At 38.4% G+C, this 144,179-nt stretch overlaps 2 protein-coding genes and 1 pseudogene across 3 annotated transcripts; 2 read left to right on the top strand and 1 right to left on the bottom strand.

Annotated features, from left to right (window-relative positions):
• The first annotated feature begins 7,385 nt into the window (after window positions 1–7,385).
• On the top strand, window positions 7,386–11,062 carry LOC123821190 (annotated as a pseudogene).
• A 62,235-nt stretch (window positions 11,063–73,297) lies between these two features.
• On the bottom strand, window positions 73,298–118,191 carry IPMK (inositol polyphosphate multikinase). 2 transcript variants are annotated; one of them, XM_045842125.1, is made up of 6 exons: window positions 117,675–118,191; window positions 101,935–102,029; window positions 96,946–97,042; window positions 84,817–84,989; window positions 80,031–80,112; window positions 73,298–78,444 (listed from the first exon to the last, which is right to left on the bottom strand). In XM_045842125.1, the coding sequence occupies exons 1-6, from the start codon at window positions 117,862–117,864 to the stop codon at window positions 77,822–77,824; spliced, it is 1,260 nt and encodes a 419-aa protein (XP_045698081.1). In that variant the 5' UTR covers window positions 117,865–118,191; the 3' UTR covers window positions 73,298–77,821. The 2 variants fall into 2 exon arrangements, with proteins under 2 accessions (XP_045698081.1, XP_045698083.1); XM_045842127.1 differs by having other exon boundaries at window positions 101,944–102,029.
• Window positions 118,192–119,327: 1,136 nt separating this feature from the next.
• Window positions 119,328–142,020, top strand: CISD1 (CDGSH iron sulfur domain 1). Its single transcript, XM_045842363.1, has 3 exons — window positions 119,328–119,536; window positions 126,327–126,532; window positions 141,603–142,020. The coding sequence occupies exons 1-3, from the start codon at window positions 119,512–119,514 to the stop codon at window positions 141,690–141,692; spliced, it is 321 nt and encodes a 106-aa protein (XP_045698319.1). The 5' UTR covers window positions 119,328–119,511; the 3' UTR covers window positions 141,693–142,020.
• Window positions 142,021–144,179: the final 2,159 nt, after the last annotated feature.

Raw genomic sequence — 144,179 nt, 5'->3', positions numbered from 1 at the left:
ACAGGAATGTGAAAAAATATAGCCACTTGAAAATAGTTTAGCAGTTAAACAAAAACTGAACATTCACTTATCATATGACCCTACAATCATACTACTAGGCATTTAATCCCAGAAATCTAAAGCTTATATTAACAGACACAAAAATATATGCCCGTGAATGTTCATAGAAGCTGTGTTAGTCAGGGTTCTTCAGTGAAACAGAATTAATTGGAGATACACATTGACAAACTTTCCTCAGGCTCCTCTCCTTCCCCCTTGGCCCTTGTACTTTGTCCCACCCTTGAGCTTAAGCAAGCACTGGGAGCTTAAGCAAGGGGAGAGAGGGGCACTCTTAACAACTTCTTCTAAGAATTAATTAACCACAAAAAAAGCCATTTTCTATTCAGCTGTTCAATCACACTGCCTGCTCACCCCACCCCCCACTCCCAGTTCTTTCTAGCCTTATTTACTCCTCCCTATTACAGAATGACCCCTTTCTGCTTGGTCTTTAAGTAGATATTATATATCTTACGGTCAGTGTCCTCCTATTGCAATAGTTCCTTCCCTCTTATTGTAACAATGTCGTCCTCTAATTGCAATAGTCTTTTCAAATAAAGTCTCTCCTTATCCTAGATCTGGATTTTTTTTAATTCAGCTGCCTAAGGTTATATTTCCTAATAATTTGAGAAGTATATTTCTCTTCTGTCACACTTGTTTATATTTATGATTTCCTTTCATGAGTTTTGAGTATTCATCCCAGATTCAGAGTCCACATGGGCAGAGTGATCAAACCCTCTAACGGTATTAACAAGCTACCGGCAGACCTCTTAGGTTAAAATGGAAATGAAAAGTAGGAGGGCTGCTTTCATATACAAACACCCCCAGATAATTCTATTCTAATATCTTGCTGGCTGCACAATCGTGGCCTTTGGGGCCATTTAATTTACTTCCAGCTAATGCCTAGGGTGCCAGTGCATAACAAAGGAAAAACAAAAGGTCGATAATATTAAAATATTTCATGAGATCACAGCAAGCTAAAAGCCTGGCCAACGCCGAGCCCCACAGAGCATCTTTGTCATCTTATCCCTGAGCTGGCCCAAATAAAAGGTTTGCAAGTATTTACAGACTATCAGCTATCCACTCATGGAAACATTTATTATCTGAAGTTTGAAGACATTATTTTCAAAAACAAAAGTGAGGACTTGTAGACTGGCAAAGGATTTTTTTTGACTTGTGCATTTAGTTACAGGTAAAGTTATACATAAGTATAAAAATTGTAAATCACATTTAACTAAACATATTTCATGAATTGCTCACCAAAACCATAATTAACTTTAAATATCCAGGGCATGTAGTATCCATAGTCATAGGCTGGTTGCTTGCTCGGAACTTTCTGGAGTACACTGCCATGGTTCCCAGGACTAGTGTAACAGGGTGCAGCCAAGAGGGGGGCCCCAAATAGGTATTTGAAATGAGGTCCAGAACTCAAGGTGTCCAGGAAATATTAGGATGTCCTCACCCCTACCCCTTCAGGTGTGAGTTGGGGGAAGTGACAAACGGAGCAGGGCCATTGGGAGCTGTTTTCTATAGCAACAGCTTTGCAGCTAACCTCTTGAGTGGTCATTTAACATATCTATAACCTTTACCTGGTTACATAGATATGTTAAATAGCTGTGGCCACACTCTGAGCCAGGGGAATGGAAGTGACTTCCCCACCAAGATGTAACTGGGGAGCAGGTCCCCCCCAAGTTACAGCACCTGCATAGGAGCTTGGACAAGACTGGCTCCATTGACATGTGGCCACACCTGCCCAGACTCACGATGGCAGCCCATTAAAGCTGGAAGAATATGAGAGGGCTAGCAAGTGTAGCCGATGGTGAAAGGAGTCGGAAATGGGGCTGCAGAGGAAGATTGGCACGGAGATTTAAACCCAGACATTGCAGCCATTGAGGGGAGAACCACTTGGTCTTTAGCAGAGTGGGGACTCCCACAGCCCTGAGAGACAGAATCACCACGCAGCTTTAGCAGAGAATGGCCACTTGGCTTTGGCAGAGTGGCGATGCCCCTCCTTGCAGCCATTGAGGAGGGAGAACAGCTGGCTTGGGACCAGCTGTTCTAATTGAGAACAATTAGAAAAACGATACATGAGACAAAGGAAAGCATAACTGCTCCAGCTGATGCAGAGCTGGGGGTCCAGAGTGCAGAGGAACTGAATGCTCTTTCTTTCCAAACGTACCCCTGCTCACTTCCACAGATGGATTGTCCAGGGGCGCAGTCTGGGAGAACAATGAATGGAAAAGTCACTGCTCTGGATTAATGTCATTTGATGGAAGGAAAAACAAGCCCACAGAATACCAAGGTAGGTGTGGCAGAGCCCACCACTGTTTCTGGCAGAAACTCAGAATTCTGTGGATTTGCCTACACATGATGTAACCTCTGGGATCTGGCTTTTTTCACTGGGCATAATATCTCTGAGGTACATCCATAGTATTGCTTTTTGGTAGTGTTCCCATCCATTTTTCTCCCCAGTGTATATCTGTTGTATGGATATACCAGTTTGTTTTATATTCACCCACTGAAAAATACTTGGGTTGTTTTCATTTTTTGGTGAATGTGAATAAAACTTCTATAGATATCTATGTAAAAAATCAATGTATATTAGAATTTATTTCCTTTAAATATATGGCAAGTCATTTCTAAATGGAACTAAGAACCCTGAAAAATTTTTTGAGAACAGAATAGTAGAGGTAAGAATCAAAGTTTCCTACCAGTAGCATATATGCTAGCTACTCCATTAATAGGGCTGGACTCATGGGTATGTGACCCATGCAGTTGAGGCAGGAGATAGTCAGGAAGGAAGCTCCAGAGGCCCCGCAGGGCTGAGGTAGAAAACATCTATACATGACAAAGACCCCCTAAGATGGGTTGTTCCTGTTTTCTGGGATAACTCTGAATCATAGAATGCGCCTGCACGCTACCCCTGATTCATTATAATATCATTATAATGAAATAACACGTGGGACTCCCTTCTCCAGTAGCCAATCAAGAAAGTCATGGGAAACCACACATGCGCAGTAGCTTTGAAATCCAACTCCTTGTACCTGCGCAGGGAAAGCCAGCCAAAGACTATCAAGGGGGCTTCTGCCCCTATAAGAATAGAATCCCCCAGCCCACGTGCCCTTTTTTTTCTTCTCTGCTCAGAGTTGGCCCACTCCCGTGTCCTGTGGCATGTACTATCACTTAATAAACCTCCCCTCTTTCTTTATGCTATAAACTTTGTGTGTTCGGTTCAATTCTTTGTCCTCGATCACTAAGAACCTGGTTACCTGTGCACACCTGTGCACACCTGTGACACAGGTGCACAAGGCCCTGCATCTTGAAGGGTCCCTGCTTGGTTTAATACTCTACTGCAATTGTCTTGGAGCTCTACACATGATGTAGTCAGATTAATAAACATAATCAATGGGAAATGTCAAATCTGCCACCTTTCCTCAATCTTGCACATTCATATGTCATAGTTATTTAGCCCTTTATTCTTTACTTTCCCAGTTCATAGAATAAGAGTATTCTGTTAAATAGGAGCATACCCTCTGAAGACAAAAGAAGTCTGTAGCTGAGAAATTTAAGAATATCTGTTTCCCCACTTGGTAAATAGGCTCTGGCAATTGGCACTTTTGAGGTTGTGTCCAAGTTACCAGGGAGTCTGGCCATGCCTGACCTGTAAGGTTTATTAAGATACCAGATAACTTTTTAGGATAAAGAAGAATACCAGCAGTAAACTGCTCTTCCCTTTAAATTTCACCTGCCTCCTACACTATGATTATATGTGGTTATAGTGTTACTTAATTTTCCAAGTTACTATTTTATAGCTTTTAAAATTTTGAAAGCTGCCTTTTTTGGAGTCCAATTTGACCAGGACTGATTGTCATGAGGTAGTATATTAATTTCTTAAGGCTGTTATAATAAATTATCACGAACTTGGTGGCTTCAAACAACGGAGACTTATTCTCTCAGAGTTTGGGGGCTACATGTCCAAAATCAAGATTTCCGCAAAGTTGGTTCCTTCTGGAGACTCGGAGGCAGAACCATTCTGTGCCTCTCTCCTGCCTTCTGGTGGCTGCCGGCATCGCTTGGCATTCCTTCGCTTGCAGATGAATCACTCCAATCTCTGACTTTGTCTTTCCATGGCCTCTTTCTTCCCTGTGTCTGTGTATTTTCTTCTGTCTCTGTCTTTCCTCATAAGGACACTGGTCATTGGATTTAGGGCCCACCCAGATAATCCAAGGTGCTCTCACTTTAAAATCCTTAGTTCCATCAGCAAAGACCCTTTTTCCAAATAAGACCATAATCATTGGTTCCAGTTGGACATATCTTTTGGAAGGACTACTATTCAACTCAGCACAAGTAAGATAAGATGTATCTTTTTGGTTAGTAAAATCCCTGATGCCCTTGTGAGACAAATAATTTCTGTATTATTAAATAATGTTGCCTAGGTGTTGTGGCCAGAGTGAAAGATGAATCCTGGACTCACTAGTGTCCACAGTACTAGCTGTGCCAACATATTTAATATAAAAGCTGACTGTTAAATTTTCAGGAATTTTGCACACTAGGTTTATGCAGCCATTATTAAAATTAAATTATAAAAAGTTACAGTTAAATAAGTTAAAACCAAAATGACATATACTTAAAACTCATCACTTCCTAATTATTTGACTACATTTTACTATTATGTTCTCCTGAGGTTACTTATAGCTATTATCTCTGTGGTGCATTAGTGAGCATCTCTTCCTCAACTCCAAGGGCAGTTACATTGATAGCCTGAAATTAGTCATGGAGAGAGTATTTACACCATGGAATTTGGCACGTGCTGCACATTAGGACCAACCCTCTCTCCCCGAGTTGGTTGTTAATGAAACATTTCTCAGCACTCTGCTAGTGTTACAGAACACCAGGGGGGGCAAGAGGGGCCTGGGACGATATACTATTACCCAAAAGGAACTCCCCAGGTTCGTTATGTCCACCGCCAGAGGAAAGATGTCTCTCAATGCCAGAGATTCATGAAAAGGAAAGGAAATGTTTATTTAATGCTATACAGACTTAAAGTAGTGACCTAATGTCTTCATCAAAATCCCAAAGTCCTTTAAAACACCCACAAATCCACACAGTCCTTCCTTCCCCCTTTGCCCAGTCTGGGGTACTGTATCTCAGGAAAAGAAATAGAAGTCTGTGGCTCAGGCAGCCCCCCAGTTCTTCCCAGTAATCCATCTTGGCGGAAGCTGGTAGGCCTCCCTTGGCTCCGGGCACCCTCAGCTGTGTCACCGGAATCTCTGCTAAAGCCAAGTGGTGGTTCCCCCTTTTAAAACTGCAGAGGTTCCCACTTTGGCAAAGACTTGTGGCTCTCCTTTCTATTGCCACAGCTGCATGGTCCTCTCTGCACAATGGCTGTGGGAGTCCCCACTCTGCCAAAGCTGCATGGGGAGTTTGAACAACCAGGATTCTAAGGCCTGCCTAGTCATAGGGCCAACTGGTTTGTACCTTGGGCAAGTGCCCCCATGGATCTCAGTGGTAGGCAAGACTGATGCACCAGTCCTAATGGTCAGTGACCCTAAACAAAGCATTTGAGAGGCAGCTGGAATGATGCTGCTTGTTTCAGCTCCTTGTTTCACAGCTGGCGCACACATACACATAAACTAAACACAATGGGAACTCTGAAAAGTCTGCTAAGTCTAGGCCTCCCTGACATAGGGTCTGAAAAGACCTTAAACTTTTTCTCCCCCACACAATAACTCTTTGGAAGAGCACTTTGTAAATAAAAAGCTACACACAGATGCTGTGCTGAGAATAAGTGTGCTGACCATGGACCAGCAGGGCCTGAGAGTATCAATAACAGCCAGAGCTGCCCTTTACTTGAAGCAAGTGCCATGTATCAGGCACGCTGCTGGTGATTGTTTAATCCTCACACCAACCCTGTGAGAGAAGGGCTGTCACTGCCTTAACCTCCAAGGGGTCCCAGGTTACCTGAAGAGGAGATGACAGAGCTGCCCCCCACCACCACCACCACAGCTCCAACCTTCCAGGAACCCTGGAGGCCCCACGTCAGGCCTGCTCTCTCAGAACGTGCCCCAGAGAAAGGGGCTAATTCTATCTTTCATCAAAGGTCTGAGACTTTGCCATCTGGAATAGCTCAAAAATTTTTTAAAAAATTTACGTAATGAAATACTTTCTTCTAAACTCTCTCATGCTTAAGTCCCATCTATAAACTCAGAGTTGGGTCACTAAAGTTGAAGAGGGTGCCCTAAGGCTCGGAGCACCACTGGGAGGCTCCTTATCCAGTAGGTTGGCCCTTACTTTGTGAGGTACAGGAGGTGCCACTGTACCTAAGGCTCTGGTTTGGGGTTCCAAAGAATGGGGTGGGATGCCGGCTGACTTGCTCGGGGCATGCCCCGCGCATGAGCACTAAGTGCACACCACCCATCTCCTCCTTTCTGGCCCCAGCGGTTATGACGTCACTCACATGGTAGGAAACTTATTTTCACAAACATCTCACATTTAGTTTTTATTCTTCAAAGATATGGATTGTAAGGTTAAAAACTGCAGTCACCCTCCCTTTTTTCTTGTCCTTATAAAAGCCATCAGCAGATTTTCTGTATCAACTAAAGTAGAATGTTCTGACTCAGATCTTGGTGTAGGATCAACTGCAGATCCGGACCTCTGACCACAGGAGCAGCGATGACCAGGATCGATTTCCGTTTGGCTGCCATCAAACCGACCTCCTTCTTGTAGACATCAGGGATCACACCCATGGAGAGCTGACCATGAGCACAGTATTCTTGCCAAACAGCTTGAACTCATAGTGGACAAGCTGCTCCGGAGCCGTTGCTGGGTGGAACACAACAGCAGGTTGGCTTGGTCCAGGCGGGCGGCGGCTAGGGCTTCCCGAGGCTGCAGACAAGAGACAGAAGCGCAGCACAGCATGGGTTGCCCTTCTTCATTTCCTCATGGTGGGTGCGCTCTGCCGTGGGGCCCGGGAAGTCACAGAGGCGCGAAGGAAGTGCGTTGGCCATAGGCACTCCCAGGTACTGGTTGTCCTGGTAGAAGGTGTTCTCTGCCTCTGCCGAGGTTTGATAGCTGAGGTGATCTGATGGACAAAAGTTTGAGCTTGTGCTTGGCGACCACACCATTGCTGATGTACAGGCTGTTGGTGGTTAGAGGCGACTGCACGAAGGCTGATAAACCAAACTGGGAGGGCGCCTGGGTGCAGTCAGCAAGGGGCAAGGGCTGCATCTTTCAACCGGGCTGAGTCCATGGAAAACTCGCAACCAACCGAGGGCCAGCAGGCTTGTTCAGAAAGCAGCCGTGCCAAAAAGTCTCGCAAAAGGCTTTAGGGCAGAGAAGAGGGGACAACCATGGATCACGACCATGGATCACAGGTTCCACTGGCCATGTGCACTGGTTCCCATACAGACTGCAGTGCCGGTCTTCCAAGAAAGTTGGGTCTCTGCTCCTGGCCCAGTGCTACTGCCATCCCAGCTCACCTGGCTAACTGCCTATGATAACTGTGGGCCCTCCACACGAAGTCTGCATTGAATTTTGTTGCTCATTATAAGGAGCGTGAAAAGCAAATCACTCTTTCCTCTAAGCACGAACAGAGGAAAACCCTCTTAGCCTACCACATTAAATATTAAATTCTGAACAAAAACTATTGAGAGTGGGAGTGCTGAGCATTGGAATGGATCTTAAGGAAAATGCACTCTCTGAGCAATTTGAAAATGGGATAAATCCCAGTTACCTAGAATCATTCCAGTAAGATCCCTCTAAACAGCTCTGACAGTTGGGCCACAAAGCCAAGTGAGGGACTCCCCTCAAAGAAATCCAGAAGTGGAAGGAGCTAATGCCCTCAACTAGGGAGAATGTTTCACTAATTTCTCAAGAGAGAGCTGTGTCTCCAAGAAAGCAAACACTGAGTTAGCTCACTGTTTACAAGTGCCTGGACAGTTCCCCACTGGCTGTTGATATGACTGATGTTAGAATTCATGATTCATCAGGCTGCAGCCTACTGGCTTTGGAGGGAGCATGACCTTGCCAACACCTGGATTTGAGACTTCTGGCCTCCAGAGCTGTGAGAGAATAAATATCTCTTGTTTTAAGCCACCTTTGTTATGACAGCCCTAGAAAACTAATACACCTCTCTAGTCTTTGACTTATGAAAGCATATGTTACTGCAAGCCGGAATATAGGAACAGCCTTGAGTTCACTCTTTAAAAACAAAATTATTTCCCAAACCTCACTATTTTCAATGTAACTTGTAACCAATTACCTGTGACATACTTGCAACCAGTTGCAACACACCCAAGCAACCCACTGCCTGAGCCAGAAACTGCCAATCCCACCCAACATTTTAATTTTACTGAGGAAATGGAGCTCCAAAGAGGCCACATGGTCACGAGAGGTGACGTAGGCACTTCACTATGTGTTCCTCCTCATACCTGGCCTCCTGTGTTCTAGCCAAGTTCCCTGAGGAAGGCAGGACACCACATCATTGCTCATGTCAGTCCCCAAACTTTGCCCTCTGACTCCAGTTTAAATCATTTTGTGCAGTATGGCCAAGCACCGAAACTTCCATAAGCAATTCTTCTCATAACTCCGACTGTGAAGACTGACAAAGTGATTCAGTCAGGCAACTGTACAGAGAACTGCTCAGTGTACTGGGACCAGGATGGAACACAATATCCCGTGTCAGGTTTACATACATCTTGGGTGGGAGAGGAAGAGCATCTGTGCTTTGATATTGCCATTAAAAGATGCAGATTCATTATTAAACCCTCCTTTGATAGAAAGACCCATAGTGAATTTATCAAGAAACCTACAATATAACTGTGAAGTGATTTCTCTGAACTTCAAATAAAATTCTCATATAGCCCTCAAAGGTAGCCAAGATAGCCTTGTCTGGTGTAGCTCAGATGGTTGGAGCATCCTCCAGAAAACTGGAAGGTTGTGGGTTCAGTTCCCAGTCAGGGCACATACCTAGGTTGCGAGTTCAGTCACCAGTTAGCATGCATACAAGAGGAAATCGATAGATGTTTTTCTCCCTCCCTCTTTACCCCTCTCTCTAAAATCAATGAGCATGTCCTCAGGTTAGGATTAAAATTTTAAAAAGAGGTAACCAAGATAAAAAGTCAAAAACCTGAACACAGGGAATTTACAAGTGCAAATAACTAATATCTTTAACCTGGAAAGAGGTCCTCCTGGTTAGGATGCCCTTCCAACAAGATGACTTTGCTGATCTGGATTTCCTGTGGTAACAGCCCTATTTGTTCCTAACTGCTTAGTTTTCCTTTATGTTTCAGAAAATAACTTATATCCTACTTTTGAGACATGATCAACAAAGTTACAAGAAACTATCTACTCTGCCAGTTAAAAGTTTCCATCCACTCTTTTTATAAAAACATTGGAGAATCACACAAGTAAACTAAACATTCAAACAATACCTAGAAGGGAGTCCAAATACCAATAATCTGGCACTGGAGTTTGGGTTGAAAAAACTTAAAGTGGGATAACCTTCCTGAGGCACTAGAAGAGGGAAGAGTCAGGGTCGAGAAAAACCAGCAGATCTGCCTTATAGCCTCAGAGGTTGTGCTGGTATCTACAGAAGAGAAGGTGAAGGCCAGGAGCCAGGCAGAAAGAAAGCCAAGAATAAAATAGGAAGAAAGCAAGTGCACGGTAGATGGAGGCAATCTGGCTTCCTCACCCAGGTGTCTGGGTAACTAAGGGAAGCTGTGTTCCCATAACCTTGCAGGGGCCTGATAAATAGTGTTCTCATTGCCTTGAGACTGGGTCTGATAAACTGTTCCCATAACATGAAGTGGGCTTGCAGGCGCAGAATTATGTTATCTTATGTAATGTTCTGGCACTTTTCTGGCTTTGTTTCCCTAAACAGGTAGGGACTCCCTGCTGGGTGTAATGATGAGACACACGCAAGGGGACAGGTGCCATGATGGGTGCCACGCTGGGAAGCAAGGGCCATGACATGTGACATGCTGGGAGACACACAGCTTGCAGTGTGCATGGCTCACCCACCCATGAATAAAGGCATGCCAGACATCCCAACAATTCTGTGAATATTATTCCTTCTGTGTGAATACCATGAACCTGCCCGGCCTTGAATGGTTACAGCACAGCAAGGAAAGTCCTAGACTATTGCTTTTAATATAATTGAAAGGGCCTAAAATGTCAGTGAAAGTGGATTAAAGATATGATGAGGTATTTTTCCTGATACACACAGCTGTGTTTTTTATAAATTAAACAAGAGTGGTGATTTGGTCTATAAACAAAACAGGTTTTTTCAAGACCACCTACCTCCTTAGCCAATTACAGTTCCTATCACAGTACTTCTTCTAGTCTGTCAATATGCCTGCTCTGCCCTTGACCCTGAAGCAGTCTAAAGTGCACAAGTTATCCATTGCAGGATTGCTATGATTGATTGGATCAATAGTAGACACTAGGGCCAAAACCTGGCAATCCATTACCTAGCCAGCACCCATTCAAAATACTTTTTTAAGAAATTAAATCAAAAGCTGTCCCACAAGTACCGACCAGAGACAAAGCAAGAGAGGAAGCAGATATTACTGGCCTGGGCCGAGAAAAGAGCTGCCAACAAAGGCAGTATCCCTACCAAGAGGCCACCTGTCCTTCGAGCAGGGGTTAACACTGCCACCACCCTGGTGGAGAACAAGAAGGCCCAGCTGGCAGCGATGGCACATGATGTGGGTCCCATCAGCTGGCTGTCTTCCTGCCCACCCTGTGTCAGAAGGTGGGGGCTCCCTACTGCGTCACCACAGGGAAGGTCGGGCTGTACTGTCTGGTCCACAGGAAGACCTGCACCACCAGCACCTTCACACAGGTTAACTCAGAAGACAAAGGAGCTCTGGCTAAGCTGGTGGAAGCTATCCAGACCAATTACAAGGACAGATACCATGGGATCTGCTGCCACTGGGGTGGCAGTGCCCTGGGTCCATAGTTGGTGGCTCGCATCACCAATCTGGAAAAGGACAAGACTAAGGAACTGGCCACCAAACTGGGCTGAGTGTGCACTGTGGAGGTTTCTGTATGTAAAAATAATAAAAACTCTCCTTTGGGAAAAAGAAAAGAAGAAATTAAATCAAAAGGTGTCTCAGCCATACTCAATAGATAGACTATAACTGAACTAAAAGAACACATGAGTGTGGGCTCATGTGTAACTAGATGATACTAATCTGCATAAAAACAGACTGGAGCAATATAAAGAAGGAGGCAGACACATGAGAACCTGTGGTTCGAGAGTGAGAGGAAAGAGCAGCTGCCTTGGTAATGGAGGGCATTACTAATTGTGAGGATAGCTGTCCTCACAATTTGTATGAAATATCTCTAGGTACTTTGTTTCCATGAGGCTTCTGTGACATTTTGTCAAGTGTCTTTGGAGGTTTGTCAAATTCTCCAAGTCAAAAGACTTTGACTAGAACCACATGATTAGTTATTCCCCTAAAATATTCCTAATGTAATCAGATGGCCCTGGATAAGTACAACTGTCTTCTAGAGAGAGGAAAACAATGCTAAGAATGAATTATCAAAATTGTACTATAAAATAAAATGCATATACATATCTACATGTAAGCCAGTATAAGATATTATAGAATCATTGGTGTTAAAAGGGACAAGCTGAACTCTTGCCTTTGAGAAGGCTACAGATAACTTCACCCACAAATAAAAATCGCTCGGAATGATCTCAGAGCCCACTGATAAACATTTCCCTTTCTATTTCTCTCTCTTATCCTTCAAAACAATGAAGAATATTCTACATACCTAAGAGAAAAGCAGTGCTACCTACCTGTTTCAGTAAGATGAATTCTAGATATGAAAAGCTAAAAAGACAAAGTAAAAAGAAAAAATGACTATTTCATAATTTTTACAAAATACAAAGAGAGAAAAGAGGATCATTTTGTCCCTGAACCTTCAGTGGGAAGCAAAACTCAAAAGGGAAAATATGCTGTAAAAAAATGTTTTCCTTTGCTGTTTTTAGGCCACAACATCACAATTTTAAAAGGAGAGGAAGGAGAGAGAGTAGCCAAAAGATCTAGATGATCAGACAGGGATCACTAGTTCTGAAAGGAAAACCCAAAGATAATCACTTCAATAAAATCGTATTTAAATGACATATTCAAAACCATGCTCAAAATACGTCATGCCGACAAAACAAACAGGATTCATTTTTTTTTATTTAGAGGGGGAATAATCTTTAGAAGATGATGATTAAAAAGCTAGCAAGAGCATTCTACACAGAACAGAATACTCTGGCAGGCCGGCATTGCTGATGAAACAAGAAAACTGCTATCAAGCTGATTTAATACAAGGCAGTTCTTTCCAGAGACCCCAGACACTAGAATAACAATTCAAACCAGCTGGAAAAAAAATGGAAAGAGAAAGTGTTGGAGATTTTCAATGTATCCTCACCTTAAAAGGCATTTCTACCGCTTCAACAGAAGAGATGTTTTGTGGTTGATTTTATATGCTTGCCTTCGTAGTTTCCTTTACAAATGGAAAGGACATCAAATTATTGCCATAGACTATAATACCAGCATGTCCAGAAAGAATTAAGTCTTGTAAACACATCATCCTGTAAAAGAGGTTGTTTGTATCAACTCTAGTTACCAGGATTCTGAAACCAATGGGTAAAAATCATCCATTCATTATGATTATCTGTATACAAGTATACCTGAATGGCATATTTAACTCTGAAACACAAGATAACAAACAGATTTGGGGGGAAGGATGAGCCCAGATGGTGAAATGAAAATTATATGATATAGATTATTTAATGGCAAGCACTTGTAGTATGATGATTAAGATCTTAAGGCAGAAAATCTGGTTGAGTAATGCCTCCACTATGTTCTGGCTGTGTGATCTTGAGCAAAGTACTTAACCTCTCCAGTTTCCTCATCTATAAAACCAGCATAAGGGGACCTATCTTGTATAGTTCTTTGAAAAATTAGGTAAACTAAAACACATAAATCAGGACGGAGCCTGAGTCATAGTAAGTACTAAATAAGTCAATGTGGTGATGATGATGATGACATCAATTTCAAGTTGATGTCCTCATTTTATCACCCTTGGTATTCCCCAAGTCTTCTCCAGTGATATTTGGTGTGAAGAGGCCATTCTCTTATTTCAGATTCCCCATAACTCTTTGTATATAATTTTTACACTTTGAACCTACAAATACATCACATTCTCTCTAGAGTCCTTACAAATAGTTTTCTTCCACTATTATTCCCTGTAAACATGACCTGCTTACTTTACTTACTGGTATGGGAATGGCACGCGTTTGTCTGTCAGAAGCTGACGTTCTTTAAACTCAACACCGCTTTCTCCGTGTTCTTTAGTATGTCAGTACATAGTGGGCAGTCACAACCTAATTGGAGTCCAACTGAAAATAAATTCCCCAACTGTGCAAAAAAATAATAATACTTCATATGGAACATTGTGAAACTTTACTCTTGAATATCAAATTATGTCATGTCTACTATTGCATATCCCACACTAGCCAAGTATTAGACTCATGTCATGGACAAAAAAAAGTTTGTTAAGCTAAATTAAACGTGATTATAAAGATAGCATTGAACAGTGATGTTTGGGGGTCTTTTGATAATCTGTTTCAGTGTACCGAGGCCACAGCCACTGTTATATCATGAAGCTTGCTTCATCTGGGAACACCTGCACGTGAAAAACATTCAGCCCTGGCTGCTGTGGCTCAGTGGGTTGAACACTGACTTGTAAACAAGAAGGTCGCTGGTCTGATTCCCAGTCAGGGCACATGGATGGGTTGTGGGCCAGGTCCCCAGTCAGGGGCATGTGAGAGGCAATGGATTGATGTATCTCTCATACCTTGATGTCTCTCTCCCTCTCTTTCCCTTCTCTTCCACTCTTTCTAAAAGTAAATTACTAAAATCTCTAAAAAAGAGAGAGAAAGGAAAACATTCAGTACAAGGGCATGATACCATAGAGTTTAGGCTGGTCTGTTCCCACAAAGTTACAGGAAATGGGAGAAACAAAACATGATCAGTTCTTCAGTCTCACATCTTACTCTGTCTAGTATCACATGGACTTTTGTATGTTTGATAATGTCTAATTTTTCTATTTATGAAAAAAATGAAGCCTGCCTCTCTGCACAAATAAGAAAGTAAATTTTTCATATAATGTCATCATTTTATATCATCTTGGTTTAAAAGTGCGGAGAAGGTCGATTGGAAAGCAAGAGAAAATATCAAAGTTATACCCATGGAGCTTAACCATGAGTGAACCATGAATGTGGTCCCCACTGCACTGCTGTATAAATTATTCAAGGACAGGCACTTTGCCAGCTGGTGCCTAAAAAGCCAGTGGGGGTAAAATTCAATTATCCCTTAATATTATTCTAGGGAGAAAATAAAACATTATAATGTTTGGGGGGAAAGAAACTACGTATTTTATCCACTTTTGTGGTCCTTCTTTTATACACAGCTCAGTCTTGTGCTTCTGCTCAGGGAGGTTGAAAGATACACTTAGGAAGGGCCAAGGCCAGGTGTCAAACTCATTTTCACGGGGGGGGCAGGGGGAGGGACCACAGCAGCCTCACAGTTGCCTTCAAAGGGCCGAATGTAATTTTAGGACTGTATAAATGTAACTACTCCTCCACGGTTAAGCAAGAGCTCACTGCACCGGGTAAAACAAGGTGGAGGGCAGCGTTCGGCCCGCAGGCCTTGTGTTTGCCACCTATGTCCTAGAGGATGCTCGGATGACCATGCTGCAGCTGGTTGCATTTCCTAATGGCTGGTATTAGAGACGGGAAGGAACTCCAGGCACAGCCTCAGATTCGGACGGCTGGTGGAGGGTGGTAGGTTTATTCTCTGGGTGTTCTAGAGGGGAGGAGCTCTGAGGCAGAAGCCTGCCATTCTTCCAAAATTGTGTAACTTTTATATCATATGTTGTTTTAGTTTGTAAACCAACCCTATAGAAATAAGATAACTAAAACAGGGGGAATGCTAGGAGAACCCAGGTGTTAGAGTTAGCCTTAAGTGATAGGCCTAAGTGACTAATTCTTACGGAAAGCTGTTATTCCAAATTGTGAAGTGTTTGAATAAAGATCCCTTTTCTTTCTCACTGAAATTTGCCTCTGGAATGTTGCCTGGAGGGTGGCAGAGGGCAGCAGGGCCCCAACTTGCTGTTCAGTGACATAACCACAATGAGATAGCACTGAACACCCACCAGAAAGAATAAAATAAATATGACTGGTGATAAAAAATGCTGGCAAGAATATCCAACAATGAGAACTCTCGTACAACTTTGAAAAATGGTCTGGCAGCTTCATACAATACTAAATACACCACTTCTCCATGACCCAGAAATTTCATTCTTCGGTATACACTCAAAGAAATAAGACTTTTATTTAAACTTTACTCATAGCAACTTTATTCAAATGAGAATAGAAAGAAAACTAAATAGCCATCAACAGAAGAATGGACAAACAAATTATGAGATAGTCACAAAATAGAATTCTGCAGTACACAATGCAATAAAAAAGGAAAAGGGTTGTGATGTACACACAAATGGATAAATATTTAAAAAATGCTAAGTGAAAAATACCTAAAAGAAAGAATTGTTAATTTATGTTTTATGCATTTATATAAGTGCTTTATAAATTCTAAAACAGGCAAAACTCAATTATGGTGGAAAAAATTCAGAACACTGGTTCCCCCTGGTGGGTGGAGATAGGAACTAACAAGGAAGGGGCATGAGGAAACTTTCTGAGATAATGGAAACATTGATACCTTGGAGGAGATGGGAGGAGAGATGGTGAAGGGATTAACCAAGGAATATTTATGCATAACCCATGGACACGGACAACAGTGTGGGGCTACTTTGGGAGGGGTGAGGGTAGGGCTGAGAGGAGGTGGAGAAAGAGAGGAAAAGCAGGAACTATAACAGAATAAGGAATAAAAATAAAATTTTTAAAAAAGAAACATGTATACCTTAATAGAGATTTGGGTTACATTAACCTTAATATATGGATCAATTGCCTAACGGTAACCAACCTTTTAATACTGTCCTCACCACACCCACACTTGTGCTGCTGCACTCCTCTGCTCATTCGGGTTCTGACACCCATGGTGAGCAATCACCTCTGTGCACCCAGATGGACGGTCTGCTCAGCCTTTGTCCCCAACACCCTTCTCTGAGCCCCCAGGGCTCACCAACAGATGCCTACGTGTTCAGTATCATCTAACAACTTCAGGGAGAAGGGCTTTTCTTATGCATTTGAAATGGCCTTTCCATTTCCTTTAAGCCTTCAAAGACACTATGACATAGGCAAGTTATGTAACTTTAACCCATTTTACAGATTAGAAAAAGTTGAAAATCTTCTCCAAGCTACGTATTGGCAAGTGGGCACAGTCCAGAGTATTAGATCCCTAGTCTAGTGTACTAAAACCATACAATGAAGTCCTGGTTTGTACCTCTAATCCCTAAATCCTTCTTTCACAACCAGAGGATTTGCAGAATAGAGAATCAGGCAAATAACAAAATGGAACCTGTAAACAGCCTCTGTGGTTAAGGTGCGAACCAACAGAACAGACCTCTCATCCAGTTGAACAGCCCATGCCTGCAACACATTGGCCAAACCATAAATTCACCTTCATGTGCTTCTGCTACATGGCCCAAGTGCCAGGTCCTCTGCTCCATGTCCCCAATCATTGTCATAAGAGGAAGAGTTAATGTAATGTAATGTATTAGATTTCTATGCCTGCCATAACAAATCACCACAAATTTGATGACTTAAAACACAATGTATTCGAGGACAGTTCTGGAGGCTGGAAGTCCAAAATTAGTTTCAACAATGAGTGAGTCTCTGGCAGGGCATCACTCCCTCCACAGGCTCCACAGGAAAATCTGATTCCTTTTCCAGCTTCTAGAGCTGCATTCCCTGGTTCAAGACCCCTTCCTCCGTCTTCAAAGGCAGCCGAGCAGTGTCTTCAAATCTTTCTCTGCTTCCATTTTCACATCATTGTCTCTGCGTCAGACTCCTCTCTGCCCATTGTCACATTACTTTCTCCTAGTATCATAAAATTCTCTCTGCCTTCCTCTTATAAAGATATTGGTGGACTTTTAGGGTCCCCTTGGATAATGCAGGATAATGTCCCATCTCAACAGTCATTTAACAGTCACATGTTCCAGATATTAGAACCTGGGTTTCTCAGGGGCTCACTGCTCAGCCTACCACAGGAGCCAACGGAAACTTACCCACTTCAGGGACAAGCACTAAACACACTCCTACTTAGGATTTGTGGAGGAAAAGTTAGAATAACGTTGATTTATTTTTCCAATCATAGTTAAGGTAATGCCACCAGCTAAAGCATTTCAAACATTTAGAGAATCAAGAATATTGTCCTGCTCATTCTGTTTCCCACAAAAGAATTGCTGAAATTTACCAGCTACCGGTAATTTTCAACAGTTCCTTGCATGCAAGTAGTTTTCCTTCTCCAAATGATGCACAGAACCAGGGAATTATCATAGAAATGAACGTATTTGGTAAAAACTAAGTATATTTTTCCTTAAAATTCACTTTGAAAGCTTTGCCCAAAGAAACAATTATTTTAAGCATGAAATTGAATGTTAACATTCTGAATATAAATAAACTTTCTCTGCCTCCCTTGGTGTTTGTCTTCAGGGAGGCGGGGGAACAGAACAGAAATATACAATTGTTTTAGTTGTTCCTAATGTTTTTTTTATTATTTGGTTTATATCTTACTTTAAAAAGTTTCAAATAAATACAAAAGCAAAAGAATAATATAACTCCATCTACTCATCACTAGTTTTCAGTTACCAACACTCGGACAATGTCATCCCATATACCTCCCATTATTTCCAAGCAAATCCCAGCCAACATAAATTTCTCCTTAAATGTTAGCTTTTATCAGTAAAAATGAGGTCTCGATATATATAGATAGATAGAGATAGATAGATATATATATCCACTACATCAATAACATGCAGCATAATTAAAAATTAAAAATAATTCATTTATAGTTTTCAATGCCAGTTGGTCTTCAGTTACCTTCACTTGTTTCAGAATACATTTTAACAAGCAGTTGGTACAAACCAGAATCCAAACAAGGTTATTTCTATTTTTTAAATATCTATTGTATCTACAGTTACTTCCCCCTTTCATTCTGTTTTTGTTTTTCTACCTTTTATTCTTTTTCTTGATTGATCTTGCCAAATGTCTACCAGTTCTGCTTTTGTTAATCTCTATTATTTTCTGTGGCTGTTGTCCTTTTTTGTATTGTGGGAGACCTACCATTCTAACCATTAGTAAGGGAACGATTCCATGGCACTAGGTATATTCACAATATTGGACAGCCATTACCAAGACGTATTGCCAGAACTTAAAAATGATCAGTTTTATAAGGAAACCCAAGAGAGTAGCTTTAGCTCTTCAAGACAACATCTCTCCTAATAAATAGGTTGAATGCAAATTTCAGAAGAGATATTTGTAAATTCATTAAAAGTTTCCAATTTCATGCCAATTTTAAAAGCTGTGACCTAGATCACAGGCAGGTAGCTGTAACTGCCATTTAACAAATGTCATTTACAAGGAGGATGTATTGCGGCATTAAAAACTCATCCAAATAAACTGTTGGGGGTCCCACCCTGAGGTAAAATCCTATTAGATATTGATTTTTTGTATTCAACATGGCATCAAACAGCATCATATAGTAAATGAAATTGTTGACTTCACCCCAAGGCTCATAGAAGTCTGAAGTTGTTTATACAGACTAACTCACTAGTGGACAGCATCTTGATTTATAAGCACTGGTTTATTCCTTCAAATGTTTGCACCCCATCAACCTCAGCAAGCCTCATCCCTTGCTATTATCATTAGTTAGAAGTGATACAAACAATTCTTAAGAGAATAACTAGCAAGCTGCTAGCAGTCTTCTTTGAATATATATTGGGACTAAAACAATTAGCAAAAGTATAACTTGATTAAAAAAACAATTGGTAAATAGAAGAGAACCTCAATGGCACAGTTTATCCCTCTAATTCTGCTGGCAAGACATTGAAATAAACTGTGATGGTTGTATTTTTTTAACTAAGCATTTATACAAGGAGATTAGGCAGACGTATGCAAGAAAGCAGACATCATGAACATTGCGTGGAATACTCCACATGAGATTTGGTTTGTAGCATCATGACACTCGCCATCTTAGAAAATGTGAGAGGTCCATTCAGTGACAGGCAGGCCTTTCAGTACTCTGATGCACAGATCTCCATTAAAGTGATATTTGTTTCTGACTGGAAAAAATATATAAGATTGAAGAGGAGAGAAAAGGAGAAGGAGTACACCTATTTTTATGTTTTATTCAAATAAGAATATAACACTGGAAAATCTGCACAAAGAATAAGGTCCAAAAGTATGCGAACATCATGGTCACTGCTAATCTGTCGTGATGCTTCTTAAGGGCTATCTTATTCCAGCACCTTAGATTTCAGGCTCTCGCTGATCACAGCCTACAAGACATTGCAAGAATTAAACATGAAGAACCACAAAACTCTGAATGAAACCAAGGGAGGTTGATGAAGTTAGGCTTCTTAAATGTACAATTAAAATAAAATATGATACAAGATAGTGGCATAGGCAGACATAGCTCACCTCTTCACACAACCACGTCAAAATTACAACTAAAATATAGAACAACCATCACTCAGAACTGTCAGAAATTGATTTGAATGGAAGTCTGAGAACTATGGGATTAAAGAAACCACACCCATCCAGCCTGGTAGGAGGGGTGCAGATGTGGGACAAGCTGGTCCCACACCCATGTGTGTTGGATAAAAATTTGAAAGGGCTATCTCAGGAGTCTCAGACCCACACCAGGCCTCCAGCCCAGGATTCCAGTGCCAGGAAGTCCCCACAACTTCTGGCTGCAAAAAACCAGTGGGGATTTGATGCAGACCCTGGCTCGTGGGGTCCATGGTGTTGTTGCTGAGATGAAACAAATTCACACAGACTACCAACTTCTATGGAAAAAAAGGGACAGCTCGGTCACTCTCTCAAGAGGAGAGAGCCTCGGCCCTTGTTTTGACAAGCTTTTATTGCTTTTCTGAGCATATTACATTAAGGATGGTCCTCATTTACTATGCACAGGTTCATTTCAGGTGGTTACCTTTTACAAAAAAACAAAGATGTTGCCAATTACATTAAAAAGAAGCGTATTTACAAATGTAAAGGGAAAAGTGGTTGAACTGGTTACACTCATCCTTGGAAGGTTTAGCATAGATTTTAGGAAGTTACTTTAAAGATACGTAGTGAATATTTTCTGCCTAAATTCAGGGTAAGGGAGTTTTAGCAAAAAACAAGTCTCAAAGTGGCCTAGGTACAATGCAGGCCTGATTCCCCATGGGAGAACCTATCCCTGGGCATGGGTCCTATGCATCGTGCCTCACTTTCCACTGGCCTTTCTGAGTGGGACCTAGGCCCACACCATGCAGAATGGTCTCCTATAGGGACTGAGTTGGTGGAAGAAACTGCTGGAGCCCCATGCAGTTCCTCAGACGCACTCCCTCTGAGCTCCAGCACCAGGGTAGCAGCTTAAAAGGCACCAGTGGCATACTGGGAGAAACTGGAGTGTTTGACATCAAGGCAAACATAGGCCATTGCCACTTTGCTAAACCTCCCCCGACATAGCCAGTAAGCTTGTGCCATATCTGAGACTCCATCAAACTGGCTAACCCTGTTTGACCTGCATTTGGAGATCCCCAGAAACCCCACCCCACCCAATTTAGGGGCCCACCCAAGTTGGTTTTCCATTATGAAAACCAACTAAACAAAGTGACTGGTCTTGGCTCCTGCTTCAGTTTCCTAAATCCTATCAAACAAGGAACAGCTGGCTTCAGCCCAGCAACAGCCAGCCTAGATTCACAGCCTGGCTTCACCTGGGAATCTCCAAGCCCAGCACAAGTAGCAGCCACCTCAGACTGCTTAATAGCCCAGGCAGGGTACCCCTGGCAAAACACAGGTGGGGACTGACCTCAGCATGCACCACCCAGGAAACCCCAGGGCCAGCGGACCCAGTGGACAGCTACAGACCTTGTCAGAGCACTATGACCCTGCCCCTGCACAGCTGATCCTCCACAGAGGGTAGAGGTTGGTGGTCAGTGGTCATAGCCAGTCCTTGTTGCTTACTGGCCTGGGTAAATCCCTTCCATTGATCTACCAGCAACAACCAAGTCTCAACTACAAGAGGAGGGTGTACTCAGCCCACACAAAAGAAGCACTTCTAATACCCAGTTTGGGTATTAGATAGGGGAGGCTGTGCCACTGGACTCTACAGGACACCTACTACATTAGGCCATGCTACCAAGACAGTGAGTCAAAGCAGCTCTGCCTAACACACAGAAACAAACACAGGGAGGCTGTCAAAATGAGGAGACAAAGAAACATGGCCCAAATGAAAGAACAGATCAAAACTCCAGACAAAGAGCTAAACAAAGTGGAGATAAGCAATCTATCAGATATATAATTCAAAACACTGGTTATAAGGATGCTCAAAGAACTTAATGAGGACCTTAGCAGCATAAAAAAGATCTAGTCATAAATGAAAGATACACTAACTGAAATAAAGAACAATTTACAGGGAAACAACAGTAGAATGAATGAAGCCAAGAATCAAATCAATAATTCGGAACATAAAGAAGCAAAAAACAACCACACAGAACTACAAGAAAAAAGAATCCAAATAAATCAGGACAATATAAGCAGCCTCTGGGACAACTTCAAGAGGTCCAACATTCACCTCATAGGGGTGCTAGAAGAGAAAGAGCAAGATATTGGAAATTTACTTGAAAAAAACAGTGAAAGAAAACTTTCCTAATTTGGTGAGGAAATAGAAATGTGTGTTGCAACCTTTTAAGGCTGGACAGGTTCACATGGGATTCAGGCAGATGGAAGAAAATTCACGGAGCCATGAGAATGCCTGACATGCCTTTATTCAAGGGTGGGGTGATCCACACACCATGGGGAGTCCCAACTCCCTTATATACTAAATACACACAAAGCTGGCAGGATGCCAACATATTACATAACAAAGCGTCATTCTATGCATGTGGGCCCATTCTCAAGGCTGTGGGAACACTGCTTATCAGGCCTGGTGAGGAAGTCTGACTCCATTTTCCCTACAACATGCATGTTTAGGAAGCACCGAAAGTCCCAAACAAGATGGATGCAAAAGGCCCACTCCAAGACACATCATAATTAAAAATCCAAAGGTTAAAGATAAAGAGAGAATCTTAAAAGCAGCAAGAGAAAAGAAGTTAGTTACCAGATGGTTGCCAGATAGGAAGAGGGTGGAGGAGAATGGGTAAAGAGGTGAGGGGATTAAGAAATACAAATAGGTAGTTACAGAATAGCCATGGGAATGTAATCTATAATATAGGAAATGTAATAGCCAAAGAACTTATACATATGACCCATGGAAATGAACAGTGGTGAGAATATTGCCTGAGGGAGTAGGGAGTGCTGGGTGGAGGTGTGCAATGTGGGGAAAATCAGGTCAACTCTAATAGCATAATCAATGTAAAAGACACGATAGAAAATGCCTCTTAGAGACAAAGAAAGCAGCTCTGTACTGGAGTAAACAGATGCCCTAAATGTAAGCATTTTAACTAAATAGAAATAGGAGAAAAATGGATGGCTGAGCAATTTTACTTCCACTACTTTCTACTGATTTGTAGAAAGAGCAAGAAAACCAGCTCCAGGTCAATGCCTTAATCATTCATTCATGGACTATGTGATGTCTTCCATCACTGGCCTGTGCTAGGTGCTGGGACGACAGTGGGGAATAAGATAAACATGTTCCTATCTTCATGAAGCTTACATTGTAGTAGAAGAGGTGATAAATAAGTAGACACTTTTTAAAAATAGAGCCCACAACCTAAGTTGTGCAGAAGCACATAAAACAAATAATCATAACAACGTTAGCAGAAGCAAGAACAATACCCCACAGGAGATATGAATATTGGTCACTAATTATTATGTAGATGTCTTCACTTGACAGATGGTTGTTTTCAAAACAGTCAGCCAGATATCCACGAAGACATATTTCATTGAGGATGCTGGTTACTTAGGAAGCCAAACTTCTCTGGAAGTCTTCCTGGCTATGGAGAAGGGGGAGAACCAGACAGAATCCATTTTTACAAGAACACATATATGTAGACATGCTCAAGAATGAAAAGGAAGTGCAATGTATGCAACATAACCCTGTGGTCTGTGCTATAGGACGTATAGGTCTGTGCTATAGAACATGTGCTCCCAAAACAGCACTTTATTCCTTACTTGGCCTGTTGCTGCCCCTCTGAATTCTTCTTCATCTCATTACAGAGGAAAAAGAGGAGACAACAGCCAACACCAGCTTCCCCATCATACTCTTCCTTGGTCAAGCCTGGACTGGTATGGATTAAGGAAACCTCCATTCTCTTTTGCCCCAGCCCATTCCCTGAGCCTATAAATGCTTCTCCTAAAGACTGAAAGTCTCACCCAAACTCTTCCTTTGAAGTTAGATGTCAAGAGCCTCGGTCCTGATTCAAACATGTTATGTGTGCCCACCTGAACAATTCCCAGAGTGCTTCTCAGTCCAGACAGCATATGAGAATCATCTGAGAGGCTCCTAGAATTTATTTATTTATTTATTTATTTATTTACTTTTAAAGAGAGGAAAAGGGAGGGAAAAATAGAGAAAGAGAAACATCAGTGTGAGAGAGAAACATCAACCGGTTGCCCCTTGCCCTGACCAGGGACCAAACCTGCAACCCAGGCATGTGCCCTGACCAGTAATCAAATCAGCGATGTTTCATTTGTGGAATGACGTTCAACCAACTGAGCCATGCCAGTCAGGGCAACTCCTAGAATTTCTGTTGTTTGGGCTCCACACCCACAGAGTTTGATTTAATTGCTTGGGATGGAACTCATTGTGGATAATTTTTAAAAGTTACCGAGGTGTTTCTAATATAGCTACCAAGGCTAGGAAGCACTGCATTAATGCTTGGGTGTAAATTAGTGTGTCCCTTTCAATAGCAGAGGCCTAAGAGAAGAAGACTTATTTCACCAGGAAGAGAAGGAAAGACAGAGAATAAGCAGAGTACAAACCTCTGGACTGAGTGCAAGAATGGAGAGACTTTATGAGCCAGGAGTCACATAAAGAAACAGGGAACATTGGAGTGGTACAAACCATGTGAGCCTCTAAACAAGACTCTGATGATATGATATAGTTTTAATCTCTGGAGCATGGGTTGTGGAAATGAGAAGAGCTGCTCCTGGCTAGCAATTGCATAATGAAAGAACCCAGTTTTCTCCCTCCTGTGTTTTTCTTTTACTGACATACTACCACACTCACAATTCTTCTGACACCAGATGTGTACGGGGATGGGCTCGGGTTCCCACACCAAGCAATTCTCTGTAACACCAGCTGGGTGTGTCCTACAATTTAACTCAATTCTGACACTGTCTAATGGAGACAGCATCAGATCAAACAGGTTAGGCCCCATCCCATGAGACTGCCACCCACTTCGGATGCTAATCACAACCAGTCAGTCCCCAGGTTACTCACAACTTCTGTTCAACTTGGCTATGAATCAGGGGTTCCCATGACCTTTTCTCCCTTGGATTCAATTATTTGCTAGAACAGCTCACAGAACTCAGGGAAACACTTACATTTGCCAGCTCATTCCGTGGTAAGGGCTACAATAAAGGGCAGAGCTGAAAAACCAAATGAAGAGATACAAACAACAGGGTCCGAAGGGTCCCAAGCACAGGAGCCTGGCTGAGCTTTCCCACAAATCCCGAAATTCCCGCTGATGGATGGGCTCAGGATCTATGTTGTGCTCTGAGGTTTAATTGAGGAAAAGTTTATTTACCCTTTGTAGTGCCTGTAACTACTTCTTGCTTTATCCCAAAGAGTAAGAAAGACTGTTGTAGATTAGTCAAATTCCTGGATTACAGTTCCAGGAGGTAGAGCTTCCAAAGGGGTTAAAGTTCTAGTGTATGTAATCATGCTCTCTCTCTCTTTTAAAAATTTTATTTCTTTATTTTTAGAGAGAGAAGAAGGGAGGAAGAAAGGGAAGAAATGAAACATTGATTGGTTGCCTCTCACACACACCCCAACCAGGGACCGAACCTGCAACCTAGGCAGGTGCCCTATCCAGGAATCAAACTGGTGATCTCTCTGCAGGATATTTAACCAACCGAGCCACATTGGTCAGGTCTCATGGTCTCTCTTTAAATGTATATACTTTCTTCCTAGAGGCTAAAGAAAGCAGAGGTAGAGTTAGCTCAAAGAAGGTCTAAATCCTCTATTTTGCACTGAGAAAAAGCAAGAGTGACCTCCAGCTTCTAATTTTGTACCATGAACAGGGTGTACATAAAAGGAAACCCAAGAAAAGGACAAGACGCTCAAACTGGAGAAAACAGGAGAGGACAGTACATCAGTAAGAACATATTAAGAGGTCTCCTTCTTCGTGATAAACATCTCACAGACCCAGGGAGTCTCAGATGAAGAGGTACTGCTGCAGAACAACAGTGCAAGGCCCGGAAAGCCTTAGAAGCCAGTCAGACAAAAAAAATACAGAGATCATAAACTATTTCTTACAGGAGTTCTTCTTATAAATGTGGAGTACTTGCTACAAGAGAATGAGCACTATGTCCCTAGAGAGAACCTATGCTTTTAGAGATTGTTTTGTGTACCCCCTCCCCTGCAAAAAAAAATTTGTATGTTGAAGCCCTAACCTCTATTGTAACTATATCTGGAGATTGGACCTTTAAGGAGGTAACTAAGGTTAAGTGAGATTATAGAGTAAGGCCCTGATCTCATAAGACTGGTGACCTTATAAGAAGAAAAAGAGATACCTGAGAGCGCTCTCTCTCTCTCTCTCTCTCTCTCTCTCTGTCTCTCTCTCTTCTTCTCCCTCTCCCCTCACACACACAGAGGAAAAGCCATGTGAAGACACAGCAAGAAGGCAGCTGTCTGCAAGCCATGCAGAGAGTGTTCACCAGAGACCAAATCTGCCAGCACCTTGATCTGGGACTTCTAGCCTCCAGAACCATGAAAAAATAAATTGCTATTGCTAAGGACACCCAGTCTGTGGTGTCTTGTTATGGCAGCCTGAATTTACTAATACACTCATTCATTCAGCAATAAAATCCAAGGAAGTAGGAGATTAAAAGGGAGATGGAAAGAAAAGTTGGGAGCTTCAAAGAAATGAAATACCAAAAGGAAGAAGGAGACTTCAGGAAAGATCTGAGGATGGGCAATGCCACTATAGGAACGATACGCAGGAGCAAAAATACAGGAGCTTTAGATGCCACCCATGGAGAAAAGACAATCTGTAACAGTGGCAGATTGCCCTCCAGAGTACAAGAGTTATTGTCACAATTAACTTCCTGATGGGAGATTCCTGGCAACTGAGTTATAAGTTCACAGGTCTTCCACTCCAGACAACTGGCATAGATTGATTACCACCTGGTAGAGCTGCAACAAAGAAATCGTTCTTTTGCTCTCTTCTGTTTACTCTATCAATCAACTTCTCCCAGAGAAATCTCTTCTTTGGCTATAGTCCTTATCAGCAATGTAGATCTAGAATACGTTAAGTTCCAACTAATACTTTATCAAAGGACATGCTATTGTATGAGGAAACTGCGGCTCCGACTGACAGTTGCTGAAGCAGGATTATTCGTTGCTGCTGTTTTATGTGTTCTGTATTGCTGGGATTTTAGAGCCATAAGACAAGTGGAAGTTGGAATTAAATTAACCCAAATTCTCAGATGCTTGATAGTGCTGAAGGAGCAGTTCCAGAGGAAAGCAGCAGCTGTACAGGAAACCCAAGTTCCAGGCCCTGGCAGGTAGCTCATTTGGAGTGTTGCCCCGATATGCCAAGGCTGCATGTTCGATCCCCAGTCAGTGTACATTCAAGAATCAACCAGTGAATACATAAATACAGCAAACAACAAACTGATGTTTCTCTCCCTCTCTCTCTCCTTCTCCTTCCTTTCTCTCTCTAAAAAGAAAGAAAAGAAACTCAAATTCCAAATAAGCAACAACTGACAGAGAACAAGTCAACCAAGAAAAAATGGGGGAAATTACTGTTTTTATACATATTTAGGCCCTGTAATTTTTCTGCGGCAACAAGAAAAAAGCAGATGTAATTTCTCTGATTAAACAAATTGACTAAGGAAATTCTTACTGCTCAACTTTTAGGTTTCTTATGTTATATCATTATAAAGTAGATATGCCTGGGTTAAGAATCCTATATCCATATTTATTAACATGCTGTTTTGGCACATTACTTAACATCTCTAAGCCACAAGTTTCTCACCTATAAAATGAGATATACAATGATACTAACCATTGCAGAATGTTAATATGAAAATTGAGTTAAATAGTGCCCAAAAAGTGCCTAGCAGTTATAGTCAATAAATGTTAGATACCATTATTATTACCTCTCTCTGAACTTTGCTGCTCTGGGGCAAATAGTAAAATGGTATGTGGTGAGCAGGGTTGGGGGGGTGGGTAGAGGAAGGAGAGGAAGAGAAACATCTAGCACACACCCAGTTCTTACTATGTACTAGACAATATACTGATTGCTAAGACATAGCTTATTTTATTTTTTAAATTTAGTTATTATTTCTTTATTATGTATTTTTGTTTTTATTATTTATTATTCACCACAATTTTATGGAGTAGTTTCTATTACTTTAAAGATGATGAAACAGAGGTTCAGAAAGACTAAACATTTTACTAAGGTCAACATAGACAATAATTAGTGATGCTAGGATACTAACCCAGGCAATGTGACTCCATGGTTTATCGTCTTGACAAGAATCAAATAAAATCCATTTCAGCATAAATCAAGTCAAGAATAAAAAAGCAGAAGACTTTTCAGGTAATGTACAGAGCAATGTTGAGCTCACCCCCAAAAGGCTCGCAGGGTAACATCAGAGGCACCCACGAAAGCCTTGCGAGACCAGGCTGCCCGTGTCACAGCCTCAGGCAACCAGGCAGTGCCTGAGTGAGCAGTCTCCTGAGAGGGGGATCGAGGCTGATCTTTTCCTGACCTTCACATCTCATTCTACACTTAACGTTAAAAAGTCTGTCTCTGGATTGACCTCCATCCTTGAATGTACATTTTGAAGGGAGTTAAATAAAGGTCAAGTGCAAAAATGTATGTTCTCTTTTTGTATTCTCCTTTAAGCTGAAGAAGGAAGACAGGAACAGAGCCTGCTCTGTCCTGGGAGAAAATCTGCCCATCCCTGTTTCTTCTTGGCCCTCTCCTTCCTTGCTAGACCTACCTCAAACTGGTGAGCAAAACTGAGTCTGGAGATGACTCCTTCCAGAGGGTTTCTAGAACTTCTTGTTTTCTTACTCACTGCTGGTGCTCTGGCCATTGAAGCACAAAGATCTGAGACTCAGGGGTGCACTTAATGGGAAAGAAATACACTAGGTTTTATTATCCTTGACTACACATTAGAATCTACCTTGTTAGGCTTTTAAAATTCCCTTGGTCAAGCCACATTTTATACCAGCTTAGCCAATATCTCTGGCAGCAGGGGAGAGAACCCAAGCAACGGTTATTTTTTTTTAAACCCCAGATCATTCCAATGGGCAATTAGTGAAATAATCTGTTTTGGTTATAGAGCTCGGCACTGACCTTAAGATGGAAAAAAATAAGTTTTCCATATGGCTCAGCACAGACCACTAAAATTCTACAGTAGTTTTTAGGGCCAGAGCATAATAAAGAATACTCCTGAACTCCACATTTTATCCTGTTAATACAGAATCCTTTGGGGGGCTGGGGATGATTAAACTGGAACAGTGTTTCAGGGTTTGGGTCAAAGACAAGTCTCATCATCTTAGTCACAATATTTGTCACAAATTGCAGAGGCCACATTTTTCTCTAATTTGAAAAATGTTCTTTCCCCTTCCTGATTCCCTCAAGTCTTCAGATACACTTGGGCTGGAAATTAGGTTCTATCGAATTATGGTATGGTTCCCTGCAGCACCAAGAGGAGAAATATAATAGGCTGGCTAAAGCTTCTATTTATGTGCATTATGAAACAAAAAGATGAGACCCATATATTAGGATTTTTGTTTTTATTTGGAAGGATAGTGCCCTTCAAGCTTCCAAGAAAACTCCAATATATAGCCAAGATTGAGACCCAATACTCTAATCCAGCAATTTTTGAACTGCTGTACCACAAGAATTTTTAAAACACGCAATACCTATTTGTCCTGGCTGGTGTAGCTTAGTGGATTGAGCACCGGACTATGAAGAAAAGGGTCACTGGTTTGATTCCCATTCAGGACACATGCTTGGGTTGCAGGCCAGGCCCCCAGTAGGGGGCAGTCAAGAGGCAACCACATATTGATGTTTCTCTCCCTCTTTTTCTCCCTCCCTTCCCCTCTCTCTCTAAAAATTAATAAATATGATTTTTAAAAATCAATATTTTAAACAAATAATAATAAGACACACAATACCTGACTATTTGATCAGGGACACTGACCTCTTTCCATTGGACTGTCAAATTAAAAAGTGACAACAGCCAATACAATAACTGTCTGATGTGAATGAATCAAAATTATACTTATTTTTTCAGATTGACAAAAAATATATATTTGTGTGTGTCCTGCAGAATTTTAGTAATCAGTTTATTTGTGCCATGAGATAAAAAAAGGTTAAAAATTGATGGTCTAAGCAGTGTATCAGGACCTTGGACAACTATAAACAGCCTAGGCATTAGGAAGAAGATAATAAATTGAGACATTGTTTTTGAACAAAAGCTTTTTACCAAAGAGACAAACAACTTGAAGAAAGCAGGAACAGAAAAGAAGTACAAAACATCAATAGAAAACCCCATTCCTGTTTAAAATAATGCTCTCAAACCAAAATGACTTACACCGTCCAGGTAGATTTTATTAAGAAAAGATATAGACAAGACTTTTTACATGATGGTAGTTTGAGTTTATCCTTTTGAAAAAGATACCCTTTGCATACAGACTACTCTTCAGGTACAAACACACACAAGACAGTGTTCTCTGATTTTTCTAAAAGAGCTGTGACCTTCTAGGTTTGTATCTTATTATTCTACTTTTGATGGCAAAATATTCTTAAGACCTAATTGCATTTTCCTTTTTTTCTGCAAGAGAAAAGCAAGATGGTAATAAATGAAAACCTTGTAAGACAATAACAGAGACTAAAGAGCGCACCTGTAGGAGGATTTGGATGTACTAACAACTTGAAACTGGATGAAATTAACAAAATAATGCAAAACACAGTAAACTTTCTAACTCATTTCAAAACTGAGCTCAAATTAATTCTCAGGCCATAATACACTTTATGATTAATGGGTATTTAGGGAAGAAAGATTTTCACTATTTATCATCAGCTCTCCCTACTTCCCAGTCCATGTATATTAGCAAATTTCCATTTTGCAAAGTACCTGTTGGCCTGATCACTACAGCTCACACAATGCAAAGAACTCTTGCAATTACCCAAATAATTCCTGGTGAACAGGGCATTTGCATAACATTCAGGACACTCCATTATCATTTCCATTACAATGTGGGCAAATTCTCTTTTGGAAGCCCAGATAAAGCAGTTCACATTTATCAGGCAAAGCCACAGAGACACTATGCAAATACCTCAACCTTTTCTGTCAAATGTGGTATTTCCATCAGTTAATCATTGAAAGCACCTTTCATTAAGCAAAGGAGCCTGACTGTGAAGGCCTAAAGCCAAGCAAAACTCCTTTTATCCAATCAATCATGAGAAAATAGAAAATGCCCACATTACCTAATTTTATTTATAACGATTAGTCACTGAAAATCAAGGACAAGAGAGAAATTTGTTTTCTCCATGAGCAAAGTAAATCACTTTCATATTTTTTAAGCGGAGCATTTTTCAGTCACCTGGTTCATTTTATCTGTGACTATTGCAAAGCATCCCACTGCATCCCTGTTCTAGCCAATGAGCTTTGCATCCTGCTCTTTCCAGAGGGTACAAGGCAGCTCTGGACTGCACTTCCTGTGACTCTGAAGAGAATCGTTAAGGCATAGTGTCAGAAATGTTTATAAAGTGTTGCCAACAATTCTGCCTCTGAGCTAAACTTATAAATACTTAACTAAATTCTAAAGGAATATTTATGAGATATTTTCTCCTGAGAAAGAATAGCAATCTCCAAAAATGTCTGTTAAAAAAAACAACTGAGTATGGGAAATACACTTTTCTTTCAGGTTTCACAAAACTCTGGAATCTGTGGTCCAAGATGTCGTAGACTTTTCTCTCCAAACTTGACCACTGCCTGGGTGCCACATGCAAAACTTAGGGGCTTGGGCTGCTCTGAGAGCTTGTTTGGCTGCCTTGGCTGAAGGTTCTCTGGTAGATCCTGGTCCTTTTTAGTGCTACTAAAACCTGCCCATGAATTAGGAACCGGAACAAGATCGCTGTGAATATTGGAAGTCCAACAATTCAGTTTCCAAAGCATATATTTCTGAGGCTGATCAACCACATAGGCAGCCAGAGAACAGCAAATGTCACTAGCACACAATTCATTCTATATCCCAGTCTGTGTTTTATTTCCCAGAGTGTAATAAAGACCACAACAGAGAAAGCCTCTAGTAATTTATAATAAAACTAATGGAATAGATGGCTAATTTAAAATTGATAGGCTTTTGCTAGTGTAGCTCAGTGTATTGAATGTGAGCCTGTGAACCAAAGTGTTGTTGGTTCAATTCCCCATCAGGGCACATGCCTGGGTTGTGGGCCAGGTCCCCAGTAGGGGGCAAGCAAGAGGCATCCACACATTGATGTTTCTCTCCCTCTCTTTCTCCTTCCCTTCCCCTCTCTCTAAAAATAAATAAATAAAATCTTTAAAAAAATAAAATTCATAGGAAGTTTTCCCCTCCAGTAGGAAGTTTTGCTCATTCAGTTATTTTATATGGTGTGTGTTTTTTTATTGAGGTGAAATTTTTATAACAAAATTAATCATTTTTAAAGTGAATAATACAGGATCATCTTGTAATGGGATAGATCAGAGCAGGGGCCCCTGGAAAGTAAGGGAACCCCACCATCCCCCCAAATCCTGAAAAAAGGCACAGGGTGGGGAGTGGGGGTAGGCAGGGAAGAGCCGAAAGCACAGCATTTGAGGCATACTGCATAGCAAAGCAGGTTAACAGCCCATGCCTTGCTGAAGGGAGGAGCTATGGAACAAGGCTGCTACCCAGGGAAAACTCTGTGTGTGACTCTGAATACATGCACCAATAGAGTAACTAGTGACATAACCGGGTGGGTTGGCGGGGGAGGAGGAAACAAGCCCATACAGCACCTGCACGAGCTACAGGGGCTAGATACCCACTGTGGATGCCTGTGCATGGCTGGGGATTCTTGCCCTGACTAAAGATGGCAGCTAAAAAGAGGGTCAAAGACACTGAGGAGCTGACAAAAATGGCAAACACTAAAACACCATGGGAAGAACCAGATGTTCAGCTGCACAGAAAGTTCTGAGCCAAATCTTTAAAATTAGGGTGTGACAAAAAATACAGGGTCTTCCAGGAGGTCTGCCTGTAGGGTTGTCTGTGGGGCTGGAGGTCTGGAGGCTCTCAGCACCCCTCCCTCGCAGAAGATGGTGGCAGAGGTGTCAATGCTGTGGAGGGCCTGCCTGGCCAAGCACACAGGCATACTGGTGAGCTGATGGCTGAAGTAAAGGCAGCTCAGGAGAGAAACAGATGCTATGAGAAGGACTCAAGCCGGTGCACACAGACTCATGGGAGATGCCTGCAGCTGAACTGTGAGATGCAGGGACCACTAGGGGCTTAGACTCTGCATGGATGGAAGCCCATTCCTGGAGAAAAGGTCCTACACAAGGACGCATGTTTCCCTGGGCTCCAGCATCTGAGACACCATGATGCAGTGCAGCACAGCATGTGGTTTCCTGAACTGCTCCATGAAGACTGAGAGCAGTGCCCCCCAGATCCTGAAAGAGCTGCTGTGACAAGACAGCTCTGAACCCCATGAGTGCACTTTCCAGAGAGGATAGAGATCTGTTTGTGTGATCAGCTTATGGACAGTAAAGAAATGGGAAACTTCTTGGCATGGTTTTGGCTTGTAGCCTTTAGGGGAACAAGGGAAATTCTGGGTGTCTTTGTAGAGAAGGGCTCACAGCAGGAGTGGTCTCAGCCCCACCCCCTCAAAGTCGGACCCCTATTAATAAAAACCTGTTTCCTTAAACACAAATCATTGACTCATATAAAAAGGCACCAAGTGGCTGAAACCCATTATATCGTTACAATCTTCCCAGGTAGTTTAAAGCCTAGACTGGCTACCATGCCATTCCAATGCTAAGAGTGAAAACTATAATCAATCAGAATTCTTTAGTACTCTACATTTTTGCTGTGTACAAACCAAATAAAATGTTCAGCTGATTTTTTTTCACCTACCTGACTAGTTTCAGACATGACTAACTCGAATTGACTACTAATTCAGGGAATGTTTATATAACACTGAAATAACTAATCAACCCAGAAGGAAAATAATGATCAAGTAGATTGTGTTCTCATGCATTTGGCTGACAGACAAAATTGTTACTTTTTAATCTACGATTGCAGTCTTAGAGACATAACCTCAGCATAATTCTATCAGACTCTAAAACCTCCACAAAGAGAAGCCCTGTGCTCACAACAGGGAACGTGGTCTCATCTTCATCACCACTCAGATATTAGCACTTGCCTTTGACACCACCAGACCCCGCTTCTCCAATCCTGCTGGGGGAGGAACTCTACCATCGCAGATGACTTCCCACACTCAGCAGTGAGTCTGAGCAGCACATGACAAAACTGGAAAACATACAGAGGCAGCTCCAGAGAACCTTCAGTCTGGCATGGTTTTATTTCAGTGCTAGGTAAAATTTATTTTACCTTTGGTGCTCGTTGGGATCCTTTCCCTGCCTGTTACTCTCTGGTGACTGGTGAATTTCTAGGCCTCCCTGTAGCTGGTCCTATGCTTCTCAAGAAGCCACCAAAATCCTAAACCTTTCTCAACTCTGAACTAACTACCTGTGCTTTTTGCCTGGTGCTTTATTGATTGCAAACAACTCAGAACTACAAAGCTAAAGGCTGTTAATGAACGTCACCCCACATTGCTGTTATGCTTCAATCTAAGAGACACAAAGGAGGAACCAGTGATAACATTCTGAAACCCCCTATTAGGCTGAAGGGGAGAAAGGGTTGGGGGCCCCAGGGTCCTTTCTGTGCTCCTGAAACCACCAATGTGGGCTGTTACTCTAGTAAGGCTCATCCCAGAAATCCGTTTACTTTATGCTTAAGAAAGAATTGTCACTCCAAGTATAGAGTTTTCACTGCACAAACAACTGTGCAGCTTTTCAAACAAGGAAGGCCCCCATGCCCATTTCCCACCTCCAGCCTCTCTAGGGTCCAGGCATCTGCACTTTTTGAAATCACCCAGGTGAGCTTCAGCCACAGCCAGGGCTGACTCCCTCTCTAAAGGATTCTAGTCATGAGATGATTACAGGGGCCAGCCTGAATCTGAAGTCCTGTGACCCACAGAAAACATTTCTCTCTCAACAATCAGAAGAGAAAATCACATCCCATTGTTTGTTCTGTTTGTCTCTTTTGGATCTAAGATTCTTTGTGGCAAACATGACATTCAGGTTTTAAATCAGATTCCATTTTTCTCCTAAGACTCACGGTTGGTGAATGGGGAGGTTAAGGTCTCACTGACTTCATTACTGAAATGAATTGAAAGGCGTCAAAGAAGCATCCTGACCAAGCCATCAATAATGTAAAAATCATGTTCCTCGTGGATTGCAAAATAGCTGTCTATTTCCATGGGAACATCCTGTGTGGTTTTGGTGCCTGAGGGGGTGACTAATTAAGACAGCACATCATCCCTACCAGGACAAATTGATTCTCCTCATTTGATCTTCAAATCTTAACAAGAGCACGTCTGCCACCCAGTGTTCAAAGCTGGCATTAAGTTCCTGTCAGCATCACAGAAAAGCAGCTCCTTTCTTTCAGAACTTCAGTTTTATTTCCCTTAACTAAGGTCAGGTCTGGACTGTTTGGGGGTTATAGGAAGAGGTATTATTTCTATTGTTTTAGATCTTATTTACTTATTTTTAGAGAGAGGGGAAGGGACGGAGAAAGAGAGGGAGAGAAAGAATCATGGATGTATGAGAGAAACATCCATCAGTTGCCTCTCACACAGCCCCAGCGGGGGACCTGGCCCACAGCCCACGCATGTGCCCTGACCAGGAATCAAACCAGCAACCTGTCTATTTGCAGGGCAACACCCAACCCACTAAGCCACACCAGTCAGGGCAGGGAGAAGTATTTTTTCTGAGTGAAACCTATAAAAAACATAAATACTTGCACTCATTACTCGTCCATTCAGTCACTGAAGATGACAGAAATTATTCAAAACAGTCACGATCCATGTGCCGGACCCTCCTTCTCAGCAAATTGTCTCCGCAATATTGGCAACCAGAACCTGATGTTCTCAGAGCCAGACTTGCCACGGTGAGCCATCTGTGATTTCTGCTTGCATGTTTATAGCCTTGAGAAATTTTGCTCCTAATTGGCTTAAGGTAGTCTGTCCCATTACAGTAATTTAAGTTTCAACAAGAAGGTAACAGTGAGGACTGCCATATTTGGTGCTGAAATTCACAGTTCACAAAACACAATTCACATCAAAATGACCTGTCCCTACAAAATGCATGGGCTCACAGACCAGTGAACCTAGCTGTCCTATCTCCCCAGGTGATATAATGAGGATACTTACTCTCCCAACCTTATTTCAGCCGTAAAATAAGCTTGAACCTACTCACAAAGAGAAACAGCTATTACATGCAAGAGTAAAAGGTATTGCGGAAGCAAAGACAGACCTTCTTTGATACACTACCCTCCCCGCAGCCACAGTAAGAGCTGTGCTATGGTAACATGACTGGGGATGGATCACCAGGTAATGGATTCAGAGAGAGGAACCTATGAGAATAACCAGCCTTCTCCTCCTCATGGTTCTACCTCTATAAAGCAGTCTATTCTTTTTGCATTCACCCAAGTTAAAAAATAAAATAGCTATGGCCCACTGGAACAAATAAAAGACTAAGAGCCATGAAAGAAATGTATCCAGCTGCCATTGTAAGAGTAGTCTAAAACTGACCCTTCCTCTAGTTACTGCATTTGGCCACAAAAGGAACTGACTGACTGGCATTAATCAAGCACTTACTATGTGCCAGGCACTATGGTTTACCTACATTACTACTCCCACCTGACCAGTGAGATACATTGACTGTCTGACACCAAAGCCCATTCTCTTCCCAAAACCCTGCACCAACCCTCCTGGAGGGAGCCAGGGGTGCTCTTCCCAACATGCAGAGAATTACAGCATTCTGTTTATCCTTGGTACCACAAGCCACTTTGGCTCTGGGCTAAGGGGGAAAAGGTTACAACAACTGAAAACCAGTATGCCTCAAATATTATTTACTAATCCCGTTTATATAGTCTGGTACCAACCCTTTCACAATATAAACCCATATGAACAAGAACTCACCCAAGATCCTTCCACCTCATGCCAGGCTTTTAACAAGAGTCTCCTAACTGATGTTTCTCAGTCCATTAGGGTTTTCCCCCAATCCATTATGCTCTAAATTAATTTTTCTACCTATCTACTTCATCAAAATACATTCAAGCTTTTATACTTTTCCTGTGGCTTAGGATAAAATCTAAACCACTTAAAGTAGCACTTGAGGTTTTCCTCGCTCTTGCCACAGTCAAGGAACTCAGCTTTTCTGCACTCCACTTCATGAATCTTCCCTTTAATCAGGCACATATATCTACTCGTGAGGAAAGTACCCTGGCTTACATTTCTCTGCTCCTCTCCCCGTGTTCCTCAGCTCTGGAGCAAACTTGCCAAACCTCCTGGCTCGTGTAAATGCTCCCACATTTATCTACTCCCACCTCCTTTATAAGAACTTCCCCGCTGGGTCTCCTCCAGCCCTTATTGTTGGCATCACTTAGTGAACTGTGTGACTGTGACTGTGACTGTGACTGTGTGTGTGTGTGTGTGTGTGTGTGTGTGTGTGTGTGTGTGTTTTCCCATCGCACTGAAGCACCTTTGGGGCAAAGATCATGCTTCCAATTCAAATTTAAATTACATTTATTGAGAATCTATTTTGTGCCAAGCACTATGTTCCATGCTATCTTACGCCTCTTTTAACCCCCAACAAAACACCCCTGACAGCTGAGAGTAAAGTAGGTATTCAAGAAATACTTGTAAGAAAGGAAACAAAGTTTTTCAGACATATCTCTATAGTAGATGTTTTATGCACATTATTTATTGATCCTAAAACCACCCTAGAAAGAAGGCATTTTTCAATTTTTGTACATGAAAAGCCAATATTCTAAAACCATAAAAACTTACCAAAGGTCACCTAAAATGTGGTTAAGTTTGAACCAAAGCTAGTTGTTCCTGTATCCAATTTTTTCCCACTATGTTATGTCTTTATCACAGGTAAACATTTGCTGGCAAGAGATACCATGAAAGAAAATTTTTCTTTGAGGGACAACTGAGGCTTCCAAATAAATGCCACCTTATAAGACAATTCTTCTTCTAGTCACCAGATTAAATTAGTTGGTGTATCTGAGCCTAAGTTATTAACTAGATGATGCAATATTGTTATAATAGTGTAGCAATTGAATATTAGCACAAATACTATGTTTGAACTTTAAGAATGTGGTAATATAAATAACTCTTTCCTAAAAACTAAACTTCTAGACCTAACTATCAGTTTATGAAAAATATGGGAGTTTGGGGACAAGCTGAGCAATATCATGAAGATTCAACCAGCCAAATCTAGAAATGTGGGAAGAAGATCAATAAAACAGCAGTCGGCAGCCGAGCCAGGACTAAACCCAGGCAGTCTGCCGTGGGGAAACACTCTGTTACACTGTCCTCAGCAACACACCATTCCACCTTCTCCCTTCACAGTTTATTCTCAGCCCAACTGAAACAAAAAGGAAATATCTCAAGGTAACACCATTTAAACCTAAATCAGAAATGAAAAAGTTTCACTTTTCCCAAAAAGAAAAAAAAAGAAACAGGAAAACCATTATAGAAATGTCTAATTCTTTCCCAATGGCATAAATATTCCTGACAGCTGGTTCCTGAAAGCATGTCGCAGTACCATGGTGAAGAATGAAACCACAGAGCCACTTCCGGGACACCATCACTGACACAGCCAGCCTGGGTGGCTGTCACAGCTCCCACACTGCTGTACAGCATTGCACTGAAGTTCCTTTCTACCAGGTCAGGCAATATTGGTAATAATGCCTGTTGATTTACACCTTTGCAAACATTTACAATTTCTCAAGCTATTCATGACAAAAATTTTAAAGATAATCTAAATCAATGACTAACCATGTTCTATTGTTTTAATGCATGTGAGTTAGACTATTTCTTCCCAGCAGACAAAATATATTTCTGCCATGTTAAATGCCCTTATAAAAGCTTTATGAAGACAGAGCACCCCAGGTTTAAGTCAGTTGTTGAGGACATGACTGATCATCAAAAATTCCTGGTCAGGTTTTAAAAAATACAGGCTTTGGGCCTCACAGTGGAGCATCTGAATCTGATTCTGGTGAGACCCAAGGACCTATAACTTTTTGAAACTCCTAAAGATTCTAACGGCTGGCCAGGTTTGAAATCCTCTGCTCTGTACAGCAGGAGGGGCCATTCTCTTCCTTTCTCTTTGTTCCTATTTGGCTCATGAAATAGGAACTTCCACTCTGAATTTTAGAGAAGTCTCTGCCAGCCATTGGTTCCTCTTCCCCACACTTGTTCCCACAGACTGGAAATGCTGCAGGACAGTTACTCATCCTGCACAGCCTGTCGCATAGGTTCTGGTTGCTGCTCTCTCCCAAGCAAGCTGCTCACTATGGAGCATCTGCTCCACTCTCCTAGGCTTCTCTCTTGGCCCTCTGACTCTTGTCTATTTAAACTTGAAGGGCTATGAGCAGGCTGTGACTCTTAAATTGTCTGGTCAAGGAAGCATCTACCTTACAAAGCCAACTCCCCCTACATGCAGGTCCTGTGGTCTGGACCTGGGTGCAGGTAAAATGAGGTTCATGCATAAATAACAAGGTGGATTCTGCATTTTAATTCTCACTTGGTTCCTATATCTACTTCTTCACCAGCTCCTCCAGAACTTCTGATTCCAATGACTTGGAATTAAGCCAAAACACATCTGAATACTCACATGTATAGACAAAAAGGGTCCACATACTCAATCTGACAAGCTCAGGGGAGACCTTCATGCCAGCCTTACAAACTCAGAGAGCTAAAGTAATCACATAGGATGGTCTGAAATTAAAATTTTCTAACTAAAAGCAGTTCATGGTAGGAAGCCATGTCTTAGGCCAGAATCTTCCCTGACAAAACTCGATCTTGACCCTAATTGAGCCTTTCTATTATCTTTTTGCATCTACAATAACTACCTTTGAAATGTCAAATTTCCTTTTTCTGGACCCTTCAAAACATAGGCACCAAACTAGAGGGAGACCACAAATCCCTTCATTGTTATTGTTATCATGTTAATTGTTGATTGTCAACTACCCTCTACCACCTGTGTAAAAGAAGTACGTGTGTATTATTTTACTTTTTATCTAGTCCCAAAGGTTTCCCCACTTTGCTTTCTCCCACCTCTCTCATTTGTCACCAATGAATTTCATGTAATGCATTTGTCGTTTCTTTTTATTGCAGTGTATAAAATAAGGTGCAAAACTACCATTCTCCAGAGCATTTTCTCAATCTGTTGATATTTTGCTTTCTACCAATTGTCGTCACTTTAGCTCAGATAAACTCATACAAATTCTTACAGGTTTGGGTGTTCTGTACACTGACACATGATGCAGTTTTCCATTAATCAAGAAGTGGATAAACAACGAGCCCCAAAGTAAACAAAGAGTTGGAACCCAGAAGCAGGCAAGAATTTTGTGAAGGGTACCCCTCCCGACTGCCTCTGCCAAACCTCATCTATAGCATCAGGAAGTCCAGACTAGAGGATATAGCCAGGGAGGATCCGTTGGTTAAAAGTATAAAAATAAAGAGATTGTGTGGGACAGAAGAAAAAAGACTTTCTCAGTTATTTTGCAGAGTGGAGCCAAATTCACCAGCATCAGGGGGTAGAGAGTTTATCCTCCTAACTCTTTTTTCCTCTCTCCCATAACAAACAATTTTTTCTAGATTTCTATAAAAATACTTCAAATTCCTACTTTATAGTAGCTTTCTTTATGCAAAAAAAATCACTACACTACAGGTAGAAACGGAGAGTCAGTTTTATATCACTTTAAAAAATGTGTCCAAATTTTTTCACTTGAAAGATAAATACTCCTATAGGAGATCCAAAATGTCAGAGGAGTAAGTAGAAGCTATACTAACCTCCTCCCAGGACTAATCTAGAATTACAACTAAGTTGTAGAGAAATCATTCCTAGCTGGAGAGAAGTCTTATAACCACGGACAGACAGAAGAAACCACTTTGCCACAACATGACTGGTAGGGAGTGTAGGGGACATGTGAGAGGGCTGGCTGCACTCCTATGAGCAGCAGCTGAAGTTCCAGAGGGATATTTCCATAGCCAGGGGGTTCTCTCTGAGAAGTGTGGGGTCTAAACTTCAAGCCTAAGCACCAGAGCCAGAAAGGAACCCAGATAACATCCAGCTATGAAAAGCAACAGGGTTTTTGTCTACACAGAGAGGGATAGCTGGAGATGCAGAGAACCTTTTAAAGGATCAGTGCACAAAATTTCATTTGCAGCTACTTATCCTGGGCTCCAGCAGAAGGAGGGGAGAGTGAGCTAGAGGCGCTTGAGGAAAATCTGTGGTTGTGACTTCAGGGAGAGAACTGAAGGAACAGCTACCAGGATCCCTGTGCTGAGTTATTCCCCATACTCAGAAGCCAGCTTTCTCAGGCTTTCTCATTCTCTTCCAAGTGGTATCAGCCTGAGGGGAAGCAAGAGCCCTGCCCGCAAGAATTACTCTGCCCCACCCAGTGGTGCTTAAGCAGGTGATTACAGCTTAAGGCTATATCACTGAATAATTTAACTACTAAGGCGGAAAATACAAAGAGCAGCCACAATGGAAAGACAAAGAAATAGACCCCAAAGGAAAGAACAAGAAAATACTCCAGAAGTAGAAGAAATGGAGGCAATCAATTTATCAGATAGAGAGTTTAAAGTAATGACTATAAGGATACTCAACAGCTTGAAAGAAAGACATACAAACCACAAAAAAGGACCAGTCAGAAATAAAGAATGAAATATCTGAAATAAATAATACACTGGAAGGAATAAATAGTAAGTTAGATGAAGCATAGGATCAAATCAGCTGTTTGAAGATGATGTAGAAAAAACACTCAGACAAAGCAGCAAACAGACAAAAAGAATTTTAAAAAATGAGAAGAGCTGAAGAAACATTTTAGACAACATGAAACATAACAACATCTGCATCATGGGAAAGAAAGAAGGAGATAAGAGCAAGCAAGGGATCAAGAACCTATTTGAAGAAATAATGACTGAAAACTTTCCTAATCTGGTGAAGGAAAAAGACACACAAACCCAGGAAGCTCAGAGAATCCAAAACAAGTTGGACCCAAAGAGGCCTACACCCATCATAGTTAAAATGACCAGGCTTAAAGACAAGAAGAGAATCCTAAAAGCTGCAAGAGAAAAGCAGGTCGTTATCTACAAGGGAGCAACAACTAGACTGTCATCTGATATCTCAACAGAAATACTTCAGGCCAGAAGGGAGTGGTGTGAAATATCCAAGGTGATGAAAAGCAAGGACCTACAACTAAGGCTACTTTACCCAGCAAGGCTATCATTTAAAATTAAAGGAGAAACAAGGAGCTTCCCAGACAAGAAACAACTAAAGGAGTTTGTTTTAACCAAACCATACTGCAACAAATGTTAAAGGACGAAGAAATAAAGAAAGAAAAAAAAAACAGAGGAGAGTAGTCTAACAATAAAATGGCACTAAATATATATTATCAATAATCACCTTAAATGCAAATGGCTTAAATACCAACCAAAAGACATAGGGCAGTTGAATGGACAAGAAAACAAGACACGTATATATGCTTTGTCCAAGAGAACCACCTGAGATTGAAAGATACATGCAAACTAAAAGTAAAGAGTTGGAAAAAGATATTCCATGCAAATAGAAAGGTAAAAAAACCTGGGCTAACAGTACTTATATCCAACAAAATAGACTTTAAAATCAAAGCTATAGTGACAGACAAAGAAGGACTCTAATTAAATGATAAAGAGAACAATCTGACAAGAGGATATAACCCTAGTAAACATTCATACAACCAACATAGCAGCACCTAAATATGTGAAGCAAATCTCAATGGACATAAAGGGAGAGATCAAGAGAAATACAGTCATAGTTGGGGATTTTAACACCCCATTGACTTCAATGAACAGATCTTCTAGGCAGAAAATAAACAAAGAGACAGCAGCCTTAAATGACACACTAGATCAAATATATTTAATATCTTCAGATCATTTCATCACAAAGCAGCAGAAGATACATACTTTTCAAATGCACATGGAATGTTTTCTAGGATAGACCACATGTTAGGACAGAACAAGCCTCAGTAAATTTAACAAGATTGAAATCATATCAAGCATCTTCTCTGATGACAATGCTATGAAACTAGAAATCAGTCACAAGAAAAACACTGAAAAACACACAAAGACAGGGAATTTAATAACATGTTATTAAATAATGAATGGGTCAACAATGAGATCAAGGAAGAAATCAAAAGATACCTTGAAACAAATAAAAATGAAGACACAATGATCCAAAATCTGTGGGACACTGGGAAGGCAATCTGAAAAGGAAATTCATAGCATTATAGGTCTATCTCAAAAAAAAAAAAAGAAAAGAAAAAGATCAAATAAATTATCTAAATTCACAGTTAAAGGAACTTGAAAAATAACAACAAAAAAAGCCTAAAGTGAGTGAAAGGAAGGAAACAATAAAGATCAGAGCAGAAATAAATGAAATGGAGTCTAAAAAATGAAATGAAAGATCAGTGAATGCAAGAACTGGTCTTTGAAAAGATAAACAAGATTGACAAGCCTTTAACCCGACTCATCAAAAAAGAGAAGGGGGGGACCCAAATAAAATCAGAAATAAAAGAGGAGAAATAACAACTGATGCCAAAGAAATACAAAGGATTGTAAAAAAATATTATGAAGACTATATGCCAACAAGCTGGACAACCTGGATGAAATAGATACATTCCTAGAAACATATAATCTTCTAAAACTAAATCAGGAAGAATCAGAGAATCTGAATAGACTGAGTACACATAGTGAAATTGAAGACCATATGAGTAGATGCAGAAAAAGCACTTGATAAAATCTAGCACCCACTTATGATAGAAACTCTCAGCAAAGTGAGAAGAGAGGCAACATACTTAAATATAATAAAGGTCATATATGACGAACCCACTGCCAGCATCATACTCAATGGACAAAAACTAAAATTGTTCTCCTTAAGATTGAGAACAAGACAGGGATGTCTGCTTTCACCTCTCTCATTCAACATAGCACTGGAAGTCCAACCACAGCAATCAGACAAGAAGAAAGAAAAGACATTCAAATTGGAAAAGAAGAAATAAAACTGTCTTTATTTCCATGATAGTATATATAGAGAACCCCAAAGCTTCCACCAAGAAACTACTAGAACTGATAAATGAATTCAGCAAAATAGCAAGATACAAAATAAATATCCAGAAATCAGTTGCATTGTTATATGCCAATAACAAACTAATAGAAAGGGAAATTAAGAAAATAATCCCATTTACATTTGCTTCAAAAAGAATAAAATACCTAGGAATAAACCTACCCAAGGATGCAAAAGATCTGTAATCAGGAAATTATAAGACACTGAAGAAATAAATTGAAGAAGACAGAAATAAGTGGAAACACATACTGCGTTCATGGATAGGAATAATTAACATAATTAAAATGTCCATACTAACCAAAGTGGTCTACAGACTCAATACAATTCCTGTCAAGATTTCAATGATATATTTCACAGAACTAGAACAAATATTTCAAAAATGTATATGGAACCACACAAGACCCCACGTAGCAACAATAATCCTGAGAAAGAAGAACAAAGTTAGAGAAATCATGCTACCTCATATCAAACTATACTACAAGGCCATGGTAATAAAAACAGAAGCCCAAAGTAATAAAAATAGTCTGGTACTGGCATAAAAATAAACACATACATCAATGCAACAGAATAGAGAGCTCAGAAATAAGTCCACACCTTTACAGTGAATTAATATTTGACAGAGGAAGCAAGTACATACAATAGGCTAAAGGTAGTTTATTCAATAAATGGTATTGGGAAAATTGGACAAATACATGCACAAAAATGAAACTAGACCACTTTCTTACTCCACACACAAGAATAAATTCAAAATGGATTAACAACTTAAATGTTAGACCCAAAGCCATAAAAATCATAGAAGAAGACATAGGCAGCAAAATCTCAGACATTGCTCATAGCAATATTTTATCAGATATATCTCCTCAGGCAAAGGAAGCAACAGAAAAAGTAAACAAATGGGACTACATCAAACTAAAAAGTTTTTGCACAGCAAAGGAAATCATCTATATAAAAAGACAACCCACAGAATGGGAGAATATTTTTATCAACACATCTGATAAGGGGTTAATATTGAAAATTTATAAAGTACTTACAAAACTCAATACCAAATAAACAAACAACCCAATTAAAAAATGGGTAAAGAACATGAATAGACACTTCTCCAGAGAGAAATACAGATGGTCAATAGACATATGAAATGATGCTCAGCATCACTAATCATCAGAGAGATGCAAGTTAAAACTACAATGAAATATTACCTCATACCTATCAGAATGGCCATCATTAATAAATCAACAATAAATGGCAAGGATGTGGAGAAAGGGGAACCATTTTGCACTGTCGGTGGGAATGCAGACTGGTGTAGCCACTGTGGAAAACAGTATGGAGATACCTCAAAAGATTAAAAATGAATCCACCTTTTGACCCAGCAATCCCACTTCCAGGAATATATCCAAAGGAACACAAAACACTAATTTGAAAGAACATAAGCACCTCTATGATCATGGCAGTATTTCCCATCACTAAGATATGGAAGCAGCCCGAGTGTCCATCAATAGATGAGTGGATAGAACAACTATGGGACCTTTACACAATAGAATACTACTTGGTGGTAAAAAAGAAGGAAATTGTACCCCTTGTGACAGTATGGATGGACCTGGAGAATATTATGCTAAGTGAAATAAGCCAGTTAGAGAAAGACAAACACCATATGATTTCACTCATATGTGGAATCTAAAGAACAAACTGAGCTAACAAGGAAAATGAGGACAAACTCATAGATGGAGAACAGGATGACAGCTAAGGGTGGGGGGAGGTTAGAGGGTAGGAGGATTGAGCAAAAAGGAAAAAGGACTCGTGGACATGGACAACAGTGTGGTGCTTGCTGGAAGGAAGAGGGTATAAGGGGACTAAATGGTAATGGAAAAAATATGATAAAGATTCCATTTTTTAAATAAGAAAAATGAATACTCTTTATAGAACCAAAGATGTTTTTGTAGAGAAGTAATCACACCTTTTACAACTCTTCAACCCAAATTGTGTTGGGGATGTTTTCATGAAGAGCTTCAGAGCGTAGTGGTGAATGAGCAATAAGAAAAGAAGTTAGAATTATTATACCAGGGAGCACTTCTGATGCCAAAAGATAGAACCACACATCTTCCATCAAAGTGTAACTACCATACATACAACCAACATGCATCAAACTTGACTTTACCAACTTGAAATTGATCATATTCTACATGGTGGTTGGTTTTTTCATTTGCTTATCTATGGGGAGAAAGGGTTTATGAAGAAAATCAATGATATTGATAGCATATGAGTATATGGGAGAGTGCTTCTTAACTTTAAAAATAAAAAGTGTTAAACACTTTATAGAACGCCTTTGCAAAAAAAGTAATGAAGCCAACACTATAACCTTATTACAAATAAACATCTATATGCTGTTTTTTAGTAGTAAGAGATAAGGAAAGTACTGATATGCCATCAAAAGAGTTTCTTCCACTATAGTGAATGTACTCTGACTCATTCTCATTTTTGTCCATGAGCCTCCTACTGACCAGTGGGACTCATCTATAAGGAAAAACGACCCCAACACAGAGTAAATTAACTTACTAATATGGAGATGGTCCTGGGCTGGTGAGAACAGTGCCTTGATTTGGTTAGCACATAGACCTAGTCAAAACTGAAACATAGTTCTAACATACCTCACTGTTCATCACTTTATTACATATATATATATACAGTTTATATTATATAGTTTATATGATATATAGTTTATATGACATGTTAGTTTATATTATATTTTTATATGTGTATGTGTGTATATATATATTTAGATATATAATGAAACCATAACACATATAGGCTGGTAGTTTCACAAACTTATCTATTCCTTAAAGTAAGCCTTCCAGGCAGCCTTTAAATGCAAGCAAGCACTTGAAAATATTCAACTGAATTCAGTTACAATTGCTTCACAAATTTATCAATTTACATAGACATTTCCACCCAGTTCAACTAAATTAATGACAGGGCTCCTTTCCACTTTCCTTTAACTAAGAGCAATTATATATACAGGATGGGGCAAAAGTAGACTTACAGTTGTTTATATGAAAAATAATACAATAATTAGTAAATAATACAAAAGTTAACTGTGTTTCTTTACTCACAACTGTCAACCTACTTTTGTCCCACACTGTATTGTCTACCTTGCAGCTAATATTTAGAAATAAATGACCTCAATACATTATACATATGCATATAATATTTACCAAGGGTCACTAAGGATTTTATCCTGCCATTTTTAAATATGACTTACAGCAAAGGCATTGGTATCCTTAAGCTATGTGGCAAGATAATATCCCAAGCAAGTTATGATTTAATGGGAAATTTGGATATCATCCAATTTCACATAAGAGCGAGGTGAAGAAAACACATTAACTGCCAGAGAGAATGTATTTTCACCTATAGGAATATTGATCTGCTCATATGAATGGAAGATCACTGATTTATTTTATCAGCAGAAATACTCAGATCTCATTTGAACCATTAGTCTATTTTGCACTATAATTTCAAACATGTGGAAGTTAAATTCTTCCACCAAATTTCAAATTTATTCCTCTTTTGTGTAAAAAAAATTTATTCCTTCATGTATTTTTCCCACTTTAGTATAAATAATATATTGCTTTATGCCTTTATAAAACAGCATGAAATCTAATTACCTTTTTGACATCCTCTTAATCCAAAGTGGACTCAATCCATAAAGAGCATTTAGTCACATCTAGGGGGATGGAAATTTAACTAACTTGCTATTTTTTTATGAAATTGTTGAAAAAGGAACCCTTTTAAATCATTTTTGCTGTTCATTAAATCTCTCTTCCTAGCAGGGTGTCACACATTTCGACGTCTCTGGGCCACACTGAAAGAGTTGTCTTGGGACGCACATTAAATACACAAACACCAATGAAAACAAAAAAAATCACATAATGTTCTAACTCAATTTAGAATTTTGTGTTGGGCCACATTTGTAGCCATGTGGGCCACACATGGCCTGCAGACCACGAGTGGGACACCCCATGACTAGAGAGTAAGCCAACTGTCAAGTGATGGTAACAAGAAAAAAATGTATTGCATCCTTACACTTCTTCCACATGAATTGTTGAAAAAGGATAAGAAGGAAAGAGTAAAATTTTTATTCCATGATCACAAGAAGCAAGATTACAACTACCCCAGTAGTGTTATGTGTGGAGAGAACTCCTTGGCATGTTAAGGGTTAAAGAAAATAAATCAGCACCCTCATCTATTACCAAATGATGTTCAACTAGACAATTGACACCATATTACAGCAACTCTATATCACAGCAACTCTAACAGAATTGTGCTATTAAAACGACCATGTAGTTTACTATTTTTATATTAAAGATGGACATTTGAGCTATCTATATAGTCCACCACTTTTGTTTTAAAGATAAGGAAACTAAGGCCTATGAAAGCAAAGTGATTTATTCAAGTGTACAAAATTAATGCTACAGGAGTGTAGCACAGGAGCCCCAAACCAGGGAGCTGCTTAAGTTTTCCTGATATTCTGAAAAATAGCCACCCGGTTGACAAGCAGATGTGGGCATGCCGTTTATTACTCACATTGCAGGGGAGTGAGCAGGTCAGTACAGGAGACACCACACCTCCTCCAGTCTGAGGCTTGTTCTAAGGGGTCCCAAAGGCAGTACAGGTCCAGGTTGCACAAACCCATGGGTGGCCTGGAGCTACGTTACGTCAGTGTGTATGTGCAAAAGGAAAAGGTCAAGAAGCAGTCACAGGACAGACAAGAAGCTGCTCCCAAAAGGAGATAAGAAGGGAGTTACAATCCATTCCCAAAACAATATGCATTCCTTCTGGCCAGGGGCCTCCTGGCCAGCCCTGTCACAGGTGGTGGGAGAACCTTGTACTGGCCCCACAAGGAAGGACTAGAACTCCATGTCTCCTGACTTTCAAACCAGTGCTTTGTGTCAAATATCTACTAGCTCATCAGCAACTTGAGACAAAGGATCAAACCAGCATTTATTGAACATTTACTATGAGCAGAGACAAGGAAGCTCTGTGTACCAGTTATCAATGCACTTGTTTCTCAGCTTTAGATCCCCCTCCCAATACCTTCTCTGCAATAAGGGATGGATTTCTTCCACATTTCTCTTTTACAATGAGCACAATGTTAAGCTTTTTCAGTAGAGGGTACAAAATAAGGAGGAGAACTTCTGCTGTGACTGCAGGGTCAGTCAGTGTTGTCTGGTGGGAGAGAGTCAGGCAGTGCTTGGCCCCAGCCATGCGCCCTGAACGCACAGTCCCTGAAAGACCTGGCAGCCCAGTGATCACCTTCTAGAGTGATCTCAGCACTGCCAGCAACCTGCGCTGGTGCCCTGACTCCCGCTGCACCACTCTATGCCCAGCCACTGGCTACAACTCTCCTGTGCTCCACATGTTCCAGGAACGACCCGCTCTGGCCCATGAAAACCAGCAAAATTCTCTCCCACCCAGTGGGCTGCACCTACACCTTCCCCAACAAAATCTAAAAGCCAGCCTTAAGGGTGAACCCCTTTTCCAAGTTTGTCTTTCTTGTACACTCTCTCTCAACCCTAGGGTAGCCTATAAGGTTTTCTTATATCTTATACTTGCACCTTCATCAACATTTAATAATTCTTTGTACTATATTTTCCCCACTTAAATCATTTTGTGTTTTCTATCTCCCAACTGGACCCAGACTGACACACCCCACCAGGGTTGGGATCATAGCCAGTCAAACTAAGAAAAATAGGAGCAGGAACAGGAGTAAACAAAAAACTCCCTTTGCAGACTGACCCCAGGTACCTGGGCACTGTTCAGTTATATATGGGGGTTCTGTTCTGCTGAGTGGAGTATGTGAGCTTGGGAGAGAGAAATGAGTTGTTCAGGATCACAGAGAGCCTCTGAGTTAAAAGAAATGAAAGAAAGATGAAGCAGCTCTGGTCAAGTAGCTCAGTTGGTTAGAGTATTGCCCTGGTGCACCAAGGTTGAGGGTTCAAGCCCAATTGGGGCACATATCAATACAAAAGTCAACCAATGAATGCATATACTTAAGTGGAACAACTAATCCATCTCTCTCTCTCTCTCTCTCTCTCTCTCTCTCTCAAAAACACACACACACACACACACACACACACACATCAATCAATAGAATTTTTTTAAAGGATGAAGCATAAAGTAGATAAAAAGGTAAAGAAAAAATCAACAAGTGCAAGATTTGATTATTCTAATGTGCAAAATAAATCCTCATCCACATATCCTCAGCAGAATATTCAGCTTTCATGGGTGCAGGAGGAGCTTGGATATATCTGAGGACTGCATCAACCTGAATCCTGCCTCAAGGCAGGCCCATAGAAAGAAGAGAGTCTACCCAAAGAAGCCCTGCTCTCCAAGGACTCTATCAATCCAGATTCCCAACCCCCGTGCAGAGGCAGTGGTACACTACAAATGCACCATGGGTAGGCTGCCATATTGATCCCCTCAGTCTTTGGATGGAGCCTGAAGTAGCCAGTAGCCTCTGGTTATAAGGAGCCATATTCTGATCTTGAGGTATTGTAAAAAGAGCAAGACAGGAGCAATAAAACAAAGAGTGCTCACAGATATTACCACCTAAAATGAAGTTTTGGAAATTTACCAAACAGGGGCATTTCAGAGAAGAGCATAGTTAGAGCAAAATGAATAGGGTAAATTGAATTGAATAGGTGGAGAACAGAAGGATGAGGTTTTTTTAAGTGATATACACCTAAATCTAATATAAAATGATACTGATTGTAAACTGTAATTGAAAGATAAAATTTAAAGATTTTTTAAAAAAGTAAAATGATATTATAGGAAAGAAGGACATACACAAGCAAATGAGATAAGTTGGGTGAGTTGTGGGCAGTGTTGTTTTATGAAAGCTTCATAAGGAATGTGAGTTCTCCAGCCCTGACTTGTGTGGTTCAGTGAGTTAGGCGTCATTAAACAAACCAAAAGGTCACTCATTTGATTCCTAGTCAGGGCACATTCCATGGTTGCAGTCCAGGTCCCTTGCTGGGGGTGTGCAAAGGGCAACTGATTTATGTTTCACTTGCGCATCGATGTTTCTCTCCCTTTCTTCCTTTCTCCCTCCCTTCCCCATTCTAAATATAAATAAATAGAATTTTGAAAAACAATTACAAAAAAGAATGTGAGTTCTCCAAATCTGATCTATGCTGTGGGGTTAGGAATAAAACAAACCAGCAAGCTTTCATTTGGGCCTGAGGGACACTCAGGGCAGGCCACCAATGTTTCTGTGGTGACTCAGGAGAGGAGCCGTGGAGTCTTTCTCACTGAGAAGGGCCGGTCCTGTCTGCAGAAGTGTGTGCCTGCCATGTGATGCCTCTTGACTTGCTCAGCCCTGAGAGTTTTCTCTGAAATAAATGTTTCCTGCTCTGCTCTGTGGTCTGCAGGCTGAGCTCTTCTAAACATTTCCTGTATCTCAGTTTGCAGTAGGTTCAGGAGAAAGAGGTTCAGTAACTTGTGCAGGATCATGTGGCCAGGAAACAATGGCAACAAAAGCAGATGTGCCTGTTTTTTTTCAAGTATATTTTATTGACTATGTTATTACAGTTGTCCCATTTTTTTCTCCCCTGCATGCTATTCACCCTGTATCCCCCTCCCTACAAACTCCTCCCCTCCTTAGTTCGTGTCCTGTGTCATACATATAAGTTCTTTGGCTTCTCAATTCCCTATACTATTCTTAACCTCCCCCTGGCTATATTGTACCGACCATCTATGCTTCTTATTCCTTATACCTTTTCCCCCATTTTCCCCTCGCCCCCTCCCTGCTGATAACCCTGGACGTGATCTCCATTTCTGTGATTCTGTTCCTGTTCTAGTTGTTTGCTTAGTTTGTTTTTGTTTTTGTTTTTTTGGTTCAGTTGTTGATAGTTGTGAGTTAGTTATCATTTTACTATTCATAGTTCTGATCTTCTTTTTCTTAGTTAAGTCCCTTTAACATTTCATGTAATAAGGGTTTGGTGATGGTGAACTCCTTTAACTTTACCTTATCTGGGAAGCGCTTCATCTGCCCTTCCATTCTAAATAATAGCTTTGTTGAATAGAGTAATCTTGGATGTAAGTCCTTGCTTTTCTTGACAGTGCATACCTCTTGCCAGCCCCTTCTTGCCTACAATGTTTCTTTCAAGAAATCAGCTGACAATCTTACGGGAACTCCATTGTAGGTGTCTGTCTCCTTTTCTGTTGCTGCTTCTAAGATTCTCTCCTTGTTTTTAATCTTGGTTAATTTAATTATGATGTGTATTAGTGTGTTTCTCCTTGGCTACAACTTCTTTGGGACTCTGTGAGTTTCCTAGACTTGCATGTCTAGTTCCTTCACCTAATTGGGGAAGTTCTCCTTCATTATTTGTTCAGACAAGTTTTCCATTTCTTGCTCTTCTTCTTCTCCTTCTGGTACCCCTATTACTTGGATATTGGAATATTTAAAGTTGTTTTGGAGGTTCCTAAGCCTCTCCTCATTTTTTTGAATTCTTGTTTCTTCATTCTGTTCCAGCTGAATGTTTATTTCTTCTTTCTGTTCCAAATCTTTGATTTGAGTCCCAGTTTCCTTCCCTTCACTGTTGGTTCCCTGTATATTTGTCTTTATTTCACTTCACATAACCTTCATTTCTTCCTTTATTTTGTGGCTGTACTCAGTCATTTCTGTGAGCATCCGGATTACCAGTGTTTAGAACTCTGCATCTGATAGGTTGGCCATCTCCTTGACACTTGCTTACTTCTCTGGAGTTTTGATGTGATCTTTCATTTGGGCCATATTTCTTTGTCTTGGTGCACCTGTTAAGTTATTAGGGCCAGAGCCTCAAATATTCGCCAGGGCAGGGCAAGCCACTTCACTTGTTGTGAACTGTCTGTGGGGGAGGGGTCAGAGAGGGAGCAATGCTGCTTGCTAGGCTCTCACCCCACTCTTAGTCACTTCTCTCACTTCCCACAAGCAGACTGTGCCCTTTCAGGTGCTGATTCATGGGTGGGTGGGCTTGTGTACATTCTAGGATCCCATGGAGTCCCTGTGAGACTGGGAGTTTGTCCCATCACTGCAGCCCCTACAGGTTTTTACTGCTAGAGCTTTTGAGGCTTTATTTCCTCACAATGGAGCCCTGGACTGTCTTGCTCCCCAGTTGTTACTCCAAGCTTATCCTCACACAAATGTGGGATACCCCGGTCTGCCAGCCGCAGCCTTGCTGTGTGTCCTCTCTGCCCCAGCTGCTCATCTCCTCTCCTCCTACTGGTCTGGATGAATGTTTCTTTAACTCCTTAATTGTCAACCTTCATACAGTTTGATTTTCTGGCAGTTCTGGTTGTTTTCTGTTTTTAAATTCATTGTTATCTTTCTTTTGGTTGTGCAAGGAAGCAATGTATGTCCACCTAGGCCTCCGTCTTAGATGTACCTGTTAGTACATAACATCTAACCTTTTTTAAAAAAAATCTTATTTATTTATTTTTAGAGAGAGTGGAAGGGAGGGAGAAAGAGGAAGAGAAACATCAATGTGTGGGTGCGTCTCATACATCCCCAACTGGGGACCTGGCCCAAAACCCAGGCATGTGCCCTGACTGGGAATTGAACTGGTGACCCTTTGGTTCACAGTCTGGCACTCAATCCACTGAACCATACCATCCAGGACCATCTAAACCCCCTTTATCTCCCAACTACCTGCTTCTAGACCCCTCTCCTCACAGCGTCCCTGGTATTGTTTCCTGTGATCGGCATTAACAACCAGAAGCAACTTTGGCCCATCTTTATCTTCATAGCACTGTTACAGAACAAACAAGGGGGGCCTGGGACGATATACTATTATTGAAAGAAGGCCCCGGGTCCGTTATGTCCGCCGCCCGAGGAAAGACGTCTCTCAATGCCAGAGATTCGTGAAAAGGAAAGGAAATGTTTATTTAATGCTATACAAACTTCAAGTAGTGACCTAATGTCTTTATCAAAAATCCTAAAGTCCCTAAAAACACCCACAAACACACAGTCCTTCCTTCCTTTCCCCTTTGCCCAGTCCAGAGTACCGTATCTCAGGAAAGGAAATAGAAGTCCATGGCTCAAGCAGTCCTCTGGTTCTTCCCAGTTAGTACTCCATCTCGACTGGGAGACCTCCCTGGGTTCCCGACACCCTCAGCTGAGTCGCCGGGATCTCTGCTAAAACCAGGTGGTGGTTCCCCCTTCTAAAGCTGTGGGGGGGGGGGGGTCCCCACTCTGGCAAAAGCACGTGGTCCTCTCTCCCAGGGCCATGGAAAGGGAGAGTCCCCACTCTGTCCAGGCCGCATGGTTCTCTCCCAATGGCTGCTGTGTCTGGGTTTAAATCCCCTGCGCCAATCTTCTTCTGCAGCCCCATTTCTGACTCCTACACTTGGGCACACTTGCCCTCAATCTGCTGTCTTCTCCAGCTTTTCTGGTCACCATCGTGGGTCTGGGCAGGTATCACCCCATGTCATGGAGCCAATCTTCTCCCAGCTCCCACGCAGACGTCGTAATTCAGGGGACCTGCCCCCAGTCACATCTTGGGGGGGAGGTCCCTTTCCATCCCCCTGGCCTTGAGCATGGCCATAGCTATTTAGCATATTTAAGCAACCAGCCAAAGGCTATAGGTATGTTAAATGACCATGCCATGGATTAGCTACAAAGCTGCCCTGCATGTTCTTGCTCCGTGTGCCCCTTCCCCCAACTCACACCTGTGGGGGAAGGGGTGAAGACACCTTAAAATCTCCTGGACACCTTGAGTTCTGGACCCCATTTCAAATGCCTATTTGGGGTCCTCCCTCTTGGCTGCACCCTGTAACAGCACCACAGCAGAGCTGTCTTTGATATGCTGCAATCATAGAAAATTCTGAGCCACTTCTTGAACAGGCAGACACGCAGAGTTGCAGAATATGACAGTGCTCCATTTCAAAAGTCACCATGGGAAATATGTTTCATTGAGTGGCAGCGAAGAAGCAGGTAAAATGAAAGCCTCCTTCCATAGTGTTAGCTGTCCTTTTACACAGCAACATCAACCTCTTTTTGCAGAGGACAGCGTGTGCATCCATCAGGAAACCTGGCTTATTGCCTCTATTCGAGTCTCTGGATTAGTTTCAAAGAAGTCAATGAAGAGAATATGATGCTGTCAGTGAAGCCTGTATCTCTGTTAACCCGGGACGCTCTGGCTACCGATTATCACTGTAACTGTGCAAACTGGGCTTCAGCCATTTGGCACCTTTTTAAAAGACCCAACAATTTGTGTTGAAGGAAATAGGTTTTTATTAACAGTGGTCCAAACTTGGGGGTGCTGAGAGCACTCCTGCTCTGAGCTCTTCTCTCCCAAAAGACCCAGAACTCCTCTTGCTCCCCAAAAGACTACAAGCCAAAACCATGCCCAGAAGTTTCCATTTCTTTCTGTCCATAAGTTGGTCATGCAAACAGATCTCCATCTTCTCTGGAATGTGCACCTGTGGGTTTCAGAGTCACCATCCTCTCCCAGCAGCTCTCTCCCTTAGGATCTGTGGTGCACTGCTCAGTCTCCACGTAGCCGTCCACAAACCACGTGCCGTGCTGCACTGGATCCTAGTGTCCCAGAAGCTGGAGCCCAGGGAGCACTGTCCCCATACAGGACCCTGACTCCAGGACTGGGCTCCCATCCTTGTGACATCTAAGCCCCTGGTGGCCTCTGTACCAAGAGAGCGACTTCTCTGTACCAAGCACCTGTACCAAGCAAGAGTGGGAACAAAAGAGAGAGTGAGAGCATTTCCACCTTTACTTTTAAAAGGCCCTCCCAAAATCCCACATGCACAGGAAGCCAGTAGGAGTGTCCAGGCTTTCCTATGGTGAGTCAGTGTCCCCCTTTTTTGTCAGCTCCCCAGTGTCTCTGACCCTCTTTTTTCTGCCATCTTTAGTCAGAACGGAAGTTTCCCAGCCACACACACAGGCAAACAGGCTTCTGTTAGTCAGTCTGGGGCATCTGGCCTCGCCGCTGCAGGTCTTGCAGGCGCTCTGTATGAGCTTTGCCTCTACCCCTCACCGGAGCCCCCCCACCCCCACAAGCACACATTCCCACAGTCACATTGTCTTTGTTTACAGTTTGTCCTGGCAGCAGCCTCCTTCCTCTGCCCCTCCCCTCAGGAAGACTTTGTTGATCTGACTTTGTTATGCAACAGGCCTTAAGTACTGTGCCTTCTGCTCCCTTGGCACCCTTCCTGCCACTCCCCCCCACTTGGGGGTTCCCCTGTCTTTTCAGGGTTTACCCTTGCTCTGACCTACCCCATTAAATTACCATTGATGCTCAAGGTAGAAATGAGCTACTCCTTTCCTCTGTTGAATCTCCTGTGAGACTTTCCAAATATAACAGATAGCAAACGGACAGGGCTGGATAGTATATGCTCAAGGCACTCTCCAGCAGCTCATTTTCCAAAGAGAACTGAATCTCATACCACTTAGAGGCACACCCCAGAAATATGCAATGTGAAGTCAAGTAATTTCTATTTCTTTTTAATAGAAGTCAAGTAATTTCTCTTAAGAAGAAATAGAAACTACTTGATGAAATCAAGATAAAATCTTTTGAGTAGATGAAAATGAATGAGACTCCCAAAAAAGACAAACATGTCCATTCAAATAAAATAGTCATGTCAGGAAACTACATACTTGCCAAAAAGACAAACCACCTCCTGCTGGATGGCTGCGGTGGCTCTGCCTGTGCCTGACCCCGTTCCGTCTGTCCCCCTCACCAAGCCCACCCTCTGGATGGTCTAGGCAGAAGCAGCTCAGCGGGAATGAGTGGGCTCTGCTGAAGACAAGGAAACTGGCTCATACAGGCGAGGGAATGTGAACCCCCCAAACTGCAGACCCCTGGGCTCTGGACACTCCCTTTTGCCATCAAGGCTTCCTCTTGTGACCAGAAGAACAGTCTTAGTCCATTCAGGCTGCTATAACAACATAGCACAGGCTGGGAAGTTTATAAACAACAGAAATTTTCCCTCAGTACTGGAGGTTGGAAGCCCAAGGTTGATGTCAACATGGTCGGGTTCTGGTGAGGGCTCACTTCTGGGGTGCAGACTGCCCACTTTCCTCTGTGTCCTCGCCCAGGGGAAGGGGTGGGCTAGCTCTCTGGGGTCTCTTTTATTCCTGCTCTAATCCCATTCATGAGGGCTCTGCTCTCATGACCTAGTCACCTCCCAAAGGCCCCACCTCCTAAATACAGCACTTCCTCAAATAACATTGTTGCAATTAACGTTTTTCCTTATAACGTTGACAAGAAAATAAAATAGCTTCCCATCTGGAGTCATCATCTGTGCAGCGTTTGAATGAGTGATCTCCCCATGTCCGCATGTGTTTTCTCTGGGACTCTGGTTTCCTCTCACATCCCAAAGCTGTGCACGCGAGGTGAGCTGGCCTGTCTACACTGACCCATCTGAGTCAGTGTGGGTGAGGGTGTGCGTGACCCTGGTTTGGAAGGATGTCCTGTCCAGGCTTGGTTCCACCATGCGGCTTCCTGGGTTGCCAGGACAGGCTCTGAGCACCCTTGTCCCTGAACTGGAATAATCGAGTTGGAGAATAATGATTTATTTATCTTTCTTAAATGTATGTATAGCTCACATTTATTTCAATGTTTACTATTAGCAGGGTTTGGGGCCTTTCTGTAGAAGTTTTGGTGATGTTTCTGTGACTATCAATATGCCCTAGTAATTTAACTCTTGCTTATATCAATAAGTTTGTAGAAAAATTGGTTTCATTATATGTCCTGTCACTTAAAGTCTCCACTTCTAAGAACTTATTGACGACATTAAGTAAAGACTTACTGTATTGTTACTGTGGGCATTAAATTTTTAACACGATTTTGGAGGGACACAGAAATTCAGACCACACCTTTCTCCATATACATGTAAAGTGATACCGGGCAGGACTCTTCGCATGGCGCGCATTTCCAAGTGCACCCGGCTGTGCCTCAAGTCCGCACCCTATGCACATGAGCTGACGTTTGCTAAACCTTCCCCAGTAAACCTCACTTTGTCACACACCTTACCCCATGTATTTGTCCCATAACACGACAGCTATGTAACAAAACTCAAGAGGAACTAAGTCTCCTCACTTTATGGTAGTTTTCATTCTGAATAGAGTCAGCCTTCAAGAGGCAGAATGGCAGAAAAAGGAAAAGCCACAGCCTTTGGGGTAAGACAGGTCTGGGGTTGAGTCCTGGGAGCAGGACTGTGTATCCTTAGGCCAGTCATACATCTTCTCACAGGTGAACTGGAGATAATGATGCCTACTGGTAGGTATTCATGAGTTTTAACAAAACCTAGTAAAAGTTCATTCCCTTTCTGCTTTCCTCTTATTTAACTTTTATCCTTCAGTTGCCTTCTTTCCAGACTTACCAGACTTAATTTCAACTGAGCTTCTGCTATTGACAACAGAAGTCATTTTCATAGGATGAACATTTATCACTGTGAAGTTAAAAAGAAAAAAATGCCTCAGGTTTTTTAAGGTAATTCATAAGACTATTTCTCAAAATGCACTAAATATGGCAGCAATATTTACTGAAAGGTGTTTAAAGGCCCCAGGGTAACACTCTGAAAATAATCACAGGCATTCTGTGAGTTCTGGTCTATTGAAACAGAATTAGATGTATGGCAACTGTCAAGCCGGCCAATGTTCATCTGAGCATCTGCTCTGCAGAAACAGTGTTCTGCCCTGTGAGAAAGATGAAAATGAGTAAGAGTCAGTCTTCATTTTCCTACCTAATGAATAGGTATTTTTTGAGAATTAAAGTAAAATGACACATGTGAAACATTTTATAACAATCTAAATAAATAGAGGAAGTGATAGTCATGAATTTTTTAGTCACAAATGACACACCCAATTGGCTTAAACAAACAAAAGGGGAGAAGCCTTATTGACTGAAGCAACTACAGTACAGGAATGTTTAGCTTCAGGAATGGCTAGATGGAAATGCCCAAGCGATGTCAGAATCTGTTTCTGTGTTTGCATGTGTGAACTCCCTTCCAGCATTTTTCCTACACTGACTTCTTTTTCAGACAGGTCCTTCCTCCTTTGTGCTAATTAGAGCCTTACATTTATGTCCTCGTAGCTGAGCAATTGTGATGAAAAGAGAGCTTCTCTTTCCAATTACTTATTACAAAAGCCACAGATCACGTATCATTAGTCTGGTATGACTCATGAGACCATCCACGATCCAATCACTGAAGCCAGTAGATAGAATGCTATGATTGGTGAGACAAGGCTCATAATCCCTTACCTAAAATTGGGGTGCTAGGGTCAGTCTCATCTAATAGCATAAATACAGGATGGTGGTGTATGCTGGGAAGTGTATGCTGGGAAATGTGTGCTGGACATGCAAAAACACTGTAGAGTGTGAGAGTATTAGTTAAGATTATGTTACAATGTGAGTGCCAGAATAATCCCAAATCAGAGTGGTTTAAACAAATATAGAGGTTTATTTGTCTCACACATTCAGGAAGCCCAATACTAGTCTGAACTGTTAAGGCACTCCAGAATATAAGAGATCCAGGCTCAATTATTTGCTGCTGCCCATTGTGGGGTTTCCATGCTACTCTAAAGGTCACCTCATAGTCCAATATGGATGTTGCAGCTCCAGCTATCACATCCTTATTCTGCCCAACCTATAGAAGAACATGTACGAGAAATGGAGAACCTTCCTACCTTTAAAAATAACTTCCATTTACACCCCATTGAGTGGAACATAGTTATTGGCCATATTTAGCTACAAAGGAAGATTGAAAATATGATCTTTGTTCTGAATAACCATTCACCAAACCAAAAATTGGGGGTTAATATCACTATTAAAGATGAGGAGGAGAAATAGTTGGGGAAAACCAAAAGTCTTTACCACACAAATTTAAATAAACTTTAGAAATACAAGTTATTAAGTGCTAATAAGACAAAATAAGAAGATGGTGTGTTTGACTCTATATATCTGGAATACTAAGCAGCTAAAATTCAAATTGGTCTCCTGATAACACTGCTAAATTAGGTAATTATTGATCCAAAAGAATACTTAATAATGATAAAGGTAAAATTGTGGTAGCCATATGGTTTCGGCACAAAACTCGAATATCTTGAGGATACTGCAAAATAATGACAAAAGTAAAACTGAGGTAGCCAGAGACTTCAAACATACCACTTACGTAGATTAGGCATTCACCAAAGATACAGTTTTCATAAAAATAATGAGATAATTTTTTAGATATTGAGAGTGTATCTTTTCAGGTCTTCAAATCATGGCAACTTTGAGAATAAAATTAAGTACATGTTCTTCCCATTTTATTGGTAAGGAATCAAAGCCAAAACAACAAAGTATTTAAGAATAAAATGAAGAGCTCTGTTTCAAAGATTCTCACCATTATGGATCCAGTTCCATTTCCAGACTCACCTCCCAGAGATTCCCTATGTAACTACACCTTCACTCTGCCCTGTTTCACATTCTCAGCAGAAGCTTTTGGTGATTCTGGATGCTCCATGTGAAACTCCCTGAAAACATTCCTTCACATTGAAATTCCACCCTTATTTTACAGTCTAAAACAATTAAAGGAGAACAGATGAGCACAGGAGGAGAGAGAGAAATAGTAACTAAAATTAAGCTTCCCTCTCAAAATAAGAATGTGCTCCAAATGCCACAATAATTGAAAAAACCTAATCAAGCCAAAATTAAATGCAATCAATTTCTGTAATTGTTTGGAAACACCAAAATAAGTACAAGATGCTTATCAAAATAAATGGAAAAAGTTTTATCCTATAAAGAACAACTATAATTATAAAATTATGTTGTAGATTGATAACACAATTCTCTCAAAAACTGACATAACAAGCAGACAAGATTGTCTTCACTTATTGTTCAAAGACATTCTATCACAGACATTAATAATCAATATCGAATAGATTAAATATATTAAATGTATTAAATCTATATTGGAATACACAAACACACACAGAGCCAATGAGGAATATATACTTTTTGGATACACCTACAACATCTATAAAAATAAACCATTTCAGTCCCTTGGAATAATTTCAATAAATGCCAAAAGACTAATATATAATTCAGACTATTTGGTCCAATCAAATTTCAATAAAATTAGAAATTAATGCCACAAATATAGCTATTTAGTCATTTCAAATATTTGGGGACCAAATAACATATGACCAAACAACTCATAGGACTAAAAATAAATCCTAAAGGAAATTAAGTTCTATGTAGTACTGAATACAAATGAAACATACTTCATGTAAAAATTTGTTTGACATAGTTAATACAGTACTTAGGAAAAATTATTGTTTGACACGCACTCATTAAGAATTAAGAAAGGTTAAAAATAAACATCTTTGTTATTCTTTTTCTTATCTCTTTGGATGTACTTTGTTAATCATTTTCAACTCTTTGAGTTAAATGTTGTGTTTGAATGACTAATAAGTATATGAAAAAAGATGCTCAACCTCATTAGTATTCAAAGATAAGTAAATGAAAAGCATTGAGATAAAAGGCTAGTTTGTAATATGCTTCTGTATAGTCCCAGATGGCTGTTACTACCATGTTTGCATTCCAGACATTGGAAAAAGAAGTAAACACGTGGAGAATAAAGGGAAACCCCTTCCTTTTAACAGAGCATAGCCTGAAAGATGCATGCCTGACCACAGCTCACATCCCAATGGACCAGAACTTGGTCACATGACAACGCCTCACAGCTTTTGGGGTGTCTGGGAAATGTATACTTTGTTGCAAGGCTCACATGTACCAAGATAAAAACTAAGGTTTCTTTTACTGTAAAAAAGAGAGAGGAAGACAGAGAAAAGACACTGAATGGATAGCCAACATGCTCTGTCACATATGACATGCTTATGTTAAATTTTTTGAACTCTCACACTTCTATGGGGGACCGCACCCCCTAACATGTTCTCAATTGTTCATTTGGTTGTGAAAAAGCCTTTGCTGCTCAAAATTTGGAATTTCAGAAATAGGTCAAAAGTAGCTTGGAAAGAAAAAATATGTATGCATGTAAACCTGTCTTTAAGAAATTATTAACTTTATTTAGTCTAGTATTTAATTGAAACTTTTAAAGCATGTATCTTTTATGGGGCTTTTGATGTGATGCTATCTGTGGCCTTATAAGGTGGAAATGATAGTTAGTCCAAAGCCTGGGGGTAGATGGCAGCCAAGTACTTATAGTTAAAAATCCGACTGTTTACATTTCTGTTTATGATATTCCATGATATATTTGTAGTTATATCTTTTCAATTTTTTACACACTAAAAGAATTAGAAGCAATAAACTATAAAAAGGAGGTTGAATATAAACCTCCTCAAATGCAGTGACAAAAATTTTTAATACCTGTTATCAAAAACGCAATCTCTGGAAAATAAATGTGTATTAGACAAACCAATTAATCTTTAATTGAGTTCAGAGTAGAATATTTTCTTCGGAAGAGTTGACTCCTTCCAGCAGATAAAATGCCCTAATTTCTTCCCACAGAATAATTTCAGCTATTTTCCAAGAAATAAGATGACCCAGAGTTACCAATTTATTAAAGCATAATTTATTTATTCAGAAATACTTTAGTCTCCAACCTTTAAGCCAAAAGCTTAAAATTCAGTCAAAGGCTGAAAGAATTAAGACACCTATGATTTGTAATAGATAGGAGTAAGCAGGAAAATGAGAATGAATGGAGAGAAAAGCAAAAGCCAAGAGAGGGAGAGTTGTGATAAAAGGCTAAGAGCTGTTATGCCTTGGGTGCCAGTATTAGAGTTCAAGATCATTATAATCACTCCAAAGTTCATCAGGCCCAAGATCCTCACCCCACTGTCTGAACAGAGATGAAATACCATTTTCTATTACTCCCACAACTACTCAAAGAAATCTAGTTAAAATCAATGTAAAAATCGCATTTGTTCGGAAAGTGCATAAAAGGGAGAATAATATAGGAAATGGCAACGCTATGTCTCTACTGGGGCACCATGGGTGGCCTGCCAGAGCCAATGCCCGGCCCCAGGTCAGGAATTATTATGCCATAGGGATAGATCTAAATACAATCAGTGGAAATCCTCGTCTTTCAAATTACACCTATACTTTCCTGGGTCTCGAGCTCGGAAATGTGTGTTTGTGTGCCTGAGTTTCCTGAGGTTTCCAGTCTCGCACCGCTGAGTGATGGCAGCTTCAGAACCAAGGACAGCGCACCGGCCTCCCACCTCTCCCACACTTATGTCATTCCCATAGCAAGCCTGTAATGTAGGTGTTTTTATTATCCGCAGCATACAGTCGAGAAACAAATTCAGAAGGAGATCAAGTGGCTTATCCAAGGTCGCGTGGATAGTAAAAATCAGAGCCAGAATTGGAATCTAAACTCGACATTTATTACTTTTATTCCATTTGATATCACTAATTGCACAACTGTTTGCCAAAATTCTTGTTTCTCTGAGTAATTTTTCTGTAATAAAGCACCATTTTCTAATAACACTATCAGAATTACTTGCATTTCACCATATGGACACTGTTGGTTGAAATGTAATTAATCTTGAGGCATTGAGCTCCCGTGAAGCCAGGTAACAGGTGGAGTCCCTGGCAGGGAGTCATACTTTGAGACTAAGGCAGGCTCCCCCAGTGAAGCACTGCCTTCCATCTTACCCCATAAACTGCTGCCCCCAATCAGGAGGGGTCCAGGAGGGCAACCATAGTCATGGAATACTATCATTCAAGGACTTTGCTAGGCATTTTGGCAATATTTTGAAATTTAGTATTTACGTTTTAAAATATAAAGTTTATTACAATTTTTTCCACTATAAATACATACCAGCAAGAAAAATAAAGCCAAAAGGAGAAACTCCCTTATTTTCCAGTTCCCAAAGATAACCACTCTTTCTATTTGTGTGTATTTAACCACAGTATTTTCTCTATAAAGCTAATTGTGGTGAGTGTGGGAGCAATCCTGAAACATCCCCCACCACACCCCTGCTTCAAACAAAGTTGTTAAGCATTGGTCAGCTCTGTTGGGGCTCCAAGTACTCTTATCGGAAGAAAAGATATACTTAGTTTTTTTAATTAAAGCTTTAAAATTTTATCAGGTGAAGATTTCAGGTAAATTGTGGATATTTTCAAGTTGAGCTTCATTTTATACCATAAATATTTGTAGCTGATCTAGTGAGCCCATAGGAAGAATCTCAACTCTGAGGACTTCAGATATCCACTTGCTGTCTACTTAAACCGCACTAGGTGGTACCAGGTGATTTTTCTTTCCTCTTCAAGTGGCAAAATGAAGGTGTGTCACTACGTGTTTTCCTCCCTCAGGCCTGTTCTGAACAGTGAACAAGTTGCAAACAGGCTTAAGGAAAATTTGGAGGAGGGGGGTGGTGACAGAAAAGTTAACACTGGATTGTGATGATGGCTCACAAATTTAAATAACAAACTTACTAAAAAGCCTTGATTTGCACCCAAATAAAAGTGTAAAAAGAAAAAAGTGCATTCTTATACTTTATCTATTCAGAAGAAATCACTTCACTTAGCTACAAGTTAAAATTTTAAATTCATTGATAAAATCTGAAATGCTTCGACCATTTACTTTTATTCCTTTAATCGGCATCTTTTCAAAGTTGCCTTACAACATCAGACAACCACTATAATGCTGCATGTAACTAATTAAACAGTATAATTAAGTACATATTTAAATTCTTTTTTCCTGGGTTATATAGTACTGTATAAAGAGCAACAATTTGATTTTTACTTCTGGCCTTTCAACATCTCCTTTAACATGTATATCATGAAGAGTAACATATCTTCATGAACAGGAACAGTAAACTTATATTTTTACTTTGGATAATATTTCCAGCATTCAATTTGACCATAGATGTCTCTCTATAATCATAGTGCATAGTGTAGCATATGCTCACTAATCCAGATGTAGGAGGGTGCAGCCAAGGGGCCCCCAAAAGAAGGATTTGTAATGGGGTCCAGAACTCAAGGTATGCAGGAAATATTAGAAAGATACATAGGATGTCCTCACCCTCCACCACAGGTGTGAGTTGGGGGAAGGGACACATGGAGCAGGACCATTGAGAGCTGTTTTGCATAGCAACAGCTTTGCAGCTAACCTCTGGCATGGTCATTTAAAATATCTATAACCTTTAACTGGTTGCATAGATATAAATAGCTGTGGCCATGCTCTGAGCCAGGGGGATGGCAGGAACTCCCCCCCAAGATGTAACTGGGAGGCAACTCCCTCTAGTTACAGCACCTGCATGAGAGCTTGGAGATGATTGGCTCCACAACATGGGGCCACCCCTGCGCAGACTCATGATGAAGCCCAATAAGGCTGGGAGGATATTTAAACCCAGAGTTGGTGGCCATTGGAGAGAGAACCATGTGGTTTTGGCTGAGTGGAGACTCGGCAGCCATTAGAGAGGACCATGCAGCTGTGGCAGTGAGGAGAACCACGTGACTTTGGCCAGCGTGGTGGGGACCTCCCCCCCGCCCCTTGGCCAGAGTGGTGGGGACCTCCCCCCCCCCCCCCGGCACCCAGTGAGCCATGAGAAGAATCACCACGCGGCTTTAGCAGAGAACCACTGCTCGGCTTTAGCTGGAGATCCCAGAAACACAACTGATGGTGCTGGGAACCAAGGGAGGCCTACCAGCTGAGCACGATTTCTAGGAAGAACTGGGGGCTGCCTGAGCCACAGACTTCTATTTCTTTTCCTGAGATACGATACCCCAGACTGGGCAAAGGGGGGAAGGAAGGACTGTGTGTGTTTGTCGGTGTTTTAAGGGACTTTGGGATTTTGACAAAGACATTAAGTCATTACTCTTAAGTCTGTATAACTTGAATAAATAATTCCTTTCCTTTTCACCAATCTCTAACATGGAGAGTTATAATTCTCTGGCGAAGGGAAAGGTGAACCTAGTACAGGGGGACCCCAGGAGAAACAGGGATCAATTTGGTAGCATTGCGGAACCCTCTTCCTTGGTGATCAATCGGGGAGGATCATGGGAGACCACATGTGCAGTAGCTTTAAAGTAATACAACTACTTGTACATGCTCAGTAAAAACCCACCAAAACTAGCCAGGAAGGATCTGCTCTATAAGAATAGAGTCCCTCCAGCCCATGAGGTCAATCTCTGCTTGGAGGTGGCCTGCTCCCATGTTCTCTGCTATAAACTCTGGGTGTTTGGTTCAATTCTTTGTCCCAATCACTAAGAACCTGGTTACCTGTGCCCACCTGTGACACAGACACCCCTTGTTTGGGAAGTTAGACAACTGGGAAGTAAGCAAATCTAGTATGTTAGTTCAGCAACTTGGCCTCTTAGACCTAGCATGAACTCCTTGCAATAAGCTCTATTAATTTGAACAAGTTACTTAACTTGTCTGGGCCTTTATGTAATCTATAAATTTGGAATTAAACTTTTTCAGAAAATTTGTGAGGGTTAACTGGATATGACATCAGTAACATAGAAGAAAAAATGTTATTAAAACAACCATAGCAATTATGTTTCTCAAAGAGCAGCTATCATAATTCATTTTAGTAAAACAAAATCTGTTCTCTACTTACAGATACTATTGGGAAAGAGGGACAAAGTTGGAAAGCTTTGGCCAGTGATGTTAAGGTTACAATCTGAAACAGGTAAACAGCCTCTTATTTTTAATAAAGACTCAGATATAGCAACCATTAAAATTTTCATTAGCTGGGGTTGAGGGACTTAAGCACTAAAGTCTAAGAAAAGGATGTTTAATATTCTATTCTAATTTGTTTGTGTTGTGGCATGTAACCAAGTTTTTCATTCCCAAGCCTCCCCCAAAGCCTGCTATACAAACAAAAGCCCTGCATCAGTAGTTTGAGAGAAAATTGAGGCAAAGAAACTGAATCCTACCCATAGGTTTGTACAGAGGAAAGCACCTGCAGGGACAAACAAAATCAAAGTCTTAGGAGGAAGATGAACTTGGGCTAGTTCTTATCAAAAGCATGCCTCTAGGATTTCACAGAAGTCTTTGGAAGCACACTGAATTTCTTACATAGGATGTGGGATAGATGACTTTGATCAATTGTATTTAGACCCAAACTAAAAGAATTGGGTTATAGATGGAATCATAAATTATTAGTACAGTAGCTGATAACACACAATCTGTATTCAGTTGAGCCTAATTATTCATGGATTCTGTGTTTGTGAAATTACCTACTCACTAAAATTTATTTGTAGTCCCAAACAATATGTATGGCATTTTTGCAGTCATTTGCAGACATCACAGAGAAGCAAAAAACTTGAGTCACCCAATGCATATGTTCCCAGCTGAGGTTGACCATGGCAACGCTCTGCCTTCTTAAGGTTTCAGCTCTTATATGTGTCTCTTGCAGTTTACTGAGTGCTACATTTTTCATATTCTTGTGCTTTTGCAGGGGGTGAGGAGGGGGGTGATATTGCTGTTTAAAATGGCCCTGGAAGCATAATGCTGAACTGTTGTTGAGTGTACTTAAGAAGGCATGACACAGAAAATACACGTGTCAGATAAGCTTTCCTCAGGTATGAGTTATACTGCTCTTGGCCATAATTTCAGTGTTAATAAAGCAACAATATAAATTAACTAAGGTGTTTTAAAACAGAAACACACATTATGGTACTGTAATACAACTCTGACACTGACCACCCCAGGTTAGTGTCAGACTCCAAAGGTGAAAGGCACAGTCCCCAGCAACTCAACCATTACCTAAAATGTCAGCCACAAGTTTGGGGAACTCCAGGGCATCCACAATTCTGACCTACTGGCTACAAATTTGGGGGTTCTAATGAACCCCTCAGGTTCAATAATTTACTAGAATGACTTACAGAACTCAGGAAAGCACTAAGATATGACTAGAGTTTTATTATAAAGAGACACATAGGACAAATCTGGGTATGTGTGTATGGGAGGGAGAGGAAGCCTAACTGGAGTGGGTTAACAGAGTCTAGGAGGAGAATTGGAGATAAAGTGAGGAATATGTTGAAAAGGAACAAAGGGAAGGGGGTGGTAGATGAAGAGGCAAGGAGGAAGTCAGTAAAAGATGTTTCAGTAGGGCTACTACATGTGTGGATGAGCTCATCTGTGTACTGATGAAAATCATAAAGAGGGACAAATTCAAGTTTCAGGAAGATGTACAATTGCACCATGGATGTTTTTTAATATGTGACAGTGTAACAGATCTGAAGGAAACAATAGAGTTGACTTCACAGAGAAGTTGGAAATGTTCATCCATTCTAACAGTAGAAAAAAATATACGAGTCTAGAAGAAAGTAGATTGATAAACTTGAGGGGGAAATGATGTGAAATTTCTTTTCATTGCTACCTCTTTCTTAGCGTACAAGTGAAATCATGAACTAAGCTGAGGGAGGAGGCATGGTGGCCAGCTGTCTGGAAGAATGGTGGAGTGAACTGACTTGGGAAATGTAGGATTGACTTAACAGTACCGAGAGACCATCTCGAGGCTGAAGTCACATATTTCAAGTGGCACCAGTTTGATAGCTGTACTGCACTTTTCCTTAACCATTTCTAGTTCTGAGGTACAGATATTGAGCTGATGGGAACACTGAAGGTAATATTTGCCAGGTGAATATGAGAGGAAATTGGGCTAGGGAGTTTGTGGCTGTGTATATGAAGGATTCTGGAATCCAAGTTATGTAAGGAAGTGAGGACGTGAAGATGGTGGACAAAGGAAAGTTAGGATCACTGCACCTGAGTTCCTAGTGGAGGAGGAAAAAGTTGACCTAAAAGTAGTAGAGAGAGGAAACTGAAAGTATAGGATTGTGGGAGTGGGATAGTAATTAGTAATGTCTAGGTTATGCCCATAGCAAGGAGTGGTGACTGAAGTGCAGGTGCAAACAAAATCATAATCAAGTAGTCAGGGACTGAGAGGGCAGGGTATTGGGAAAATAATCTATGTGCCCACAGAAATCACCAAGAATAACTTCAAAAAACACAGGTGGACACCATGACTGTAAGCCAGGTGCCATATTTGACATCACTGGAGGGACAGTGAAGAGATGACTGCAATAAGGAAGGAGAGCAAGTAATTCACAGGAGTTTGCTTTTGCTTTGTTTTGTTCAGGGAGGCAGGACTAACCATGATTCTGGAAGCAGCTACAGAACACCTGTCGCCTCCTGGCCCTAAAGTATTTAGGTATGGGGGGAAATAACAATCACCACTTACCTTCAGTATCCTCTCCTGAAAATATTGGGTGGGCCAAAAATTTCATTTGGTTTTTCCGTAAGGTGGCTCTAGTAATGCTTGGTTGTCTTTAACTTCATTTGAAACAATTTTGCTAGAATGGATTGTGATGGCTGTCATATTAGCATGCATTACAAACAAAACTTAACAATTGGTGAATTTTTGTGTAGCTTCTTTAACATTGAAGATAAAATAAGTGACGTTTTTGGCAGAGTATGCTTTATTATTTCAAGAAAGGTAAAAATGCAAGTGAAACACAAAAAAAGACTTATGCAGTGTATGGAGAGGTGCTGTTGTGACAGATTGAACATGTCAAAAATGGTTTGCAAAGTTTCATGCTGGAGATTTCTCAGTGGACAATGCACCACAGTCAGGTAGACCAGTTGACATTAACTGAGACCAACTGACTTATACCTCTCGAGAGACAGCCGACCTATGCCATTTGGAAAGGCAACTATAAACAGTATAAAAACACCATGATAACAAAGGCAAGGACCTACATCCAAGATTGTTCTATCCAGCAAAGCTTTCATTTAGAATGGAAGGGCAGATAAAGTGCTTCCCAGATAAAGCTCAAGTTAAAGGAGTTCATCATCACCAAGCCCTTAATACACGAAATGTTAAAGGGACTTATCTAAGAAAAAGAAGATCAAAAATATGAACAATAAAATGACAACAAACTCACAACTATCAACAACTGAGCCTAAAAAAACAAAAACATAAATAAACTAAGCAAACAACTAGAACAGGAATAGAATCACAGAAATGAAGATCAATGGAGGGTTATCAGTGAGGAGGGGGAGAGGGGAGAATGGAGGAAAAAGTACAAGGAATGAACATAAATGATAGGTACAAAATAGACAGGGGGAGATTAAGAACAGTATAGGGAATGGAAAAGTCAAAAAACTTATATGTGCAACCCATGGGCATGAATAAAGGTGGGGGAATGATGGTGGGAGGGGGGTACAGGATAGAGGGGAATAAAGAGGAGAAAAGATGGGACAACTATAATAGCAAAATCAATAAAATATATTTTAAAAATGTGATACTTGAAGTTATTTATAGATTTCCATGCTTCTAATATTATGTTATTTATGGCTTAATTCAAAAGTATATGAATATCATACTCAGTCAAATACTTGAACCCTTTTGTAAAAGCAAATTCTCTACAAAAGTTATAAAGAAGAAATAAAAATTCAACAGCCAGGAAAAGTTATGTAGCATGTATTTGTGAAGTTACTGAGCACATGTCTGATTAATCATCGTACTTGAGACTACAGAGAATTACCACAGACCTAGAAACTAGAAATTAGGAATAAACCCACTGACTGCTTTGGATAAGTTAAGTACAGTGTGCTAGGTGTTTTCATTCTTAAAAGATTTACTAATTTTATTTTCCCCAAGAAATGTATTTAAAACAAATTAGAAGAGTAAAAACCATAATAGTATCCCCTCTGGGTAGAATGATTGGGAAATGCATAGGAAAAGGAAATCATTAAGTAAACAAACAATCTTCCTAGAAACTTTCACCCTCACTGGTATATTATATACCAATAACAAAAGAAAATAGTAGGGAGAAAATGACAATTAATGAATTAATGTGAAATTCTGATATAGGGAAACTAAAATGCAGCTAAACTGACAATGAAACAGCACATTCAAGTTCAAGTGGTATTTTTAAGTTAGCCCTTGTCCCTAAAAACTGAGCCCAAACTAATTCAATGAAAAAATGTTTTAACATCAATTGAAGTGATATCTATACTTTACAATAGAAAGTGCCTGGTTTTGCATAATTTTTGTCATAGAAACATTAAGTTTGCACACACTTGAAAGAAAATTGTCATTCAAGTTATCACCAAGCACATGAATGAGATAAAATGACTTAAGATACAAAACCACTCCCAAGATTATAACAACATACTAATATAAACTGAAGGTGGCAACACTGTGCAACTACCCAGTGAGTTCTACCTAGGAAAGGGGAGGGGTAGAAACATTGATCAAACTTTTTAAAACATAAAGAGTAAGAGATTTTTAATTTGCATATGCTGCTTGTCCTGCCTGTCCTGATCAGCTGAATTAAATCTCTACACTGTTTCACTTGACGTGACATTGCCGCCTGATTAAACCATGGCCAGGACAAGCCAAGACTCAATTTCCTGGTGCCCTATATGTGAGTCAGTCTGAGATTGGAGATTGGCACCCGGCACCCCCAGCCCTACTCAGCTGACCTGACAGCTGATTGTGGAAACACGAGTAAGTCCAGCCAAGAGCAGCAGAACCACCCAACTGACTTGGGGGTGTTGCACAGCATTAACTGCTGACAGAGTGGTCAGGCTAGCCCATTACTTGGATTGTCCTGTCTGCCTCTGGCATAACCTAAATGGGTTAGGGTCAAACATAACAGGGAGTGGAAAATGGACACTAAGACTGATGAGAACTAAAAGTTATGGTATTGTTTTCTCACAAATTACAATAACAATATTTTTTGAACTGGACCCAAGCCATATAAGCTATAAATCGATCCTATTTACCATCAGTGTACAACCTTCAAAATGCATGTGGTGATGGATACTTAGTCTAACAAGTGTCCACATGATGCTTCTATAGATTTGACTTAAAACATTTCAGAATATCCAAACCAATTACAGCACGTCATTTATGCCTTAATCATCTTTAGAATTTTGTTAGGCTATAAAGCAAAATTAACAAGTATATGCAGAAATGTTTTCTTCAGTTGGCATAGTCATCACACACAAAAAAGGTCAATGGTACCTAAAATAATTTTAGAAGACAAGGCTATTATTATAGGATTCTTAAGAACTGCTACAGAAGCTTTAATGGCCTGACAAAGCTGATAAATTTTTCTTCCAATGGAGAATGGTTAGTATTATCTTAAGCTATTTGCTGGCTGTATTTCCCCACATTCTAAATCCATTTCTTTCTCAGCATTCTCTCTGGGCTTTCAAACAGTTCTGCTTACTTGTATAGCAAAGTGATCCAAGTTCTACTGCAAGCTCCACCCACAAAGAACTTTTCAAAAACCTTGCTTCTCCAAGTGTGGAAGATGGGCAAGGAGCATCACAGACCCCATCCAGGCCTGCTCAATCAGAACCTGCTTTTTCAAACAAAACACCCAGTGGTTATTTTATTTTTATTATTTCACTGCAGCTCTTAGTTCTTAGTTACAGCTTGGAGACTACAGCTGTGGGATTCCCTGCTATTTTCAGCAAATAGGCAGATAGTCTTAAAGAGAAAAAAACTGCTTCACACAAAATCATTCCTCCCCACAGTGCACAGCAGCAGGCACAAGAGGAAAGCCATACAACCTTCTGGAGCCTTGACTCACAACTACTATGAGGCTATGAACCACACACCCTCTTCTTCCTTTTGTTTTTTTTTTTTAAAGATTTATTTATTTATTTATTTTTGAGAGGAGGAGGGAGAGAGGAACAAAAACATCCGTGTGTTAGAGATGTATCGCTTGGTGGCATCCCACAAGATCCCAACCATGGATCCACAACCCAAGCATGTGCCCTGACCGGGAATCAAACCATTGACCTTTCAGTTTGCATGCTGGAGCCCAGTCCACTGTGCCACACCAGCCAGGGCCCTTCTTGTATGCATCAGACTGACTCCCTTTTCACACAATGCTGTATGTTGATAAATCAATCATAGCCAAAATAACATTTTATACATTTATGAGGTTTTCTTCCTTTCTACAAGACAGTACATATCTTGAGCATGTGTAGTGAACCTCTTAATCAACTTTTAAAAATCTCCAAAGCCAAACACAGCGCCCAGTAAAGGGTAGAATTTCAACAGTGCCCTCTCTTCTTAATGAATGAATGAAAACAATAACTTACTTACTGGTTACTGACTAATTCATGAAATTTCAAATACTCGCAAGAATAGTTTACCTAGTTCTAAAGTTTTAAAATTATAGTATATATTTTCACAGCCAAGTCAATTCAATTCTCCTATAGGTCACCTCTATTGGGTTGATTCCAAAAATTTCAGTCAATATGATAGAAAAATAAACAAATATTCATGTAAAAGTTTACAGTTTTTCATTTCCAATACATATGCTTCTATTAACATCCTGTCTTAATCATCTTTGAATCCCTAATGATTCTTATAGTTTCTGGTAATTAATATGCATTCAAGTATTTGAATAAGTTATTTTTAAACTACCATGAGTTTGTTAGTATATTATAATTAAAGAAAAAAGGAGATCCAATGCAAAACATTTTAATAGGTTGTCAAATATACAGTATTAGAATTATCTAAATATCACTTATAAAAATTGGTATATCACATTAGATGATTCTATAAAATAAAATCACACATTGACAATAGCCCCTGCAGTCCAAGAATACCCCCCATTGATAGTACAAATTACAAACACATTTAAAAAGAGACATTAAACCAAAGTAACTTTGACTAAATACATTCATTCATCAAGTACAATAAACTTAGCATAGTCACTAATAACACAATTTCAGGTGCAATTTCACATGCTTTCGTAAGTCTTCCAGTACAGCTCCCATAAGTAAAGTGTCTTTGTGCACACCATTTTCATATGCAGGTGCATCATACATCATACTTGACTATTTCACTTCATAACTAAACTTGTTAATATATATTATAAGTGAACACCAGGCCAAAATTTAACCCCAATGATGAGAAAGTTTGACAATTAAAAACAATTCTTAAGTATAATCTTATTTGTGTAATCATATGAATACTATTTCCTCTTACTAGATGCTATCAAAATAATAATTTATACATTAACTCCCCCAAAATGGAAACTCTAACCTTCCTAAAATATTAACTAGCATTTTAGGTAATGATAAAATCATCTATAAGTCAAAAATTTTGTATTCATTGCCAAATTTAAAAATACTAGTGATGTGAAGATTGAGGCCAAAAACATTTGTACTACATTATAAAATACAATATAAAAAATGTGCAGTAATTTGCTTGTGAAAACATAATGGAACATTTTTCACAGTAATGTTATGTTAAAACACTATTCTAAATGGACATTCTAAGTAAACGTACCTTTACCAGCAAGAAAACGGAAAAATTAAGGCCTTTGTATGCTATCTGTAATTGCTACTTGAACTCAAAGTGAAAGAGGTTACAATACTGCAAAGTATTATTTTCAACCTAACATTGTTAGTTGCTTCATTTCAACTCAATAATTACCTTCTCTTTACATAAGCTCAAATGCTAGTTAATTTTGTCATCTCAAAATGAGTATTTCTCTACACCATCCCTATTTTAATTCAGCCCCAACCCCACCTCATCTAGACAGAACACTGGAAATAGTTATAGCTTTATCTGATTGCTTCACAACTGTATATTCAGGGGCTTAAAATGCTTGGCACATGGTAGATATCCAGTAAGTATTTTTGAATTAACTAAGAAGCCTGGCCTCCACGGGCAACTCTACTTGTTTTCCCAAACCATTAACAGACTAAAATGACAAGAAACTGATGTCTATGCTATGATAACGTAGAATGTAATGGAAGGACAACTGAGGCTACACATTCATCAAACCAAGGTTAAAGGCACTGGATCAGAACGATTATTACAAAGCATTGTAAACAATTTGTAAAACAAATCAAGTTTTAAAGTATCAAATGCCAACTGCTATAAGAAAATGGTACTAAAATGATGACAATGCTTTAAAATAGTTTTACAGGACAAAATTTCTGTAATTTCACAAATAAAATTCTTTCATTGTTTTACCATTTTCTTTCATCCTACATCTTCAACAATATTCCAATTCCTAGAAACAAATGTTTTCAGTTGCATGAAACAGAAAAAATGCAACTAAAATAACTCTGAAAATTCCTTTTTCTTAAGTCATGTTAAAATTTGATAGGTGTTATAGAGATATGAAGAATATCATCTTGAAAACCATAAAATAGTAAATTATACTCAATCAAAATCAGAAAACAGTTCTTATTCAGTTAACACAATCTAAAGCCCCACAACAGCAAATTGTAGTGTAAGAGACATACATAGTAAGTACTTTCCAGACACATAAAGAATAATGAATACTGTGTTGAAATATCATCAGCTCCATGTTAGAGCTATTTAATATACACATTTTCACAACTGAGTCTTGAAAAACTATTTAGATAAAATATTTAGCATTTATCATCAATTTTTACTTGAATCTACGCAACGTCCATCCGTATTAAAATATCAATTAATGTAAATACTTTATTATAAAACTATTATACAATTTAAATTTTTACTAGAGAAATGTATTTTTCACTCATAATTTCTTGAAGTTCTTTCTATGAGTGCATTCCATAAGAAATACACTAAAATTATTTGTGTTTCCTAGTGGAAAAAATTTGATAACCTTATTAACCCAAACTATATCCTTATTACACTTTATTTCTTAAACATTTATATGTTTAAATATGCTTGGTGAATAGTGATCATTCTATTCCCACAGTGGTATATTTCAGCATAATGCTACATGACTGGACTACATAGTAAAACAGTCACATGTAGATTACATAAACAGATACTCTGTTATATATAAGTTTACTTATAAAGCAACATAAAATGAGCATTGGATAACAGTGATAAAAATGTAAACAAACAGAATTAAATGTTAATCCCTTCCCTGAAAAACAAAAGATAAAAAGCGCTTCTTGTTTTATTAATATAAAACAAAACATGATTATACAAAACTGTATTTCCAAATATAGATAAAGAAAATCTGGAACAGCTAACTCACACTTTACTGAGCTAAAATGTGCAAAAAAACCCTGATAATACTTAAATGTATTAAATTCATTTTACACAGGCTGATACCATTCCCTACCAAAAAAAAAAAAAGCATCTTATTTTGTTCAGATTCAAAATCGAGTCTAATTATCTGAACTTGAGATTTGCTGAACCACGCTCTCCAAATAACAACAACAACAAAAGTCTATTGTAGGAGAAATCAAGTAAAATTAGAAAATTTCTGACTATTAATTATGACTTGAAATTCATCCCCACATGAAAAGCATAGGCCAATATCCATTTAGGCAGTAGAAAAAAATATGAAGTCCCTAGAAAAAACTTACAATGACTCTAAATAAAAAATTAAAAACAACTGAATTTTGCTATAACAAAATGCATATGAATTTTGAAGTTATTCAGGTTTAATAGATTTATTAAGCATAGAATTCACAGTGCATTTGGTACTCCCGTTTGTGCTCAGATATCTGCAAAGTGCCCTCAGAGAGGATTGGGAAGGTAACAGAATCATAAATTGTGATGCTTTCCTACACACCAGAAAGAAGTGCTTAAATTTAAAAGTTTAATTTGTAATTCTAGGGGAAGGCTAGTAAGACTAACAATTCCCAACTCTAAAACATCTTCTAATAATATGACAAAACTGTTAACAACTTAGATGTGTTATTAGTGAATCAAAATACAAACAATGGGAGTATAAACATCTAACATATTTGCAAATTTAAAGTTTTAAATGTTATCAATAATAAATGCTTATTTTTTTAAAAGACAGTGAATATGAAACACAGATAATACAGAATCTAATTTATCCAGAAAAATAGTATTGCCCCCTCCCCATGAAACTAAATCAGAATTTCACTCTTGAATATAATATAAAACTACTTTGAGTAAGAATGAAATAGAAGTGTGGATTTAGATACGCACCATTCTCTATTATGTATTAATTTACATAGTATTTTTGATAATATTCAATATTGGATGCTGTCCTTCACTGCTTATTAGTACTCTGAAAAACACCATTTTTAGAAACATACATTTATACTACTGGTTAACTAAATGGACACATAAAAATATACAACTTTTTAAAAACTTCAAGTTATTTAAAGGAGACATAAGACAAACCTTCAATCATCCACATTGTGAAGCTGCAGTTAAAAGAAAAGGTATTACATAGTTTATAACACTTTTCAAAAAGTGGTAAATATATATTCCAATTTGCCCATAAATGAAAGATTTTAAAGGAAAAACATGTTGCTTTTTCCAAGTACTTTCTTTCCTCTTGCCCCAGCAAGAATAATCGTTAGTGCCCTTAATTTCAAGATTTTTGTTGTTGTTGTTGTCCGTTTCAATTATCTTTTTCATGAAATATAACATGTTGCCAATAAGAACATAAGTGAAAATTAAAGAGAAAATTCGCTTTTGGAATGTAGTAATTTAAAATCATTTCATTAAGAAGCACCATTTGGTATGATGATCTAAACTTTAATGTAAAACCTAAATAGTACTTATTTCTGAAGTAGAATTTTCTCCAGTTTTAATAGCTTTATACAGCAATACTAACGACATCAACCTGTGCTTTCTAGATTTTTGAAAGTGTTCTCATAATGTAATGAGTTTAGATATGGCTCATTGTCAAAGTTGGGTGGACAGAGATTCCATGATAAACTGGCTACAGAAAACTAAACTTTCAATGACTGAATAGTAGTTTGCATTTTACTTGAGCCAAATAGATGTTTCAACCATGTACCACCACCACATTCCCTGCTTAACATTCCAAAGTTTCTTTATTCTTCATAGTTTCCTAATGAACAAATAATTAGTTTTCCTGAGTAAGATTATAAAAAAGTTAACCCTTCTACCAAAAGTATAAAGACAAATAAAATGTAGACTCACAATATAAACTTTTTACATAGCATTACAAGTGCAGAGATAGACTGCTCCTCTTCACAATGATTGCCCCACCCCTTAAAAAGACTGCAGAAAAGGATTCATTTGTCTAAAATACTCTGCAGTACAGTAATTAAATGCTTCAGCCCATAAACATATCCCTCATCCATTGTGTTGCTAGGGAAAACATGAGCAAAATCTATCATTCGCACTTCTACATCTGCAATCTCTTGGCAACCAGTGGGAAGATGATAGAAAACTTTTTCCAGTTGGGAAAGTACATTTCCGTTCAAATGTTCCTGTGACAAGCTTTTCCACCCATTGTCTTGCTCTATATTTTCAACTTTCAATGAAGTCTGACTGTGATGCTTTTTTGAATACATTTTTCTGTGACGAGCATACATCTTAGACAAGCTTTTGCCTACTGAAGCCTCTATTTTTCCATTTGTTGTGGAACTTAACACTCGAAAATTATTATTGTACTCCAGTACATCTGGGTCTGAGAATTGTCCTTTGGACAAAAACTTTTCTGCCAAAGTTCTGTCATTTGATTTTGTAGTAGTTGACTGAGATGAACCTTCATAAACGAACAGTAATGAACTTGCATAAAAGTTAAGCTGCTTCTGGCTTTCAAACCACTGCAGGATACTCTCAACCTTCTGAATACTGGCAGCAACAGCATCTTTTCTTAAGCAGAATCCATTATGAAAAAACCTGGAAACTCCTATAAAAAGGAAAATATAATAATATTGTAATGTATTATTATGATTATAACCTAAAACAGCTACCACCTCAGAACTAAACTCAGATACAGTTATTCAATTTTTCCCATCATCCCTCGCAATTAACTGAACAGGCAGGAACTATAGTCAGACATGGAAACCTGGACCTCAACTTAGTTTCTGGTGATGTTCTTACTAGAAAACATTTAAGTGACACTTATGTAAAGTGAAATATCACGTTTAGACAGAAGTATTTATTGCAGATAGACTGGTAGTTTAGTTCTTTCTATATATATTCTCTTAGGAATGTATTCCAAGATTTGCTTCATTTGCTGTGAGGGATTTTATAGGAAGTTTATTTGTCGCGGGCTGCGAACCACAGTGTCGCAGGTTCAATTCCCAGTCAGGGTACATGCCTGGGTTGCAGGCCATGACCCCCAGCAACCGCACATTGATGTTTCTCTCTCTCTCTCTCTCTCTCTCCCTCCCTCCCTTCCCTCTCTAAAAATAAATAAATAAAATCCTTAAAAAAAAAGAAAGAAAGCTTATTTGTCTGTTAGAGTCACATTTAAGAGCTAATCTAAAACCTGGAGTCAAATCATAAGATTTTAATGGGCCAACAGCCCATTACCAAAATACCAAACCATAGCTGTACTAAATTTTTTCTGTTCCCAATAATATTAAGTCTGTGTTTTCACAAAAGTTAAGCTCACTTTGGGGACTAGCACTATTTCAGTTTTAGTATATTATCCAAAATTGAGACTTTTACATGTTTTAACCTATCAGATTATTAGACCTCTTTTAAAATTATTTATGTTCCTCACTCTGGGACAGAAACCACTAAAAAGTATATTCAGATTAGCTTGGGAAATATTTTAATACAGAGACAATCTTAATATTATCTATCAGCCAAGGCAAATACTAATTAAGATCATACTGTAGGATGCCTGTTTTCTACATATAAAATAAAAAAATCTTCTTCAAACTCTTTACACTACACATAACCTGTTTTTCACCTTAGGTACAGCTAAGAATAAACTTCCAATAAAATATTATTTCCAGAAATCTAGGATATCATTGTTTTTATCATTCTGATCTAAATATGTTTAGAAGCACATGTTAACAGATTTATTTAAACTACTTTTAATGCTACTTGTTTATTCATAATGTAGTTCTAGAAGCTAGTAATATATAGCTCAACTATAAAAGGGAAATTTCAATAAAAATAAATTACATGCCATAACACACACTTTGAAGTCTCTTATGTAACAAGTAGTTTTAACATACCATGATCTATATACTAGGATTTTAAAGACAACCTCTAGTTCCAGTGCTTGGACTACATGGTAGTTTCATAGATGCTCATTTTTATTTAAGTACATTAATAAATTAAAAAAAGAAGGAAAATGTAAGAGGACCATTCATGGACCTGCAGTTTTGGTGTATCGCGAACTACAGATTACAATCAGGCCAATTCTGTGAATTCACTCATTATACCAAAAGAGAATTAAAACCAAAATCACTTTAGAATTACATTTGATAATTGTGCAGTAATCAAAGCACTGAAATGTGGTTTTCCAATCCTTACCATCCTTTAGAGTTTCTTTTGTTAAGCTTCTTCCATAGTGCTGGTTTTCTGTCTCATAGCTATCAGAATGAACATGATAAACCTGTCAGAAAAAGTAGTGAATATTCAAAATGAATACTCCTTGACCATGCAGAATTTATCTCAGCAATGGTTAAAGATGGGAAGATCTATTTATATGATTCATTCTAACGGATTCTTAAAAAACCTTGTCATCATTTCAATAGATTCTGAAAAGGCATTTAACAAATTTATATCCACTATCAATGAAAACTCTTTAAAAGGATAGATGTATGAGTATTCCCAATATGAAAAGTCATCTACCTCAACCCACCAAAGGTAAGTCTCAAGTTTAAAGTGAATATAAAGAAGCCCCTGTCCTAAGGCACACTTCCAAAAAAAGTGTTCTACCACAATGTCCCTTATCATCACTACTCTCTAATATTGTTCTGGAGTCTCTAGCAAATGTAAACAGACAAGAGAAAGTAATTAGAGGTATAATAATTTGGAACAGAGGAAATAAAAATATTACTCTTTATAGACAATGACTATATACTGAAAAATCACCTACAAAACTAATGAAAACAATAAAAATTTGAAATGCTAACTGAATACAAATTAGCAACCAGAGCCTTGATTGGTGTGACTAGGTTGGTTGGGCATCGTCCCACAAACAGAAAAGTCACCTGTTTGATTCCCAGTCAGGACACATGCCTTGGTCGCTGGCCAGGTCCCTGGTTGGGAGTGTGCAAGAGGCAACCAATTGATGTTTCTCTTGCACACTGACATTTCTCTTCCTCTCTTTCCCCCTCCCTTCCCCTTTCTCTAAAAATAAACAAATAAAATCTTTTAAAAAGACAGACCAAAGCATTACCTTTAAAAAATTAATAAGCAGAAAATAAGCTATGTACTAATACACACACACACACAAATATATATATAGCTGTGTACTAACAACTGGTTAAAAACATAATTAAGACCCCATTTACAAATGCAGCAAAAAAGAAACAAAATATAGAAATTAAATAAAGGTGTAATCTATATAAAGACATTTTAAACAAATTCCTAAGACCTATACACACACATACACACACCCCATCATGGTCTCAGAGAAGACTACTCAACATAAAAGATATCAATTCCACTTAAATTAATCCACAACTAAAATGAAATTATAATAAAACATCAACAATTTGGAGAGCCACATAAGCTAAAATTCATACAGAAAAGCAAGAATAGACAGGAAAAGTCAAAATAAGATTAATATGGAGGGACTAACCTTGCCATCCTATCAGATATTAAAATATACTTCATTTATGTAACTGAGGAACAAATGACAATTATCAATGTACACATTTAAAGGTACAATGTGATTATTTGGTATACACATACATCGTGCAAAGCTTACCAAAATCAAGATAATCAACAAACCTATTATCTTGTATGTGTGTGTATGTGGTGAGAACACTTTGGATCTACTTTCAGCCAATTTCAAGTACACATTGCTGTATTATTAACTACAGTTACCATGCTGTACTCATAACTTATTCAACTCGTAACTGAAAATTTGTACCCTTTGACCTACATTTCCCATATCTTCACCCTCCAAATCCCTGGAAACCATCATTCTAATTTGTCTCTATGAAGTCAGCTTTTCTTCTTCTTTTTTATTCCATATATAAGTAATACCATACAGTATTTGTTGTTCTTTGTCTGGCTTATTGTGCTTAGGATAATGTTCTCAAGGTCCATCCATGTTGTCTCAAAAGACAGGATTTCAAATGCTAATAGGTACAATATTTCTTCTGGGGGTGATAAAAATGTTCTGAAGTTGAATATGGTGATGGTTGCCCAATTCCATAAATATATTAAAACCAATGAATTATATACTTTAAATGAGTGAATTCAATGGTATTTAAATCATATCAATGATTTAAAAAATACATCAAACAGAGGAACCTCTATTTGGAGAAACAACATGTGCAATGCCTTATTTATTTATCCTGTGTATGTACCTTAATGCATAGAAACCCAGAGGAGTTTTTAATAGGACAATGTCATAATTATTTTGTAATGTTTGGAAAACAGACTGGAAGAAAGAAAAACTGAACTTGAGAGATCAGTTAAGAAACTAGAGTCTGGAAAAGGATAATGATGAAAATGGGATTTGAGATGCTTGGGAATTAAGATCAATAGGATTGATGGATGGCTCTGAGAGGATATGATGGCTACAAGGTTTTTAGTTGGTAAAACTAGTGATGCCATTTATTGAAATAAGGAACAATAGAGATTGTTGCTATTGTTGTAGTTGGTTGTGAGAGAGATGAGTGGATCACTTTTTTATATATTAGTTCTAGATGTTTTTAAGTCATCCAAGTAAAATTTCTAGTAGGATCTTAGCTATACAGATTAGGACATAAAAGGACAAAAAACTTAGGCTAAAGATATGCCCTTGGGAGTTATTAGTGTAAGTGAAACTGAACCAATAAGAACAAAGGAAGAAACAAAAGAGAGGGCGGCAGTAAAATGGAACAGAGAGAAATACCTCAACATTTAAAGAATAAACAGAAAATAAACGTGCTGGCAAAGAAAACAACAAGGTAATCTTTGGAAAAAAAAAACCAGGAGATGGTGTAGTATCATGAACATCAAAAGTAATGTTTTGAAGAAGACCTAGTTAGCCTTGAAGTTGCTTTTCAAAGTGAAGTAAGGTGAGTAATGAAAATGCCATTTGTATTTAGTGACATGAAGATGTCATTAGGGACCTTAGTCAGAAGCTAATCCAGTGTCATGATGAAGCAAAAGCCAGATTGGAGGTTAAAAATACTAAATGGGAAGTAAGGCAACAGAAATAACTAGTTTGGTTGTGAAGAGAAGACAGGTTGTAAGTGGTTTGATGTGGGTTGTTTTTTTTTTTAATTGAGTGATCTGAACATATATAAAACAAAAGGGAAAGAGGAAAAAGAGACAGAAGTTGAAGATGTAACACAAGAAAGAATCAATAGTATTAGATTCCCAAAGAGGTGGAAAGGAATGAGATCTGGAGGGCACTGGGAAGGGCTCTCCTTAGACAGGATGAAAAATTCTTCAATAAGACAGGAAGGAATACAGGGAATGAAAGCACTTGCAGGTTAGATATATACATGTGTTGGCAGGAAATTAAAGGAATTCCTGTCTGATGGCTTTAATTTTTTTTTCCATAGTAGGAGGTAAAGTCCTCTGCTAAAAGTGAGGAAGAAATTGGAAGGGTAAGATCTGAAAACAGTGAAGGATTAAATAGTTGCCCTGTCAGATTCCTGTGGGTATTTATTTCTTGTTTATTTTAACATTATGCCATTAACCTTTTTCCTTTTTCCTTATATTAACATTTAATTATGGTTTTCTAAATGAAATAACTACATCAACAATTTCTTTGATCAGAATGCCAAATTAAACTGTGCTTTTATAACCATCACATTAACAATCCATCTATAATGCTCTCTATTAACTCTCTTGTTTAAAACTCAAGAGATCCATATATCATTTTTTATGATGAATTTTAAAACTACCTCACCATGCTTATATAGGTACATACTCATTTATCAAATTTAACCTCCACACGTCTAGAAAATATACTGAAAATCATTTGTTTAGAGAATTTTGTTCTACATTACGTCTTTAAAAAAAAATCCTCACCCAAAAATATGTTTCACTGATTTCAGAGGAGAGAAGGGTGAGAGGAAGAAACAACAATCAAATTGCCTCTCACACACACCCTGACCAAGGATAGAACCTGCAACCCAGGTATATGCCCTGACCAAAGGATCAAACCTGCAACCCTTTGGTTTATAGGAGGATGCTCCAATCAAACAAGCCACCCAGCCATGGCTGTACATCTTAATTGTGGCATATCATTTGCAAAGATGGCCTCAACAATCCTTCTCCTCTTTGTATATGCTGCCATTTGCACAGTGACTTCCCTATTCCCACCATCAGAAGTGGAGTCTATTTCTCCTCCCAACCAATAGTATAAGCTGATCCTGTGATATACTTGGACCTAAAAAATTCCAGAAAGTAACTGCCTAACCTAGATTTTAAGAGCCCTTGTAGCTCCCACTTGCCCTCTTGGAATGCGGTACATGAAGGAGTTCCAACTAGCCTCCTGGAGGATGAGAACACGTGGAAAAAGGCCCATCCAAAAGTTAGAACGAACTCCCAGACACAAGCGTGGAGTCACTTTAGACCATCTAGTCCCAGGCGAGCCATCAGAAAGATGAGTGCAGCCACACAAGGGACCCTAGATGAGATCAGCAGAACTGTCTACTTGAGATCAGCTCGAATTGACAACCCAGAGAATCATGAGCAAATAAAATAACTGTTTTTAAACCACAGTTTGATACAATGACTTAATTTTAGTTTCCCTTTTCTATTTTAAAAACAGAAAAATTACTGAATATATAAACTCAGGACTTTCCTCATGGGAAAATCATAAATAACCTTTACTTATCACGTTATTTATGTTACAGCTAAACTTAAAGCTTCTTTAAAACAAAATTACCAGAGTTGGAGTCGTGAAGGTCAGCCCTTCATTCATTTATTTGTTAATCACATACTAAGTGTCACAATTATTCCAGACACTGACAATGTAACCAGTGAACAAGAGATAAAAAAATCTCTGCCCACGCTGGGGAGTTATAGACAACCAAATTCCAAATCATATCATCTTCTGACTCAGTATTATAATGACATCTATAATTTTCAAGAAAAAACATGTAAAAAATGTGTGTATTATACTAATAATCACTCTTACCCGCATGCCAAGCACCAAGAACCCAATCTCTTCCATTAATGGGTACTTGCTGACCTGTTGCTGAATCTTCTCAGATGAGGCAAAAGGATCATAGCTTTTACGCCCTATTTTTACATCCATTATGCAGGGCTTATTAAATTTATGGGTCACATCTTCCAGTTTTAGGTATAAATCTGTTATTAAAGAAAAACTTTAATTAGTGATAGGCAAACATATTACTACTCAAGTAACTTCTATGGAAACAAAAGGAGAAAAACTTAAAACTGAGAAAAAAATGAGTTAAAATAATTCCACTCAACAATTAGTATATAAATATCACAGAGAAACTCTTATATGAGGTGGTTTAAATAAATACAACCATAAGTGAAAGGTATGAAGTAGATACAAGGTTTCCAAGGACATTAAAAAGGCAATGAGATTACTTCAAAAGCTGTTGAAGAATGAATTACCCTTTTAAATACAACGTATGTCATGTATGCTTTAGCAGATCTCTTATTAGCATTTTAATAATTTTTAAAAAGCTGATTCTTCATTTAAAATTAGTAATAGGAATAAATTTTCTCACAGAGTATACAACAGAAATATGGGTGAAGAAAGGTAAATCAGCCCTGACTGGTGTGGCTCAGTGGGTTGGGCTATGTCTCACAAATCAAAAGGTTGCCAGTTGGATTCCCAGTCAAGGTACATGCTTGGGTTGCAGGCCAGATCCCCAGCTGGGGACAAGAGGCAACTGGGCAGTGTTTCTTTCCCTCCCTTCCCCCATCTCTAAAAAGAAATAAAATCTTAAAAAAAATAAATCAATCAAAATGATGGTCACTGTCAAATATACTTTCCACTCTCACTAGTCTTTAAAGAAAAACAAATAACTTGCTTTTCAGAATACAAATATCCTCAATCCTCATAAGGTCATTTATAAACCACTTTGCCAACCTGTGTACATCTTCATACAGAAAATTACAAATGACGGTTCAAGTAAAAAATTATAAAAGCCTCAGTTATCACACTAGCTGAACTATACACAATTTCAGCTTGAAAGTAAGGGTCCAAGAGCACCAAGAGAAGGAAGTAAGGAAAGAAATTCTTCCTCCCATTCCTGGGTGAAAGAATCTACCCAAAGTTCTGAATGATATTGCAATTTTAAGTTACGATTATAAGAAGAAACATTTTTCCTAAAAACTTCCCTCAAAGACAGGAGCAATTCTATCTGCTTTTTATGAAAGTAACATATAAAGTTAGAGAATATGTATATTCTCTACGAATTACATAAAAGGATACCAGGGAAAAAAAGACTTATCCTCTAATATCTTTTCCCCTGTCCCACTACAGACTTATAATTACTCTTTTTACAAACTACCTATATTATTTGTTTAGTGTTTGTTCTAAATTAACATTTTTTCCAGTTCCAGTTTACATTCAGTATTAGTTGCAGGTGTATAACAAAGTGGCCAGAAAACCATGTACTCTACAGAGTGGTCCCCCCACGGCCTCAACCACCCACACCCCGACCCCACACACAGTCATCATGTCATTGCTGACTGTGTTCCCTAGGCTGTAATCCACATCTCTGGGACTATTTTGTATCTACAGATTGTACTGCTTAACCCCTTCAAAGTTGTTCACCCAGCCCCCATAATCCCTCCCCTTCAACAACTGTCAGTCTATTCTCTGTATCTACAAGTCTATTTTTCTTTTATTTTGTTCTTTAGATTCCACATATAAGTGAAATCATGTATTTGTCTTTCTCTGACTTATTTCACTTAACAGAATACCCTCTAGGTCCATCAGTGCTGTCGCAAAAGGTAAGATTTCATTCTTTTTATGGCTGAGTAGGATTCCATTGTGTAAATGTACCACATCTTTCATTATCTACTCATCTACTGTGGGCCAACAGACATATGAATAGCATCACTAATCATCAGAGAAATGAAAATCAAAACCACAATGAGATACCACCTCACACCTGTTAGAATGATTACCATCAATAAATCAACAGCCCTAGCTGGTGTGGTTCAGTTGGTTGGGCAACCTTCTGCAAACCAAAATGTCTCGGGTTCGATTCCCAGTCAGGGCACATACCTGGGTTATGGGTTCTGTCCCTGATCAAGGCCTAAGAAAGGCAAGCAATCTCTCCTTCTCATGCTCCCTCCCTTCCTCTCCCTCTAAAAAAAAAAAAAATCAATAAACATGCCCTCCAGTGAGGATTGAATGAAATGAATGAATGAAAGAATAAATTAGCAACCAAATTCTAGATGTGGAGACAAGGGAACCCTTGTACACAGTTGGTGGGAAGGTAGATTGGTACAGCCACTGCGGAACCAGTGTGGAGGTTCCAAATAAATTAAAAATGGAATTGCCTTATAGCTCAGTGATTCCACTTCTGGGAAGACATCTGAAGAAATCCAAAACATTAATTTGAAAGACTATATGCACCCTTATGGAAGAGCCCAAGTGCCCATCAAGAGACTTGTAATTTAATAACTAAAACTAGCATAGTTATTAAAATATAAGGAAGTCAGTGCTGAACCAAAAGTGAGAACTCTGGTAGGGTTTGGGAAGCTTTAAATCCCTTAGGTTTAAGAAACAGATTTGAAAGATAAGAAATAAAGAGATAAACTATCACTTAGCCAAAGGAAAATGGTCGGGTGAGATGTATGACTATGCAGAAAGAACCAGGTGAAGTCAAGCCCAAATACGACAAAAAAGGGACTATGGCCTCAGAGACCTGCACTGGCATACAAGAAAGAACCCTTCAAATTTTTAAGAAAGGATCTTACAAACAGACATCTTCAACAGGGTAAGAGATAACAAAAGGTCTAGGCATAGACGGTAAATGCTAACAGTGAAAGGCAATGGGACAAATGGGAATATCCCCCGCCTCAGCTTCTGTGCTTTAAAAGATAATCACCACCCTGGCTGGTGTGGCTCAGCGGACTGAGTGCTGGCCTGTGAACCAAAGGGTAGCTGGTTCAATCTCCAGTCAGGACACATGTCTGGATTGTGGGCCAGGTCCCCAGTTGGGGGCGCACAAGAGGCAACCAACTTATGTATCTCTTGCACATCAATGTTTCTCTCCCTCTCTCTCTCCTTCCCTACTACATCTTAAAAAATAAAAAACAAAAGATAATCACAGATGGGATGAGAAGATGGGAAAGGAAGCAGCACAGGACAGTCCTATTCAGATTCTCTCCTCCCATCTTTCAACAACTGTGCACAAATGAGAAAGAAACTGATTCATTTTCTCTCTATAGCTGTATAAAAATTTCAGTAACAAGGCTTTTATTTCAAATATCAAAAAAGACTTAGATCCTAATATAGAGTGGATCACTGTATTAAAAAAATTATCGTAATTAATTTCCCTAACTCATGAGATCCTAAGAGTATCAGTGAGGTGAGGCTTACTAATAAGAGTATAAAGATTGTGAGCAAACCTAGCTGACTTTCACAGCATCTATATCTCAGTATAGGGTTATTATTTTCTACTTGCCAATTTGATAGTGATTAAAAACAATAAACTTTTTTTACACAATGAGATAGAAACTACAGACGCTACAGTAAAGCAAATCTGAATATAAAATCCCTACTTCTTCCTTTTCTCCTTGGAAAGAAGGAAAATGCAAATGCAAACTCAATATGGCAGGGTACCTCCCCAAAAAACAGAATTCATAAAGAATTGTGCATTCTTACACGTTTAAATGCCAGTCACCTTCAAAGTACTCTCCATTTAATGCAACCCACCAATCATTTTTTCCACTGCTCAAAACAGGTTTCGAGCTCATTAATTTTGATGCTTTTTAATGATTCTGCTGTTTTTGTTTTACCTCTTCCACATCAGCAAAATGATTCCCTTTGAAGACTTTCTTCATCCAGGGGAAACAAAATAAAGTTGTTTGGGGTGAGATCGAGTGAATAGGGAGGGTGGGGCATAGGGGTCATGCTGTTTTTTGGTCAAAAACTGCTTAACACTCATAACAGTATGAGCAGGTATATTCATAAATCGCCCATCATAAAATGGACAACTGCAGACAGAAAACTGTACTTGAACAACAATTAAAAAAATAATAAAATGGACAACTACATTGAAAGTCTTCCAAAATAATTCACTGAAGCTGAATGCAGCCTCTCACAACAATGCCAGCTGGTACACTGATACAGATGGGTTCCTAGAACATTCACCTAGTGTTCTAGTACAGGGGAAGCCTGTACTACAAGGGGCCCACCCTCCAGAAGACAATTCTGGTTTTTTGGGTCCTCCCTTGCATGACAGGGATACAATATATGTTCACTGAGTGAATGAGTGTTTGCCCTTCTCACTCCTACTGCCCAGCAGAGCTTTGGGCTTGGCCTTCCTCACACTATAATAAATTGAGTCACTCCTTCAGTAAATAAACCTGAGTGTTTTATTTAACTTTTTCTTTTTTTACTAACCAAATGTGTTTTTCTTTACCTTACTTGCAGGTTCTTGATATGTTTTAGGTGATCAGAATTCCCAAAGAACTGCTAGATTATTGTTTATTAGCTTTAAGTAAATGATCCTTAGGTTAAGGTTTACTGCGAGTTGGTTTAGTGTTTTCTTTTAGATCTCCAGCCTCAATTTTTTTAAAGTGAAAGTAAAAATTTCAGATCCTCATTTCTATCTTACCCTCTAGGTTATAAATACCAAAAGCTCTGGAGATGTAGAGTTTTTAAGAAAGAGTATGATGTTATATATCTAGCAGCTTGCCACAGGTGCTTTTAAATGAAATAGGTACTAAATAGGAAAATGAAGCATGATATTAGTTTTGAGGTTTTTACTGATTTTTCTATAGGTCATCATCACTAGAAATAAATCTGAATATTAATCCTCTCTGAAAATTGCTAATAGCAAATTATCTCTCTAGAGTTTAAGGCATTTTACTATAGGAAAGGCTCACAAGGCAACACCACACGCTGGATAAAAAGGGACACATTTTCAGCTGGGCCTCTCTGGGTATATATTGTTGCAGTATTTTTCAATTTTTAGGCCAACAGAAAATAAGTTCTAAAACTCATCCAAAAACTCTGATGGACTAAGATAAATGTCATATCTGGGAACAGTTTAAGTTCATTCTGACTGAGGTTAAGGAAATAAATTACATTAATCTGATATCTGGAAAATATATTAGAAAATAATTATATTATTTGATATATATAATCTGCACATAAAGGTCGAATTTTGAATATTAAAAATAAAGAGCTGGTTTTTACATATATACACACATATATGTATATATAAATCATAAAGATAGAGAGCATAATAACTACATTTACTGTCTCAAATTCTGGAAAGCTCTACAGGACAATAGATCCTGATGAAGTGGGTCTGCCAGAGGTCCAAGGACTGGCACTTGTGAACCTCATATCTAAGAGAGCTACTCCATAATATTCCAAAAGGCTTAGTCTTGGACTTCCAGCAAGATGGAGGCATAGGTAGATATACTCTGCCTCCTTGCACAACCAAAAGGAGGACAACAAATTTAAAAACAGAAAATTATCAGAACTGCCAGAAAATTAAACTGTATGGAAACCTGACAACTAAGGAGTTAAAGAAGAAACATTCATTCAGACTGCTAGAAGGGGCAGAGACAGGCAGCCCACATAGAGAAGACCCACAGCAAGGCAGCGGCTAGAGGCCCGGGTGGGCAAGGTGAGGCTGGTGGACCTGGGCAGGCAAGGTGGCAGCTGGCAGACTGGGCGGTCCCACATTTGCATGTGGATAAACCAGGAGAAACAACTGGGAGTGAGACAGACCATGAAACACAGGGTTCCAGCTCAGGGAAATAAAGCCTCAAAACCTCTGGCTATAAAACCTGTGGGGGTTGTGGCAGTGGGAGAAATTCCCAGCTTCACAGGAAAGTTCACTGGGGAGACCCACAGGGTCCTAGAATGTACATAAGCCAACCTACCCAGGAATCAGCACCAGAAGGGCCAAATTTGCCTGTGGGTAGCAGGGAAAGTGACTGAAAGCCAGACAGTAGCTGAGCAAGCAGCACTGTTCCCTCTTGGACCCCCCCCCCCCGCACATACAGCACCATATGGCAGCCAAGTGGGTTGCCCCAACCTGGCAAATACCTAACTCTCCCTTACAAAAAATACAGCCCAAATGAAAGAACAGATCAAAGCCCAAAAAACATAACTAAGGGACAGCCAATCTATTAGATGGAGAGCTGAAAACACTGGTAATCGGGATGCTCACAGAAATGGTTGAGTATAGTCATAAAACAGAAGAAGAAGTGAAGCCTATGCAAAGTGAAATAAAGGAAAATATACAGGGAACCAACAGTGAAGGGAAAGAAACCAGGACTCAAATCAATGATTTGGAGAGAAGGAAGAAGTAAATATTCAACCAAACCAAAATGAAGAAAAAAGAATTTGAAAAATGAGAGGCCTAGGGACCTCTGGGACATCTTTAAATGTTCCAACATCCAAATCATAGGGGTGCCAGAAGAAGAGGAAGAGCAAGAAATGGAAAACTTACTGGAAAAAAACAACGAAGGAGAACTTTGCCAAAGGAGAACTCTGGCAAAGGAAACAGACATCCAGGAAGCTCAGAGAGTCCCAAAGAAGCTGGACCCAAGGAAGCACACACCAAGGCACATCATAATTACATTACTCAAGATTAAAATTAAAGAGGGAATCCTAGAAGCAGCAAGAGATAAGGAGGCAGTTACCTACAAAGGAGTTCCCAGAAGACTATCAGTTGATTTTTCAAAAGAAGCCTTGCAGGCAAGAAGGGGCTGGAAAGGAGTATTTGAAGTCATGAAAGGCAAGGGCCTACAACCAAGATTACTCTATCCAGCAAAGCTACCATTTAGAATGGAAGGGCAGATAAAGTGCTTCCCAGATAAGGTCAAGTTAAAGGAGTTCATCATCACCAAGCACTTATTATACAAAATATTAAAGGGACTTATCTAAGAAAAAGATGATGATCAAAAATATGAAGAGTAAAATGACAATAAACCCACAACTATCAACAACTTAACCTTAAAAAAAAAAAACTAAACAAACAACTAGAACAGGAACAGAATCACAGAAATACAGATCACATGGAAGTTTATCAGCAGGGATGGCGAAGGGGGATAATGGGAGAAAAGTACAGGGAATAAGCAGCATAATTGGTAGGTACAATACAGACAGGGGGAGGTTAAGAATACTATAGGAAATAGAGAAGCCAAAGACCTACATGTATGACCCATGGACATGAACTAAGTGGTTGGGCGGGGAATGCTAGTAGGAGGGAAAGTGCAGGGCGGAGAAGAATAAAGTGGAGAAGAAAAATAGGACAACTATAATAGCATAATCAATAAAATATATTTTAAAAAAGGCTTAGTCTTGGTACTTGTGGATGTCCTTTTATTTCTTATACTTTTCATAAACACATGAAGTTCATTACAAGAAGTTACCCTAACTAGAAATATAGTTAAGTTTAAGAGGTTATGCTATAAGAGATAAATCTATTATTTGTCTATTAATTTATGGAAAGTATGTATAGAATTTCTATAGTTCCTTACTTTTTTGAGGTAAAGCTCATGAAAATAACTAGCAGATAAGGCAAAATTACCACTTCACGTTGTTATAAGCAGACTATTAAGTAAGATTCTCAGTGGCTTTACCAATGACATGGTTACCATGCTCAAAGATTTATATGCTCCATGCTGTTGATGACAGTGTAAGATTATACATTACTAAGAATGAAGAAAGCTTGTGTATTTTAAATATAGTTTCTATTTAAGAAATATAATTAAATATAATTATCTTAAGGATAAATTAAATACAGGGTGGGGCAAAAGTTTATAGTTGTTCATATGAAAATAATACAATAATTAATAATACAAGAATAAACTGTGTCCCATGTACTCACAATTGTAAACCTACTTTTGTCCGACCCTGTACAGTAATTATATTGTTTTATAATATATTAAGCACAACAAATTCCTATAGCAAATCTTCTGTTGGAATATAGTCCTCATATTCTGAGAAGCAGACAATTTCCCAGTATCAAAGAAGAAAAAAATGTAAACATCTGAAACATTGTGGAAAAATTAAAAGAACTACAAATAACTATACAGTAAAGAAGAAATAACTAGTTCCTTTAAAGCACAGGTGGCAAACACAAGGCCTGTGGGCCCAATCCGCCTCTCCACCTTGTTTTACCGGACCTGGCACCTTGTTTCTACCCAGCGGCAGCACCAAGCTCTTGCTTAACTGTTAAGGAGTAGTTACATTTTACAGTCCTAAAATTACATTTGGCCCTTTGAAGGCAACCGCGAGGCTAATGTGGCCCCTAGTGAAAATGAGTTTGACACCCTGCTTTAAAGAAAGACAAGGAAGAGGGTACTTAGGGAGTTGAAGGGAAGCTTATTTAGCCCTCTTATTAATGAGTATCGTTGACTGTATAAATTATGAGACTATGGGTTCCAAGTTTCATCAAGCTCTTCCCACCGTAACTAGAAAGTGTACAGGCATTGACTATCATCTTTATTTTTACATCTTTACAGCTCCCAAAAGAAGAAAAGGCCACGTGGGAAACACTTGCCCAACTATGAAGCCAAATGGAAAAACAGGAAGCCTTGCTTGTGCTTTCCACATCAATCATCAGCCAATTCTGAGAGCATCAGCAGATCAAAGAATTATAAGTAGAGCCCTGGCTGATGTGTTTCAGTGGATTAAGTGCTGGCCTGCAAACCAAGGGGTCACCAGTTCAATTCCCAGTCAGGACACATGCCTGGGTTGCAGGCCAGGTCCCCAGTAGGTGGGACGCAAGAGGCAACCACACATTAATGTTTCTCTTCCTTTCTCCCTACCTCCCTCCTTTCCCTTCTGCCTATAAATACATACATACATACATACATACATACATATCTTTAAAAAAAATAGAGACACTGAGCCTCTAAATTTGGGGTAAAGAGGGAGGGAGGGAACAGATATGTAGGCCAGCTAATGTCAGTACATGCTTCCTAAAACCTGACCAGTAACTGGATCCAGAAACCTACGATCAATCAGACTGGACATGATATTTGAGAATTCTCAATTTGCTTAAACCTGCTTAAACAAACACTTTTTCTAGCCTTCCAAATAACTATCAACAAAAGGTTGCTGTTGGTACATGTACTAGAAATTTGTGTGTTTATACACAGGTACAAATAAGATTTAACACATTTAACTAACCCAAAATCATCAAAGATAATCTCCAATAAATGCTTCTATCTTAAAAAAAGACTTCCATTGGCTATGTTCTACGATTAGCTAGTAGTGATAATTATATATTCTATAAATATACTAAAATCTACTTAATTGTACACTTTAAATGGCTGAGTTTTGCCCTAACTGATGTGGCTCAGCGGGTTGGACATTGTTCTGCAAACTGCAGTTCGATTCCTGATCAGGGCACATGCTGGCTGCAGGCAAGGTCCCTGGTTGGGGGTGTTTGAGAGGCAGCCCATCGATGCTTCCCTCCCTCTTTCCAGCTCCATTCCCCTGTAGCAAATAAAATCTTTTTTTTTTAAGGGATGAGTTTTATGGTATATGAATTTTCCCTCAGTAAAACTGTCAAAAAATTTAAAAGACAAAAGTATTAGGTCAGCACATTCTTATATTTCTCTCAAGTTATAACAATTTATTAAAAAACTTGGTAGGTACTTTCTTCATTTTACTACTTTGGATTATAAGAACCATATCAAGCTTTATAGAACTCTAACCTAACCACATAAGATACCCAAATAAAAACAAAGATCAGTAAATAAATTATGTCATTAACTTAATACTATGTAAAGTACAGTAATACAAACAACAGTATCCTACTAAAATTGAAGAATATACTATTGACCCTTGAACAACAGGAGTTTGAAGTGTGCAGGTCAACCCACTTAGGCTTTTTTCAATAAGTACTGTAACTATACTTTCTCTTCCTTATGACTTTCTTAATAACATTTTCTTTCCCCTAGTTTACTTTTGTATAAGAATACAGTATATAATACATGTAACACACAAAATATGTGTTACATTATCAGTAAGGCTTCTAGTCAACAAAAGACTATTAGTTCAGTTTTGGGGAATCAAAAATGTTGTACACGGATTTTTGGTTGTGTGGGAAGGTGGGGGCTGGGGTCAGCACCCCAACACCCACATTGTTCAAGAGTCAACTCTATTTTCATAATCCTGTGGGCTAAATATGTAAAAAGGTTTCTGGTCTTATATTTGGTCTTCCATTTACAATTAAAAGGATAAAAACAGAAAGATGAGTCCATAAACTCTCCAACAAAATGAAAGTTAAACAACCTGCATGGTGCAACAGTTTTGTCCAACTTCCTGACCAGAGCCAGCAAAGTAGGAAAGCGACAGGAAATCCCAAGACAACTGTTCTTATATAGAACCACTCTATACATGTATACTTTTTATTCCCTGCACTTTTTCCCACTTTATTTCCATTTTCTCCTCTCACTTTCCTCATCTCATCTTCTCATCTCAGTAGCACCAATATTTCCAGTCATATTCAAATAAGAGTATTAGAGTTTGCAAAGCATTCTCACATAATATAACCTGCATTTTCACAACTCTGTGTGGTACTAGTCAATGTACAGATGAAAAACTAGATCTCAAAAAAGGTTAATAAATTAGCCATGTTCACAAAATTTGGAAGTGAGCAAGAAATAAGCCAAGTCTTTGGACTTCAATGGTACTGCTCTTTCTGTATGAGCACAGGTGTTCCTCAAGGTTATTTAGTATGGAAGACATATTAGGTTGTTAAAAGTCATCGATTTTTAAATCATGTGCTACTAATCCTAAATTACAAAATGATTTTTAATAAAACTACTTTTTCTCTTATCTGAGTTTTCTGTACTCTACTTTTCAAAATAAAGATGATGTCTGCTCATCATCTAACACTTCTACCTATTCTACCCCTTCTAAACAACCTTTTAAAACTGGGCATTTCATTATCTAGATATCTAATCTAACACCATCCTTGGCAACCTTTGTTAATCTTTCAATGTCACTTTCTTGAGGAATAATGATTTGCTCTAAATTAAACATCAATCAGTAGCAAAGTAAGTTGAAATCTAGCTATCTTACAAACAGAAATTCCTATGATCATAATATGTAAAATAATTTCAGCAACATGCTGATCTGAATCAGAAACAGGTATCTGGGGCTAAGAAAGAAGGGAGGGTATGGGAGGGAAAGAGAGGAAGCCTCGGCTTACTTTTTCCCCATTCGTATTATCTGAGGATACTCACAGGGAGATACAATAATTCCCTATTAATGAAACTAGACACACAGTCAATGAATCAAAGGAAGACAAAGAACTGAGGAAAAGAACAAGTTCAAACTGAAGCAACCTCCCTTCTTTCCAATTCTCAAAATATAGTTTAAGTACTATCTACATTTAAAAAGTTTATAGCTTTTATTTAACAAGCATATCACTGAACTCCAACATAAATCTGCATAATCAAAATGTCTGGGCATTAAGCCTATTAATTTGCATTTTAATAGGTCTATGGGTTATCCTTCAACTCAGTGAAGTTTGAAACTCTTACCTTATTCATGAACTTTCAATAGCTACACAGTTGAGCTGTTTGTTTAATTAAACTCTATCTGCTCAGTCAAAGGCCCTGAAGTGGCAAATACGTGAAGTGGCTTCAAGTATTAACTAATATTAAGAGAAAGAAATGCTGTGCTCTTAAGCAGATCACAGTATGCCTTCTATGAAACTTACTGGTATTTTTAAAAATATTGCTATTGAGAGCCCAGTGGGGGGAGGATGAAAGAGTGGGATAGGAGACAGGGGGGAAGTTATGCAAAGAAAATACACTTCCTGGTTTTTTCTTTTTCAAAATGCAAAAAAGAAAATTGACCACATAGTAGAAAAAAGAACATCTGTAAATTAATACAGTATTTGGTATACACTATTTTCATTTAATTATAACAGACTGATCATCAATTTGTATATTCCGTTTAATAAACCAGTTTTGAAGAGCAAAAGTAGAGAATGATTAGGAAGGAAAACACACACGTATTCTGTTTTTAAAATACTAGGCTTACTTTTATATAAGGTCTTTTAAAAAGCCACTCTCCTAAATTAAAACTAAAATACAAATTTTTAGGAAAAGAAATTACCATTTGGTGCAGTGGGAGGTGACCAGATGCCATAATATTTTGGCAAATATTTTCGTAGCTCTAAAAGAACACCATCAGTACAATCAGCAGCATAAACCTGAAATAGGAAAATATAACTTGCATGTTAGTTTCTTATAATGCTCTATAATTACCGTACACATTTCGCAACTGAAATAATACTGATGATCATAATTTATCCGGAATGAGTTTCAACTGGAAGTAAATTTGTATAAGCAAAAAAAAGAGTATTCTGTTTCCAATGAAAACTATGTATTTTTTAGAGCACATTCTTGATGATCTAATTCTAACCTTTCATTGTCCTTGAACTATTTTACAAAGCAAGCTGTAAATAACTCTTAGCAAATGCAAAATAATTCTTGTCTATATACCTGCAAATAAATTCTTTCCAGAGCAAGTTCAATGGACTTCCCTCCACCCACTATGGAAGGGAAGAGTTTTGTGTCCACAGGATTTCATTTCAACTTCCCTTTAGTCCATGTAAATTTCTGCTTCTTTGACTTTTCTTTTGAACCAGTTTTAACATCTACCTGGTTCCCTCATTAAATAGTAAATTTAACAAAATCTTCAACCCACACTTATATCTGTAAGGGAATTGTGATTTTACCTTTTAAAAAATATATATCCATTAGTTCAATGTATTGTATGTCTAATCATTGCTCATCCAATTCCTTGATTTATAAGCAGTAATAATTCTAGAAAATACTAGAAATGTCTAGATATTCTGGAACTAGATTCTTAATTTTCTTCCTTGATGAGGAGTGAAAAGAAAATATTTTGTTTTAAAAACAATGTGTAAGATTTTTTATTTAATTAAATATTTCAAATATGGTCTACATAATTATCTAAAGCCATTCAAGTTCACTGCTGTAAAATGTTTATGAAATCTTAGTATTAGAATTCTTATATATGTGAAACCATATTCATGTCAAGTAGTTACATACAACAGAGTTCTACAGAATAAACTCAGGTGACTCACCAAATACCCATGTGATACACTGTATTTCACAGCCTTCCCTGTTGAAAAGTGAGCAGAAGTGATAGTAGTCACTTCCAGGCCAAGGTAATTAAGAGCAGGGTGTACTTTATTATCCCTGTGTTCCTTGCACAATGACAGTGAGGGCAATGTTCATGATACAACAAGATGGAAGGCCCAAGTACATCTCTATGTACTGACCTAAAGTCCATGATACATTTATAAGTGAAAAATATAAAAGAATTAGATGACAGAGAGGTAAACTTGTTCTTTTTAAATATTTTTTATAGTACTAGAACTGGCATTTACTACAACATGCCAGACAAGGTAACCTTTCTACTTAGAAATGTAAGAAAATATATAACAAATATTTTTAAAATAAATAGCTGAGCTACCAAAGGAAAAAAGGAACTTCATAGGCATTTAAAATAAAGAGGCAACCAAAGTTGCTCAGTGATGTGTGGGTTTCACAGAGGTCCACACTTAAGACTTGAATCAAAGGGTCTCTGAATTCAGGTCTAGGCATAGATGAGGACAGAGTTATACTGAAGCAGGGAGATCAAATAAAAGTCTAAATACTAAATAGTTAAAAACCTTAGCATCTATCCTGGACAGGTGGCTCAGTTGGTTAGAGCATCATCCCAATATATCAAAAAGTTGTGGGTTTGATCCCCAGTCAGGTCACGTACAGGAGGCAATCAAGTCAATGTTTCTCTCTCTCCTCCTCATTCTTCTTTCTCTAAAATCAATTAAATAGCTATATAGCTATATATCTCTCCCCGCCTTGGGTAAAGATTAAAAAAAAAATAAGCCTTGGCATCCTTCTCTCTTCCCACCACACTATAAGAAAGCTGGTGGCCACACTGATTGAGAAAAAAAGAGAAACAACAACAACAATATGACGAATAAAAAGAGAGTCACAACTAGACACAGCAGAGATTTTTAAGAATACTATAAAAAAACTTTACCAACTGGGCAATTTTGTATAAAAATCTAATTAATGTTTTTACTATCTCATTAACAAAAAAAATCAGGACATTTAGCCCTGGCTGGCGTAGCTCAGTGGATTGAGCGCAGGCTGGGAACCAAAGTGTCCCAGGTTCGATTCCCAGCCAGGGTACATTCCTGGGTTGCAGGCCAGAACCCCCAGCAACCACACATTGATGTGTCTCTCTCTCTCTCTCTCTCTCTCTCTCTCTCTCTCCCTCCTTTACCTCTCTAAAAATAAATAAATAAAATCTTAAAAAAAAAAAAATCAGGACATTTAAGAAACCAAATCACTGGTTAAAAACATAATCCTTGCCAGGAACAAAGAAAAGAATTAAAGAGAAAAGAAAGGACAGAAAGGAGGAAAGAAATAAAGAGAAACAGATGGGAAAAAGACTAATGAATGTATAATTATTCTATCAAGCCTTTAAGGAATAAAATCCCTATGTGATACAAAGTCTTCCACATAACAGAACAAGAAATGCTCCTCAACTCATTACATGAAGTTAAAGAAACTTGATGTCAAAACCAAACAAGGAAAATATGTGAAGAAAATAATTCAATCTCATTTATAAAGCATAACTCTAAAAAATTTGAAATAAAATGCTTGCAAACAAAATTCAGTAATGTGTATTATTAAAAATAAAAAGACATGTCCTAGTAGGTTTTATTCCAAAAAATGAAAGGTGATATAACATTAGATTATCTATTATGGCATTTATGACATTAACAGATTAAAGGAGGAAACATATGATCATTTCAATAGATATAAAAAAGGTAGCTGAAATATATTCAATACCTAGTCATACTTTAAATTGTTTTCTGAAATAAAAATAGAAAGGATACTGTTATAACTTCTCTTTTCCATCTCCACAATATTCTACCCAAGAAGCTGACCTGAATCAAGGGCATCAATGGGGTCCCTTGCCCTCTTGTCATTGTCTCTTATTGGTGCAAGAGTGAAAAGTAGAAGAGTTGAAGTCAGGTTACTTACTTCTCTAGTTCCCTCTTTATCAGTTCCTATCTTCTCATAAAGTTACCTTCCCTGGTAACCACACCCTCTCCTTGTCCTTACAGGCCCAGGGATGCTACAGCATTCTCTCTTGCAGGTGACCTTAAACTCTGATGACACCTTTGTCAAAAATCCCTTTATTAAACTAACAGCGTACATAAGTTGTTTACTGACAGAACCTTGACTCACACAAAAGGCAATTTCTTTAACCTAGGAAGAAGTACCCACCAAACCCTAAAGAGAGAGGCATACTTTGGCGGGGAAATGTTAAAAGCACTTTGTTGTATGAGAGGGAGAAATCCCCCCATCATAGCTTCTATTGAGCCCTGGACTAGAAGTCCTTGACAGAAGTATATAGATTCAAAAGGTACAAACAAAACCACCAATCACAAAAGATATAATTGTCTATCTAGAAAATAATCAAAATTGTTAGAGAATCTCAGATAAATACGAGTTAAAAACAGTTCAGCAAGATTACCAGATATAAGAACACTAGACAAATATCTTCTTCATTCTTATATTTTAGTAATCATTTGGAAACTTCATTAAAAAAATACTGTTTACAATTGAAACAAAAAATAAGGTACCTGGAATAAATCAAACGAATTATGTGCAAGACTTTTACAGAGTAAATATAAAATAATTTCTTCAAAAACAGGCAGTATGTATCAGTCAAAAGCATATGTTCTAGAGCTAACCAACTGCATTCACTCTGGGGCTACCCTTTACTTTGGCATGATAGTGATCAAATTATGTAAACTAACTATGCCTTAGAGTGGACATGTACAAAATGAGGGACATAGCGGTACCTACCTCACCGATAGTTGTGAGGTTTAAATGATTTAATAGTGGTAAAGCAGTTATAACAATACTTGTATTTTTACTTTAGCGTGTCTTTTTTTACTTGTACCTAAACTTAAGAGCTAAAGCTATAGAATTTAAACAAAAACATAAGCATAAATTTTCATGACTTTAGATATGACACCAAAAGCACAAGTGACAAAAGAAAACAGATACAATGAACATTAATATTTAAAAATACTAATATTTTAAAATATTTGAAAAACACTATGAAAAAAGTGAAAAGACAACCCAAAGAATGGGAAAAAAATATTTGCAAATCAAAAATCTAATCAGGGACTTGCATCTAGAACACATACAAAACTCCTAAAACTAAATAAAAAAGACAACCCAATGAAGAAATGAACAAAGGATCTCAACAGACATTACTCCAGAGAAGATTTACATACAATCACTAAATACATGAAAAATGTCCAAAATCATTACCATTAGAGAAATACATTCACTTGGATGGCCATTAAGGGGGGGTGGGGGGGAGACGCAACAAATGTTGATGAGGATGTAGAGAAATTAGAACCCTCATACATTGCTGGTGGGAATGTAAAATGGCACAGCCACTTTGAGAAACACTTGAACAGTCCCTCAAAAAGATAATATGGAATTATCATAGGACCCACCAATTCCAGTCCTAGCTATGTACCTCCAAAATTGGAAACAGGTACTCAAACAAATACTTGTACATGAATGTTCAAAGAAGCTCTACTTACAAAAGCCAAAAAACAGCCCAAAGGTCCACCAATGAATGAATGGATAAACAAAGTGTGGTATGTAAGTATAATGGAATATTAGCCATAAAAAGGAACAAAGTATAAATGTAAACTACAATGTACATGGATCTTAAAAATATTACACTGAAAAGAAGCTAGACATAAAAGGTCACATATCGTATAAGCAGAATAGTGGGTGCCAGGGGCTGGGAGGAGTGAGGAACCAGGGCATCATGTCTTCAAAGTTACAGGGCTTTCTTTCAAAGAAAATCTTTCAAATGAACATCTTTTGTAACTAGACAGAGCTGATGATTGTGAAACATTGTGAATGTGTTAAAAAGTGTTCCTAGTCATATGTGTAATTAGATGTTACATCTGCCCCGCCAGAAAACTGAAAAACACTTTGAGTACAACAAAACAAATCTTACCTCACTTACCATATTATAGAATTCTAGCTCTCTTGGACCCCTTGGAGGTGGCTGTAGTTGTTTCAAAACTGTGCCATCTGGATGTTGCAAGATACCTAAGAACAAAAATTGAATATTGTTAATATTTACATATTTGCTAATCACATATTTGTTAATGCTTTAATAATTGTGTATCTTGTGTCCTAGGATATAGATTTGCTCCTGAAGTTACAGATAAACCACTTTCATAAACTGAAGGGTTTTTTACTTATTTCAGAAATTTTAACATTCAACCAACATGTTTCGGTGCTTGTTATATGCAAAGCACCAGAACACAAATTCTAAATAGCTTGGTTTTACTGTCTCCAACTATTTCCCTTATAGCCACCTAGACTTTCTAATAAGTATGTAAACATTTTTGTAGAAATTCTTCAGTAACAGACTTTTAGGGAGATGTTAATTTATAGTTTAACAAGAAGCAAGTTAAAAGCAGCAGCAGCAAAAACTGATCTCACCTTTACAAAGAGAAAAAAATGTTAACAGTAGTCCTACATGAATCTGCTGCTTTGTATTTCTTGTTTCTCTGATTTGATATAAGAAAGCAAATAATTTTTTTTCTTGATTTAGATGCACTATGTATAGCTGTAGAGAAAGAATAAGGGCACCCAGCCAAGGGGAAAAGTCAGGGCACCAAATCTGGAGCAGAAAAGGGCACCTTTTTATAATCTGCCTTTTTTCCAAAAGAAGGAGCCTTTTTCTAAAGTCATTATGTATGTACTAGCACTGGCCCTATCCCTATACATGAAGACTCATTCCCAAATTTATGTTAAAATCTTAAATTCCATATCTTGAGTTTTCACAAAATCATGCCAGTTAGAACATAATAAGGCTCAAATAAATCTATAACTTTAATGAAGTATGCCACTTAAGTTTCTATTGCTATTGACAAGTGTCAGAATTTTTTCTTTCTTTTCTTCCTTTTTTAAATTGAACTTATTAAGGTGACACTGGTTAACAAAATTACAGGTTTCAGATGCACAATTCCACAACACATCATCTTTACACTGTATTGTGTATTCACCACCCCAAGTCATCTCCTTCCATCACCATTCATCCCCCCTACCCTACCCCACCTCTCTACTTTTGAAGCGTAGGGAATTTGTAATTGTGATAAAAATACAGAATTTAATCAACAGAAGCAGAGAGTCTCAATTTAAGACTACAGTCATCAAGTTATTGATTTTAATACTTAGATATAGGATAGGTAAATATTAATCCATATGGGTAAAATTGGTTGGTAAGCAGTCAAAGGATTTTGGGGACTTTAAGATGTAGTCTAATATAACTAAAAATTCATGAAGAGAGATTCTAATCCTGAAGGTTGTGATATGTAGAACAAGAAAGACCTTCTCCCCCACGGTAAGAAACAATTTCAATGGGCTAATGAAGAGTGATAGATGAAAAGAAACCTTGATGAACTTAATTCCAAAAGGTGAGGAACATGGAGAATTCATAAATGAAGAGAGAACCTTGGCAGCTTCTCTTGGGGCAGGCACCTAGTCTACATACTGGCACACCTCCCTTTAAACAAATATTTTATCAGGCAAGCAAAAATCAGCTTGACTATAGACAACAGTGTGGTGTAGCAGGATGGATTAGAGACAATAGTCCTAACAGATTGTTTGGTCCAGCTATTCTCCTACTCTACTCACTCTGCAACACAGCCCATCTAAGTTTTCAGAAAAAGTGGAAGAGAAGAGAAGTGGATGGAAGAGAAGATAGTAATTCCAGGCATTCTCCCTATGACATTAAGTCAAGGATTCAAATGTAAACCAACAGTATCTTAAACTGAAGACAAATCCCTCTCAGCTGAAAAACTGTAAAAAAATTTTTAAAAAAACATCTTGGGCCCTGGCTGGCATAGTTCAGTGGATTGAGTGCAGGCTGCGAACCAAAGCATCGCAGGTTCGATTCCCAGTCAGGGCACATGCCTGGGTTGCAGGCCATGGCCCCCAGCAACCGCACACTGATGTTTCTCTCTCTCTCTTTCTCCCTCCCTTCTCTCTCTAAAAATGAATAAATAAAATATTTTTTTTAAAAAGCATCTTGGAAGACTGAGCCAATAACAGATATACTGAATCTAAGACTATAACCCAGGATCAGCTTAACTAAATTCTAGAAAAAACATGACCTATCAGCCTCTTACCCTAACAAAGGAAAGGACTTTCACTCTTTGTGGAACAAAACAAAAAATAGTACACTTTGTTCCCCACTGTTCCTTAAATAAAATGTGAAAATCCAATAAAAAAATAAAATATAACATATAACCACAAAATCAACAAAATATGATGCATAATCAAGAGAAAAGTCAACTGACAAACACAGAAGCTGACACATGATCAAGTAATTTTAATTATAAATATGAATGTTAAAACAATGATAAACATGTAAAAATTATAGATAAATGGATATAAATGCTGAATAGGTGAGGTATTTCAGGAGAGAAATTTTTTTAGAAATTTTTTTTAAAGACTTAAAATAAAGAGTTAAACAAGAATACTGAAAAAAAAAAATCCTTTCACAAATCAGCTTCACTCTAAATGTAAGATTACAACAGAGGAATTTCAACCTCACGGTGCACTAAAGGTTTATTCGTCTACTTGGTCTTCCATAACAACATACCATAGCTATGTGGCTTAAACAACAAATTCTTATTTTCTCACAGTTCTAGAGGCCAGAAGTCCCAGATCAAGGTGCCAGCCAAGTTGGCTCCTGGTGAGAGCTTTCTTTCTAGCTTGTAGCGTCCTTACTTTGTTCTCACATTGTGTGGGGGAAAAAGAAATAAGAAAAGGAGGGAGTGGGAGGGGGAGAAGAGAGCAAGAGCAAGAACAAGAACACTCTCGTGTCTTTTTATAACAACACTAATCCTACTGGATCATGCTCCCACCCTTGTGACTTCATTAATCTTAATCACCTCCATAAAGGCCCTATCTCCAAATACAATCATATTGAGGCTTGTTTTTTTCCCCCCTAACATCTGAATTTTAAGGGACACAACATTCAGTCCATAACAGAAGGTAACCATAACAAGAACAAAATTCAAACGGCTCTACTATTGTCTAGACTGGTTCAATCACCAACGTTAACAGCCTAGCAGAAGAGCCGTATTAATTTTAGGCAAAAATATTGTTTGCATAAGTTGCTTCAGTCCTATACAACATGTCCAAAGTTTTTTAAAAACTTACAAGGCATACAAAAAAGGGGGGAAAATCACTGTCGAGAGTTAATACAATGGATAGACCAGTTTGAGATGACACTGATGTTATAAATTATCAGAGGAGCTTAAAGTAAGCATGATTAATATGGTAAAGGTTATAATAGAAAAGGCAAAAAATGCATGAAAAGATGGGGAATTTCAGCAGACAGAAAATTTGAGAGTCAAGTGGACCGTTAGAAATAAAAAACAAGCCCTGGCTGGTGTGGCTGAGTGGAGCTGGCCTGTGACCCTTTTGGGGCACATGCCTGGGTTGCAGTAGGGTTTTGGTAGGGGGCATGCGAGACACAATCCCACACTGATGTTTCTCTCCTCTCTCTTTCTTTCTCCCTTGCCCTCCATCTAAAAATAAATTTTTAAAAATCTTAAAGAAAAAAATAATAAATGAGGTAACAGAGTCAAAAAAATGCCTTCTATGGGCTCATCAGTAAACACAAAATAGTGGAGGAAGGAATCAGTGAATTTGATAACAAGTCAACAGAAATTATCCAAATTGAAACACAAAAAAGAAAAAGAGTGGAAAAAATCATAAGCAAGTATCCAAGATCTGTGCAGCATCAGTCTGAGAAAACTATTGTTTAAATCTCCCCCACCCCTGCGGAAAGAGCTATACCCGTTCTTTGCAGCCATTATTCACAATAGCAAAGAGGTGGAAGCAACCTAATGTCCACCAAGAGATGAAATAGATTTTTTACAAGGGGCATATAATTTACTGGAATATTATTCAGCCTTAAAGAAGAAAATTATTTTGTATGTTACAACATGGATGAACCTTGAGGACATATACTAAGTGAAACAAGCCAAACTCGTTTTGCAAAAGTACAAATACTGCCATGATTCCACTTACATGAGGTATTTAATGTAGTCAAACTCTTAGAAATAGCAATTACAATGCTGGTTTCCAGGGGCTGGGGGAAGAGAGAAAGGAAGATTTGTTGCACAATAATTACAGAGTTTCAGTATTGCAAGATAAAGAGTTCTAGAGATTTGTTGCACAAAAACATGCAACTTAAAAATGGGTAGAATGGGAAAAGTAAAAATAAAGTTAAAACAATTTTAAATGCTTAGAATGGTAAATTTTATGTTGTGTTATTTTGATGCAATTAAAAAAACTTGTAGCCCTGGCTGGCGTAGCTCAGTGGATTGAGCGCGGGTTAGGAACCAAAGTGTCCCAGGTTCAATTCCCAGACAGGGTACATTCCTGGGTTGCAGGCCATAACCCCCAGCAACCGCACATTGATGTTTCTTTCTCTCTCTCTCTCTCTCTCTCTCTCTCTCTCTCTCCATCCCTTCCCTCCCTAAAAAATAAACAAATAAAATCTTAAAAAAAAAAAAGATTGTCAAAATCAGTTTACTTATGTAAATAAAAATGATAGCACCTTGAAAAAAAGGTTTGTCAGATGGCAATGATTGCAAACCAGAAATTAAAAAAAAAAAAACAAAACCAGCTTGTGTATTAAATTGGATTACAACTATGTAAAATGAATGCATGTTAAATTTTCTATTTGTGGATGGAACATTCTAGGTAGGTTTTACTTATTTTTTGTAACTTTTCCCAGAAATTTCTATAATAAACACACACTGCTTTTATTATTAGATAAGTACCTGATATAAGAAAATACATATATGGCAAAAATAATTATATATTCTTTAAAATCTAAGTTATGTAAACAAGTTACTGAAAAATACAGGAAAACATTTTCACAACAGAAAGGGTTTGAAGAAATACTTAAAACGACAATGGTTGACATGTTCTAAAGCTAATGAAAAACATTAAAATACAGAGCCAAGACACGCAGAGAATCCCAAACAGAATGAAAAAAAAAAACCCTCCTAGATATTTTACATATAAAAACATAGATGGATTAAAAATAAAAGGAAAAAAAGATATACTAGCAAGTACTATTCATAAGGAAGTTGTTATATTAATCTTAAATATCAGATTATATCAATACCAGCCACAGAGTTCAAGAAAAAGAATGTTATATGTAAAGAGGAACATTTCATAATATTAAGGTCAATACATTAAAACAAAATGATCTTAAATGTGTGTACTAGTAAGTTTCCAAATACATGAAACAAAAACTGAAAAAACAGAAAAGACAAACAAACCCACAATTACTTTCTCAATAACCGATAAACACCTATACAGAACATTAGTAATAATATATAAAACTTGAACAATGCTATCAAGCAACTGATGCAGAATGCTACATCCAATAAATTATATGATTTTTTCCTGTACAAGTAGAACATCTACCAAGACTGACCATATGCTGGACAATAAAAAAAAAAAAAAAAAGCTAAAATAAAAAAGAACACAGATACTTTCTGACCATAATGGAAATAACAGTAAGATATTTGGGGGAATGTCAGATGGAAATAAACATACTTCTATATAATCTATGGATCAAAATTCAGAAGGGAAATTAGAAAATCTTTTTAGCTAACTGCTAATGAAAACGCAACATATCAAAATTTGTGGAATGTAGCTAAAATACCACTAGTGTTTTGAGGAGAATGTATAGTTTTAAATGCTTGTATTAGAAAAGTAAAAAGAAGGTTCCAAACTAGATGCTAGAAAAAGAATATATTAACCCCAAACAAACTGAAAGAGAAAAAAAATCAATGAAATAAGAATGGGCATGGAGAAATGTCAATGAAACTAAAAGGTTCACTGATAAACCTCTAGCTAGAGAAATCAAGAATGATAATTTAATAAATTACCATTGTCAGGAATACATGAAAGATGAGTTATCAGTACAAATCATACAAACATTAACTGCAGAAGAGAATTCTGAACTTCATACCAATAAATCCAACAACTTAGGTGAAATGAATAAATTCCTTTAGACACTAATTATTAAAACTGGTAGAAGAAGAAACAGATACTCTGAGTTGTTCTATGTCTACAAAAAAACATTGAATTGATAACTTTAAATACCCTAAAGCAACCACAGGCTGAAACGCCTAACTAGTAAATGTTATCAAAAATTTGCGGAAGAAAAAAAAAAACAATCTTACCAAATTTGTTCAGAAACAGGAAAATACAAAATATTTCCCCATATTTTAAATATATTTTATTAATTATGCTATTTTAGTTGTCCCAATTTTTCCCTCTTTCCCTCCTCCACTCAGTATTCCATCCCCTCCAGCATTTCTCCCCTTTAGTTCATGTCCATGGCATTTGTATTTGGTTCTACATTACCTACACTATTTTTAATATTCCTATTTTGTACCTACCAATTTATGCTTCTTAATCCCTACACCTTTTCCCCCATTATTCCCCTTCCCCCTCCCAGCTAATAACCCTCCAACTGATCTCCATATCTATGATTTTGTCCCTGTTCTGGCTGTTTGCTTAGTTTGTTTTTATAGATTCAGTTGTTGATAGTTGTGAATTTGTTGCCATTTTAATGTTCATAGTTTTGATCTTTTTTTAAAATAAATCCCTTTAACATTTCCTGTAATAATGGTTTGATGATGATGTACTCCTTTAGCTTTACCTTGTCTGGGAAGCACTTTAACTGCCCTTCCATTCTAAATGATAGGTGCGCTGGATAGAGTAATCTAGGCTGTAAGTCTTTGCTTTTCATCACTTTGAATACTTCTTGCCATCCCCTTCTTGCCTGCAAAGTTTCTTTTGAGAAATGAGCTGAAAGTCTTAAGGGAACTCCTTTGTAGGTATATTCTCTGGTTTTCTCTTGCTGCTTTTAAGATTCTCTATCTTTAACCTTTGGCATTTTAATTCTGTATCTTGGTGTGGTCCTCTTTGGGTCCAACCTTGTTTGGGACTCCCTGTGCTTCCTGGACTTGCATGTCTATTTCTTTCACCAAATTAGGGAAGTTTCATCATTTTTTTCAAATAAATATTCAATTCCTTGCTTTTCCTCTTCTCTTTCTGGCATCTCTATGATTCAGATGTTGGTGTGTTTGGTGATGTCCCAGAATATCCTTATGCTATCCTCGTTTTTTTTAATTCTTTTCTCTTATTGCTGTTCTGGTTGAATGCTTACTTCTCTCTTATGTTCCACATTGTTGACTTGAACACTGACTTCATCCCCATCCACTATTGGTTCCCTGTAGATTTTCCTTTATTTCATTTAGTGTAACCTTCATTTTTCCTGGGTCTTTTTTATTTTGTTGCCATTCTTACTGAGTTCTTGGAGCATCCTGATCACCAGTGTTTGGAACTTTGCATCTGATATGTTGGTTATCTCTGTTTCACTTAGTTTGTTTTTTTTTTTTTCCCTGCAGTTTTGTTCTGTTCTTTCATTTGGGCCATATTCCTTTGTCTCCTCAATTTGGCAGCCTCCCTGTGTTTGTCTGTGTATTAGGTAGAACTTCTTTGACTCCCTGTTTTAGCAGCATGGCCTATTAGAAAAAGGACCCATCTGGATGAATGTAGCTTCTTTAAATCCTTTGTTGACAGACTTCCCTACAGCTCAATTTCCTGACTATCCTGGGAGTTCTTTGTTTTGAGGTGTAGTTGTCTCCAATCCAAGTACTAAGCAGGCCGAACCTGCTTAGCTTCCAAGATCAGATAAGACTGAGCACGTTCAGGGTGGTATGGCTGCAGAATGTTTTGAAGTATAGCTGTAATTCTTCCTGTGGTTGTGGGAGAAGGCATAGTGTGTTTACCTACGACTCCATCTTGACCAGAAGTCCCACCATACATTTTATGAAGCCAGAATATTGTTGATTTTTAAAAACCCCAACAAAGGCTTAAAAGAAAATTAAAGACCATTATCTCAAATGAACAAAATCACAGAAATCTCTAATAAAACATTAGTAGTAAAGCTAATCCAGTAATATATACAGGGTTATTTATCATGACCATGTGGACTTTATTCCAGGAATGCAAGGTTCATTTAAATATTTCAAAATGAGTAAATATATTGATATTTTAAAGAGATAGAGTTCTCAATAAGAAAAAAAGGTAGAAGCAAAGAAGAACCCTGTGGGACAGCTTTAAATTACAGGTATATATATGAACTCAAATTTTTAAGAATATAGAATTATGTATTTTAGTCCACTTTGGTGAAAGGACAAACAACAACACACAAGAAGCAACAGTATTACCTAGTGCTCAGATCTTGATTTTTAAAAATCATTTACCCCTAAGGGAACCAGGTTCTTGTAGAAAAAGTGGCTCATTCCAGGGCTGGGGAAGGGAAGGTACTAGATGAACATGACACATCTTTTTATGACAGAAAGTGAGAAAATGCTTTAAAACAAAAAAAATGGGAAAGGTTCAGAAGACACAGGATCCACCTTGAAAAAGCTCCCATTGCCTAAATCTGAGACAACATGAACATCAAAATAAGCAGCAACAATAATAGCTAAGATCCATATATGGAGGTTTGAAAATTCCATTAGTCAAACCTAATAATGAATGAATGAATCAATCAATCAAAGAGAAAGAGAGACAGGGAGGGAGAGAAGGAAAACTATTCCTTAAAGGAGAATACTATCTAACAAATGTAAAAGGAATAAGTTTGAATATTATAACTTTGCAACTATATTAGCAATAAGTGAGATGGTCAAATAATTGTCAATGGATACTTTTCACATTGAGTGAAAACTTTGATGAAGAACAGTATATTTAACAGTCTTAAAATATTCCCCTAAATTATTTAATCACAATAGAAAAAAAGAAAACTTTACAGTGGAAAATTTGGTAGACATCACTTAACCAGGAAATAAAAGCTACAGCACCAGTAATGCAAATGACATGCTGTATCTTATGTTCCAAGAACACAACATAATACAGTATTTTACCAAAAATGCATGCATCTGAATCCAATGAAACTTAAAGGATATTCTAAAAACCCATATGCCTATATTCTTCAAATAACCATGGTTATGAAAAGTAAATATGAAAAACTGTTTCAAATGATAGGCAACTAAGGAGTCATAACAACTACATGCAATGTGTAGTCATGGATGGGGAAAAAATGCTATGAAAAGATATTACAGCCCTGGCCAATGTGGCTCAGTTGGATGTGGCCCACAAAGCAAAAGGTCACTGGTTCGATTTCAGGTCAGGGCACATGCCTGGGTTGTGGGCCAGGACCCTGGTTAGGGTCATGTGGGAGGCAGCTAATCAATGTTTCTCTTCCTCTCTTTCTCCCTCCCTTCCCCTCTCTCTACAAATAAATTAAAAAAAAAAAAAAGGATAATGACAAAAGCCAAAATGTTAAATATTCTGAATTTGATCATTTTACCATGATTGAGAAAGCATTCTTAATTTTAGGAGCTATATACTTAATTATTGAGGGGAAAGGAATCATGATGCTTATAATTTAGTTTTAAATGGTTCTGCAAAATCATTATCATACACCACAGAGAATGATAAAGCACATGTGGCAAAATATTAATAGGTAAATCCAGATAAATGGTACATTAGTTCATTGTACCATTCTTGCAACACTTCTTAAGTTGGAAACTTTTCCAAAAAATAAAAAAATCTTCATAAAGGCAGTAAAATTCCCAGTAGGAAAAATCTATTGAATACTATATAAGACCTCTACAGTGAAAGTTTTCAGTCTTGCGTAAGAGAAATTAAAGAAGGCCTAAATAAATGGAGACATATACCATGTTCAAGTATTAGAAGACTTAATATTATTTAAAAAATCAATTTTCACCAAAGCAATATATAGATTCAAAACAGATACAAAATCTTATCAAATTTCTTGGGGAAAATGACATGTTGATTTAAAAATCTATATGGAAATTCAGCCAGAAAAAGTCAAGACAATCTTGAAAAACAAGATTGTTTTTCTTGCTTACTCTTCAGTATGAGACTTATTCTAAATCAACTTTAATTAAAACAGTAAGATATTATTGCTAAGATAAGCAAATAAATCAGTGAAAATAAACAGAAGTCCAAAAGCAAATCTAGAGAACTGACTGAAAATATGTGGTATATATGGACAATGGAGTACAATTCCATTGAACAAGTTGCACTCCATTGTTCACATATACATGAAGTATACAAAAGATGACAAAGCTCTCCAGAAATTAATATTACTGACTTCTAGGATATATCATTAGTTAAAAAAGCAAAGCACAAACCAGTATGTATAGCACACTGCTTTCTGTGTTAGAAAGGGAAATCAGAAAACTTATACATATCTGCTTATTTTTGCAACAAGAAACAGAACTGAAAAATAAAAAAAAATAATAATAAAAATAATAAAACTGGTCACCTACAAGGGAAGCTGGGGAATGGTGTAGAGAGGAAGGGAATGTTGTTACACTCTGATACACCTTTCTGTAAAATTTGACTTTTTTATAGGCACTCAAAAATATCTAGCTAAATAAAAATGAACAAAGGGAACTAATTTTAAACAAATGAATCCAACTGTACTTCAGAAGAAACTGTCAAAGAAGGTGGTAAATATAAAACCCAAAAAAGCCCCAATCCAAATAACCTTTTAAGAATTTGCAACCACATACCCTCAATATAAGGGAATCTCATCTTGAACTCCTTATCTAGGTTTGCTTTCTGCAATAGTATGGAAATACAATTTCTAAAAATTATAGAATTAAGCAAGAAATATATGTATTAACATTGCTGAGAACAAGGGTTCATACTGAGATAGATGGAAAATACGAATTTAGAATCAGAACAGAAAGGACTCTGGAGTTATAAAACTGAAAATATCAGTATGAAATTGTAACTTTAAAATATTTACACATACTTTTTAGTTACAGCCATTGAAAATGCCTAGAAGCAATGACACTTTAATGGCAATGAGCATACCTAGCTCCCAAATCTTGGTTTTTAAATATCCCACTCAAAATGAACCAAAACCTTTGGAGAACTGGCTGGTTCTAGAGTTGGGAAGAGATGGGTCTAAACTAACTTGAGACAGAAAGTAAGTGCCACTGACCAAATCTGGAACAATTTGAACAGTAAAATAAATAAGTTCTACAATGGGTCATGATCCTTTATAAAGTAAGAATCCATGAGTCCAAACTGATCACATATAAGTACATACATACACAGGAGTAAAGGGAGGGTTATTTCTTCTAAGAGAATCCTGGTTGTTAAAATAGAGGGAGTGGTAGAACTATACGAAAAATCATAATTTTTCCACTATCAAAGTAAAGACTATTTGGGGCAAGAATCATCAATAGATGCCAAATCTAGGGATGAAGTATGATGAGGATCCAGATACCTATACAATCTTAAAATTAAAATGTCTCCCCACAGATGCTTATTAGTTGCAATGGGAAAAATGTTAACTATATACTGAAGAAGCCCGACCAAACTTGGGCCAGATTATCAAAATTAATAATGGGCAGATAAATATTGTGAGCCTCCAGATGTGACTTAAGTAGGGCACAGTTGTATAATGTTCCAACTAAAAATTCATTATCTCAATTTCATCGTGAGAACCCATCAGAAATCCAAATTAAAGAACATCTCATAAAATAATTAGCCTGTATTCTCAAACATGACAAATCATAAGAGACAAAGAAAGGCTGAGAAACTGAAACAAATTAGAAGATTCTAAGAGATAGGACAACTAAACACAATAAATGATCATAAACTGGATCCTCCACCAAGAAAAACAAATACGGTATTATTGGAATAGCTGACAAAATTAGAAAATGAACTATAGATAAAAGCATTGTATCACTGTTAAATTTTCCATATTTTATAAGTGTGCTGTCATCACAGAAATATACATTAAAGTATTAATGTATAAAGGGGCATACAACCTATTCTCAAATAGTTCAGGAAAAAAATAAATGCAAAATCAAAAATTCAGAAAAATGTTAAGTTCTCTGTATTGTTCTTGCAACTTTTCCGTAAGTTTGAAATTATTTTAAGTGAATTAAACTTCAGAGGATACATAATAAAATAGGCCAGTAAACCAAAAAAGCTGTGGGTTTTCCCCAAAACACAGTTATCAGTTTAAATCCCATTTCCCTATAGACTACCTCATTCTATATCGTAAATTGGATCAGGACACAAATACCAGATTTCAAATAGTTGTCTTAATCTTTAAGGACTTCTGAAAGAAATTAATGATACATGTTAAATATTAAAAAAAAAAGGGACCTTATGCCAACTTTGGTGACCTTTGGGAATTTAAATTGGTAGCAATCACACTTTTGTGATTGCTATAGAAAAAGTTATACAATGTGCAAGGTATATTATAATAAACAAGAATGTTTAATATATAACATAATAGCAAACAAAAAAGGATGAAAATCTAAAAATCCAACACTAGAGAAAAAAATTGTATTATACCCACACTATAGAATACAAGTTTTTTAAAGAATAAAGTATACCATTAATACAAAAATACAGATATACTAACTACATGATATAATACAGACTAGAAACAAAAAGTTGCTGATATATATATATATATGTTTATAGGGCAGATCAGAATTGTATTATGTGTTCATGTATGTGTCCAGAAACAAAGGCTTGAAAGGACATACCCGATAAGATACAGTTACCAGCTATTGTCCTTGGGACAGAGCAAGTAGGGGGAAGGGCACTACTATACTGTTTTACTCTTCAAGTTTTTCTTCTTAAAAGATCATGTACTAGTTTTACAATTTTAAAGAAGTTGGGAAAAAAACTTTGTATTCTGAGAAACAAGACTTCAATGTACTTTGATGAAAAATTATTTCAGCGAAGAACATAAAATATAATAGATATCAGAACTATAACATTCTTGTCACTTAACTATAACAAGATCTCTTTTTCTGTTCAAGTACTGTTATACTATTGGTTCTATGTTTTTAATTTTTAACAAAGCCAATGTTGATATAAGAAACAACCAAACCTATAGGGATTTTTTTATAACAGTTTATTTCAGCCCAAACTGACAATTGCTGGGAAGCAAGACTTCAAATGCTCCACAGAATGTCAGTTTGCAGTTTCTTTTATGTTTCTTATGAAATTAAGATTACATGAAGGTGGAAGAAAGCAAGAAGATAACTGAATTACAGGATGGTGAACAAAATTATCTGCCCTCTAGAAGCTGGTTATTTCAAAGATGTGTTAATCTTAGATGCAAAAAACAATGGACAGGGCTTGCTAAACGCAAAGGTAAATCTTTTACTAAGTTATATACCTACCATGCCTGCCCATTTTTATGATCAGATCACCCTATGAGGTTACTTTCCAGAACCCCTTTTTCATTCACACCAACAGCTCTTTTTTGGAAATAGGTAAGATATGAATCCTAAATCAAAAACCCTGGTTACTTAATGATAGTAACAAAAATTTTTAAAAGCAAATATCCACACAATGTTTTAAGAAAGTTTATTCTGAGAATTTCACTTGATAGCCAAACCAAACTGCGATTTAATACATGAGATACTTTAGAACTGTAAGTGGTTTATTATACTAGAAAGAAGTAACTTCTTAAACTCTGAATTACTATCTTGCTATTCATTTTATAAATGGGGAAGATTATCATCATATGGTGTCCTTTCACTAACACTATACGCAAGACTGTGTGAATAGCTGAGAATTAAATTCATCAATATTTATTAAATTGCTGGCACAGAATGTTTGAGGCACTGTACACTGGTCATACAAAGACAGTCCCTCAGTCTTACAAAATAGAAAAAGAAGTTTATTTTAAATTGAATGCAATAAATTAAATTTTGGACTCCATCTAGAATCTAAACTATTCCTTTAATTAGGTAATGTGGGTGACAAATTCTTTCAGCCACTATTTGCAATGTAGTTTTAAGTCACATTCAAGGTACATTTGTAAATGAGTCAGAGATAACTCTCTGAAAAGGCTCATATTACATACTTTGATAAGCAGCAGTTACACCCTTAAATGACAATCATCGCTTTTGTGTTAATGTTGGGATTTTTTTCCTCTCTTCTTTACACAGAAGTCAATCTCTAGGGACCCTTAGGAAACAATTTTTTTTTCAGGCCTCTAGAATAGTATCAGGAATATTATCACTAAAATTCATGAGTGTAAATCAATTGGTATCACATAAACCTGTTAAAGTAATTCCTTAGGTACTCTCAAATTCTGGTTACCTGAAGTGACACACAAGAATGTGTAAGCTAAGCATCTTGAGATTGTTGTTTCCTTACATCTATGCTAAATACCTTGAGAATGATGTTTGCTTCCTTATCTGGTGTACTAAAGGAATGGTCACTTTTCTCTCTTCCAGAGTTCAACTGAGCAGAATGTACAAGGTCGTGGGGATAAACAGATTGGGTCTCTAACTGGAGGAACTCATAATTTAGTGGGGAGTAAGCGTATCAACTACATGACAAAATCATTAAGGCCTAACTTTCAACAAAAAGAGGGAAAGATAAAAGTAGTAGGAAATGCTGCTCTTCAAGAAATAACATACAGCATATTCAAACAAATATTCATCCATTTTCAAAACTCTGAGTTATCTGCAAGCACAATACAAGGTGGAAAAACTGTGCTCTGAGGCAGGACCCTTGGTTTCTGATTCTAACACTACAGTTGTGGGACTTAAGGCTTGTTGCTTAACCAGACTTGGCATCGGTTATTTCCTCTAAAAGTGTCAGTGTTATTTAACTAGCCTAAACTCAAATCATCTTCCCAGCATAAACCAAATTGTCTCTAGTGGCTTTCAGGTCTAAGATCTGTTTTACTAACTCACTCCTCCATCAGACTCCCCAAGTAATCATGACCCAGGGAAGCAAGGTGAGTAAGGTAGGTGAACTACAGTTTCTAAAGTGAACTGTCCATCATCAAGATAATAAACTGAGACAGGCCCTATATTGTGCTTTAAACGTTGTGAGCTCAAAAAATGTATTGCACAGGCCACGATAATCTTATAGAAAGATGGATCAAGAATAACTGAAAATCCTGCCTGTGTACCATTCTAGTACAACAGCAGGGTGTTGTTTCCTACCAAGAATCCGAGTTTCAGCTACTGGAACCACGCCTCCTGGAGAAATCCACCAGATACTAGGAAAACCTCCCAAGAGGCTGGGAAGGATCTCAGATAAGACAAGTTCCAATAAATAAATAAATAAATAAATAAATAAATAAGGGGGGGGCTGTTTTTCCTCCCTTCCTGCTGTGCACTGAAAAAGAGGCACTAGATTAGCATCATCTGCATTTCATTCCTTCTCTTTTGCAACAGCTACCCATTTATAATAAACAGACCTCGTGCTCGGTGGAGAATTTACTTCCCCGTCCAGTAAAAATGAAGTTCCTTATTTTCACTAAAGACGCTGTCTCCAATCAACACCCACCCTCCCTGGGGAGAGACCAGGCACTCCTCTCCCTGCCTGCTTACACCGTAAGCCTGACGCCCCACACCCTAGAATCGCCCCACTTTCAACACCATGCTGCATGGGTCGCGAGGCTCTGGGGAAGAGCGGAAGAGGCCCGCATGTAGACCAGGGGGGCGTCCGGCCAGTGGGCGCCAGGCTGCCTCCGCCAGCTGGGGATTCAGGGAGACGAAAGGGGAGCGGCGAGCCCCACGCCACCCTACTTACCCACTTTGTCCTTCCCGTACTTGTGCCCGGCCACCTGATGCGACAGGGGCACGCAGCCGTTGAGGAAGCGGAGCCTGCCGCCCGCCGGTTTCGGGGCGCTCTCAGAAACGGCCTCGCTGGCCGGTGGGATCCGGATTTCTGGGGGACCAGGCGCCTCGAGCGGGAGGGGGGATGGTGGCTCCGTTGCCATAACCGAGAGCTGAAGCGGTAGTGGCAGCGAAGGCAGGGAAAAAAAAAAAATAGGACGGAGAGAGGGTGAGCCGGGGAACCCTGGGGTCGCTCAGATTCGGTCGTGCGGAGGCCCGGGGGTTCCCGCGGCTGGTGCCCGCTGAGGCCCGGGGAGGGGGCCCATGACGCCGCGGAGGCAAGGGCGCTGCCCTGCCCAACTCCCGGCGGAGCACGGATCCCGGGACCCAACGCTCTGCCGCCGCGGCCGCCAGCCGGGGCGCAGCCCAGAGACGGAACCGAGCCGAGGCGCTCCCTGGGGCCCTGACGGAGACGGCGGCCCCACCTCCTGCGCCCCCGCCCCCTCCCGCCGTCCTCCAGTCCCCTCGGCAGCCGCGCGCGCGTCAGCGCTGCTTGCACTGCTGCGGGCGAAAGCTTCCGACTGCGCGACCAGCGGCCTCCGCTGCTACTGAGCATGCCCACAGGCCGCCCGACGGGACCCCCTAGGGCGGGGTGGGACGAGGTAGGGTGGGCCCCGGGCACCGGACGGAGACCTGGTTGGGGCGAGCACATTGGCGGTCCTTCACTCCCCAAACCACAGGCCAGCGTTAAGAGATCATCAGCGCCGCTGTGCTTTCATTCATTCAGGGCGCGTCTCAGCGGTTCTGGGGAAAGGCTCTAAGGCCTGGGGCTTCTAGTTGTGCGGAGCGGTCAGTCACGTGTCAGGAGAGTTAGGAAGCCGCTGGCGCCGAGGGCGGCCTGGGAAGCTACCCCTTAACTGCAGTCAACTCCCTGAAACTCCCACCCTACGCAAAAACGACAGACGTACAACCAGGCATCTTCTTAGAAGACGTGGCTTCAAAACACCCTTCAAGTAAATCCTGGTCTCTCTCCCTAAATTGGTGCCCCTAAACGGCTCTTATTAAAAAAAAAAAAATGTTTGGAACCGACACTGATCTGAGACTAAAAGTCAGAGAATAATCCGAATCTTTTTTAAGTGAGCACATGTTTTGAAGAAATGAGTCCTTTTTTCCCCCTCTCTCCCACTCGACCCTTAGCGCAGGTTCCAAGGTCCTCAACGATGACTGGGTCAAAGGCAGAGAAAGGGATGTGTACACTGGGAGTAAGAAGAGATTCTGGAATGGGACTATGCTTGATTTGCGACTGCCACTGGCATTTTATACAAAACCTAGACCTGATCTTGCAGGTGCTGGACTGTAAACGAAATTTTTAAGTAAAAAACCTTAGATATCTGACTATGGCAACTGTCTTAACACCTGTACAAAGCCTCCCGAACCCCCACACACCTGAGAAACACGCGAACCCCGGCCTCGATTCCCTATTCCCAAAGCCCTGCCTCCGGGCTCCAGGACCCCGCCCCTCAAGATTGCGCAAACTCAGTTGCTACCTCTCTAGGTCTCTTCCTCCTCCCACCTCCTGCAGCTGTCAAAATCCGGACTGTACACTTCCTTGTGGCCCGGGACGCAGCTCTGCGCATGCTCATCATCCGCTAGGGTGGATAACACGCACGTGCTTACGGACTGCCGCGGCGCCTGCGCCGTAGTTGCCTGGAGTCGGTGCCCTTAGGCCGCCTTTCGCACCTTGAGTTAGTCTGTCAGCGCTAGACTGTTTGTTTTCAGTGTCCTGTGCACTCCTAGCAAGCGACTGCGCCATGACTCTGACTTCCAACGTACGAGGTGAAGTGGGGCCCCGGATTGGGTGAGGCTGGCGGCCTGCGCACCAGTTGCAGCTTCGTCAGCACCTCTCTGCGCTGTTACGGCTGCTGTGCGAGCCCGCGGATCCTGTAACCTTGAGATGCACAAGGGCTTGCTCTTGGCCGGTGCTGCGGGCTCCCTGGGCCGTACCGGGAAAGGGGTGTGGATTGGTGGTATCCGCCGGCAAAATTGGCGTAGGGGATATGCAGGTATCTACCCAGGTCTGGATCACTTTTCCACCAACCAAACCCTAAAACCTAATGATACCAATGCTAGCTTCTCTTGTTCTCCCCCGAGACACTTCTGTGTTCTGAAATCAGGAGGCTTGGAAAAAAGGAAAAACAAACAAAAAAACCTGTTCCCTCTTCTCACGTTTAAATCACTGTGTAATTACAGCGTGTATTGCCAGCAACCCTGAAGGGATAGATGCATGACTAAGCACATCTTAGTTTTGCACTTTTTTTTTAAGGGTAGAAACCCAATTCGGGATCTTAAGTTTTCCCAGGTTTTCATTATGCTCTGGCATCTGGCGCTTCCTGGCAGTAGTCCAGGAGAGAGGATTGAAAACTGAGCTCATTGAGCCTTCAGTTTTTTCACCCTTGCTTCCCTGTGCTGGTACCTAAATATTGGAAACGTCACTTCACAGAAGGTCAAATTAAAATTAAGAGACTTTCCAGAAGTCAATTAATGTGAACTTCATTTCATAAAAATTGGGGGTGGTAGTACAATTATTAATATAATGTTGTGTACCAGTATGTGATAATATGTGATCTTTTTGCCCAAGATAAAAACGCCGCACATCAACATTTGGGCACCTGTAACAGTAGTTAAGTAAAGAGATTGTCTAGAAGTTAATTGAAAGTAGCCCCATAAGACACTGAAATAGAGGACAGGCTGACAGTGTCCACAGGGGAGAGAAGAGGGAATTTCAGGGGACAATGGGAAGGGTTCACGGGAACAAATTTAAAGGACTGGTGGACAAAAACTGGGGGGAGGGTGGTAATGGGAGGGAAGTGGGGAGGGTTGGGAGGGTGGGCTGGATTGGGAGTAAAAGGGAGAAAACTGTACTTGAACAATGATTAAAATAAAATTTTAAAAAAAAATTTTTAAAGTAGCCCCATTAATTTATTTAGTACGTATTGAGCATCAACAGTGCCAGAATCTGTAAAAAGGTTCCTACTAATACGAGCCTTAATTTTGTAGTAGATTCTGTGAACTGGAGGATTCCACTTCTGTGGTCAAAAGTTATGTGACAGAGTGAGGGTGACAACCCATAAAGCTTTTAAGTTACTAATGAGGTACGTAGGAGGTGATTATTTGCAAAAATTACTTGAAAGGATACTCATCGTAAGTCTCAAATTGAGGCACCTTGGTATATTTAAAGTAGGGAATGATTTTTGTTTGTGTTTTGTTTTTTAAAAATCCAAACCTATACTTTCAGGAATAAGACTATTATGTAAAATAAGATATTCATGTGATTTGAGCCACTGGTAATATTACAGGAAGACAGTTTGCACTTCTGTGATATGGGTGGAAAGATTCCAAATGTGTCTTCAAAATGTGGAGTTATTTTGTGTAAGTGCACACTAAATTCTATTGCAGTAGCATACTGTTGAAATATGAAATAGGTGAACCCTAGGGCTTCTTAATACAACCTACAGGCTAATCTTTCTTGCAATCACCACGGATTTGTTTTCTGTTTTTAAATCTAACCCTAGGGGAATCTAAAGGTGACTTTCCCCTTAGTTTGCAATTTTCTAAGGGATAGGAAATTGCTTGGTGAAGAGGGTTATCAATCTTGAAGTACTCAACTTTGTTATGAGAAGCAGCTACTTTTTATTTCACCTAAAAGCATAAAGGTTGTTGTGAGGACTGTCTTGAGCCTTCGTAAATCTTTTCTTCCAGCACCTTCTTTCTCAAATATAGTAGTGTGGCAGAGTAGGGACAATGTCTTGGGAATCCACCTCATAATGATTAGAGTCAAGTTATTTTCCCAATTTTTAAACCAAATCTATTAGTTTATACAGATTGAAAATCATTTTAGATCATTTGATTTTGGGGAAGATAACCATGTCTCTACTTAGTTAAATTAATAATTATAAAGGGTTTAGAATGGTATTTGATACTGGTAACTGCTGTATATGTTAGATAATAAATAAAAGGGTGTATGTGTGCTTGCAGAATTCTTGTTTATATTCAGAAGGAAAAATCCAATTTAACCAAATATTTTAGAAGGCTTTCCTTAATCTGCTGCCCCCTCAAGTCCCTTTTTTTTTTTCAGTTTGCTTTATCCTCAGGCTACAAAATAGGTTTTCATCTATCTCCCTTTTGGTTTATTATTCACCCCAAACCTTGAATACTACAGTGTATGTAATCAAAACGAAATGTCATAAATTCTTATTCTCTGACTTTTATATCCTTGTCTATTTTATACAACTAATTCATTTGGGTTCAATAAATGCATTGAGTCATTTAAAGTAACCATTTAAGTGTTTTTTTTTAGGAAGAATGCACAGCTCTGACTGTGAATAAAGAAGTTCCTATGGGTTATAAACAAATAACGGGGTGGGGGCCGGGGCTTGAAGAATGCAGGGGAAACCAGACTGGACACAGGGAATGCTGTGGTATATCTGAAATGTTTCATAATAAAGTTTTATTTTTAATCTCAGGACTTACATTTCACACTTTGATACAAGAGGTTAAAATGAGGCCAAAGAAAGATAAGTTATTTGGTGTAACAGCAATGTGTTGGTCTGGTGGGCAGGTAGAGCATAAATTCAAATTAGTAATCTATTATTTCTTTTTACTCAATTTATATTGAACACTACCTGTATGCCAGGCCTTGAGAGAAAACATTACCAGGCACAGCCTACCAATCTGAAGGAGACCTAAGAGAGGGAAAAATTTAAGCACAGCTCCCCTCCCCCTCTCCTGAGATGAACATTCTGATTTTGTGGCAGTTGACACTGGTCTGGAGAGGACAGTTTGGGGCAGAAAAAGTCTAAAGGAAAAGAAGCAGGGTGAGATTAACAAAATAATCCCCACGCTAGAGAAAAGCAGAGAAATAGGTTGTAAACAAGGATGTAGGATTTGGGGACAGGTTCATATTTTCTCTATCTCTGAATAATTCTAATAGAGAAAACCAGAGATTACACAGTAATAGGCTAAGGGAAGAGTAAGAAAGGGAGGGATTATTTAGCAATGTATTTTCTGTATGTTGTTCTTTTTATTGGCTTATTCATGGTATTTGTGTAGATAGAAAGCATTGTTAAGTACGGGTGGATAAACTGGGGTTTGATCTAACTGTAGGAATTCTGTGCCTTGAGAGACGTCTATAGACAATGCAAGTGAGTATAAACCGGAAGGGACAGAAATAATGATCAGGATTTTTCTGGACTCCAGAATGTCTGAAAGTTGGTTGGTTGTCAACTAAAATATCTTTAAAAATTGGGTCTTGGTAAAGTCCTTTGTTGTCTCTGGTTTTTAATAGGCATATATACTACCAAGGACTAAATGTTACTTGAGTTTTTAGTTTCTTTCCATTCTAATTGTTGACTTTTGAATCTACAATCATTCTTATCTATTTTTATATAGTTTCCTTCCCTTCTTGTCCCTAGTTGTCAGTGACATCCACAGCTTTTTGCCAGAAAAGACTGATTGAGGCTGCATTTTACATTTGTCTCTAATAAGTTTAGAGAATTAGAATTTGGGAAGGGGAAAAAGAAGAAATGGACATTCATCTGTAATTTTAAAAACTCACTGGAGCAGATACAAAGCCATTTTTCTAGCATATGTGTGTGTGTGAGAGAGAGAGAAAGACATTTATGTAGGATCATTACTGACCCTTGTTAGGAAGTGCATGTTCTGATTCCCCATGGGACAGCCACTCTTGGGTGGTATCTTGGATGGAGTCAGTTCCCATTTCTTTCATTTGCTGTTGCCTCTTTTTTGTGTCAGTTATTCTGTCATTTCTTCCCCCATCAAAATATCTGGGGGAAGTAAATACATTTTTTTTAAAAAAAAGCTTACCATACCAAGTGGATTCAGTGGGTAATAAGAGAAAAGAGAATAGAAGAATGTTTTAATGGATAAGGTTTTTTTTTTAGTTTAAGGTAGAAATTTCTATCGGATTCTCTTTTTTATATTGTGAGACAAATTAATGCTAGCCAGTCGGACGTGTTCTTTGGGTCTCAGACTTTTTTGTAATATGTAAGCACCATTAAAATAAGCCTGTTAGAGATTACCTTATAATTCACCTAAAAAATAAGGTGTAACTAAGATTAACAGCATTTAAGGAATTGTGTTATTTTAATATTTTGGGATATTCCTCCTTTCAGATTTGTCCTAAAGATAGCATTCAACAAAGATAATTGAACATAGGCTATACAAAGCAATATTTTAGCCCATTTTATGATAAGTACATTAACTCTTCAGAGTGGCTTTCCATTATGGAGAAGTGGATTGCCATAGCTCCTGACACAGAAGATTTTCTTGAGGGGGTTCCATGGTAAATAATGCATCAGAAAGGAAGGTCATGAATGAAGCTAGAAATCAGAGCAAAGTTTCAGCCCTGCTTGAAATTGCCACAGGGAAATACTGTGAAGCAGTACTAAAATTCAAGACAAATCTTCACAAAATGGGCAGTTAAAAAACATCCTCCAGTAAGGCCAAAGGTTTGAAGCTGTCAAATGACTTATTAACTTGTTTTCTCAGTCATGCAGCACTTGGAAAGGGCATAGTGTTAATGTTTATTTTATGGGATTACAGCAAGGAGAAATAGAAATGTTGAGGGAAGGAAAACATACTAAATTACTTTGTAGAGAAAAATACTGTGGTTGAAAATAGAATCCAAGGAATATGCTAATTAGAAACTTGATAAAATCTAAATTATTAAATAAGCTAAGAGAAGGCCAAGAGAAAAGAAACTTAAGTGTCAGAACGGTTGTTCCTTTCCTTTAGAATTCTGTAAGACGATCTCCAGTTTTATGTAAGGCAGTATTGGGTACAGTGGTTAATCACATTAGTGTAATAAGAAATCTGACTCAGTATTGCAAACTTAGCCATACAGTTCATTATTCATTATATGTTTTTATTTGGCCTTGGAATGTGTTTTTTATACTTATCTCTCTAGGGCTTTATTTGATAGTCTGGGAACTTATTTCAAACACTGTGAAGATCTGACTCAGGAAGTGCTGGGAAGCAGTCCAGTGTGTTTATCCTGACCCCTGTTCAACTTCTTCCTGCAGTCCACTCCGTGCTGGGAATAGACAACTCTCCTCTGAGGCTGAGGCTAACCAGACTATGCAGAGCTTTCTCCTCTCCAACATTCTCTGGAAATGGGGTAGTTGTTAAGTGCTTGGGTTTCTAAGGACTACTTGAAAAGCTATGTCGAAAGAATAAATAGGTGGCTGTTAGTCAAGTGAATAATTGAGTAGAAAAATGTCATTAAATTTATTATTTTTATTATTCAGTTACAGTTAACATTCAGTATTATTTTATATTAGTTTCAGGTATACAGCTTAGTGGTTAGACATTTATGTAGTTTACGAAGTGATCCTCCCAGTATTTCTAGTACTCACTTGCACCATAGACAGTTATTACAGTATTATTGACTATATTCTCTATGCTGTACTTCACGTCCTTGTGACTATTTTGTAACTACCAATTAGTACTTCCTAATCCCTTCCCTTTTTTCACTCAACCCCCAAACCCCCAAAATGTCATTAAATTTAAAATGAAGTTTGTTGGGAATTCAGATAACCTTCCACTGATAGATAATGGAAATTTAGAATTTATTAAATGAGAATATAGCTGTAATACTCATCATGTTTAATATTAAATTAGTACATTATGATTTTTATGTTAATGAGATGGCACTTTGAAATTTAAAAAAACAAAAAACAATTTTGAAGGACTTTGAAGCCTAGAATCATGCTGGCTATATTACTTTGAATGTTTACTATTAAGGGTGGTTTTGTTTTATTGGTCTTTTTTTGTTTTTTTCTTTGGATACCAGTCCTGTTTGCTGTTATACATTTTAAAGCCACTAAAGGACTTACTATTCAAATGAATTCTGAGTCATTTTGTTAACATAATTACCCCCTGACTTGGGGTGGGGGGGTAGGGGAATCTGTCCTGTTTGTAGTCTGAATTTTTAAAATATTTTTTTAAGCAGTAGGTATCTTGTAGGCTCACATGTCATTTTTATTTAAGATTTTGTTTGTTTATTTATTTATTTTTAGAGAGAGAGGAAGAAAGGCAGAAAAAGAGGTAGAGAAACTTTGGATGTGAGAGAGGAAACATAGGTCAGTTACCTCTTGCATGTGCCCTAACCGGAACCAAACCTGCAACCCAGGCAGGTGCCCTGACCATGTTCCAGCAGCCTTTAGCTTTATGGGACGATGCCCAACCAGCGAAGCCACACTGATCGGGGCTCATGTGTTATTTTAAATCTTTTTGTGAATTCTTAAAAAGATTATTAAGCCTTGTTTTTCTTTCTCTACCTATGAACTGATTTTTAAGTTTCTCTGTTCTATTTTAATTTAGCTATCATTTCTCAATCCAAAATACACAATTGCTTACGTGTGGGCTGGGGAAAGTCTTAACTAAGTCTTACACTAATGTGTTCTGATCATTCAGTTAACATTAAAAACCAACTTTGACTATTGGGATGCTTAATACTCAAAAAATTGGATTTCCTGAACATCTGTGTTAGATTATTAGCATATATTTTGGTTTTTATAATTATTCCTGTTTTTCTTTCCTACTCTAGTTGAATGGATCGCAGCAGTTACCATTGCTGCTGGGACAGCTGCAATTGGTTACCTAGCTTACAAAAGATTTTATGTTAAAGATCATCGCAACAAATCTATGGTTAACCCTAACATTCAGAAAGACAACCCCAAGATCGTACATGCTTTTGACATGGAGGATTTGGGAGATAAAGCTGTGTACTGCCGTTGTTGGAGGTCCAAAAAGGTGAGGAAAACAAGTCCTTTATATTAGTACCATCTTTAATGTAATACTCTTTTTGAACTATAATGTCAAACTGGTATCACCAGATACTGTTAAGACACAGCTTTTTCCCCCCTTTTTTTAATGGATCCTGCTCTTCTCTGTTTTTCATGTACTCTTCAGGAATATAGTTACTAAAATGTATAACCACTGTACAGTAAAATTACATCATGTTCTCATTGAGTTCAGGTGAATGTAACCACATTCTTAGCCAAAGAAGAGAGAGAAATCCCTTTACTCATAAGATTTCCTCCTCAAGTGTATCTTAGCCTTCCACTATCCCATGAAAGGAAGTATGCAGCCTAAATACAGAGAAACAGAAGAGGTCAATTCTTTTTTGAGCTTTTAAGCTTCTGAATTCTAGTATAAGTTTTAGAAATTTCAAGATAAAGTTTTGGTAAATTAGCCCTGAAAATTTTTTATTTGGTAAACATTGACCCTGTATCCTAAGCTTCCTTTAAGCAGCAGCTTCTGCAGTTAAATTATAACATTGGAGTTTTAAAAATCTTATTTTCTTTTGTGAGAATTGCATTTCATTAAGTTCTGTGTGGAAGCGTTATCTTTAATACCCACAGCTTTTAGACAGTGATGACAGCTGCTGATCTGAAGATGGTAAAATTTTCTAAGATCATCTTGAAAAGCTTTGTACACTGAATAACTTCAGAATTTCTAGTGTATGGTGAAAACACTATGTATTGCCACTGTTAGCATTTAAATAAAATGGATTTCACTAAAGATGACTTCATAAGGACTAAGAGAATAGGCAATACAAATGACGTATCTAGCCCTGGGCAGATGTCTCAGTTGGTTGGAGAATTTTCCCATGCACCGAAAGGGTTGCAGGTTCAATTCCATGTCAGGACACATGCTTGGGTTGTTGATTTGATCCCAGTTGAAGTGTGCACAGAAAGCAACTGATCAATGTTTCTCACACCAATGTTTCTTTCCCCCCGCCTCCTTTCCTCCTCCCCACCCCCATTCTTCTCTAAAAATCAGTAAGCATTTCCTTAGGTGAGGATTAAAAAAAAAATGTATCTATTTTGGGAAGCATATTATGTGAGGCCTTAAAGCACATTATGTGAGGGACCCCATCCTACAGTGGAGAGCTGTTATCACGTGTTAACATATCGCATACTAGGCACTTGGAAGCATATTCTACTAACCCTCTTCTCCCAGTACAATTGATGTTGTATAACCCAGTGATACAGTGCTTGGATTACGACATTATGTCTAAAAAACACCCGATGAGCATATGGAATATGAACCAAAAAATTAATAGTGCCATTACAACAAGTTATATCTTAAGAAGAACACTGTTCATTAGAAATGTGGGGTTGTTTGAAAATACTAGCAGGATTGCTAGAAAGTAATCCTCAGTAATATTCTATATACTAGCTCTGGTTTGTTTTTTAAAACTATGCTTGTATAGGTCTCATTCTGTTGTTACCAAAATATAGAAAGTAATACCTTTATAAACTAGAGAATTTCTAAGTCAGAGTTGTAATAGTTCTTTAGTCAGTATTTTTATTTATTTATTTATTTATTGTTATTATTTTAATCCTCGCCCGAGGACATGTTTATTGATTTTAGAGAGAGAGGAAGGGAAAGAGAGAAACATGGATCAATTAGTTACCTCCCATATACACCTTGACTAGGGATTGAATCCACAGCCTAGGTGTGTGCCCTGACTGTGGATCGAACCCACAACTTTTTGGTGCTCCAGACAATGCTTCAACCACTGAGCCACCCAGCCAGGGCTAGTCAGTGATTTTAATTAATTCATTTCATGTCTACTATATATGTATGCATGACAAAAGTTAAATAATAAAACAGCAGGTATCATGGATGTGTATAGTTGATACAGTACCAGGGCTTTATATAAAAAGAAGAGCTTACACTGTGGGCTACAATTTTCTGGGAAGGCATAGTGATATACATGCAAGTTAAATTGCCCCAGAAAGATTGGTAGCATTTGAATAAATTAGCAAGTATTGGAGACATTCTCAAAATCTAGAAAAGACTCATATGAGCAAAGGAGGAATCAATGAAGAATCTAGTCTGGTCCTAGCACCTGTCTCCCCCCAGAAACAAGGCCAAATGGAAGAGTCTTGAGTATACCAGTGAGGAGTTTGTGCCTCCAGACATGGGGGAGCTTCTTGCCAGGGATTTCAGATACAAAGTTATGATGCTTATACCAGGGCGCTAGCTGTGGGAATGGAGAACAGTGAATAGATGCATGAAACATTTTGAGGAAAGGATCAGCCAAATGCAATGACTGGTTTGTGTGGAAGATTGGGGGAGAAAAACTGATGATCATGGAAGTGTCTAGGTCTGTGGAATTCGAAGAGGTGGTGCCATTAACAGAAATAAGGAATGCAGGGTGAAAAGCTGATTTCCTAGGACAGTGATAAGGAGTTCAATTTCAAAGAGTGCATTAAAGGTGACCTTTGAATGGAAATGCACAACAGGTGTTCTGAAATGTGGGACTAAAGTTGAGGCATGGGGGTTAGAGATAGAAATCAGCAAAACTGATGAGTCAAGCATAGGCATGAAACCAAAAGGTCCTTGATACAGATAAAAATCAAGGACTACGAATGAACACTTAGAGAATTTTCTGCATTTTAGGAAGAGGAATAAGAGCTTAGTTAAAACAAAGCTAAGAATATCATAGCTTTACAGTGGAAAGGGGGAAAAGTTTCAAAGATTTGGTTGTCATCATCAGCTTGTGCAGAGTCGACCTGGTGAACAGATTATTATAGTAAGACTGTTGGATCAAACAATTAGTCATTTGACCTTTTGGTGTCATTTCAACAGAAGAATAGAATAGAAGCTGTGTCCAAGTGGGTTAAAGTGTGAATTACTAATAAAGAAATGCTGGCAGTCTGAGTACATGTCAAATTTTCAGTAAGTGTGACAGTGAATGGAAAGAGAAAGAAGATAACAAATCGCTTAGTGAGCTCTAATGCTTAGCTTTGAGGTCAAGTAAAGTGTGTTACCTTGGTTGGGTTTTCCCAGAAGGTAAAGGGCCAATAAAGTAAATGTGTTCTTTCATGGACTAAAATCTCAGGTATTTAAGGAAGAAACAAATGTACAGAAGCTAGTGATTTAAATGTTTATTAGACTTTATAGCTCAACATAACATTCCAGGATTATTCTTGCATGATACAATTTAGAGTTTCCCGATGGTTGAACTAGGGATCACCATTTCCCATAGGTAGACTGTAAGGAAAGGAGTGCCAGACCAATCATTTTATTTTCAATTTTCTCAGTCTTTTTTATTCATTTATCTTTTATGACATTAGTGATCCCCTTCGCATCTAGCATTTGTCACTTCTAAATTTTGACTGAATCTTGAGTACTTTTTATTCCCAAAGTGAATTAAGAGTTCATTTTGAGTATTATTCAAGTTAATGGATGTTCTTTTCTTCATGCTACTTTGGAAGCTCCCCACATTCTTGAGGTTCCTAAGATTATCACACAGGTGCCAAGTCACACACGTGTCAATGCACAGAAGACTTGTAATTAATACCTTTGATTAGATAGCTGTATTCAGTTTATATTTAGTAATTTTTCCTTATACAACCCAGTTGCATTTACAATAAAAGGTAAATGGCTCTTTTACCTATTTCCAAAAAATGTTATTTGCAATATAAGCTTTATTTTAATCCTAATTCACTCTTAAGGTACAATTGCTGGTTTGTTGTGTGCATCTAACATGAGCAATTTTCCCAGACCTAATGAACTGGATCTCTTTAGTAACATGTAGAAAATAATTTTTAACACACCTCATTCCCCTGTTTCCCCCAAGATTGGTATGCCTTCTGCTGTTTCAAAAAAATTCACTCATTCCATATTTCACAAAAGGGATATCCATATGTAAAGTGAGAAGGAAAGAAGCCAATAAAGAAGAAATGATTAAAGCAACTACAGGGAAAGATATTATTTGAGACTTTGAGACAGTGGTGTCTTCAAAGAGGGTGGAAGGAAATGAGACTAAGCACGAATATGAAACTCAGCCTTAAAAAGGAAGAAAGATAGTCTTACTTTCGAAACAAGAAGATAAAGGAACGTTGGTGTAAGAGAAGAGTATGCAACATAGTCTTGCTAGATTCCCACCCCACCCCCCTTGCTTCAGGTAGGTTGTTACATCATTTTCTGAGTTGTACTGTGGCCAGCAGGAAGGCAGGAGAGACTTTGAGCAGGGGCAAGAAAAGAATGCAGACTAAGAAATTAGAAATAGAGGAAAGCCATTCCAGTTAACATCCAGAACTCAACTGAAATTGAAACTGATGTGCAACTGCACATACTATGTAGAATCATTGTCTTTTATTTACAACTTCAGAAATTGAGTTGGGGGGTTTTTTGTTAGTGGTGTGCTTGTTTTTGTTTTGGGGTGTATGTGTCATAGAAAGTGTCCCTCCTATTAATAGTTTGGAAGTGGGTTGCACTGAGTCCATTTTTTTCATAGAAACAATATCTAACAAATATAATAGGTCCCAATACACCAAGGCTGTGGGTTTGATCCCTGGTCAGAACACAGACAAGAATTAACCAATGAATGCATAAATAGTGGAACAACAAATCAATGTCTGTTTGTCTGTCTCTCTCTCTCTCTCTCTTTCTTTCTCTCTCTCCCCCATCTCTCCCTCTCTCTCTCCCCCTTCCTCCCTCTCTCCCTCTCCTCCTCTTACCTTCTCTCCCTTCCTCTCTCTAAAAAATCAATAATTTTTTTTGAAAAACACATAGTAGGATATTTTCCGAATGTTGGTCAATCCACAAAAGGACAGTTTTGTAGAATCTTAATTCTGTTTATACATTTTCTTGCTATATCTACTATCTTACATTTACCAAAGTAAGTACATAAGAATGGTATAAAATGTCATATTCTCTCAGGAAGTTTGAAGATCTCACTGCTTTTGTTTTCTTTCTCAACCAAAGCAATCATGTTTCACAGAGTGGCTTATGGTAATAAGCCAGAATGGCCCCAGGCAACTTCCTTGGGAAATATAATCCAAACTCATTAAAAATACAAAGTTTGGAGAGGGAAAATAAAAATTTTTCTTTAGCTGTTGCAGATAGAAGAGATAATTCAAGAAGGACTGTGTATTTATTTCCATTTTGAATTGTCCTAAAAACAGAAATATCATAACTTGAGGTATGGGGCCATTAAAAAGAAATAAATCTTGTGTTTTTTATGAAAACCCTGATAATGTTGTCAGCTTTCCAAGTGGAAAAAAAGGATCCTGGTGTTTTTTTTTCTCCCAAACATTTATTCCAACTTCTTGTAACTCTCTCTTCCCTAGTTTTAAAGATATTTCAGATTAGTGGATGTATAGTTTTTAATTGGTATAACAAACATAATAGAATATTTTCTGGACATACAGGAAATTCAGCCAATTAAATTCACAAACTTTTCTTCAGGATGTATTAATAAACAAAGACTGCCATCTTAGAACAAATTTTAGAATTAACTATGAGCTAAACTTTTTCACCAATCATTTGATCTTTAAGTATTAATACTACACGAACTGAATTCAGTATACCCTTTGTGTTTTTATAATTTCAGTTCTTGGCTGGACAAATTTAACAAATTTCAAAATTTTAAATGCAAGAAGTTTAATAAAATTTTCATGTTTTCATTACATTATTATTTATTGCAGAAACTACTATACCTAGATTATGTTTGAAAGTCTTTATCACTCATTTTCTTTCTCTTGAATAAAAAAATGAAAATAAGACACTTTCTAAAAAACATATTGTTATATAATTCACTATTTGAATTTTAATGCCAAGCAATTACCATTCATTTATACTATATTAAAGATCGTGAAGTAATTTCAATAAACATATCCCATTGACATGTACAAAGCATTTCTAAGAAATTACTAATCTTATTTTGAAATAACTCATTTTGGCTTTTGGTTGAAAATAAAATGTTTGTTTCATAACTTAAAATGAGAAATCCCTAATGTGTAAGTATAATGAGAATACTTGATCTTCACATGAACTTTGGGATATGATTCTGACTTAAGTCAATAATTTCTGTGGTTAAGCAATAATAGAAAGTATTATTAATATTAAGATACCACTCCAAATATTTTTCCCTTGCTGGTGTGGCTCAGTGGATTAAGTACTGGCTTGTGAAATCAAAGGGTTGCTGGTTTGGTTCCCAGACTAGGGCACATGCCTGGGTTGTGGGCCAGGTCCGCAGCAGGGGGCACACAAGAGGCAATGACACATTGATGTTTCTCTCCCTCTCTTCTCTCTCCTTTCCCCTCTCTAAAAATAAATAAATAAAATCTTTAATATAAATAAATAAATAAAAGATATCAGTGCCTCTGCCAAATGGACATTTAATAACTAGTTTACATTTTAAAGACATGAAAGCTTTATATACTTTAGTAATATGAAATTTTTTAATAAATAGGATCTACTACTCACTACTCTTTTTTTTTTATTTTTTTTAATTGATGTTCGAATATAGTTGTCTCCATTTTCCCATTACCACTTTTCCCTCCCCTCCCCACCCACCTCCCACCCTCAATCCTACCCTCCTTTGGCTTTGTCCTAGGGTCCTTTATACATGTTCATTTACGACCCTTTCTTTTCTTTCCCACATTATTTTTCTCCTCCCTCCTCTCTGTTTGCTGTCAGTTTGTTGTCAGTTTCAATGTCTGGTTATATTTTGCTTTCTTGCTTGTTTTGTTAATTAGGTTCCCCTTATAGGTGGAGATCATATGGTATTTGTCCTTTACCTCCTGGCTTACTTTTCCTAGCAAAATGCACTCTAGTTCCATCCATGTTGTGAAGGGTAGGAATTCCTTTCTTTCTACTGAGTAATATTCCATTGTGTAAATGTACCACAGTTTATTGATCCACTCATTTACTGATAGGCACCTAGGCTGCTTCCAGCATGTGGCTATTGTAAATTGTGCTGCTATGAACATTGGGGTGCATAGGTTTTTTTGAATTAGTGTTTCGGGGTTCTTAGGGTATAATCCCAGCAGTGGAATTGCTGGGTCAAAAGGCAGATCCATTTTTAGTTTCTTGAGGAAATTCCATACAGTTTTCCACAGAGGCTGCACCAGTTTGCATTCCCACCAACAGTGCACTAGGGTTCCCTTTTCTCCACAACCTCGCTAGCACTTATTGTTTGCTGATTTGTTTATGATGGCCATTCTCACCGGTATGAAGTGGTATTTCATTGTGGTTTTAATTTGCATCTCTCTGATGGCTAATGATGCTGAGCATCCTTTCATATGTCTCTGGGCCCTCTGTATGTCCTCTTTGGAGAAGTGTCTGTTCAGGTCCTTTGCCCATTTTTTAATTGGATGGTTTGTCTTCCTGGTGTGGAGTCATGTGAGTTCTTTATATATTTTGGAGGTCAAAGTCTTCTCTGAGATACCATTGGCAAATATATTTTCCCATATAATTGGTTCCCTTTCATTTTGCTAATGTTTTCTTTAGCCGTGCAGAAGCTTTTTATTTTGATGAAGTCCTATTTGTTTGTTCTTTCCTTTATGTCTCTTGCTCTAGGAGACATATCAGTGAAAATATTACTGCATGGAATATCTGAGATTTTCCTGCCTATCTTCTCTTCTAGGACTTCTATGGTATCATGACTCATATTTAAGTCTTTTATCCATCTTTAGTTTATTTTTGTGTATGGTGTAAGTTGGTGGTTGAGTTTCATTTTTTTGCATGTAGCTGTCCAGATCTCACAACACCATTTGTTGAAGAGGCTATTTTTATTCCATTTCTTGCTTTTGCCCCCTTTGTTGAATATTAATTGACCATAGAGACTTGGGTTTTTTATTTCTGGGTTCTCTACTCATTACTTTTTAAAGAAATATTTACTTTTTACTTGTTTACTTTTAAAAACATGATAAAACATGAATTTTAGTTTTTAGGCAGAAACAGATTATTATAAAAAGTATATTCTTATTTTTGATCCCTGGCTTTGTTAATCTTTTGTAAGATTTTCTTTATTTCTCTAGAGATTTCTCTCCCATTCTTGATTCTGTATATGGAGGAAAATAACTTGAGAAAATTAATTAGTTTTTAGTATTTTTAATGAGATTAAAAAAGAAATAAAAGTGAAGCATGCTCAATCACTACATTCTTTGAGGCTTTTTAATTTACAGATATTTGATTTTCTAGAAATACATTTTATAACATGTGCATAAAACTTTACAGCAGTATGTTTTGTGTGAGCTATTTATAAAAATGGATTCTTTTACAATGTAAACTTTTATTCTCACTGTACAATCATCTGTTTATCAAACACATGTCACTTTGAAATGCTGTTCTTTGTGGCAGGATACATTTTAGCTTGATATGTTTTATGGCCTCTTTCCTCATCTATGCCAAATAACCTGAAAGCTTGCAGTTACATTTTTGCTGCAAGGATTTGTTTTTAATATGAATAAACTGTGTACCATATCTTATTCACCTAAAAAAAGAAATAACATAAACTTTATATACATTACATTTATATTGCCATCTACACCAAAATGGAATTTATATCTGGATATATAAGATATTCTGAAAACCATTAGGTTTTCTGTTATTTGTAACTCAATTATATATACATGGTAAAATTAAAAATGAATATCTTTAACATCAACCAAGTATTATTTTAATTTTAGAGTAGACACTTCTAATATCAAGGTTTAATATTATATACATTTATTGTCTAGTTTCAGGTATTAGAAACTTAGACCCCTCTTCACTTTGAGTTATGAGGCAACTTTACCCTTAAGGCCAAGACTCTTGATACTTTACTCTTCTAGACTCTTTCAGTGTAGTAGTGTACCCTGTAATAAACATGAAACTCTACATTCTAGAGTGTACGTACATTCCAGACATCAAAAATAAGACAAAAGTGCCAGCTATCATCATTTAACATGAAATAGAAATAAAAGCTATACCTATAGAAAGAAAGAAACAAATAATTTACTGGTAATTGGACCTTGTAAGGGTAAAATCCAGAGGAGACACCTAAAACGCTGCTGTTGAATTCTTATTTTTATTTAACAGCAGGAAGGATGTATTTGCAAAAACCAATAATATATATGAGGTGTGTCCAGAAAAAGTCCAACTATTGTTAATATAACAGGAATGGTTTGCGCAACACCAACGTAACCTGTCCACCAAGGAGAGTGGACTGCAATGCACATGTGTAAACAGCGACAACTTCACTGGACTAGTCAGTGGGGCTGGTAGATGCCTTTGAGTGAGCATCTGTACTGTGTGGTCATCGCATTCAAAATGACTGAGCAAGTAGAGCAATGAATCTCCATCATATTTTGTGGTAAGCTCGAACATTCCTCCATGGAAGCTATTCAGATGATTCAAAAGGCTGAAGCTGTGGGCAACTGGTGATTGGCAGCTTCATCAGGACAACGTGCCCACTCATGCATCACACCTGATGCAGAGTTTTTTGGCAAAACATCAAATCACCCAGGTGACTCAGCCACTTAACAGCCTACATTTGGTGCCCTGAGACTCCTGGCTTTTCCCAAAACTAAAATCACCTTTGAAAGGGAAAAGATTTCAGACCAACAGTGAGATTCAGGAAAATACAATGGGGCAGCTGATGGTGATTAGGACAACTGTGTGAGATCCTGAGGTGCCTAGTTTGAAGGGGACTGAGGCATCATTGTCCTGTGTACAGTGTTTCTTGTATCTTGTATCTTCTTTAATAAATGTCTCTCTTTGTCATATTTTTATGGCTGGATACTTTCCAGACAGGCTCATATAGAGAGAGATCACAAATGAAAATATACCTGATTATAATAACTGAAGAAATAGGACAAATAATCTTGTCAGAATATGCATGAGACCTGAAAACAAAAACTGCAAAAGAAATAAAATAGGATTTGGCAAAAAAGATTCTCATGTTTATCTGGAGGAGTAAATAGGTAAAGGATAAACAGGGAAGGTTTGGTAACGAAGATTAGTATAAAGGGAAACTAGCCCAATTTTAAGTATATTTTATGTATTTATTTATTTATTTATTACATATTTTTAGACTGAAGGGAAGGGAGGAAGAAAGAGAGGAAGAGAAACATCAGTGTGTGGTTCCCTCTCATGTGCCCCCACTGGGGACCTGGCCTGAAACCCAGGCATGTGCCCTAAACTGGAAATTGAACCAGTGATAGCAGGCTGGCACTCAATCCACTGAGCAACACCAGCCAGGGCCCAATTTTAAGTATATTTTAAATACAGTTATTATCCCAGTAGAATAGGTTGATGAATATGATAATCTCAAAACTATACATAGGCATTTTATGTTTTATTTTGATAAAATTATGAAGGTATAACAATTTAGGAAGCAACCTCTAATGTTGAAGCAACAAGGTCTAGAGCAGCATCTTGCAAAGTATGCTCTATAGAACACTGTACTAATGGATGAAGTTAGAAGTCCCCATAATCTAGGCAGTTTAGAAGAGTTTGAGAGTTCTGGCAAAGATGGAGGCATAGGCAGAAACACTTTGCTTCCTCATACAACCAAAAAAAGGTTAACAACCAATTTAAAAACAAAGAATAACCAGAACTTCCAGAAAATCATTTGCATGGAAATCCAACAATGAAGGAATTAAAACATTCATCTAGACTGGTAGAAGGGGTGGAGACAGGTAGCCAGGGTGGAAAGGATGCCTGGCAAGGCAAGGCGGCAGACCGCACAGGCGTTCCCACATTCACATGCAGATAAGCTGGGAGGAACAACAGGCGAGTAAGACAAACGAAACCTAGGGTATAAGCACAGGAAACTAAAGACTCAAAATCTCTGGCTGAAAAAATTTGTGGGGGTTGTGGTGGCAGGGGAAACTCCAGTCTCACACAAGAGTCCATTGGAGAGGCCCACAGGGTCCTAAAATGTACACATACCAACCCACCTGCGATGAGTACCTAAAAGGACACAATGCATTTGTGGGAAGCAAGAGAAGTGATGGAAAGTGGGGCAAGAACTGAGCAAGCTCCATTGTTCCTTCTCTGATCCCTCCCCCACAGATAGTGCCCCATCCCACTAAGAGGTTTACCCTGCTGTGGCAAATACCTAAGGCTCCAACTCTGACCATGTAACGTACCATGCCAAGACAAAGATGTATGACCCAAATGAAAGAACAGTTGGAACTCCAGAAAAAGAACTAAGGGATGAGCAGATAGACAACCTATCACATGCGAGTTCAAAATACTGGTAATCAGGATGCTCACAGAACTGGTTAAATTTGGTCACAAATTAGATGAAAAAATGAAGGCTATGCTAAGTGAAATAAAGGAAAATGTACAGGGAACCAACAGTGAAGGGAAGGAAACCAGGACTCAAATCAACAATTTTTTGGAACAAAGGAAGAAATAAACATCCAACTGGAACAGAATGAAGAAACAAGAATGCAGAAAAAATGAGGAGACACTTAGGAACCTGTGGGACAATGTCAGACTCTCCAACATCTGAATCATAGGGGTGCCAGAAGAAGAGGAAGAGCATGAAATTGAAAACTTATTTGGAAAAACGATGGAGAACTTCCTCAGTCTGGCAAAGGAATAGACTTCCAGGAAGCTCAGAGACTCCCAAAGAAATTGGACCCAAGGAGGAACACACCAAGACACATCATAATTAAGTTACCCAAGATTAAAGATAAGGAGAGAATCTTAAAAGCAGCAAGAGAAAAGGACACCATTACCTACAAAGGAATTCCCATAAGGCTATCAGCTGATTTCTTAAAAGAAATCTTACGGGCAAGAAGGGGTTGGGATGAAGTATTTGAAGTCATGAAAGGCAAGGACTGACATCCAAGATTACTCTATCCAGCAAGGCTATCTTTTAGAATGGGAGGGCAGATAAAGTGCTTCCCAGATAAGATCAAGTTAAAGGAGTTCATCATCACCAAGTCATTATTATATGAAATGTTAAAGGGATTTATCTAAAAAACAGAAGATCAAAAACTATGAATAATAAAATGACAAGGATCTCACAACTATTGACAACCTAAAAAAAAAAAAACTAAATAAACTAAGCAAACAACTAGAACAGGAACAGAATCACAGAAATGGAGATTAGACTTCCAGTCAAGATGGGGGTGTAGGTAGACACTGTGCCTCCTCATACAACCAAAAGAAGGACAGCAGCAATTTAAAAACAAAAAAACAACCAGAACTGACAGAAAATCAAACTGTATGGAAGTCTGACAACCAAGGAGTTAAAGAAGACACATTCATCCAGACTGGTAGGAGGGGCAGAGTCGGCTAGGAGAGGTGGAGTTGGGCAGCTGGGCAGAGAGGACTTGTGGCAAAGCAATAGTGGAGGACCGGGTGGGCAAGCCTGCAGCTGGCTGGCAAGGCAGCAGCTGGTGGACCCGGTGAGGCAGCGGCTGGTGGAACCAGGGGTCTCACATTTGTGCACAGATAAACTGGGAGGAACAATTGGGGAGTGAGACATACCAAGCAACCCAGGGTCCCAGCTCAGGGAAATAAAGCCTCAAACCACTGATTGAAAACACCTGTGGGGGTTGAGGCGCCAGCGGGAGAAACTCCCAACCTCACATGAGAGTTCGTTGGAGAGACCCACGGGGTCCTAGAATGTACACAAACACACCCACCGGGAATCAGCACCAGAAGGGCCCACTTTGCTTGTGGGTAGTGGGGGAAATGACTGAAATCCACAGAGAGCGGAGCAAGCACCATTGTTCCCTCTCAGACCCCTTCCCCACATATAGCATTGCAAGGTAGCAACCTGGTTGCCCCACCCTAGTGAACACCTAAGGCTCCGCCCCTTATACGTAGCAGGTGCGACAAGACAAAAAAAAATGGCCCAAATGAAAGAACAGATCAAAGCTCTAGAAAAAATATAACTAAGCAATGAAGAGGTAGCCAACTTATCAGATGCACAATTCAAAACACTGGTAATTAGGATGCTCACAGAATTCGTTGAATTTGGTTGCAAATTAAATGAAAAAATAAAGGCTATGCTAAGTGAAATAAAGGAAAATGTACAGGGAACCAATAGTGATAGGAAGGAAACTGGGACTCAAATCAATGTTGTGTACCAGAAGGAAGAAAGAAACAACCAAACAGAAAAGAATGAAGAAATAAGAATTCAAAAAAATGAGGAGAGGCTTAGGAACCTCCAGGACATCTTTAAACATTCCAACATCCGGATTATAGGGGTACCAGAAAGAGAAGAGGAAAGCAAGAAATTAAAAACTTGCTTGAACAAATAATGAAGGAGAACTTCCCATATCTGGCAAAGGAAATAGACTTCTGAGAAGTCCAGGAAGCTCAGAGAGTCCCCAAGAACTTGGACCCAAGGAGGAACACACCAAGGCACATCATAATTACATTACCCAAGATTAAAAATAAGGAGAGAATCTTAGAAGCAACAAGAGATGAGGAGACCATTACTTACAAAGGAGTTCCCATCAGACTGTCAGCTGATTTCTCAGAAGAGACCTTGCAGGCAAGAAGGGGCTGGAAAAAAATATTCCAAGTCATGAAAGGCAAGGACCTACATCCAAGATTGTTCTATCCAGCAAAGCTTTCATTTAGAATGGGAGGGCAGATAAAGTGCTTCTCAGATAAGGTCAAGTTAAAGGAGTTCATCATCACCAAGCCCTTATTATATGAAATGTTAAAGGGATTTATCTAAGAAAAAGAAGATAAAAATATGAACAGTAAAATGACAGCAAACTCAGTTATTACCATCCACACCTAAAACAAAAACAAAAGCAAACTAAGCAAACAACTAGAACAGAAACAGAACCACAAAAAATGGAGAACACATGGAGGGTTATCAACAGGGAAGTGAGAGGGGGAAAAGTTACAGAGAATAAGTAGCATAGATGGTAGGTAGAAAATAGACAGGGGGAGGGTAAGAATAGTATAGGACATGTAGAAGTCAAAGAACTTACATGTGTTTGACACATTGACATGAAGTAAAGGGTGGAGGGAATGTGGTTGGGAGGGGGTATACAGGATGGAGGGGAATAAAGTGGGGGAAATGGGACAACTGTAATAGCATAATCAATAAAATATTTTTTAAAAAAAGATAAATGGAGATCACATGGAGGGTTATCAGTGAGGAGGGGGAGAAGGAGAATGGAAAAACAGGTATGGAGAATAAGAAGCATAATAGGTAGGCACAAAATAGGGGGAGGTTAAGAATACTATAGGAAATGAAGAAGCCAAAGAACTTACATGTACAACCCATAGACATTAACTTAGGTGGGGGTGGGGAATGCTGGAGGGTGAGGGGAGTTCAGGGTGGAAGGGGGGATAGAGGGGAGAAAAAAATTGGGGCAACTGTAATAGCATAGCCAGTAAAATGTACTTAAAAATGAACAATGGATATCATAAAAAAAGAGTTTGGGTTAAAATAGGGTTTTTTTATAGCAGAAGCTTTTGCAAAATATTAATGTATATTGTGAAACAAAATAGTTATGTATGTTTTTTAAACACATGATGATACCATATCAGAATATATTGCAGCACTCCATTGGAGCACACTTTAGGAAACACTTATTAATTTAGTTTTGTCCCTTTTTTCCCCACTGGACACAAAAATGTCTGTTATATCTAGAATGTGTCATCATGAAAACAAATGTAAATCCACCACATTTCTAAAACAAGAAGTCTTCATGAAGAATATTAAAAAGAAATGTATGAAGGGAAATGTATGATATTAAAAAGGCCTTTTGTGTGAGAGCGGAGGAATTAAGGGCATGAAAAAATAAGCAAAACAAAAAGGTTTAGGGAAAAATTCTACAAAGTAACAAAGGATAATATACAAATTGATTTTAAATAAATGAACTTAGACTTTTACACATAAATTGGCAGTGGACATAGAAAGGATTACTAGTATATAAACATGGAAAAGGTTTTTAAAATCCATAATCAAATATCACAGAAGGAAATGCTATTGTATATTGAGTTATCATGTTATATATGTGAATTGAACGTCCGTCACCCTCTCCTTGCCAAACAGTACTGCAGATGTGATTAGACACTTCACATTCTCTTTCTGTCTTCCTAGTTTCCCCTCTGTGATGGATCTCACACAAAACACAATGAAGAGACTGGAGACAACGTGGGACCTTTGATCATTAAGAGAAAAGAAGCTTAAATCAACAGTTTTAATGCTGCAAACCAACTTGTCCTGATTGTTTAGCTAGAATAACTACCACTTCTGTCTAATTCGCCTTCTCTGGGTTCTAGATGTGATCCATTGCAAACTGCTGCTTTCATATTCATGGCATTTGCCATAATTGTTGAGCCACCATGGTGCACATTTGTTTAAACAAACAAAAAAAAAAAAAAGGAAAAAGTGAAAGCAACATCATGGCCTTTGGGTTATTTTGGTCTTGGAAGGATCTGTTTCTTTATATTCAATATAATCACATTAGAATGTAGTTGTATGTTGAAGTTAAAGTAATAAATTATTCTCAAAATTATGAATATGCAGATTTACTTAAAATATTCAAGAAAAAGTGTCTCCATTTATAACTTAGTTAACCTAGAAAGTAAATTGGGTGTTTTCAAGCTACATCAATCTTAGTACAATGTAGGAAAAACCTGTTATGACCTTGATTTTCTTGACAGTAGTAATGACACTGAGAAAATAGGGCTTCTTTGTTTTCCTAGTTTTTAATCAAAATGAACTTTGAATGTTATTCTGCTTATTTAGAAGTGGGCCAGGTCAATAATAAAGGGGTGGTAACTTCTTTGGTAGTCATCTTCATGGATAGTTCATTGATCCACTAAAGCAGCCACTAGCAATTTAGGTCTCAAAGGGAATAGATTTAAAGTACTCATGAAGGATGCCTTAAAATATAATGTTCCAGAATGATAGCCCAAGGAGTAGCATGCACCAATATGGGAGCATTTAATTGGAGCACATAATGTCAAGTCTCCTAAATGCAAAGCCACACATCCCTGACAAATGGTGGTCACAGGGTAAGAAGAAATGTATGAGAACATTTTTATTTCCCAAAGACTCAGCCCACAAACATCACATTCATTACTAATTCAGAAAAATGAAAATGTGAAAACGTAAGTAATTAGGATCAACATAAGAAAAAAGGAGTAAATATTTTTTAAAGAGAATTTTGGACATTATGGGTAAGAAGAAAAACACATGGCAAAATACATATGTAATATAGACAACTTGAAATTTACAAAAGTAACAAACTTTTTTTTTAAAGATTTTATTTATTTTTAGAGGGGAAGGGAGGGAGAGAAACATCAATGTGTGGTTGCATCTCACATGCCCTACTGGGGCTCTGGCCTGCAATCCAGGCATATGCCCTAACTGGGAATCGAACGTGCAACCCTTTGATTCACAGGCCAGCACTCAATCCACTGAGTCACACCAGCCATGGCCAGATAAATATTCTTAGCATTTCTTTTAGTATACTTGACTCCTCAGTAGTAGTAAATCACAAGCTTCTACTTGCTAAAATCCAGAATTACCTCGGAAGTTACAGGAATCAATGAAACCAAACATTAGCATTCTTATGTGACCACTGATACTTTCTAAATGTACAGTTTTGTGTATTATGGTATATAAAGTTGATGCCCAGATTATGTATACTGGTTTTAAGTACCCCATGTGACTGACTTGGACATGTCTTTAAAGCACATCTTCAGCACAAAATCTAAAATATCACAAACCTGGATTCTGCTTATCAGTTTCTTAGGGTACAGTTTTTTCTGTGCCCTTCCCCCCATTTAAAATAAGTACGAATGCATCAGCAAAAAGAGCCTCATGCTTTTAAAAGGTTGTTTCAAAGAAAAAAAATCCATGCATTCCCAAAGTTTCTGGTAAAGGGACATTTTTTAACAGACTAAACTGTTTTCTTAATTTTAAATTTGAAATATTATTAGTCATGCATTTTTATAGTTAAGTGGAAGAGAAAATAAGTAGTACCAATTCTCAAAACTGTTTTTCAAACTTATAGGATTATTTGGGTGTGTGTGTGTTTATGGTGAAATTGGAAATGATCACCTTACTGTAGATCTACCATAGCATCAAGTCTAAAATAATTAGGTAAATGTATATTTTGGGTCATGTTAAAATTTTATTACATGCTCTTGAACTAGAATTTCTTTGGATATTAAAACCTTTTCATGTTACTTATTGTAAAAAGTCAAGTGGGTGTGGTTTAGTTAATGTATGTTTTCACACAAAAGTCACTGTTCTCATTTAAGCATCCTAAAGCTTCTAATTGCTTTTTCCTTTGATTGGGAAATCAGGCAAATGGAGCTTCCCCACAGCACCACCATCTTTTTTTTCTCCATGACATTTATGTTCCAGTGATTTCCAAAGTAAGATTTTAGACTAGGTTGAGAATTTTCTAATATTATGAAGAAACTTGTTCACTGTGATTTAGAATGACATTTGTCTCACCAGATATGCATTAAGCATATAGACCATATACTATGTAATTGAGAATGAAGCATTTGGAGAATTAAAAGCTGACAGTTTAGCATATATCATTTATGACATAGGTTATATAACTTATGATTTGGTGTTATTTTCCATGACAAATTATAGCAGGTACAGTCACGTATATAGTCTTTTACTAAGTAGGTGAATTTATTTGATTTTTGC

The sequence above is a fragment of the Phyllostomus hastatus genome, unplaced genomic scaffold (genome assembly GCF_019186645.2).
Source record: "Phyllostomus hastatus isolate PE091 unplaced genomic scaffold, TTU_PhHast_1.1 phas_contig_38, whole genome shotgun sequence".
NCBI lineage: Eukaryota > Metazoa > Chordata > Mammalia > Chiroptera > Phyllostomidae > Phyllostomus > Phyllostomus hastatus.
Note: the sequence above shows the minus strand (reverse complement) of the source record. Positions and strands in the feature narration are given on the sequence as shown.

Excerpts from the sequence above, each read along its gene's own strand:
- IPMK (XM_045842125.1), bottom strand. The coding sequence starts at position 117,864 with ATGGCAACGGAGCCACCATCCCCCCTCCCGCTCGAGGCGCCTGGTCCC. Across the intron at positions 102,030-117,674 it reads GTACGGGAAGGACAAAGTGG|GTATCTTGCAACATCCAGAT; the intron begins GTAAGTAGGGTG and ends TTTTGTTCTTAG. Across the intron at positions 84,990-96,945 it reads ACCTCCCACTGCACCAAATG|ATTTATACCTAAAACTGGAA; the intron begins GTAATTTCTTTT and ends CTTTAATAACAG.
- CISD1 (XM_045842363.1), top strand. The coding sequence starts at position 119,512 with ATGACTCTGACTTCCAACGTACGAG. Across the intron at positions 119,537-126,326 it reads TCTGACTTCCAACGTACGAG|TTGAATGGATCGCAGCAGTT; the intron begins GTGAAGTGGGGC and ends TTCCTACTCTAG. Across the intron at positions 126,533-141,602 it reads GTTGTTGGAGGTCCAAAAAG|TTTCCCCTCTGTGATGGATC; the intron begins GTGAGGAAAACA and ends CTGTCTTCCTAG.